This window comes from Alnus glutinosa, chromosome 11, assembly GCF_958979055.1.
Source record: "Alnus glutinosa chromosome 11, dhAlnGlut1.1, whole genome shotgun sequence".
Taxonomy (NCBI): domain Eukaryota; kingdom Viridiplantae; phylum Streptophyta; class Magnoliopsida; order Fagales; family Betulaceae; genus Alnus; species Alnus glutinosa.
Window position 1 is genome coordinate 26,505,270 of NC_084896.1, and position 144,179 is coordinate 26,649,448.

Consider the following 144,179-nt stretch of genomic DNA (forward strand, 5'->3'; position numbering starts at 1 on the left):
CTAAAGGTCCATCAACCATTTGTGAACTGTTACAACAAGAAGGACAACATGAGTGGAGGTCAGAATGAAACCAAAAACGGGAGGCACTAACAAGGTGTCCGAAACAAAAGTATTTTCTACTATAGATCAAACCACATAAGTTTAGGGAGAAATAATAAAAGAACAAAAAAAAAAGAAAAAGAATAACAACATTGGTGAAAGGAGCGACGGGAGATGGTAGTTGGAGAATTCTAACCGGCGCAATGGCCGCATGATCATCAAGGCCGTGTGGCTGCCACGCAGTGGTTGCCAAGCCAATTAGGCGACCATTGCAGCACCAGCACTATCTGACAGTCCCGTAATAGTCACTAAAGTTGTCCAACAACCCCCACAATATTCGTTCATGCGATGATCGTCAAATTAATAACCAACACGCAACAACATTTTTTTAAAATTTATTTTTGTTATTATTATTTTTAAAAAAAATCTTTTATTACATAAAAAAAATTTTCCAATTTTTTATTTTTCAGAAACACTTCTCAAAATTTACCTTTCAAACTTTCTTTTGTGTGCAATAGGCTCTACCAAATCAATTCTCAATGTTTTAACGTTTTTGAAAACACTTTTCAAAAGCGTTAGACTCATCTCAAAACTTCATCAAATCACCGAATTTGCAAAAAAAGAAAAGAAAAAAAATTGTAGACACGTACGTTTTTTGCATCAAATTCTTCTAATGCAGATTAAAACATAATACAACACGTCAGTCGGCGTCCGACGTGTAGTATATTGTCCCACATCGATTAAATAGAATAAAATTCTTTTATTTTTAAGTCATTGCATTTACCACAGCTAATGTCGAGTTCAGTAACGGGAACTTGTAACCAAGTGGGACATTAACGCGGTTGAAGGTCTGGTGGGGGTCACAAATTGCGAGGGTCTGCATGCGGACGCCCCCCCGCCCATGGGTTCATGAGTTCCCTACCCACCATAGGTGGGATGTTTCAACATGACTTGTTGATTACAACAAGTGAACAACAGGCCACAAAGTGCTGCCTGGATTCCCCTCCTCACCAACAGCCACTTTTTTTTTTCTATTCTTCTTCCCATCGTCAAAAACACCAGAATTTTTCTTCTTCCACAGAGCAGCAGGAGGAGAAATCGTCTTCCTCCCCCATCCCCTCTTCATTTATTTTCACAAGCATTTTACTTTTTTTTTTCTTCTGCCACGAACGAAATAAAAGAGAAGGCCCTGCTTTTTTGATGAGAGAGAGAGAGAGGGGTGAAGTCTCTTCCATTGCTGGAGCAAAAACTCATCAAAAAGCTCGAGACTGGATTGCGTGAAGTCTCTTCCATTGCTGTTCATCCTGGGGGTATGTTTCCAATTTTTATTCCTTGATTATATTGCATGTTTTAATGTAATTGTGGGGAGCAGAGAGGGAAAATTGTGTTGGTTTGACATGGATCTTTCATCTCAACCTTACAGAATTCTAAAGTACGTCACAGCACCTTAGCAAAATAATGACGAATAGAAAAAATAGATGGATAAAATATCTCTCTATGTGGAAAATGTTGTTCCTTTCCTCAAATGAAAATCCGTAAATTTGTAATCTACAACAAATTTACGGATTCTACTCACCAGCTATATATATATATACATATATATATATTTCTGTCAGTAGGGTGATACATTTTTCTTGCATGTGTCATCCAAAAGACATTACCAATGTGGCTTTCCATCGCTCATATCCCCTATTTGCTTCATGCTCTGATGATGGCACTGCGTATGTTTTCCATGGCACGGTTCATTCGGATCTTAACCAGAATCCTCTGGTTGTCCCACTTGAAATTCTCCGAGGACATGCAAGCTCAAATGGGAGAGGTGAGAGCTTTGAGTATTTATTATTGTTATCCTCTGGTTGTTTTGTTGGGAGGGAATGAAGATTGCAAAGATAAATAGCAATGGTTGGACTGTCTAAAGAAAATATATATTTTTACCATACTGAAGATAGTCGCGCACACACGTACACATCTGTGCTTGCATGTATTTCTGTATTAAAATCTTCGTTGGAAACCAAGTAGACACAACTTGATTTGGGACTCAATTCTATTGACCAATTTTCTTTATGAGAGGCTTATCAGGCCCAGCTCGAATCATGACCTTGCACAACAATATTCTGTTTCACCTGGTTCTGGATATAAGTTCTAACCCATAATATATATATATATATATATATATATATATATATATATATATATATATATATATATATATATATATATATATATATATATATATAAGGTTTTGTGTTTACATGAAATTATAACGTCTAATAACTAGGTAGCCCGTGAGTGATTTTCCTGCTTTTGTAATAATTATGCAAGAGGATCGAATTCAAAGGGTTCTCCTAATTAACCTTTATGCATAAGCTTAATTAAGGTCCAAAATTATTGACTATTCCTCACCTAATGAGTAATGAATGACTTCCAACTTACTTCAATATATGGATCACTTTTCCTTTTCTTATTTTTTGTCTGGTACTGCAACAAGTTACTAAACATAAGCCCATGGCAATAACTTCGTATGTTTTTGCATTTATCTAGCTGCCGCGTTAATGTAATTGCCCCATAACTACTTCGTACATCTTTACTCACAAGACGGTCGATCTCCATCAAAGATAGCTTAATGACCAAATAAATACTAACTGTGATACTGTGTACCGTACGTGTACGTACTTCAGAGATCAAAGATAGCTTAATACCTTTCTCAGAGAGGATGGATCGAGTGTAATCACTATAACGGAGAAATTTTTTTTTTTAGAAAAAAGTAAGGAATTAAATTTGAGAGAAAAAGAAATACAACCATCCCTGCTGTGAAACCAAAATTGGGGGTAGCCGCCCTTTTCTTCCCCAGAACCTTAAAAGATGAATTTAGAACACGAAACTCAAAATCGTGGAAGCTTGGAATGTGGAAATTGCAGGCTCATTTACATCTTGAATCCGGTGGGTCAATGACCTTAACCTTCCCTTCCCATGCCAATGCTAGGCTTGTCAGTCAAGGGAATATTGTCCGGTAAAATAAAACAAAATATAAGGGAATCTATTATGAATTGTTTTTTTATGAGAAACTAAAAGTTAATTTTGTTTTCTAAATTTAAGAAAAATAGTTCGGTGCCTGTTGCAAGTACTCTAACTCATACTCCTTGCACTTTGTAACGTTGGAAACCTTTTTTTTTTTTTTTTTTTCTAAGCAATAATAGGGAAGGGATGATTACAAGAAAACAAAATACAGACAAATAGCTCGGCAACCCTACAATAAGCTCCAACACAACCAAATATGGTCGGGAAAACAGAAAATAAATGGGGATATGGCAATAAGCTAAGGGAACCACGTACATACCTTGGGCTGGCAGAGAAGTCATTGTAATAAGAGGTGAGATGCTTAGACCAAGTCTCATGTCAGTCGTCAATTGTCAAATCTAATCTTCCGTCGCTGCCGCCGCTTTTGCTATTACTTTGGATTGAAAGTGAGAGGGAAGAAGAAGAGGATGCAGCAGATGAGTGGTTGCTGCTGTCTATTGTATTGAAGGGGATGATGAATGACTCGCCCTTCCCATCTTCTACTGATCGAGATTATGATACGAAATTCTCACTCTGCATACGCTTTAACGTTTTGTATATTGTCCCACATTGATAAAATAAAACAAAATTTTTTTATTTTTAAGTCATTGCATGTATCACAGCGAATGTCGAGCTCAATAACGCGAGCTTGTAATCAAGTGGGACATTAACGTGGTTGAAAGTATGGATGCAGTCAAAGATTGGGTGACATTCAATTAATTTATTCACCATAGCGTGAGGTCTTATATGCACGCTCCCTTATCCTTGGGGTTTAAGGGTCCCCTATCCACCACGGGTGGGTTAGCTTGCTCCAACATGAAATTAAAGTTACAACTACATGCCACAAATCAATTGGAATTCATCCCTGGGTTTCCCTGATTATCAACAACCACTTTTTTTCTTTTTCTTCTTCCCATCGTCAAAAACATTCAGATTTTTCTTCTTCTACGTAACAATGGATGGAGAAATCGTCTCCCTCCCCCCAACCCCTCTTCTTTTGTTTTCACAAGCCAGGGTTCCTTTTTTGAAATAATAATAATAATAATAATAATAATAACAAATAAATAAATAAATAAACAAATAATATATTTATTTTAATTAATTTATTTTAATTTTTTTTTTTTTGTATTGGTATCAAACCAATTAAAACCTTCTAACTGAAAAGTCATATTCCTTAATCAGTCAATCCGAACTGGTTACTGTAGTCATACGGCCAACTAGCCACGTGTCTTGATGACACGTGGCAGGTTGCATTGAGAAACAAGTGGCCACGTGTATTTTTTACACGTGGCCAACTATTTCTAATTTCCCCCCCTCCCCCTTTAACTTTTAATTTCCCCCCCTTTTCTTTTTTCAATTTCCCCCTTTATCTTTTCATTTCCTCCTCTCTATTTTTTACACGCCTGGCCTTTTCCTTCTTCTCTTTTTTTTTTTTTTTTTTTTTTTTTTTTTTTTTTTCACGCAGACAGGGAAATGGAAAGGGAGACTGAGAGAACTGGAGCGATTCTGAGAGAGAGCCGTGGTGGACGACGGCGCCGGAGTCCGGAGGGTCATGGCCCCACGCCGGTAAAGCCAAGGGGGTGTTTTTCCGGCGTTTTTCGAGGGGTTTTTTTTTTTTTTTTTTTTCCTTCTGTTTCTTTGAGTTCTCTGATCTGAAAGTTTGTGATTTTTGGTTTTTGTTGTTGATTTTTTGTGATTGTTGGTGATTTTTGATGATTGTTGGTGATTTTTTGGTATTTTGTTGGAGATTTTTTTGTGTTTGTTGGTATTTTTTGGTAATGTGGTTGACGGAGTATTAATTTTGGGGGATTTTCTGGATCGGATTTCATGGGGAAGTTTTGTAGTGATTTCGTCGGCCTTGCAGAAATTTCCGGCGAGGGAAATTAAAAAAAAAATTGCAAAAAAAGTTTCTGGCGAGGGCACTAGAGAAAAAAAAAAAAAAAAAATTGGTGTTAGCAACGTGTATTAGTTCCACGTGGCTAAAATTGTCTAATTCTTCTGTTCTTCTTCTCTTTTTTTTTTTTTTTTTTTTTTTTTTTTTTTTTTTTTTTTTTCTTTTATTAAAATGAAGCAGTTAGCCACGTGTACCACAATACACGTGGCACAATGGCCACGTGTATTGTGGTACACGCGGCAAAATGTGCATTTAGTAACACCCGAATTTAACACGAGTCGCACACGTGGCCATTTACACGTGGCAAACTGTTCGCCACGTGTACTATGTCCATACACGTGGCGAAATGCAAGTGGCAAAATGCTATTTTTTTTTTATTTTTTATTTTTGTAGTGACCCTACCATGGGGTTTAGACTTTAGATCTTATTTAGATTGTGATAGCATGCACGTTTGATCAATTTTTTAGTTTGTGTCAGACAGTCCAGCCACATATATACGTCAACCACATGGTAAAATTGCAACAAATTAAGTAAATGGGAAAATTGCAAAATTGCTCCCTAGGATTTAGGGTTGTGACAAATAACTTTGTAATATTTCAAAAGTGACAAATAACTCCATGTAATATGTATATGTATAACAAGTAACTCTTTTCAAACAATTCCAATCATTTTTTGGTTGGAATAATTAGAAATTATACTTTAATATTATCCTTATAAATTAGGAAAAAGTAAAAAAAAAAACTAATTCTTATACACACTTTTGAAACACATCAAACTCATCTCAAAACTTTATCAAGTATCAACCCATCGAATTTGCCATAAACAAAAATATGATGCAGACACAGCTAGTATATGCTGCCCATCCAACTTGGTTTTGCCCAATTTGTTGAGTTACACTTTGAAATAAGATTAGGAAGATAAAAAGAATCGTTTCTATAAAATCTCGCCAAAGAGCACTTGAGAAGACATCCCTTTCTATTATTCTTCTTCCCTCGATTGCTCAAAGAAATTCCGAAAAAATTATCTCACAGGGGAAATAAAGTTTAATTTGTTCCATTAGCCTCTGTTTTTAACTAAATTAGACGTTACAGTCTAATCCTAGGAAGTTGTTTGTCAAGAAATCCAATCGTACCGAGTTAAATACTCCAAAAAGCACGAACCAACAATACTTTTACGTGATTTTATAGCATTGTGAAATCTTTCCATATACTTCACTTTTCATCTCTCATATTTTACTTATCTTATTGTTATTTTTTAAAATTGACATTATTTTGTTTCAACTAAGAATTTATCAAAATATTTTCCAGACAATAACAATTGTAACTGATCGTCTCAAATAATATCATATATATGTAGTTTTGGATGACGCTGGCTTTGTCGTCCCACTCGGGCGGGTCTAGCTCATATATGCAGTACTGTTCGGAACTTGGGAGGGATATAAGATGAAACAACAAAGGCATCCAACGATAAACGAGGCGGAACTTTTGATTCCATTCAAACTTCTCAATCTCCAATTTCAGATTCTAGTGTACGATGCTCGTGCTTGAAACGACATTGTGGCCTGACGGCTGACGTTAAGGTTTTTCTCGATCAACTAGAAGAACACAAGCACATTAAGGCAACGGGGTTCACACAGGAGAAAGAAAGAAAAAAAAAATCGACTTAGGTGTTGTATATATATTGTCCCACATTGGTAAAATAAAACAAAATCTTTTAATTTTTAAGTCATTGTATGTATCACTGCTAATGTCGAGCTCATTAACGCGAGCTTGTAACCAAGTGGGACATTAACGTGGTTAAAAGTATGGAGGTGGTCACAGGTGGGGTGACATACAATTGGTTTATTTACCATAGCATGAGGTCTTATATGCATGCCCCCTTACCCTTGGGGTTGAAGGGCCCCCTACCCACCATGGGTGGGTTAGCTTGCTTCAACATGAGGTTAAAGTCACAACTACAGGCCACAAATCAATTGGAATATTTCATCCCGGCGTGCTACCTGGATTCCCCTGCTTACCAACAACCACTTTTTTCTTTTTCAATATCTAGGAAATTTTCTTGATCAACCTAAGAACGCCAAACATAACACCAAATTTTTCTTTTACTCATCGTAAAACTAAAAAATACCAAGATGTTTCTTCTTCTTCTACATAGCAGCATGTAAGAACGCATAATAATCTAAAGAGATGAAAGGATGAAAAAAAGACACGGAATTAAGATAGTTCGGCTTATGGCCTACATCTATATATTAAAGTTTTTTTTTGTTTTTTTTGCTGCATCTGTCCTTGATTATTTGATTATATATAAAACTCTATTCATAGAGAAAGAGTTTGAACGTTACATGTCGATCTCTTCTACTTCAATATTAACAAAAACCATCTTGTAACTCTTGTCTCAATACGTCCCATAAACTCAACGGTAGATCACGGACATTGAGGTTTGATCTTGAATATCAAGGGGCTTGAAAAACAAATATGGTTACTATGGCCTGAATTGGAACGTCAACTCCTATAACCGAAACTTAGACTTCGGCAACTTTGGCCGACATCGGGTACTATGGCCTGAACATGGATATTGACTACTTTTTGGCCGAAATTCGGCTAAAACTATATATGGGCTGTAAATAGGCCAAACATATGCCTCTATGGGCAATTTTTAATTTTTTTTATTTTTATTTTTCAAAAAAAATGAGGTTACGGGAATATGAAGTGGGGGGATGCAACACTGATTTTGGGAGTACTTTTAGGGTATTAGGAGTACTTTTAAGTGGTGTAACAAATTCATGATAATTTTGGGAGACTTTCTTGCTATGGCCGAATGGCCTATTTCAGTTGAATTTTGGTTCCAGCGAAGCAAACAAGGCTGGGAAAAATCTGGGTGTTTTTGACGATAGGAAAAAATTGGTGTTTTTGAGTTTATTATATTTGGTATTCACGCTGATGTGTCATCCTCTCATTGGATGGCACAAAAGGCTTGATTTGTGCGAAGAAATGCAGAAATATGTTAATTTTTTTACTTGTGATGGAGCAAGTCTTTCAAAAATCTGAACTCGGTTCTTTTTTTAATTCACTCTATTAAACGACTAACATGTATTCAATATACATGAGGAATTACATCTCTGTTAGTTGCTATATGAATGAACACGAGTCTCTTTTGGAGGTCTCAATTCAACAAATAAAACAAGTTTAGCATGGAAACGTCACCCGCAAGTCCAAGCACTTGGGATCAGGATCTCCTCAATTTTTTTTAAACGTTTAAGATTTTTCAAATTGTTTAATCCTAGCCATGCTTTATATCTAACGGTTTCACGTCCGAATTCACTCCCAATTCAAGAGAAAAAGCTGGACGGTGCATGTCCCACCTTGGGCAACAAATTTGGGCAACAATTACTCAACCTGGGACCCACACGTGAGAAAAAGTTATCTCCAAAAGAACAAAAAAACGCGTGGGTTCCACGTTTAAATAATTATTTAAATCAAATAATATTTTTTTAATATTTATTTATAATAAATAATTATTATTTCATATTACTTTTCACAACATTATATACAACTTTTCAAACCTACAATTATTTCTAATCATTTCCTACCATTAAAAATAATATTTTTCAATCTCAAAAATTCAACCCCCAAACACAAATTCAAACAGGAATTTAAATTCTTCTCTTCATCCAAACACATTTCTTTGCCTCGAAATCCGCAAACAGAATAAAAATTTAATTCCCAAACGCACCAAGGTTTTTATTTTTTCCTTTAGTTGAAACTTATATATATATATATGAGAGAGAGAGATTAAGAAATAGGAACAAACTAAAAGAAAATTCTTATATAAAAAAAAAGAATAAAAGAAAATTACGAACAAAATACCAATTGGCCGGTAGCTTAATTGATTGAAAATATCTCAAAGTGTATAATTAAAAAATGCGATTCCGTAAGTATAAACAATATAACAAATAGAGCATATAGTATTACAGAATTAAAGAAAAAATGTGGCAGATCGATTATGATTGAGTGCAAAGCCAAAATTTAGCACGGAAGTGAAATTTATTTATTTATTTTAAGTTGTAAACTACGATTCCATAAACCTTAGACACCTAAAACAATAAAAATAATCGAACAATAAAATGTTATCATAATGCAATCTAATACTATTAGAATTACACAAACTTCTTTCTTTTCTTCTTCTTCTTCTTCTTTTTTTTTTTTTAATTAAAACTTTTATAGAACAATCTCAATCCAAATACAAACCCTCCAGTAAATACTGGATGCACACTCTTCCTAAACAGGAAGAACTACACAATCAAACAGCATACTCCCTAAACAGGAAGAACTACACAATCAAACAGCACACTAACTAAACAGGAAGAAACTACACAATTAAAACATCACAACAAACCAACCGAACAACATTAAAACATAGACTAAATGTTCCAAAGAGAACCTAAATTTACATTGAGAGATGTCTTCTTTAACCGCCCCTTGTACAAGATCCTCACCTTACTTTCCATTTGATCTGAGAAGCTAAATTACACAAACTTCAATTTTTTTATGCTACTGAGATAATAGAGCATATAGTCTGTCCAAGAGTGAGCACCAGCAAGATAATAGCACCTACGGTAGCTATAGTCCTCCAAGGATTACCAAAATGATCACGTCTCAAGGCAACCTTCCAACTATGCCAAGGACGCTCATAGAATAGATTCAAACATTGACAAAAATGACAATAATCACTGTTCATGTCTACAAGCAAAATACCTTTGTTGAGATTGTTGACCATAGTTGCCACTGCATTGCTGTCGCCTAAATTATTAACCAAGATCTTCTTTTGCACCAGTAAATCCACATCTTTGGTAGTGTCAATAAGGAAATCCAACATGCGAATATAATCGGAAACATAACTTTCCCAACGATAGTTAAATTGCTCCAAGACCATGATGTTTCGAAATAAACACTCTGTAGAATTATCTACTTGAAGACGTGGTATTTCCAGCCCTCCATTTGTTAATTTTAAGTCAAATAAGCATTTGCTTGAACTTACCTTAAACTTCAATCCTGCCTCGTGCAATTGGCTCGCAGTGTACAAATGCATAACACTGTCACCAAGTCTACCTGGTAGCCTATGGGGTAGAAAAAAGGTTCTTAACAAATCAACGAAGTGCATTATTTTCAAATTGGGATCGAGAGGCATATTCTGAGAGTTGTAATCTGCAAAAATTTTAAAGGTAAGCTGGACGAAGGAAGGGTAGTTTGAATGAGATTTAAATGCAAGGTTGTATAATGTCTGAATAATAAAGAAAGGAAGTTGATTTTCAAGCAACAAGAAGTCATCCATCAACTGTGACTTTAATATAAAAGCCTCGCTTCTATGCTCCCATTCTGCAGGCTTGAACAAGATCAGGAAAAACACAATAATGAAGCTTGCATCCAGTACGATCATTTTTAGATAATTATGGTTGTCAAGTTCGCTAGTCCCTGCATAACAACCACGAATGTTAACTGCGCTATCACTTACTGCTCCTACTAATTCCTCCACGCTTACCTGAGCCTTTTCCACAAACATCTTGAAAAATTTCATTTTAAGCTTTTGCATGTTTATCAATGTTTCATTGGCAAGAAAATGAAAAGGCCCTATTGATACATACTTAGGAGTGTAGGCCTTTTCATTCAATTCGCGAATATCACGTGGAACCCTGAAGATACCAAATCCATCTAAGGGATGGAAGGGAGGCTCAGACATTTCTAGCAAATGTTTGAGATCAATTATTAAGGCCCCTTTCTCTTGGTCTTGACTTTCTGCAATTGCTGAGTCTATGCGTGAAAGCGCTCTGTTTTGAAGTTCAATTGATCCGATTGAAGCATTTGCTTCGACTTGAATTTCTGCACTTGTTGATGCTGCCATCTAGCAACTTGTTTCTTAAATTTCCTAATGACAAAGACAAGGGTCACTAGCATTAAGAACATCGGAGGATATAGTTCCCATTATGCTGCACAATCTAGATTTGACTGTTTCTTTTTTTAGTTCTAAGTTTCTTTTAAATCCTTGATATATATATATATATATATACCACTATACCAGCAGAGAGGGAGAGATTATTTCCACTAGTGATTTTTTTTTTTTACAAAAAAAAAAAAAAAAAAAAAAAAAAAAAAAAAAAAAGAAGAAGAAGAAGGAGAAGTGGAGGGTTTTCACCTGAGTGTAAGAAACTTAGAAAGCGAGACACGGACCTTGAGCTCCTGCGCGCAAAAGAAATGTAGATCTGCTGTGTGGCTCTCAAACAACAGAGGCTAGCTTGGATTATATAGAAAAAGAATAAATTGCAAATTTGCAAAAGAAAGGATCCGGATAATAAGTGTGTGAAGTACTGTTTGTCTGAAGAAGAAGGTTCATTGAAATTCCTTTCTTTGAAGGAGGGAACTGAGAAGTTGCATAGTGGGTACGCAGTAGCCGGGACGGCGGGACAGAGTGCTCTCTGTTTCCTCTGAAACTTGGAATCAAACAAACAGTTTGACTTGTTGACCGCCAGAAGGAGTTTCCTCGGAGCTACTCTAGTGCACGGGAGTCGCACGTCAAGGGGCTTTTCCATGATGAATTCGTTAACTTTCTTCTTAGAATGATAGAGGTGTGATATGGACGAGAATTGCTTGCCAAACACGTCCATATCACACCTCTATCATTCTAAGAAGAAAGTTAACGAATTCATCATGGAAAAGCCCCTTGACGTGCGAATCCCGTGCACTAGAGAAGCTCCGAGGAAACTCCTTCTGGCCTGTTTGTTTGATTCCAATTCAGAGGAAACAGAGAGCACTCGGTCCGGCCGGCCGGCTACTGCGTACACACAATGCAACTTCCCAGTTCCCTCCTTCAAAGAAAGGAATTTCTTTTCTTTCACCATAAAATTATCGGCCCCAAAATAACGAATTTTTAGTTAAAACGTTTTGAGTGGAAACTCTCTTATCTCAATAATAGAAGGTCCATCTAGAAAGCAATCTTATTAATTTTGTTGATTTTTAGTTGACAGACTTACTAGTAATTCGGGTAGACAATATAAAAGAGTTTATATTAACTTTAGAGAAAATTTCATTTAATCATCTTGAATTGTCGCTGCTTTTGCAATTATTTTAATAAACTTTAAAAACTCTTAATTTATTGTATCTATCTTTCAATTTCACCCCTCCAATAAGATTTTCCGTTAAATCATGTAAAATTTTCAAAATACCCCAGTTTTTTCTTTTTTTTAAAAAAAAAATTATATATATATACAAAAAAAAACAAAACAAAGATTCAAGTGTGGATATTTTTGTAAATTTCGTTAAATCCTGACCAACGCATAAATTTTGGAAATTTTGACACCCCTCCATCAGGATTTAACAGAAAATTCTAACTGAGTGATAAAATTGAAAAAATAAAAAAATGTATACACTAAATTGAGAGTTTTTGAAACTTAGGTGAGTAATTACAAATGCAATGAAAGTTCAAATAAATTAAGTGAAATTTCCCCCAAAACTTATTTGTCCCGATAAATTTCAAACCAATCGTTAAGAGTACTTGCAGCAGTTTTCCTTAAACTTTTACTCGATTTAAGGAACTAAACTACTTTTTTCTTTTCTCTTTAAATGTACTTCACAATAGCTTCATTTATCTTTTCCCTATACCATTTAAATATTATATAAATTAAATAGTATGAGAAAGAGAGAAAAAAAAAAAAATCATTTAAATATTGTTTCAAATAAATGCTAGATGAAAGATAAAGAAATAAGAGTAATGTTTCATGTACAACAAATATACACACTTTGTACAACAACACTGAAGTGGAAATGATTTTTTTTTTTTTTTTTAAAAAAAAAAAAAACATTGAGGATTTATTCAAGACATTAATTTAGGTTTTGATTTTGAGGATTTTAATGGACTCTATTTTTTTTTTTTTTTTTGGTGAATGAAAAATTCTTGTGTGAAGGAGGATTTGCTGATTTGAAGGTTCTGGACGGAACGAGAGAGGGGAAGAGTGTGAGAGTGCGAGAGTACGAGATCTCGCCATCTCTGTCTCGTCGCCTTTCTCTCCTGTGACTTCGTCGTTTTCACGGTCAGTTTCGGTGGAGAGGAAAATGCGATGAAGTCGGGATGGGTGGAGGATTTTCTGGAGTTTCCAGCGGACTACTCCACCCTTATTCCCTCAAAGGAACAGCTGGCCAATTTCCCAAGGTCGATTTTCAAAGAAGAAAACGAAATAAAAACAAATAAATAAATAAGACACGTGGCTTATTTAAAACCTTAGATTTCTTTGTAAACATCATCACCATTAACCGGCTTCTCTTCAGTTTAAGTGAACTGGAGAAGATTTGGATCCTAGAAGGGATGAAGAAAAGTGTAACGTGATTTTCAATTAACTTTTTATTCTCTTAAAGTTGATATGGCTTTTAAAATCATTATTAGATCAAAATTTAATAGTAATTCATCCTAAATTCAATGATAATTTTAAGATCCACTCGGAGAATTTTATTTTATTTTATTTTTTAAAAAAAAGGACCAATATCCCTAGCATTTGATGTTATAATTTATTCCCCATTAATTATTCCTTCTGTTTCCGAGTTTCGTTATCTAATTATCAATTATGTTATTGAAAACCCTAGCCGCATAAAGAGAGAGGAGCTAGAGAGAGAGCGTGCAAAAGGGGCTTGTGGTTAAGGAGGAGGGAGGTACTATGCCTTCCTCCTCCCATCCCATTGGTGCTTCCCTCTTAGTAGGCTTTTTGTCTTCTCCTTGGTTTAGATCCAGTGGTACTTTTGTTTTCTCTTAGTCTTTATATGGTTATGGAGCTTTGTGTTTTTTCTTGTTTGGTTTCTTCAGGTAGGAAGGCTAACACTAGAAGTCCCGTAGGGAAGCGGCTTTTCCGTCCAAGTCGCCAGTGAAATCTTGGTTGTGCCATCTTTTTGTACATTTACTTAGTTTCTCCTGACGTCGGCTCTGTGTTGGATGCTTTCTGTATTGTTTTTTATTTGCTTTTTAAGAGTAGTTCTTGAAAGTCTATTTGTTAAATTTGCAAATATTATTGGACTTTTACGGCTTGTTAGCTAGATTAGCTTTCTTTTATTTGTTAAATGTGCTTTATTGTTAGAGAATGGCTCAAAAGTTAGTTCCTGTAATGTTTGTTTTATTTGTAAGCAGAACCCAAGTCAGATTTTTCTGACTTAATGTGTAGGGTGTCGTTGTGCCTCTATTCACTGTATTTGCCCTAAAGCCTCTTCTGATTTATGCATGGTAGCGTCGGTTACTTTGTTAAAAAAAATAAAAATAAAAAATATTATCAATTATGTTGTAGTTTATATTATATATAATAATAATATTATCCATCTAAAATAAGAATTTTACTATTCTATTATTTTATAAATCGGGCTAGCAACACATCAGAATTTAGTGTAAACTTATAGGAGTAAAATGCTCCAAGTTTGATGCTCAAAAGAAGAGCTATGATAATATATTATAGAAGTCAGGGAAGAAAATCCAGGCGAAATCATAATAGTTCGCATATGCTAGCCTCACCTATTTGCTATTCGCTTTTCACTATTTGCGATGTGGATAGCGGTTTTTGGGAATGCAAATTTGGTTATTAACCGTGTACACATACTCTTTATATTTTAATTGATGAAATTCACTAAAACGACGTCTTTTTTGTGCTACCTCATATGTGTATAGCGATTTTTTAATATTTTTTTCTTTACCAACTATAAATAGATGCTACTGAGAGCTAAATACTGTATAAAATGAAAAAATCATGACAAAATGATTAGCAAGTGTGATATGAATAATAGTGTTCAACTATAGATAATATTTTTTTTGTATTTACTAAATGTAAGAATTACAAGTTTGAGGTCCAAAACGTCTATTATTTCATATGTGAATTGCGGATAATAACCGCATTTAATAACCACACAAATACAAATAATAATCATACGATGCGAATACAGATAATTAAAAATAATAACCACATTATGCATATAGGGAAATATAAAAAGGGGATTATAAAAAGGGGAAAAAGTGATGAAAAAAAGAATAAAATAAGAGTAAAGAAAAATATTTAATTGATATTAGAAAATATAAGAGAATCTATTATGAAATATTTTTTCCTATAAGAAAGCATAAAGTAATTTTATTCCTTAAATTTAAGAAAAATGGTTTGGTATCTATTACAAGTACTCTAACTCCTACTACTTGCACTTCATAATGGTTAGGAAACATTTTTCTTTTTCTAAGCAATAACAGGGAAGGGATGATTAAAAAATAAATAAATAACTCGACAACCCTACAGTATGCTCCAACACAACCAAATCTATTCGAAAAAACAGAAAATAATAGAGGATGTGGCAAATGAATTACATGACCCTATGAATAGGCTGCTAGTTAAGGCAGTAAGCTTTGAACCAGAAATTGCACAAGCAAGAGGCACGAACCTTAAAAGATCCATCAACCCTTCGTGAACCCTACAACAACACGGATGAAGGTCGGAACGAAGGCAACAATGGGAGGCACTAACACGGTGTCCGAAGCAAAAGTATTATCTACAATATCAAAGTTCAAACCACATAAGTTTAGGGAGATATAAACCCGTCAGTCGGCATCCACTTACGTGTTGTATGTTCTCCCACATTGACTAAATAAATTAAAATCTTTTTATTTTTAAGGCATTGCATGTATCACAACTAATGCCAAGCTCACTAACGCGAGCTTGTAACCAAAGGGGACATTAACATGGTTGAAAGTATGGAGGTAGTCACAGGTTGTGGGTGACATGCAATTGGTTTATTCACCATAGCATGAGATCTTATATGCATGCCTCCTACCCTTGTGGTTTAAGGGCCCCCCAGCCACTTTGGGTGGGTAGCTAGCTTGCTCCAAACATGAAGTTACAATACAGCTACAGGCCACAATCAATTGCGTATTCATCCCAGCATGTTGCCTAGGTTCTCCTGCTTACCAACAACCACTTCTTTTTCTTTTTTTGTTTTCAATAACACTAGAAAATTGTGAAATCATAACCAAATTTTTCTTCTTCAACTGAGCAGCAGAGGAAGGAGAACACGCTTTTGTTTTCATCAAGGTGAAGTTTTCTTCTTGTTTTATTTAGGTTTTTATGCTTTAAATCAAAGGAGGAAGGAATGAAGCAATGGGAGAATTTTTTTAGCTATTTCTTGTCTAGCCGATTTTGGTGTTGGGATTTTGGTAATTTTGGGTTCAAAATTTTGTGAGTTTTGTCCAGATTTTGTGAGTTATGGCTGAATGGCCTATTTCAGTTCAATTTGGGTCCTAGCGAAGCAAATTAAGAAGGCTAGGAAAAATCTCCAATTTCAGATTCTAGTGTACGATGCTCGTGCCTGAACCGACATTGAGGCCTGACGGCGGCTGACGTGAAGGTTTTTCTCGATCAACAAGAAGAACACAAAATTAAGCACATTAAGGCAACGGGGTTCACACTGGAGAAAAAAAAAAAAAAAATCGACTTAGGTGTTGCATGTATACTGTCCCACATTGGTAAAATAAAACAAAATCTTTTTATTTTTAAGTCATTGCATATATGCATCACAGCTATCGTCGAGCTCAATGACACGAGCTTGTAACCAAGTGGTATATTAACGTGGTTGAAAGTATGGAGGTCATCACAGGTGGGGAGATATGCACAATTGGTTTATTCACCACAGCGTGAGGTTTTACAAGCCCCCCCTACAGGCCACATGGAAGAACACAGAATAATCTAAAGAGATGAGAAAAAGGAAATAAAGACATAGAATTAAGGTTTAGGGCTACGTCTATAAGTTAAAGTTTTTTTTTTTTTTTTTAGCTACGTCTTTCCTAAAATTATTTGATTATATACAAATTAAATATCTATTTATAAAGAAAGAGTCTGATATATTTCGTCTACTTCTATATTAACAAAAACCGCGTCATCTTGCAACTCTTGTCTCAATATAAACGTCTCCACAAACTCAACAGTAAATCACATACATTGAAGTTTGATCTTAAATATCAAAGGGCTTGAAAAACAAATATGGTTACTATGACCTAAATTGAAACGTCGTCTGCTAAGTCTACTATGACCGGAACTTATAGACTTCGGTAACTTTGGCCCGCATCGACTACTATGGACAGAACATGGATATCGACCACTTTTTGGCCAAAATTCAGCCAACTATAGATGGGCCTTAAAAAGGTCACATGGGCCAAACATATGCCTCTTTGGGCAATTTTTTTATAAAAAAAAAAAAAAATTGACGTTACGACGAGTATGAAATGGGAGGGACGGGCCAAACATATGCCTCTTTGGGCAATTTTTTTTTTCAAAAAAAAAAATGAGGTTACGATAAGTATGAAATGGGAGGGACGGGCCAAACATATGCCTCTTTGGGCAATTTTTTTTTCAAAAAAAAAAATGAGGTTACGACGAGTATGAAATGGGAGGGACGCAACACTGTTTTGGGAGTACTTTTAGGGTATTCGGAGTACTTTTAAGTTGTGTAACAAATTCATGATAATTTTGGGAGATTTTCTTGCTATGGCCGAATGGCCTATATATATATATATATATATATATATTTCAGTTGAATTTTGGTTCCAGCGAAGCGAACAAGGCTGGGAAAAATCTGGGTGTTTTTGACGATAAGAAAAAATTGGTGTTTTTGAGTTTATCATATTTGGTATTTCACGCTGATGTGTCATCCTCTCATTGGATGGCAGAAAAGGCTTGATTTGTATGAAGAAATGCAAAAATATGTTAATTTTTTTTCCTGTGAGTTTTGATGGAGCAAGTCCTTCAAAATATAAACTTGGTTCTTTTTTCAATTCAATCTATTAAACTAACATGTTTTCAATATACACGAGGAATTACATCTCTTTCTGTTGCTATATGAATGGACACGAGTCTCTTTTGGAGGGATCTCAATTCAACAAATATAACAAGTTTAGCATGGAAACGGCTAAGATTTTCTTCTGTAGAGTGTAGACCAATGAACATGAGCCAGCATTTGTCGGCTCTTACGTTAACTGTTAACTGTACATATTCTATGAAACTACCACCAAGGTTTTACAGAGTTCTATAAACTCTTTATTTGCAAGATACTTGAGGCAAAAAATCGCAAGAATACAATGGAAAGTATTTCTTTTGGTTTCTACCAATTAAGGATATTACACAAGTTGAACGGCTGCGATGGCTGGGATTTTCTCCCGAAGTTTCTGTGTAACAGCCACCCGAACGGTCATCACTCCCGCAGCTGGTCCTGTTATCCGAACTTTGGCTATTGGCTCCTCAATTGATACAAGTTCAAGAGACCCACCAGCTGCCCCAACTAGGTACGGCCTTATTTCTTCGAGCACCTGAAATAGATTATAAGTATATATATATTAAGCACCTATAAATTAAATAGTCAAAAACGGGGGTTTGGAGGGTGGGGAAGATGGTACTTGAATATGACTATATAAATCTGCATACATGTATTACTGAAAAGAAAAAAACTTAGTTACAAACAATTAAGTATACATTCATACTGACAAAAAGTATACAGGTTCTGCAGAAGCCAAATAAGTTAAACTAATTAATCAAGAAAGACATTATTATTCCCTAAGAGGATTTTAAAATCCAAAAAAGAAAGGAGTAAAAAAAAAATCCCCCCACGGGAACAAAAGGAAGAAAATAGATGCCCATATGATACCAATTAAGCAAATAAGACAACGAGATAATGAAGAGATGCAGTGCGCATTTGAGAGAACAAAGGAATTAATTATTGTCTAATATGTTCTCAATTCTATTGAATATCCTTTTAGTAGTGTCAAATATTTCAATCACTCTCAATGACTGAAAATTTGCACTGAATGGATGAAGAACCAACCACTTCTGAATAAAACAACCTTTAAACCGTAAACAATATATGCCAAAAAGAAGAAGAAGAAAATCTGTATGCTATCAGTTCTATTTTCACTGGGACCAAACTTTAAGGTCTGAAATCCTGTCCATGATTGAAAGGAGGCAGCCCTGCCATTGGAGTAAGGAACATCAATTGGTTGTGACACTCATTCAAAATCAATATCTTTCACATAACATCAGAGGAGAATTTAGAGATCAGCAGAACTTCACTTTTCAAGATCACACTCAAGGCGTAAGAGAATCACAGCTTTTAGCCAATGCTTATTTAAGTGGATCGATAATACATCCTTTCAACTATTTCCAAATGTAGTTTTTCCACGTCACGAAGTTCTTAACAAAGTGATACAATGATTGTTTTAGCCTTATTCAATAAAATTCATCAGTGCCTCACCATAAAAACTATTTGAAAACCAACAAAGATCCTCCTAATAACATCAGTACGGCTTCCATCTCTAGCATCCAATCATTTGGAAAGACACACATGACAGAAATATTAACCTTTTAGATATCAATGGGAAAATTACACTTTAACCCCATGAAGTTTCACCAAAATTGCAATATAGGCTCCAAAGTGAAAAAAAGTTGCAATTGACCACAACGAAGTTCCAAAAATTTGCAATTTAGCCATTCCGTCTGCATTTTCCGTCTCAGCTGACGGAAACTCAAACATGTGCACGACACGCGCGTTTTTGGGATAAAACTTGATTGAAATACCCTCATTTGTATTTAAAACGCAGCATTTTCCTAAAACACTTAGAACTCGTCTAGTGTCCACATCGTCGTCTTCTTCTTCCTTGAACTCGACCTAATCATAACCAAACCAAGAACTTCTACACAAGCTCAGCGGACAGTCTACGTTTTCATGAAGCTCCTCTCTATGCTCTACAATTCTCTCTCTGAGCGTTTCAAACGCCCAAGAGATCTTCCACGGCGGCGTCGTTCTGGGCCAGCTCGAAGAGTGCCTAGGCGTGGTAGCACGCGAAGGAGACGGAGTTCGAGGCTAGCTGGAGGGCTCGGCAGTCGCCGTCGAGCGAACTCTTCAATCTCTCTTCTCCTCTCTTTCATCTTCATCGTCCCTCTCGGAACTAAGTCACTCTCTTTCATCTCCTTCAGCTTCGACTAATAAGGCAACTACTGACTACATTGGTTTGTGATCAAGAACGTGACGAGGACTGCTGTGACAAACAGGAATCCCGCCACTTTGTCGTATGCATAGCAGTATCAGAATTGGTTTTGTCCCCACAGTTAAACATTGACAGAAAGAACATCACTTGCAGCAAATACTACCATTGGATATTGACAAGTGCCCAAACAGAGAAACCAACAGCATCACAAATACATCCAAAGAGCATTGTACAGCGAAAACCCAGCCTATACGCAACAAAACAAACGCTGATAGAGTGAGACAACTCACGGGGATGTGTTTTTGAAAAGTAAAACAAAATCTAGTGGTTCAAAGGCCAAATGGGTTCTTATTGGAATGCAAGAAGTAAGCCAGATGGTGCAAGGATAAATGCTCAAGTGTATGTGCTATACAATAGAAAGTACCTAAAAGGTTGGTCATTTTTTTGACTAGTGGAAACCCGTGAATGATCTGTGATGGAGAAAGTTTACACTTTATTTTTGTTTTGTTTTTGGTACATTTTCTCGGGAACCAAATAGGAACGAAGAGATGCTTCTGGGTATGCTGCTTGTGATTTAGTTACTGTGAATCTTTGTTTTTTGTGTGCGTTCACTGTTCAGTGAATCTGCAGTAGTGTAAAGCCACAACTGTGTATCTTTATCGACCGTTTCATGGAGCTACAAGTCCACAACTGAGTGAAGGCGTACAAGGTGTCGCATCGGCAAGCAGTTTGACAAGCTTGACATGGATGAGTTCATCCGAGACAAGTCAGCTTTGGCACAAACCATAAAACATAAGTCTATAGAAGAGACGATATTGGAAGAGCAAAAACAAAATGAAGAAGATGAAGACATGAACGCGGTAAAGGCTCTACCACCACCACCACAAGGTGGTTTCAAATACCACTTCAAATTGCTGCAGAGTGTGAGATTGCGAGATAAACATCTTCAGACATTGCAACATCTTTAAGCACCTCCAAAATATGTGAGAGTTTGTTGCAGGAATGAAGCTCTGTTCACCTCTGTTTAAGAACATGAAAACAGAGGTGAACAGAAGATACACTCACAAACAGAGGATACACTCCCAACATCACTTACAGCAAGCTAGACAATGACAAGTGACAGCAGCTTAATGGTTTTCTTACTTGTTTTGGCATCTTTGATATGTTTGGGACAAACTGCATTATGGCATCTGCACGTTGTGAATGAATTGAGCGGCGGAAATACGTTGTTCCTTCATTATATGACCAAAGACGATGATCTGGGCATGCACAACCTTAATTCTACTGCACAAGTGCATTCAAAGTATCAGAGAGCTTCTTGGAAATCCTCTTCGACGAGCCCACCTTGTTCGACTGCTACAACGTTCACGATGACAACGACCAACACGTGTTGCTGATCATAAGAGACAGCAAGCTATGGAGGAAGTTGAGGCTGCCATTACACACTTACTAGACGTGCAGTTTTGATGGGCACCCCCACATGTACACACTGGAGGAGCTGTCTGCTGAGCTTGTGGAGAAGTTATTGGTTTGGTTATGATTAGGTCAAGTTCAAGGAAGAAGACGAAGACGGACGTGGACACTGGACGAGTTCAAGTTTTTTAGGAAAACGCTGCGTTTTAAATACGAGGGTATTTCAATCAAGTTTTGTCCCAAAACACACGTGCAACGCACGTGTTTGAGTTTCCGTCAACTAAGACGGAAAATGCTTATGGAATGGTCAAATTGCAAATTTTTGTAACTTCGTTGGGGTCAATTGCAACTTTTTTCACTTTGGAGCCTCAATTGCAATTTTGGTGAAACTTCATCGGAGTAAAGTGTAATTTTCCCGATATCAATTCTTTCTACTTTGTACATTTTTTTTTTTTGAAAAGTACTTTGTACATTTCTTGATCAATGAGGAGTTAGCAGGTTAGCAGTGGCCCTAGGTTGATTCAAATGGTAATGCAGATGCATGTAGCAAACCCTGCAGAGCTTGAATGAGGATCTCTTGAGTTGAGTAAGTACTCAATCACATAAATTTCTTCATCAACGGGATTTTCCCAACTATTTCTATGGCCAGCCTTTGGTCCAGCTAAATTTTGAGATGGCAAATGGGTCATATATAAAACTGAAATTGAATTTAGCAAACCACAGAAATATGCCACTAAAAGGGGAACATAGTGGCTCAGCCAAGAAGGTAGACAAATTGCCAGACAGCTTCTAGTATGAACTGTAAACACAATGTTGACATAAAGTAGAGGTGCATTTTTTTGGACTTTTCTTCCCTATGATCAGAAACCATTATACATTAGAGGCTACACTGCAGCTTGAAGCATTGAAGCCAAGGAATTTTAAACTAAGAGTAACCTAATCCAGGACTGTTTGCCTTTCAAGAATGGAAAGGAAAATAAAGAGATGAATAAAGGTATTAACAGAAATCTACGTATTAAAAAAAAAAAAAGAAGGTATTAATAGAAATCTACATAAGCTAAACAAAACACTAAAGCAAAAATGTACGGTTTTGTTGGAGCGCCACGATCAATTTCAAAACCCTAGTAGTTGAAGGACAAATCAGAAAAAATAGACTATTATTCCACCACGTCCAATTCATGCAAAACTCAGAGCAATTTCAATTACCATATCATCCTTCATTTGCCCTCTCTCTCGTTCGGGTCAAGTGAAATATGGCTTCTTTTTCATATCCTTCACCAGGTACCAACTCTTACTCTCTCTCACCCTCTTCTATGAGTAGTATCATTAAATGGAGGAAAAATGAACACATTTTTTTTACATCAGTCTATGTAGACAGTTGGTATGTGAGAAAAAAAAATTACAAAGCAAAGTGGATGAAGGTCTAAGAGCTCTAAAGGCTGTAATGGTTTAACATAACACAGGAGTAATTACTGGAAATGAGAAATTACCTTCTCTACATTTTCTTCATTCAGCTCAAGGCCAGTTTCTTCATCAGCTATTGGTTCCACTGCCACTATTTCAGGGAATTTTTCCATCAATCGACGCTCAATGCCCATTTTCATTGTCATAACAGAACTTGGACAGGAACCACATGCTCCCTGTAGCTTCAACCGTACAACATTGCCATCAATCTCATGTAATACCACATTGCCCCCATCTGCAATTAGATAAGGTCGGATTTCATCCAATACACTTTCAACATTCTCTGAAGTTAGTGGCAACTCCACTGCTGAACTTGGAGTAGCAACAGCCTTCACAACTGTACAATTTGCAAATAAAGAAACCTTTCAGATCCCATACATTAGAAGTGGAAAAGGGAATTCATGGCCAACCCAAAAATGTCCTAAACACCTCCATAACAACAAATGACAAAATCATCTCATTACACGTAAATAAAAACTAACTCTCAATTTTAAGTTTTATGTACCTAGAGGACATGTATAACTTGTTTTTCTTTTTTTGTTCTCAGACTCGGACAAAGAAACTGTGCTTGTTAAGGTTGCAATATTTTAACAGTAAAATTGGGTAGCGTAAAATCTTGAAATATTTGTTTACCTGGTCTAAGACTCTAACTTCCCCAATATCTTGCTGCCTTTTTCTGATTATTGTTGATAATCAAGGCCAATTTAATATAAGAAAGATACATGACAATTTCCCAAAACGACACATTGATTTAACACAGAAAATGACATATTCAAAACCGTGATCACCATTAACAACTAAGAGATACATTAAACAATCGAAACTAGCTTGAAACAAACTAAGCTAAAACAACTGTCTCGGGCATTTCTAGCATGTTAAAACTTATGAATGGCCCGAATTTGTCATATCTATAACACAAAGATATGCACATAATCATGGTCCAGTACTTGGTGACACCATGTGTAATTAGCATGTCAAAAGTTATGAATGGCCTGAATTTGTCGTAACTAGAACACCAAGATATGGTCGTAATCATGGTCTAGTACTTGGTGACACTGTGTAAATCGAACTCTCTTTTCCGAAAAATTTGCATACATCCACTCATAATTTTTTATTTTTTTTTGTAAGTAGCTAAGATATGATTAAAAGCGTAAGGCGCCTCCATACATACAAGAAATATCCACCTAGCTAGCAGAGGCAAAAAGAACAAGAAAATCATGAATTAGGATTGGAATTTGAAACGTTTTAGGTTTTCCAAATTCCACAATCACAAGACAGATTCGATTCATTGAAATCCACGCTTCAATAACACAATCAAAAAAATCACATAGAAAACTATATATATATAATTATTCAAAGAAATAAAAGCTAACCGGAGCTGCGTGAACGGGAAGGGGAACGAAGTGCAACGGAACGACATGAGCCTCGCCGCAGTGAATTATGTCCCCTCGCGAAGGAGAGATGCGTGCCAAACAAGTTCGAGCTCTGTGAGTTTTTGTACGATTAGAAAACCGATCCTATTTATCTTAAAAACAGATTAAAAAAACAAGAAATAAAGAAAATTATTGAGAGAAAGAGAGACCTTGGAGTAAGGGCGAGAGGAAGACGAGGGAGATTCTAGGACTTGCTGAGCCGTGCCGCAGCATGAGGGCGTGTTCACCACCACAGCTTGCATTTCTTCTACTCCAATCCCCTCTTATGCTTTTCCTTTTCTTTTTTCTTTTCTTTCCCTCACTTTCTCAGCAAACAAACAGCGCCAAAAGAGGGAATCAATCTCTGTCTCTCACGTATCTTCCCCGTTATTTGGCGCCGCTGATTTTTTCTTGATCTTTTTCTTTCTTTCTTTTTTCCCCTTGTCTATTTTTTTCTAACCGTGTATTTTATTTATTTTTTTTCCTCCCTCCGAAGTGAAATTATTCTCGTTAAAAATGTTTGAAAAAATAAAAAATAATAAAATAAATCTATGATTAATCTCTCAGTTTTTACTTTTTAAAATTTTCGCTTTACATTTTCAGTCCAAAACTGCCAAGATTAATGCTGAATAAAAGCAATTTTACCTGCAAGAAAAAAGAATACGATCTGATCATTTTATTTTAATATTAATTTTATGGTCAAATTTAAAATTGGTATATATAAAATTTATGTTAAAATGTCTTTTAAAAAATTTAACCCACTTAATTTTAAATTTACGACCTTCAGTCTAATAAACCATAATATCGTTTAGCTAATTAGCGGTAAATTTAAAGTCAATTTTGAAGAAAAAGGTTGAGACTTGAGAGTATAAAACATTGGTATCTACATCAATAACTAAGCCTTATCATTAACTAGTGTTTTTTTTGTTTTTGTTTTTTTACATGTCTACGCATGGTTTATTTATTCTTTGTCCAATAAATAAATAAATAAAATTAATAACAAAAAGAAACTATATTATTTATGAGAAATTCTTGAGCTCCTTTTAATGTTCTTTTAAGTCCTTCTATGATGATATCATGACACCCTACTTCTAATAAAAAAAATTACTGTTTGATTTATTTTTCCTATTTTTATTAAAATAAATAGGTTGCCATGTCAGCATAAGACACTAATGGTCTGTTTGGGTGTTGAATTTTTTTGAATCAGAATAATGGAAAATGTTAAATTTACAACACCAACACAACAACCACACAACAACCCCTCACATGAGGGTGGACCTCACACACTGGGGCCCACCCTCATGTGAGGGGTTGTTGTGTGGTTGTTGTGATGGTGTTGTGTATGAATCAAATCCCCAGAATAATATTCTGATTCACTGTGCGAATTACGAGGTTTGACTTTGTGAGATAAAATTTGAAAAAATTGAATAAAATATGATTTATTTTTTAAAAATGTAGAATATTATTCTACATTTATTCTGTTAGTGAATTTTTTGGAACGGATGACGTGGAATTCCGGATTGACACGGTGGACCAAAGCTCCCAAGGTCGGCAAGAATCAAGTAAGGGCTCTTGAAGATTCCTGCAAAATAAAAGGGGTCGTCGGGGTGTCCCGGCAACGCCTCCTCCGACGATCAAGTTAGAATTGGTGAAGTAGGGCAGTCAGAAAGAAGACAACTCTTTTTTTTAAGAAGAAGATACCTTTTTGTATATATGAGAACTCTTTTATATGTCTACTCCTTTTAAACATCCTTCACGTCAACATTTATTACCTGAAGATGCTTTTCTTTTCCTTAATTAATTTGAGCCCATGAATCCAGGCGTCTATGGTCGGCTTCCCCCCACTTTTCTGAACGGCGGCGGATGATCATCGACTAATAAGACAAAAATATTTATGGGAAAGAAATCTCCCCCTTTATTCAGCTCACTCTACTCGTAGCCGTTGACCCCAGCTCACTTCCTCATAATTCCCCCTTACCTCGGCGGAAAATTCCTTAACATATTCGAATCAAACACACTATAAAAAACTCTAGCATTTCTCATTCTTTAATATCTAAAACAATCATGTTTTCTTTTTATTTTTTATTAGAACAATTAACCGCATGCTGAGGTAGAATCATATTGTTTCAACGGTATAGATCTCATATAATACAACAAAAATTTAAAAATGGAAGCTCAAACCCATAAATTATGATTTTTAATTTTTGCAATTATATATCTACCATGTCCGTAAGATTGTTAGATGAGTTTTGGTTAGACAACAGCATCGACCTCTATATTGGTAAGATAAATTCAAATTTTGTTTACGGTGTAGTAGAAGAAATAAAACAAAAAAGCAATCCAACTTAAAGGTTTTGGAATCACTTATGTTCCATTAGGTAAATTATTTTTTAATAAAATGTTTTTCGCATATGTAAAATTACAAATATTTTTTTTATATTTTAATTCAATCATATTAAGTTATAAAAATTAATTTTTATTTACAACATAAAAATATTAAGAGAAAATCATATTTAGCCCTTAGATTTTCATCGGATTTGAATTTAGTCATTGAGTTTTTAATTTCAAAAATACAGTTCCTAGGTTTTGCTAAAGTTTAAAATTTGTTCATTTATTACTTTACTGTAAAAAATAATCATTTGTAATCTGCCATGTGTGTCTCATTTGACATGTCAGTGTCCATGTCAACACCGCAATGCAATAAAGAAATGATTGTTGTACAACTTTCGTACAACTTGAACAACTTTTTTTATTATTATTATTTTATGATTGACCATTAGATCTGTTTTCCTACATGTAGACCATAAATATCTAATGGTTGATCTTAAAAAAATGTTGTGCAAGAAACATTATTCAATGCAATAACACTTCAAGATATGATATTCACAACTTATGTACAACTATGGTACAATCCCAATAATTTTTTTTTTAAGGAAAATGACTTTTGCAAAGTCTTAGAGACATGGGGTAGGTCCCATGTGGTGGGTTCCACCACATGGGTCCCACGTGGGACCCATTCCATATTTTTAGAGTGGTGCACAACAGCAACTGTTGTGCACCAATCACTCATCTTTTTTTTTTTAAAAAAAAATAATCATTTGATATGTATGACCCATGTGTATGAAAACAGGAGATGTGATATGTTTACAATTTTTGTACAACTCTAATAATTTTTTTCCAAACTAACCATTGAATCTGTTTTCCTACATGTGAGTCTTACATATCTAATGGTTGATTTTTTTTTTTTTTAAAATAAAAAATAAAAAATATTAGAATTGTACAATAATATATTGTACAAAAGTTATATACGTTTCATATCTCAAAAATATATATGATCAATGATCATATTGTTAAAAGTAATGTTATTTAGTAGACTGCTATATAATTCCTATAAATTTAGGATGACCTATTCGTGAAAATTAGCTAGTCATTGATTTTTTTTTAATTGTTAATCTAAAGGCTACTTTTCACCCACACATAATCAAGTTGTACAAAATTAATGTACCATACTACTAAACAACATTAATTATTGCTAAGGGTCCGTTTGGGTTTGCGATTTCAAAAAGTGCGATTTAAAATAACGATTTTAAAATGTACGATTTGAAAAAAATGATTTTTAAAAACGCAGTTAAGCGTTTGGCAAAATCGCAGTTTAGCCTTTAAAATATCGAATTTACCTTTAAATTTCTGCGTTTTCAAAAAAGCATCATCTTATCTGCGATTTGAAAAAGCAGATTTTCTGCGTTTTCAAATCGCAATTTTTAAAAACGCAGTTCCCAAACGATCTATATTCTACGATTTGGTTTAAAATCGCACTTATTGTCTACGAAATCGCAATCCCAAACGCACCCTAAATCAACTATAGAACTCATTTCTTTATGTTCCACAACTGATACAATTTGCATATATGACTGCAAAATATGGAACACGAAATTTTAGATAGTTGAATAGCTATAAATAACCTTTGCATTCATATTCTGAGAAATCAGAACAAACGTTCTTATCTTAGGCCAAAAAAAAAACGTTATTTTCATGCATGGACAACTATATATATATATATATATAGGGTGGCCAGCTGCCCTCCAAATTTTTTATTTATTTTTTAGTTGCTTTTCTTTTGTTTGTGTTTTTTGTGATTTAGTATTTTTTGTTTAATAAAAAAAATTAATAATTGTGTCATAGGACAACAAATCATATATATCTCTTTTAATTTCCATAGTTATTATATGTACATCTTTTGTATGTACATTTTCTATACATTTTTTTAAAAAAATTTATCATTAAATTTATAGGACCACGTGTAAGTTATTGTGGGTCCTATAAATATAATGATTGATTAGAAAAAAAAATGTACGTATAGAAGATATATGTAGTATATATGTACGTACATTATCACAAATCGGTTGATTAAAGGGTGTCCCATCATTTTCTTGTACGTAGATCCTATCATTTTCAGGATTCAAATTTGAATCCACCGTTGGTCCGTTAGTCGAGCAGGAGTACTAGTCCAAACATCGATCACACAACTTTTTTTGTCTCATGCTGTTTCTGATCGATCACGACTAGCGAGCATTGTTGTTGCCGGGGAGTTTGCCGCAGGAATAGATAGGAAAGAGGATAACACTCTCTCTCGAATCCTTTGAATATTGATTGTACGTGGTTTAATTTTCTTCTTCTTCTTTTACTATATCTTACAATTTTGCAATTTTTAGGGTTTTGATACACAGGTTGCATTTAGCCCGTAAAGATAACAAATTAGATTTTCCTCTTTGCACTAATTTACAATGTGTTAAAAGTAAACTAAAACTATATAGATACGATACGTTTATATATAATTTTTGTATAACTCTTCTACAATGTATTTCAACAATTTTTTTTCAAACTAATCGTCATTAGATTTGTTTTCCTACATGTTGGTCGTCCTACATATCTAATGGTTGACCTTTTTTAAAAATAAAGTTGTTGAATTGTACAAGAATTATATAAAAATTGTAAACGTATCATATCTCAAAACTATATATCATATATGGTCATATTACTAAGAGTAATGTTATTTAGAAAACTGTTATATGATTCATATAAATTTGGGATGACTTTTTCGTGAAAATTAGTCATTGATATGTTTTTTTTAATTGCTATCTAAAAGCTAATTTTCACACGCACATCATTAAGTACATTGTACAATATTCGTACACGAGTCTACTAAATAATATTACTGATCATTGCTAAATCAACTATAGAACTCATTTCTTTATATTCCAAAACTGATACAATATATCTGCATGACTGCAAAATAGTGAACCTGAAATTTTAGATAGTTGAATAGCTATAAATAACCTTTGCATTCATATTCTCAGAAATCATAACAAACGTTCTTGCTCTTAGGCGCAAAAAAAAAAAGAAAAAAAGAAAGAAAAAGTTATTTTCATGCATAGACAAAAAGACAAGAAGAAAAAGACATGCATACATGATTTCAATGATACAATCTGGGAGATGAACAGAGAGGGCTATTCAGAGCACTAGAAGATCTTTTTTTCCTGGAAAATAAATTTCCCACCAGAGGAATAATAGGCTTCTTCTTCATGATCATCTTCCTCTCCTGTTTCCCTCCAAAATATCCTTCCCCACCAAGACTTAATATCTGAGCCAAAGTGGGCGAGTCCTCCATCCTAATCATCAACTCTCTCTTCCTCTCTTCCTCTCTTATGCAACTGTTTGCTCTCTCAAAACCCGCCGCTCTCGTAGCCGCCGCAGCCGCCTCGGCCTCAGCCTGTTTCGACATGTTCTTGTGAAGCTCGGCGTTCAGTGAAGCCAATGCGACTTCAGTTTCCGACTCTCTCTCCTTCAACAACTTCAACTCCACCTTTGTCTCCTCGAGCTCGGCCTCAAGCTTCTTTAGAGTATCCAAAAGCAACTTTTCATTGTCTTCCACTTTAGGCTTCATGGGACTTGGTGAGAATTTCCATGCAGTACTTTCTTGCCTTGGAACGTAGTTCGCATTATATGGTTTTGGAGAGTATATTTCACCAGCAAGAAGCCGCTCGCCGAAGATGGCAACCGCTTCTTTGACGGAGCGGAAGGGGCGGGAAGTGTCGACGGTGGAGCTATGGTCTAGGGTTGCATGATGCAGGTCAGGGAGAGGATGGGGTTCTTCCATGTTGGAACTAACTTGGGGGAGAATGGTGTGCATGAAGGAGAAGTAGAGGGAAAATTAAGGAATATTTGATAGTACGTTGGTTAGGTTTGGGTTTTCTTTGCTTTTACTACACAGGTTGCAGGAAGAGAAGAGTGAAAGGGAAGTGGGAGACTGTTGTTTCAAGGTTAAGACAAAGATCCATCGATGAGGATGACCGGTTAACCAGACAACCACACGTACCCCACCCGTACTTGGATCATGGTAGTTACTTGTTTTTTTCTCTTTCCTTTTTACTATTACAAGAAATAATTAAAAAATAACAGGAGAGAGAAACTTTAGCTAGCTAACTCATATGAACTTTCATTATTTTTGTAATTTCTCTTGTAAAGTTTAAAATATTTTAATTTGGTTAATTGAATTTTCAAAATTTTCTAATTTCAATACTCCCGTTAAGGTTTAAGGTTAAATTAGACAGTCAAAGTGTAAAATGACCATTATTTTCTTGTCAGGGTTTAGGGTTAATTCAAATGGTCAAATTATAGCCCTGTACATTTTATAAAGTTCGATTGCAAAAAATTGAAAGTTTAATGCATTAAATTGAAATTTTTTTAACTTTAAGGAAAATATTACAAAAGTAATGAAAGTTTAGAGAGGTTCAATGAAGATTTACTTTAAAAAAAAAAAAGAAAAAAAAAAAGAGAAAAAAAAAAAAGACAGCACATGGATCATATTAACTTATGATTTATTTTTTAGTATCCCATCACGGTGTATTTGGATCTTCCAAGCATTAAATTAGATTTTAACGCCCTTGTTAGAGATGGTAGCTTATATTATATTTTTGTTAAAATATTGATTAAATGATTTATCTTATTCATTTAAGCTTTTAAGATAAGATGATAATTTAATATGACATAAAAGCAATATTACAATTCTCATCAAATCCCTAACTTCAGGGTAATCCAAATATACTCTAATATCCCATTTCAAACTCAAGGTGGAAAGATTCTAAAAATTTGAGTTTGAAATGACTTTTTTTTTTTTTCCTTGGAGATGGCAAGTGGTGGCAGAGGTCAAAAAGTTGATGGCAGCCGGTTACTATGACTGGAATTGGGTCTTTACCAACAATAGGCTAAGAATCTTCAAAATAAAGCTAATTATGTGCCAAAAACTCAAAATGTTAGCCTACAAAAGGCTAAAATGAGGTTAGTTATGAGCCTTAAATGAATTTGGATCTTCAAACCATACCACAAAGGTCATAAATTGAGCCAACAAAGCACCGAAAGATGAGAGTTAACTATGAGCCTAAATCTTTAAACAATACCACCGAACTGAATGATTGGGCCAAAAGGGGCTAGAATATGGGCAACATGGCCAAATATAGGCCTTTTAGCCATTTTTTTTTTCTTTTTTCTCGAACCGAGACTTAAGTAACCCATTGTAGAAGTAATATTGATTTTTAATATGGTGGAGTAGAGCTCACGTGACACATTGTAACTTAATTTAAGTTTGTTATGCTAAAATCGAACAATAGGTTCGGTTATGGTGAGAATGTACCATAAAGGTTTTAACTAAGAACAATATATGTAGGTTACAACCTTATTCTATTTTGACATCGTTTGTGGACGTAGAAACACTATCAAACTAATATATATATATATATATATATTTTATTTTTTTTCTTTACTTTTTCACTTTTTCATATAATCTCAACAATTCTCATCAAGTCCATCACATGCACTAGGAGTGAAAAGGTATATGGTTAATAACCATTTATTAGCCCTAATCACTTTTGTAAGCGGTTGAAAAACTTGTTAACTGCCTAGAAAGAGGCAGTTAGCAGTTAGCAATTTTAAAAGTAAGCAAATATGGTTACTAATAACTACATGTTACACATGTACACACAAAAAATATATCGTTTCTTATGAAGTTTTAAATGACATTATGCATTTAACTAAAAATAAAAAAACACAACAAATCTAAAATAAATATAAAAAAAGTTTAACGAAAGTTTAACACCAAAAAATAAGTCCAAAATATCAAAATTTAAAGCGGTTAACAATATAATTATAGCTTTAAATAACTGCTAATCGCATAAGACAGAGCAATTATGGTTATAAAAATAGAATAGCTGACTAAGAGCATTCCCAATGGTTTATGTATTTTTCAATCTAGAATAGCTAATCAAAATCTATTTTATCTAGTTTAGCTAATGAATTTTAAATGTACTATACATCCGATTATCTATTCTTAACTCTATATTATTTTTTTATTATTTTTAATTTATTTATTTCATTATAGTATTTTTTTTTTCACGTGGGTCCCACTTTATAACTCCACTACTTTGCACACTTTCTCTTAAATCTCCATTATAAAGGAAGAAAAAAAAAAAGAACGTGGAGTGGTGGAGGGAAAAAGGAAAAAAGCAAAGCTAAAAAAGTGGAGATAAAGAATAAAAAAAATAGATAAGTGAATAATATAACTCTACATGTAGAGTTCCACTATTTATGGAATTAAGGAAAATCTATTATAGAGTTGGAATACATAAGCTGATGGAGTCTCTTTTTAACACTTTTATTATCTATTCTAACTTAAAGTTACAAATAGATAATCCATTGGGAGTGCTCTAGAGACGATACCCGCAAATGCGGGTATGGATTTATATTTTTATAATTTATTTAACTAAAACAAACGGTGTCGTGTTTGGATTCCATTTCTCCACCTTGATCACCACATTTCATTCTCACTCTGTGTGAGAAGGCAAAGCGAAATGGCTCCGAAGAAGAAGCAGCAGAGCAATAGCAATCAGCCGAATTCGAATTCTTCATCGAGAGCCAAACCACAAGCTTCATCGTCTTCTTCGTCCTCCGGTCCGAGGCTCCAGATTTCGGCCGAGAATGAGAGCCGGCTTCGCCGCCTCTTGCTCAACAACTCGGCCCGGTCCGCTCCGGCGCCGGTTGACGATACTCTCTCCAGGGCTCAGAAGGCCAAGAAGCTCAAGGCCGTCTACGAGAAGCTCTCCTGTGAAGGGTTCACCAATGATCAGATTGAACTCGTTCTCTCCGCACTCAAGGTAACGCTACCTACTCATTCCTCACTCTGTTTGGTTACCGCGAAAATTAAAAAAGAAGAGAAAATAAAGACACATTTAGAGTTCAAGATGTCCGGCATAAAATTATAGCTTTATTATATTTCTTACGCGCTCCTAAGATTTGCCTTGTATCATCAATTTTACTATTTTGCTTGTGCGTGCATCGTATTAAGTCCTTTGTTTGATTGTATTGAGTAGGAGGGTGCCACATTTGAGGCTGCTCTTGATTGGTTATGCTTGAATTTGCCGGGTAATGAGCTTCCGTTGAAGTTTGCTAGTGGGAATTCTCTGCACACACGTGGAGGTATGTTTCAATTTGATATGGTTATGTTGGTTTTATTGTGGAAGTGTAGCTAGGGCCTGGGTGTTATTTTTAGTTTACAATTACCAAGTGATATGGCATTGGATTTTTGGACACTGATGTTACCACCCTTTAATGCTAGGTTCTGTTGGTGTCATATTAAATTCACGGGAAGATTGGACGCCTTCGGTGGACCTGTCAACTCAGATTAAGGAGGAAGCCCCGCAATTTTCTGTGAAGATCAAGGGGAGGTGGGATGATGATACTCTGGACTTACACCAACCTTCTCAAGCAGATTGGATCAGGCAATATATGGAACAACAAGAAGAGGTAAGATGCTAAAACTCTCTCTCTCTCTCTCTCTCTCTCTCTCTCTCTCTCTTTTATTTTTATTTTTATTTTTTTATTATATATATATATATATATATATATATATATATATATATATATATATATATATTGCTTGTTACATATTGGTGAGCAACACTTGGTATTGTGTTTCCCTAGATATATAAGGAAGGATTGAAATTAAATCTATAAGAAATTTCTTGTTATTAATTCATTGTTTCTATTTTATATTGAATAGAGGAGGTGAAGAATAAGTTGAAAGTTAAATATTTTCCTATCAAGACTCAAGTGGTCGCTTTTCTAATTTCTACACATGATTGCGTGGTTTGAGATATCTTCAAGCTAGACTTGGGTATAGGTTTTATTGGCTGACCTCCAAATCATTTTTTTCAACTATTAAAAATGAAATGCCCTTTTACTTGACTATTCTTCAATTTTTCCTGTAGAAAATGATATAAGATGATAATAATATAATTTAACATACTTCTAGATATTATGGAATTTGAGCAAAAAAATAAAAATAAAAAATAAAATAAAATTGTATAGCCTCCAAGCGAGCTCAAAGTCCTAGTACTTGGCTTACTTATCAAAAAAAAAGTCCTAGTACTTGGCTTGGCACGACTCATTTGCTGCCCTAGTTGGGGATAAGATCTTGCTTTGGAGGACTGCAAGAGGATTTTAGAAGGGATTAAGTCTTTATTTTTTAACGCTTTGTATCTTTGGGCAAATGCTTATGTTTTCCCTTTGGTGATTAGTTGTCATGATTTTCCTGTTCTTTTTGCTTCCTACTAGTTAGGTGGTGTTGGTACAGTTTCCGGTTGGGTGACGTGTCTGCTCTTGATTCACTCTTTCAGTGGCTCGACTTGGTCCTTCGGTGGCTCGGGCCTTCCAGGAAACCTGCAAAATAGCGAGGGCACGCCGGGGGTTGGCTGGTGTTCCTCCTTCCGATGCCTAAGTTAGTGGAGAGTTGGTAAGAGCCAAAAGAGAGAAATCAAACCCCTTCAAATACCTGGGGAGTCATGCATTTATAGGCATTCCGGGGTGAGTGGAGGAACTATTCAAAAGACTGTGCATCCAGATTTCCGGGGATCCCGGGATGTCCGTCAGGTCTGACACGACGTGATGTGGTCAGCAAATCTGGGGAGTTAGCAGACTGTATGGCTCCCTGTCCTTGCAAATCCCTGCCGTGTCAGAGTAGGCGTACTCTGCATTGCGTGTCTCAGTGGCATTCCCGACATCACCGTTTGCTTACTTCGATTCCCCAATCACCTTCGTGGTCGGTAGTACACTCCCATCTTGGTGACTGGTTTACTTTATGAGTGCGGTTGTGCATATCCGACTTGTGTGCACCCGTTCGGCTCACCCCCGGTCGGGCTCACCCCCAGTCGAGCTCACCCCCAGTCGAGCTCACCCCCAATCCTATGGATCTGATCTGGTCTGAGTGGGATTTATTCCCAATAAGTGGCTTCTCTTGTATACTTCTTGTGTACATACATGGGGGCACCTTACACTTTTAATGATATCTTGATTATTTATAAAAAAAATAAAAATAAATATGATTTGGTTTTTTGAGTTAGGGAAGAGGTCAAGGAGCATGCTGAATTCTACTTGAACCTTTTACACTATGCTGCATAACAAAGGAATGTCACCTTGTGTCTGGTAATCGGAAGGGGGGAGGGAGTGAAGGAAACCACATAGTGGGCCTTGTTGTAGAAAATAATTAATGCAAATCAAATAAAATGGTAAACACTTTTTGTTACCTTCCTTTAATTTCTTGCCGAAGTAAGCAGGCAAAGTGGTGGTCCCAAATAGAAAGGAAATCCTTTCATTTCCCTTCTTTCCTGTAACATCCCGGTCCTATATTGGAAAGATGAGTAATTCACATTGAGTGGGTGGATTATAAAGATACTTATGGGTGTTCACATTGCTTACTTTCTATGTGAAACTGAGCTTTATAAATAATTTTAGGGAATTTCTAAATTGACTAGTCCGTTTGGGGTGATAGCGTAGATGTGACTGATGCTTTTTTGCCACTTTAGTCACACAAAGGAAAACCAATTTCCTCCATTTCTTTTCTTCACTCCCTTTCCATGACTCACTCTTCCCCCAAACCATAATATTAGAAATAGAGATTTCTGGAAAGAATGTGCTCAATGCTTCCATTATTGTTAATGGCCCATTCCTTGAAAAGAATAATTAATGATGCACTGAGTGCAACTTAGTGTTGAAGCAGAAGTGGAGGTGATGGGACTTGAAGGAGCTAAGATGGAGTGATCTTGTAGATGATATATAACTAGCCTTTGGGGCCTCACATGATTATTTTTGGTAGGAGTTGAGTCTTGTTCTTTGTTTTTACTATTTTAGTATGTTACTATTTTTGATGCTAGGAGTTTTGGTTCTACTCAGAGCAAAAGCAAGGGGGTTGCTGTGATGTAATGTTATAGAGGGTTTTTGGGTTTTTGTTGGGGTGCTTTGGGTTTTCTGCTATGGTTGGGTCTTTGTGGGTCTTTTTTCTTGTTTCTCTTGTCTTTTTTGTTCTCTCTGTATTTGCGTCATTTTGTATACTCCCTGTATCCTCAGGGGCACTTTTATCTTTTATAAAATTCCTCTTACTTGTAAAAAAAAGAAAGTATGTTATTGTTTCATTTGTTTGTGTTTCTTGGTTTTAAAGTTCAAGGGTATTAAGATTCTCTATAATAGGCTGTACTTCTGGCCTATGGGTTTTTAATTATGGTTTTTTTTTTTTTTTTTTTTGTTAAACTTTTTTTTATAAGTAATGTGAATTCAATAAAATTGTATAGGGGGTGCAACTTTAGTACATAGGAAGTATACAAGAGAACTCCTAAAGTATAGAAGAAGAAGAAAAAAACTCAAAAATTAGAAACATGCTAACTATTCCATGCTACTCTTCATGTATAAAGGGATTGTAACATCATCTTCTTTAGTTCTAGCAATCCATGCTCACGATATTCAAAACTCCTTGCATTCAGCTCTCTCCAAAGACACCACACTAAACACAAAGGAGCCAATCTCCTTTCAAGGCCATACGGTTTCCCAATTGTCCCCTCTAACTCACCAAATGGTTGGTTTGGTCATTATCTATAGTTTTTTGCAGTTTTCCAGCTTAGTATCGTGACTTGTTATCTAGATTCTATATTAGAATCCTACTATATAAGGCCTATGTTGTCTTTCAAATTTAAAGAGTTAAATACAAAGAAATCTGAGCAGCTTTAGAAGCTTCTTTGAGATGGTGTGATTGCCTTCTTCGCAGGTATAATTTCTTTGGAGACACTAGGTGTAATTGCCTCGGCCTTTTCTGCTTTTTCTTTAAGTCATTAAAGTCAGACCTGATTTCTGCCTTTAGCAAACCAGCTCTGGAACTTTTGAATAAAACCTTTAAAATTCCTAAATTTCTGTTCTACGAAGCTCAACTGCCAAACCTATTTCTCATCAATTTTTGACCAATTAATCCTAAATGGGTGCTAAAGATCCTACATAAGATTTGCTCTTATGTATATATATAAAAAAAGATTTGCTAACAGAGCACCATGGTTATGAGGCCATTTGCGCCTGATGATAGAGCACCTAGAATTGGTGAGTAAACCTAAGTACGAAAGAGAATCCACCATTAGTTCTCTAATTCATTGTATTCTTTCAAACTAAGACAAGGAGAGGAGGATAGGATAGGATGGAGTCCTTCCAAAAGGAGTAATTTTGAAGTGAAGTGATAATAAGCCAGAATGGATCCTCTTTTTCTTAGAAGAGTATATGGAGATCAAGGCTCCTTCGTGGGTGGCATTTATTTATTTATTTTTTGTGTAGATAGCATTATTAGAGAAAATATTGACGATTGATAATTTGAGAAAGTGGAATGTGTTGGTGGTTGAGTGGTTTTGCATGTGCAAGAAGAGTGGGGAGTCCATTGATCATTTATTGATTCATTGTGAAGTAGCAAGGGCATTATGGAGTTCCATTCTTAATCTGTTTGGTATAGAGTGGGTTATGCCTAGACGGGTGATCGACTTGTTGGATAGCTAAGGAGGACAGGTTGGGTGTGGTACATCGTTGAAAGCATGGAGGTTGGCCCCGTTGTGTGTAATGTGGTGTATTTAGATAGAGAGGAATGGTCGGAGCTTTGAAGATGTGGAGACTTCGGTGATAGAGCTGCGGAAGACTATGTTCAATACTTTATATATTTGGATCTTTGCACATCATAGCTTGCTTATTTCTAGTTTTGCAGAGTTTTTGAATGGGTTCTTCATTTTCTTTAGATTAGGGGTTTTCTTGTATGCACCTTGTGTTCTAGAGTTGCACCCCTTTGTGCTTATTTATTGATATTGAAATTGCTTATAAAAGAAAAGTTCTCTAATTCATTGTGAATTGTGAATTTATTTTTCCTTTACTTTTCTCTATTTTGTTTCCCCCCCTTTCGCAATTTTTTCTGTTGGTTTTCTTTTATGGGAAATAGTGCATGCTGTGAAGGAATTAATAACTGTTATTTGCAGGATGAATCTAAAACTTGGGAAGATGATGCGGTTGACAAGGGTTCCCTTGAGGAGGTACTTTCAATTGTTTGCCACCGTTATATAGTATTATTATTTCTGTTTCATTATAGTGGGGAAACATCATTCCATGGTTGAGCTTGTGTTGTTACAAGACCTCAAAGTCTGCTCTCTCTGTCTCTCAAATCAAGTAGTGATGCTAATAAGTGTTTTTATTTATTTGGCGTGAGAGGAATGCATGGCATTTTGAAGATGTGGAAATGCTGGTGTTGGAGTTGTGTCGAAATGTGCTTAATATGTTATTTGTATGGGTCTAGGTTCATACCCCAAGTCTTGTTATGTTTGTAGAGTTTTTAATTTCTTGCTCCTTTGTTTCCTCTGATTAGAGGCACTTTTGTATACTTCCTGTGGGGTTGCGCCCCTTTGCACTTTTTAATGATATGACATTATTTATTAAAAAAAAAGAAAGTGTTCTTATTCTGAAATCAACCATTCTTCCACTACCTATTGACTTTTTTATTTTGGTTGTAAAGTATATATTTGTGGTTCAACTGAGCACTAAAAAAGTATTTCCAGGATCTCAACTAAACAACTAAAAATAAATCATTTTTCTTGAAAGATTTTCTATTAAAAAATATCCTAGTAAAAATATTCCATCACCTTCATCCCTCTTTCTCCACACCACCACCACCACCGCCACCACCGCCACCACCAATGCCACCACCACCGCCTCCACCTCCCTCCTCTCCCCCTCACTCCTCCCACTACCACCATAATGTCCACTACCTATTGACTTTTTTTTTGGTTGTAAAATATATATTTGTGGTTCAACTGAGCACTAAAAAAGTATTTCCAGGATCTCAACTAAACAACTAAAAATAAATCATTTTCCTTGAAATATTTTCTATTAAAAAATATTCTCGTTAGGAAAATGTTTATTGTCAAAACAAGTGGAGCCTTAAAGTTAAGCTTAACTTTGGTGGTCATGCTTTTGAAGAAAGAGCTTAGGATTAATGACCAGGGTAAATTTAGCAATAATTTACTTTAGTTTTGAGTAGCATTAGCCACAAAGATTACTCTCTATGCTTTTTTTTTTTTTTGATAAGTAATTTAAAATTCAATAAAAAAGCGCAGAGGGGCGCAACCCTAATACACGGGAAGTATACAAGAGAGCCCCTAAACAGGAGGAACAACTAATAAATTAAGAAAGTCTACAAAAGTAGAAACACCTAGGTGGCAAAGATGGGGAGCTATCCATAGATATAACGTGTTAAGAAGACGCTTCCTTAAAACCACCATTACCGTCTCGACATCTTCAAAAAGCCTCGCATTCCGCTCCCTCCAAATGCTCCACAAAACACAGTGAGGAACTAAACGCCAAACATTTATTGCTAGGCCATGCCCTCGAAAAGCACCCCAAGTAGTCAACAAACCCATCACCGATTGTGGCATGACCCATTCAACTCCAAACAAAGAAAACACAAAACTCCAAAGCTCACGGGCGGTGTCGCAATGAAGTAACAGATGATCAATAGACTCCCCCTTCTTTTTACACATACAACACCACTCAATAACCACAATATTCCTCTTTCGTAGATTGTCATGAGTCAAAATTTTTCCTAAAGCTGCAGTCCATACAAAGAACGCCACCCTTGTCGGAGCCTTAGCACACCATATCTTCTTCCACGGGAATGATGGACCTTCTTTCCGACTAAGTGCTTCATAATATGACCTTACTTCAAAATAGCTCCTTGAAGAGAGGTTCCAAACTAACTTGTCACCCTCTCCTTGTCGAATCGGAGTGGAGTACAACCGCTCGAAGAAAGAGAGCACCATCTCCAACTCCCAGTCCTGTAATTGCCGCGTAAAGAGAACATTCCAATGAATATTGCCATTATGAACAGCCATATTATCTACCACCATAGCCGCTTTGTTCCTCACAAGACTATACAGAACTGGAAAACAAAGCTTCAAAGAAATCTCCCCACACCACCGATCATGCCAGAAACTGATATATGAGCCATCCCCTACCACACACCGAACATAATTACAAAACTTCTCCCACCCTTTCCTAATATATTTCCAAACCCCTACTCCATAGGAACCCGACACCTCAATAGAGCACCACCCACCCTTTAGGCTCCCAAATTTGGCGTCAATCACCAAACGCCATAGAGCCTCTCTCTCCCTACCATATCTCCACAACCATTTACCTAAAAGAGCTTGGTTAAACAGGGAAAGATTGTGAACTCCCAATCCACCTGAATGCAACGGAGTACAAATCCTGTTCCATTTCACTCTCTATGCTTTTAAATGCAGCCAGATCTTGTGCTTTCCTTTAAGATTCCAAGATAATGTCTAAGTAGGTCAAGCCCTTCAACGCAATAACATAATTTTATTATTATGTAGTAGGATCTTGCTACCTTATAGTTTGGCACCTGATTTCTCCTTGCACATACAGGCCACAAGTGATCTTAGGTAAATGAAAAGTTTCTTCTTTTTATGTTTATGGCTATTGCTGCTAATAGATAAGGTTGGAGATCCAACTATCATTGTTATAGTGATCTTTGGCTTCTGTAGTTATCACTTGGAGTGTACAAATAATGGAAAAGACTGTAATAGTGTAATTTTTGCTGAAATTCAGCGAGCATGATGGGTAAGGGGAGAATGAATCCATTGCTGGGTTTGTCAACACATAAATCTTATAAAAAATTAATGGAAAGGAATAAACGAATAAAGTTTTACACTGCTGTCAATGGATCCTTCCTCTTCTGTGTGTGGGTGTGTAATAGCGATGTTGACTATCTCTATATGTATAAAGTATAGTTTTTCTTTGTTTTGTGATGGTCTCTACCAAGGTTTTATGGTTTATGATATAAAGTGATGTTGCTCTGTTCCTTAAGATGCTGACTATCCCTTTTCATCTTTTATCCATTGCGATAGGTCTCTGGTCCTAGGTCTTATGATGTTATTGCAAAAGAGTACCATGCTACACGGTTGGAAGCAATAAAAGCCAAGGAAAAAAGGGATAAGAAAAGCCAGGAGCAGGCAGGCAATATAATCCGCAAACTCAAGCAAGAACTGTCTGCTCTAGGTTAAAACTTATAATTTTTTTCTTCTGATTTATATAAAACTTATGTTATTCAGCACATTTTGTCATTTACTGTTTAATTTTACTGAGCAGGATTATCAGATAACATTTTGGCATCGGAATTTGAAAATGAACAAGATTCTGGTTCTGCATCTGCAAACATGATTTCTAGTTCTACTGCTTTTGAGCACTCTGAGGTAAAACAATTATGCAATGTTGAAGGTGGTTTGGCCTTTGTTGTGGAAGCAGATGAATCAACAGTTGATGGAAATGATATGGATTGCTGTAGCTCGAAGGAGTTTCCAATCAAATCTTCTCCTAGTTCACTTATTCAGGAAAAACATGCTGTAAAGGAAGAGTCAGAAGATGTAGAGCTTGGTGGTTTCTTTTCAGAAGATGCCCCATCTAATGATGGTTTACCTCCTGAAGTTTTGAAACTACAGAAGCAAGAAAATATGAGAAAATTATATAATGAGAAGAGTTTGGAAAAATTAGATGGCATCTGGAAGAAGGTAATTTGTTAGATGTTAGCTGGAAAAAATTTATATTGATGATTAAAACCTGAAATATTTCACAAATAATCAAACTTAGTTGATGTGAGGCTTTAACTCTTCATATTCAGTTTAATATTTATAATTCAATCAGTTTGGTACTGTAATTTTGAGTTAGAGGATTCTGAAAAGTATAACATTTGATGTGTGATAAGAATAAATGGGCATGTCCACATTTTTGTTTGGCAAATAAAAACCCTATATTTATCTATTTGGTTTTGAAATTTGAAATGCTTAGTGTTTCTGTCTTTGTGCATTTCATGTGGCTCCTATGCTTTTTGTTTCTTCGTGTTTGTGACAAGTTCTATCTGATTGTCTCCTGTGTACTTGGGTTCCGCTCCTTATGCTTTTAATGAATTTGCTTTACTTGTATAAAAAAAAAGTTATATCTGATTGTCACGTTACTTTGTGATATTATCTAACCAATGACAGGGGGACCCACAAAAAATTCCCAAGGCTGTTCTTCATCAATTATGTCAAAGGTCAGGGTGGGAAGCACCAAAATTTAATAAAGTGATGGGCCAAAGAAGTAGTTTCTCTTATGCTGTCAGTGTCTTGCGGAGATCCAGTGGGAGGGGTAAGAGCAGAAAATCTGGGGGGCTAATCACCCTTCAGCTTCCAGATCAGGATGAAACTTTTGAATCTGCTGAGGTACCCTCTTATCCTAATGCTTATGAATCTTCTGTTGTAGTAGTCTGGACTTCTAGGTTGCTGATGCAGATTTTGGCAGCTTACATGCATTTCACGTGTATGCCATTAATCTACTGTTAATCTTTTAAAGTTTGTACACTTGGGTTTTATTTTTGATAGGTAACTTAATGTTGGTTCACTTAGTGTCACATTTTGTAGCAGGACTTCAAGTTTTTATTTTATTTTATTTTATTTATTTATTTATTATTATTATTATTATTTTTTTAAGTATAGCTTTGTTGCACTCACCATTCTACGTATTTATGTGTAAGGCAAAATGCTTCCTTCTGTAGCTCACTCTTTTTTTTTTTGATAAGTAAAGTATATTTCAAAAAAACGCGCAAAGGGGCACAACTCAAGTACACTGGATGTATACATGATACCCCTAATTCAAAGAGAAAGAAGAGCACATATCTAAAAAATCAGAATAAGAACATTCAGACATAGATTGTATCGTCACTCTCCACATAAACAATGTTTGTATCGCCAACTTGTTCAAGTTAATCAAACCAATCTCACAATCTTCAAAATTGCGTGCATTCTGTTCCTTCCATAGACACCACATCAAACACAAAGGAGCCATTCTCCAAATCTGCATTAACAACTGGTAGCCCCTTTGCCCCCTCTGGCTCACTCTTAAAGTCTGTTGATAAGGTTCAGTGGTCTCTAGCAGCCTAAATGTTTGTCAGTTTAGACATTGATCCTTCAAGTTACAGTGTTAATATTTTTGCTCAGGGTTGGAACTGAAACTTTTATCCTGATGTGAAATCAGGGTTGATTAGTGGTGTTTGGCATGTCCTATTTGTTTTAGTGTTTTGACTAATCATGTTGGCAATGAAATGGTAAAGATTTTTTGGATACACATTTTTGGGTATAGAATTTTTATACTGGTGTAAAATTGGGGTGTTTGGGTCTTGATTGGTCTTTGTTGTCTTTAGAAATGAAAATAAACTATGTGCGTGTTTGGGCTTGAAAGTTTTCTACCAGATGTCAAATCAGGTAGGTTGGGTTTAAGTGATCTTTATTGTCTTTAGAATTGAAAGTATGTGTTTATGTGCACACTTTTGTAGTGCTTTGGTGGATTTTGGACGTGCGGATTTTGGTTTGAGTTAATATTTGTAAACCTGATCTGGGGTTTTAGTGGGGTGTCTTCCAAAGTGGGTTGTACCCTGGATTCTGGCGGGGTCATCCTCTAATCCACCTTTCCCCCACTTCCAAAACTTAATTTGTGCCACTGCTGGTGGTATTATCTTTTTTAAGGGGTTTTCTTGCATGCCACTTGTACAATGGGTGGTAAGTCCCACCTTGTTTGTTATTCCTTTACTATAATCATAATTTTAAACTAAATCACATGTTGGATATCAGGAGGCTGTTTGTGAATATTACTTATATGAACCATTTTCATCACAGGATGCACAGAATAGAGTGGCAGCATTTGCTCTTTGTCATCTGTTTCCTGATCTCCCGGTTCACTTAGTAGTTATGGAGCCCTATGCATCACTTGTTATGCAGTGGAAGGAAGGTGACTTTTTTTACTCTCTAAGGTGTATATTTGAAAAAATTGAAACTCTTGGAAATGTTAGAATTCTTTGTATATATTAATAGCCTTTTCAATCAGTGTATGCATTAATTTCTCTAGTAGTGTGAGATGATATTATTTATTAGGTTAGTCAAATTGTCATGTTATTGAAGTAATTAGCTACTGCTATAACATTTGAAATCTTTCAGGGGAATCATCGGCCAACATGGAAGAAAATGAGGATGATCGGAGGGCTGGTTTTGTGGATTCATTATTGAGTGCTGACCATTCTAGTTTAGCTGCTTCTGATGAAGTTATGAATTGTTCTCTACCAGAAAAATTCCAGAAGCTTAATGTTCAAGGGAATAAAAATTCAACTCTTGCTGGTTTTGACTCATTAGTTGACAGTATGTTCTTTCACTTATCTTTGTTTGCATTGTGTCAGACTTTGTTGATAGTAGGGAGTGTCTTAATAATATTTTAGTAGATACATATTACGGGATTGACCTTTTTATTTTTTCTGTGCCAATAAGCCCTAGCTCAAATGGCATCTCCTCCTGTGTAAGACTGGCGTGGAGGGCGTGGGTTTGCTACCCACCTGGTGTGTGTACCTTACCAATAAGAAACTTTAGTTCTTTGTGTTCCTTTTTTTTTGATAAGTAAAATATATTGAAAAGGCGCAAATGGGCGCAACCCAAAGTACACAGGATGTATACAAGGAACCCCTAATGTAAAGAACATAGAGAACATCTATCTAAGAAATCAAAATAGGAACAGTCATGCATAAACTTGATTCTATCTCTCCACATAAACAACATTTGAAGCATCTTTCTCTTCAGATTAGGCAAACCAATCTCACAATCTTCAAAACAGCGAGCATTCCGTTCCCTCCAAACGCACCACATCAAACACAACGGAGCCATGCGCCAAATCTGTATCGAAGTCCGATTACCCTTCTGGCCCATCCAACTCCCCAACATGTCTTTCACCGACCCCGGCATAACCCACTCCACCCCAAACAATTGCAGAAGCGCCCTCCACAATTTTGTAGCCACCATACAATGCAGAAACAAATGATCAATGGATTCTCCAGCGGTCTTACACATAGAGCACCAATCCATCACGATAATGTTTCTCTTTCGAAGGTTATCCAAAGTTAAAGATGTCCCTAAAGTAGCCGTCCATACGAAGAAAGCCACTCTCGAGGGAACATTAACTTTCCAAATACTTTTCCATGGAAATGAAGACTGAATAGGGCTAGACAACAACTTATAGTAGGACTTTACCTCAAAAGATTTTTTACGCGCTGGCACCCAACACAACTTATCCTCTCCCTCGCTGCTAACTTTGAGGGTGTACAACATCCCAAAAAACCTACTAACCGCTTCGACCTCCCAATCATGAACTGAACGAGAAAACATAATATTCCATAAGATGGTGCCATTTTGTCTCTGCATAATATCCTCCACCCAAGCATCCTTACTTCTAGCAATAAGGAACAGCTCTGGAAATAAGATCTTCAAAGGAATATCCCCACACCATACATCATGCCAAAACAGAACTTTCGAACCATTCCCGATCTCATATCTCACATGCGCAGCGAAAGCATCCCATCCCCTCCTAATACTTTTCCACACGCCATACCCATAAGAACCCCCAACCTCCTTAGAAACCCAACCACCCCTCAAACTACCATATTTGACATCCACCACCTTTCTCCAAAAAGCATCTCTCTCCATAGCAAATCTCCATAACCATTTACCCATCAAAGCTTTGTTGAACATAACCAAATTTCTCACTCCTAGCCCCCCCGAAGCTTTAGAAGAACAAATCGAACGCCAATTAACCAAATGAAATTTAAATTCATCTCTAACACCACCCCACAGGAAATCTCTCTGAAGTTTCTCCAATCGATTAGCCACTCCCACAGGAATAGGGAAAAGAGAAAGAAAGTACGTAGGTAAGCTTGAGAGAGTGCTATTGATCAAGGTTAACCTCCCCCCTTTAGAGAGATACACCTTCTTCCACCCTGCTAGTCTAGCTTCCATCTTCTCAATAACATTAGTCCACATATTAGAATCTTTATATTTAGCACCCAACGGAAGGCCCAAATACTTTATCGGAAGCGAGGCCACACCACACCCAAGGATACTAGCCAACTCCTCGACATCCCCAACCTCACCCACCGGAACCATCTCAGATTTGGATAGATTGATTCTCAAGCCCGAAGCTGCTTCAAAACAAAGCAACAAACACCTCAAATCTCGGACCTGATCAACCACAGGATCACAGAAAATCAACGTATCATCCGCAAATAATAAATGGGATACCATCAGGGTAACTTGGGAATTCGATCCCACTGAGAAACCCGACAGCCGCCCACTATCCACTGCCGCATATATCATCCGACTGAACGCCTCCATCACCATCACGAATAGGAGCGGGGACAAAGGATCCCCTTGTCGAAGACCCCGAGAACTACGAAAGAACCCTGAAGGCGACCCATTTATATTTATGGAAAAGCAAACCGTAGAGATGGAATGAGCAATCCAGCCAACCCATTTTTCCCCAAAACCACATCTTTTTAACACGTAAAGCAGAAACTCCCAATTGACATGATCATACGCCTTCTCCAAATCCAACTTACAAATAATGCCCGGAATTCCAGAACGAATCCTACTATCCACGCATTCATTAGCCACCAAAACTGAATCCAGTATTTGTCTCCCCTTAATAAACGCATTCTGAGACTGAGAAACAATCTTCCCCAAAACCACCTTCAACCTATTAGCCAGAATCTTAGAGATGATTTTGTACATACCACCTATTAGACTGATAGGACGAAAATCCTTGATATCCACCGCTCCGGCCTTCTTTGGAATCAACGACACAAAGGTAGCATTAAGGCTCTTTTCAAATTTACCAGTAGAATAAAACTCCTTAAGCACTGCAAAAATGTCCTTCTTCAAGATCTCCCAACACTTCTGAAAGAAAGCCATAGAGAAACCATCAGGCCCAGGAGCCTTATCCCCTTTGAAATTCTAAATGACCGCCCAAATTTCATCTTCCTCAAATTCACGTTCCAACCATATTCTATCTTCTTCATCAATGGAAGAAAAAGATAAGTCATCTATCTTTGGTCTCCACTGATATTGCTCACTATAAAGCTTCGCATAGAATTCCACAATGTGGTCTTTGATAACCGTCCTATCCTCAGTCAAATGACCATCCACCACCATAGCCTCAATCGTATTATGCCTTCTATGAGAATTAGCCAAACGGTGAAAAAATTTAGTGTTGCTGTCCCCCTCTTTTAACCACAACGCCCTAGACTTCTGTCTCCAACTCACCTCCTCAAGAAAGACATGCTGCTCTAATTTTCTGGAAGATTCTTCTCTCTTTAAATTTTCTTCGACAGATAACGGCCTCTCCTCTGCAATCAAATCCAGCTCACACAGATCATTCTCAAGCTTCTTTTTATTAGCCCCTACATTCCCAAACACTTCCTCATTCCATTGTTTAAGGTCATGTTTCAAAGCTTTTAATTTACGAGCGAACACATAGCTAGGCGAACCTTCATACACATAAGAACTCCACCAACCCTTCACCAGCTCCTCAAAACCTTCAGCTTGCAACCACATATTCTCAAACTTAAAAGACCCCCTGCCTCGTCTCCCGATGCCGCAATCCAAAAGCAATGGATAGTGATCCGAAAGAAGCCGAGGCATACGCCTTTGAGAAACCTCAGGAAAATACTCCTCCCAATCTGAAGAAAGCAAAAAACGATCTATTCTGGACCAAGAACGGCAATTAGACCAAGTGGCTCTCCCCCCAGCCAAAGGAAGATCGATGAGAGCCTGATCAAAGATGAACTCAGAAAACTCAACCATAGCCTGGGATGATCTCGCTTCCCCCCCTCTTTCGCTCGGATACCGGACAATGTTAAAGTCCCCCCCCATACACCAAGGCATCTCCCAAATATACCTCAAACCCACCAATTCATCCCAAAGGCCTCTTCTATCACAATCATCATTAGGCCCATAAACACCCGCAAAACCCCACTCAACATTGTCTGACACACTACGAAAAGCACAGGCTACCACATATCTCCCCACATACTCTTCAACCTTCTCAACTACTCTTCTATCCCACATCAACAAAATACCTCCCGAAGCCCCTCTAGAGCCCAAATACAACCAATCCACATAAGCACAACCCCATACACTATACACCGTCTCCCTAGTAATTAACTCCAATTTTGTTTCTTGTAAGCAAACAATGTCTGCCTTCCACTCCCTCAACAACCCCCTAATCTTCGTTCTTTTCTCAAGCTTGTTCATGCCCCGCACATTCCAAGATATGATCTTTGGCTTCAACATTAACAATTTCCTACCCTCCCCTTCCTAGTCAACCTAGACGATTGACCTCCTTTCCCATCATAATTCACCGAACACTCTAACCTCTTCACTTCACGTTGTCCACGGTTCCCCATAGCACAAAGATTATTGTTTGGCTTCAACATTAACAATTTCCTACCCTCCCCTTCCTAGTCAACCTAGACGATTGACCTCCTTTCCCATCATAATTCACCGAACACTCTAACCTCTTCACTTCACGTTGTCCACGGTTCCCCATAGCACAAAGATTATTGTTGTGCCTCACTCTATCAGAATACCGCTGTGCTTCAATAATATTAAATAAATCCATCAGCTTCTCCTCAAAACTTGGACAAGAAATTCCAACAACTTTGCAAAAACCTCTAATTCTTTCAATCACCTAATCTGTTGACTCATTACCTAAATCTTTCTCCATAACTGCCAAAGGCAGAACATCCAGCATCTCATTTTCCCCCAACAACTCCTCTGGACGGGTCATCAAGGCTAAACTGTTAACCCCCTCACCCTTCTCCTGAAAATCATGATCACTCCCTACTACATCCACTTTACCATTGACTTCTTTCAATTCTAAACCCCTACACTGTGCTTCCATCTCTCCCAAACCAAAATCAATTCTTGCCTGTTTCATACTTTCGATCCCTTGCTCACCCATCTCCCTGTCATCTCCTGCACCAGAACTCAACACAGAATCCGACTTGAGCTTACCCGCCAACTCACTTTCACTGCCATCGTGAATCTGCTCCTCCTCCTCCTGATTTTCCGCTGGTCCAGGACTAGAAACGAACGAAACCTGGTTCTCAAGCAGTGTGACCTCCTCTATAGCCGTTTTCAACCCTCCGGTGGCCCCTTCATCCCCCTCTGATCCAGCTCCATTTTCCTCCATAGAGATCCCCACTTGCAAAGCCCGACTCTCCAACCTTCCAGACCCAGTACCGGGATGAACAGAATCGGATATAACCTCCAGCATGGTCCTCGGCGATATCTGCCTTTGCTCGACCCTTTCCTCCACCGACTTAGTCGTCAACCCAGTCTGAGCCGTCTGCCTAGGTTGATACCGAAGCTTGTAAGTTAACTGTGGGCTTCCATAAATTTCCTGGACCACTGCTTCTTTTCCCTTAGCCTTACTCACCTCTTGGTCCTGCGCTATGAAGCCCAAAACTTCCTGACCCACTTCGTTGTCTGTTTGACCTTTGCTTGGGCTTTCGATAGACTTGACCTCATCCCTCTGCAGGCCCAACTCCAGAAAACCCAACCATCTAGTAGCCTCTTCTCGAATGGAGACCAGCATTTGTTTGAATTTTGCCAGCTGTAGTTGCCCTTCCACAGAATCCGCAGAGACGTTCTGCACGGATTGCGCTCCACCAATTCCTATGCAGCCTCCTCCCTCCGTCATCGTCGCATGCTTCTCCGGTCTTGCCAAAATTGACAAGGGTTGCTCTCCTGAATTACCCAGATTGCCCTTGCTTGATTCTCCTTTCTCCAGCACACTGCCGTGCCCTACTAACGCCGCCGCAAACGTTCGGCCATCAAGAATCGCCGGCTTCATCACCTTCATCGAAGCACTTGGAATATTCCCGCCTATTTTCTCCCCAATGGCTTTCTTCTCGAAGGATTTCTCTAATCTCCTCAGTTGCGCTAGACAATTTGCCCAGCCGCAACCTACTCTTCCCTCTGGTATAATCACAGACGTTCGTCTTCCTCCATAGCCATATTCTGAAAGTTCCAAGAATCTTCCGTGATCGTTCCCCCTCCGTTGCAGGATAAACACCGTAGAACCCACCCGATATGTCCTGCAAAAATCCCGAGTCTCCCCACCCTGCTTCAGTTCCTCCATCGATCTCCTAAACCACCCTACACTTAACTTATTCAGGAACACTGCCCTAAAGAGACCCTTGTTCCACTCAGCTAGCCGTATTCCATCCCCAACGCAGACATCCGACCGAAACTCGAACGATTTCGTTTCAACGTAAAAGTATCCGACATAACCCATGACGAGAATCTGACAATCTTCCACCCTACACACCTCACGCGCCTCCGATGCTACTCACGCGCTCCTCATGAGAGAGAGAGAGAGAGAGAGAGAGAGAGAGAGAGAAAGCAGATGTCAATATTAGTATTTTTCAAGATCCAATATCATTCTAGTACTGAAAATTAAAAATGTATTTGACTGATTGTGTTATCAAAACACAATCAAAGACATAAAAGGAGAGACAAATGCAAAACACCTAAAATACATTTTTAGGTTGTGTTTTGATTGCCAGCAATATGTTGTTTTGTTCTGTTGTGGTTATCAGTAGTGTGAGAGGCGGCGAGCCTATCTTTAGTGGTTGCCAACGGTGAGACAAATATACAGTGGTGGCCTGTAGTTTGTTATGGCTGTCATTGTTGTTGTGGTGATCTGTTGACATCGTTGCAGTCCTTGGTGACGTCTGTGTGTGTTCCTGTGGTGGTTGTCTTCGTCGTAGGGTTGCTGACGATGAATCTCCTGCATGTTTCGAAGAAGAAAAGGGGTGTTTCGTTACAGGCATATGTTATCCCTATCCATGATAAATATAACCTCAGTTTGGGTTAATTCCTTGTTTGGAATACCTTATCCCAGTTTTATCTTTTGGTGAGCACAATTAAGTGTAGTCCAAGTTCAAAGCCTGGTTTATACCCAAATCATTTCACTTGGGTCAAACTCAGGCCCAGTAAAAAGATGAGCTGGATTGACCAAGATCTGAGTCGACTCAGTCGGTATTGGTGTTTCATGGCGATGTTGTTGGTGTTTTCCGGCGAATCTCACTGGCGATGGTATTTTCCAGTGAGTTTTCGGCTGATGTTAGTGTTTTATGGCGAATCTCGACCAGTGTTGGTGTTTTTTTGGCAAGTTTTGATCGGTGTCGGTATTTTTCGGCGAGTTTCAACCAGCTTTGGTATTTTCCAGAAAGTTTTGACCGGCTTTAATTCCCAGCAATTTTTCAATCGGTGTTTTAGTTTTCCGGCGTTTTGAGCTGGATTTGTTGGTTTTTGGCTAGATTTCTGTGGTTTCCAGCGACGTTTCAGCCGGTTTGGTAGTTTCTGGTGTTGTTTCAGCTGGTTATCGGCTCTGTTTTGACCCGTGCTGGCTGGTTCAGATGTTGTGTTTCGGCTGATATAGGTATATTTTGGCCCGTTCAGATGTTTGTTTGTCCAATTTTGATGTGTTTTCGGCCCGTTCAGCTTGGTTTTTCGCTGGTTTGGTGATATTTTGGCCGGTTCAGTGTCGTTGTGGCTGGTTCAGACGGTTTTTCAGCTGGTTCAGTTTGTTTTTTACCGATTTGGTGGTTTGACAGCTGGTTTTGTGGTGTTTTTGACCCGTCGTTCATGTTTTTCAACCAATTTGATGGTATTTGAACCTGCAGATGAATGTTCATAAAGTCTTTGTGTCAATAAGAGCTTATTTGTCACAAGCTATGCTTATTTGATAGATACGGTCCAGTTTGAGGGGGTGTTAGAGAGAAAGGGACAAGTGTCCCTATTCTAGAAGGTAGTGAGGTGTCCTAAATTTAGAACATGGTATTTACACGTACAAATACTAGTGTATGAATGAAAAGATTGTGTGAATTTTAGAATAACAATAGTTTCTTAAAAAACATATTTCAGTGGCTAGTATTATAGAGCTGCTAGCTTGATACATGAAATTTCACGCATTAGGTGGGAGATTGCAAGTTTGCAATCCTATACTAACCTTTTTTTTTTTTTGATAAATAATTCATTTCATTGAAAAGCGTAGAGGGGCGCAACCCTGTACATAGGATGTATATAAAGAAAGTCCCCCTTACATGCTAAAAGAAAAACAAAAATCCACAAATTTAGAAAAGTTAGAAAATATAGAGATATTATGCGCCACAGTCCAACTAAAAAGCGATTTGATCATGTTGTTCTTGAGCTCTTTCCTTGTCTTCTCACGATCTTCAAAACTTCTAGCATTCCGCTCATATACTCTACATTAAGCACAACGATGCTATCCTGCACATATGTAGAACTGAACGTTTACCCACCTAACCTCGCCAACAATCTTACACCTGTACCACCCTTGCAGCCTGCAGGCATCACCCAATGGACTCTGAATAGGGTAAAAGATTGCACTCCATAATTCTCTTGCCACTTCGCAATGGAGTAAAAGATGATCAATAGATTCCCCGCCCCTCTTACACATGCAACACCATTCCATGACTAAGACTCATCTCTTTCTCAAATTATCCAATGTCAAAATCTTCTCATGAGTTGTTGTCCACAAAAAAATTTACTCTCAAAGGGACTTTAACTTTCCAATGCTCTACTAACTAATGATACACTTAATAAAAACATTGGTCCAAAAGGTAAAAGAAAAATTCCAGTGGGGGCATGTCAATATGTTTTATCAAAACATGGTAGTAAAAATGATTTTTATTTACTATTTGATTTATCTCCACTAAATTTTGTCAAGGCCATATTGCAGGAGTAGAACAAAGGAAACAAGTGGAAAGTGCATATCTGAATCAGGAACACGAGAATAAAATGAATATGCAGAGATACAAGGTTGTTATATTCTTCTTTCGATCCTCTCTTCATTTTTTCAACTTTTACTTATGTTATTCTGAAATTCTGTATATGATTCTTTCACATCTTGTTTTAATTCATTAGAAGTAACCTTTGCTGGGTTTTAGGCATTTTGTTCAAACTTGAGAACCATGAATCCAATTTTCATGCTCCTTTTTGAAGCATGGCCTGTGCGATATGTTTTTTTTCCCTTCCCCCTTTTACAAGCGACATAGAGTAATTTTTTTTTGTTTTTGTTTTATTTATATTATTTGAGTGTGCTTCTTTATCATTTAGTCTCATGATGTTGGAAGCATTAGTTGTTTGGGTTATAGCAATATGTGCTAGCGAGTTACAAAAATATGCTGCATTATCCTTATATTTCATGCTTGTCATTACTTTGCATTCTTTACATAAGTTGTGTTTTCTTTCTAAGTGGTACATATTCATGTTATTCTCTTTAGGACATGTTGAAAATTAGAGCTGCACTTCCTATATCTGCGTTGAAGGGTGATATATTGCAACTGCTGAAGGAGAATAATGTTCTTGTAGTTTGTGGGGAAACAGGCTCTGGGAAGACAACTCAGGTGATGATTCAGTTTTAGTTAGCTGTTTTTGCATTGCTATTGTTACTCTGCTATGATTCTTCTCCCTAGTAAGAACAGCACCACAGCTTATCTGGCTGGCATTTATGTATAGGTTCCGCAATTTATTTTGGATGATATGATTGAATCCGGATGTGGTGGATGGTGTAACATCATATGCACACAACCAAGGAGAATAGCGGTGGGTTCAAACATTTTCACATGAATGTAATGCTACCGTTATATTGTACTTCTTCAGTTCACTTCTGTATTTCTGAATCTCTTGTTATGAAGAATTAGATTACTAACATTGCCACCAGCATAACTTGTTCATCACATATTTAATGCATCATCAGTGTCCTGAATTTGTTGGACTCTGTTGTTCCTGCTTGTTGTTTGCTGTTATACAAGTTTATCCTGCAAATCAGATTGTCAATTAGAAAAAGATGTAGAAGCCTGGTCTGAGGCGTAGGTGGTGGAGTGCTCTTCTCTAATAAAAAAAATATGTATATATAGGTATTGATCTCGTAGTTCTTGTACACATATTGTGTGGTATGTGTACAAACAAAAGATGAGATGGATGAAAATGCCCTTTCGTGATATGAAATTATCACAGATGTTGATGCTGATTTTTGAGCCGGTGACGTGGCATCATCAGAGACGCCCCTTCCTCCAAGCCCTGACCTGCAAACAACAAAGACCCGCCGGGGGTGCCGGCGGAGCCTCCCTCCGACGATCAAGTCAGCCCAGTGTCTAAAGAAAAGGGAGAAGGAGAGAGTCAGAGAGGGAGAGAGAGAGTTCAGAAAATAATTACTTCTGTCAAGTAGTCCTTATAGCCCTTTTATATCCCTGCATGCTAAATGTCCGTTTTACCCTTGTCAAGCACACTGTCCAATGGGGACGTCTGATATCTTCTCTGACTTGATTTGACTGGTCTCATAAATATTGGAGGCTTCCTGCGACCAAGGCTCACATCCGGGGACTAACCCATTCCGGGGGCCGAAATCCCACTCTGGGGCAGACCTGGCCCCACTCCAAGGTGGAGACAAATATTTCCCTAACAACAGATATGGACTAGAAAACCTGTGCAATCTTCACTCTCAGGTTGGAGCCTAAATTGATTATCTGAGCTCATGAAACTCTCGTAGCATGAGTGAAGTGACAAAGTAAAAATTACATACTTGGCCCTTGACCTGCGCAGTTGTAGTAATATATATTTTTTGCTACATAAAGCAAAATATAGACTAAGCAGTGAAATTTCTCAGCTTGTAGGGGGTCCTGTTGGGGGTTTTTGGGGTTGGTTTGGGTGCTTTTTAGGGGCTTTTATTATATTACGGGGGTTACTAATGGGGGTTTCTATTGTATTGTGGAGGTTATTATTATGCTTGTTAGGGGTTTTCTTGTGGGTTCCTTGTGGGTTTTCTTGGGTTTTTTATGTAGGCTAGCTGGGTTGCTTCTATGTATACTCCCTGTGTACTTCGGGGCGCCTTACACTTTTTTTTTAATGAAATTCTCTTATAAAAAAAAAAAAAAAATTTCTCAGCTTGTAATTGTTTAAGATTTGCTGAATATTTGGTCCACTGTAAATAAGACTGATTTATATATTAATTTGATTAAGATGTAGTAACTTTATTATTCCTTTCCATATTAGGTTCTAGGTTTTTTTTTTTTTTTTTTTCTGTTTAACCAATGTAGCCTATGGCACAGTATCAAGTTCCCAAGCAATTATAATATTTCTCCTTCTCTACTTTTCTACAGTAATCAAATGTGAGGTCCTTCTATGATAATTTAAATTTAAACTTGTTGAATATTAATATGTGTGATTATTGATTGATACCTAAAATTATGTTAATAAATGCATCCACAGTTTTACTATGCTTTAGTTTCTTTCTGACTTTCACTTCAGGTACTATCTTTCTATTGATAAGAAAAGCAGTGAAACTGAGGTTGTCTTATGATCCCTAACAAATCCTATTGTCTGTTTCCAGTCATATTTACATCAGAAATGTCTAATTACCCAGTGTACATTGTCAATAAATCCAATAATCTTATATATGGAAATTGGGCCACGTGAAAATATTTCATCTATTTGATTACCATGCTTAAAACCGTTACCCTATTGCCCAATACCATCTACTCGGTGGTCATTTTCCTTTGTGACATGCAATGAGTTGTAGGCTATAGTTTATATTTTGAGATTGCTTTATACTGAAACACGATACAGGCTTTTCTTTCTGACTTGGTAACTATAGTTTATCTTTGATACATTGTATTGCAGGCTATTTCTGTGGCTGAAAGAGTTGCTGATGAGCGCTGTGAACCATCACCAGGTTCAGATGGTTCTTTGGTTGGTTATCAAGTCCGTCTTGACAGCGCAAGGTGTTCATATGCTTGTTGCACTGATTGGCTCTGAATAGTGCTTAGAATATCTGAGACGTCATTTCATCAAATCCCTTGACTTCATTCGTTGATGTTTTGTATAAGTTTTCAAGAATTTAACATAATCTGTTTCATTGATCCTATTGCTTTTCTTGGATTTTGGTTCTGATATCAAATTTTGTCTTTTCTTTCTTTCTTTGTGGGTCTTTGTTTCATGTAATAAGCTGATTTTGAAGTGTTTGGCTGAGATATGCATTATAATATATGGAATCAAGTATTTGCTATTTTCTTTGATATGTGGATATTAACAAGCAAAGGAAGTTACTAATTACCATTAGGGAACTTAAGACCACTGAATTAGTAATCACATAAGCAATGCAAATTGAAATGCTTATGTACCTTCTACTTTTTATATATATGTCAAATATGTCACTAATATTTGCTTTTTGCTTTTTTTCTTTTTCTTAATTCCACAATCCCAGGAATGAAAAAACAAAACTCCTCTTTTGTACTACAGGCATTCTTCTGAGAAAATTTGCGGTATGTCCTCCTGTTTGATATGGTGATATTTCTGAATCTGTTGTAACCAATGGCACTAAGTTTTTGGTGATTTCATATCAGAGTTATATTTTGCCTCTTAAGCTTTATTCCAAATGCGTTCTTTTCAAATTGTTAGCTGTTTGAATAGCTTTACTTGAGGAAGCCTTAACTGATCGACTAGTGGCCACCTATCTATTTTAAATTTATCATCCTTTTGACTTTTCAACTTTTTTGGTGAACAAATCACATCACTGGTCTTTCCTCGTCTAATTGTTCCTTGCCCTTTCCTTGTGTTGCTGCAGCCTTTTAACTTTCATGTTACATGTTCTTAGTGGAGTGGTTTTCTTTTGTTGTACATTATCACATCATCTCAGCATGCTTCCCTTATACATGTTACATGGTGACTTGTCCTGTGCTGCCACGGTCAAGTAACGCGAGAATAGTATATGCCAAGACATTGTTTGGTTTTTTTTTTTTCCCCCCCCATTGAAAGCAGCCGAATTTGATGGTTAATGAAGAGGATGAGGCTTTTGTTTTCTATATAAGGGACCCCGGGAACTGTTATATAGATCCAGATGGGGCATGTGAACTGTTTGGAAACATTTAAAATAACAAATTAAAAGGCTTTTAGATAGTTGTAGAAGCCTTACAGGGCCACACCCTCACTGATCTTGTCCTGCCCCCATAGTGGCTTGTTCCCAATGTAGATTATTGTGGGCTTGGTAAAATCTCCTTTATGAAGATTAGGTTGTGTGGCCTCGAAGTTTGGCATCATGAAAATAACTAACTTGAGTATATGAGTTAGATTAGGCTATCGCTACTAAAATTTAATTAGCATAAATATATTAAAAATCTTGCCTTTATAGTACTTCATGCTTAAATTGTACAGACTCCCTCTCCCTTCATTTTGTTGGGTTACCCGCAACCCATTCTTATAGAGGTTGAGGTGCCATTTAGCTTGAGCTCATTGGCACATATTAAGAGGGTTGATTTTATATCTACGTCCCTGTAAAAGGTCAGTGCTTTCTCTTCATGTGAGTATGCAAAAGATCTATGAGAGTATTTTAACCGTCTAGCATGTAACTAAAAATCTTAAAAAGTTTTTAGTTGACAAGTTTTAGTTAATTTGCTTTAGTATTTAAATTGTGGAAAGTCATATCCTGGACTGATGCAATGAAGTAATATATGTCAAGTAATATTTATACAAAAGCTAGTATAGAACTCTAGGTTTGCTGGTGTTTTTGTACTTGGTATGATCAAAGAATGTGTTATGCAAATATTGCTCTTTAATTGATATGAAGATGAACACACACACACACACACACATGCAAATATATACATACATATAATCGTATGTCTTGTTTAATAAAAAATTATTTGGAGTATACTTGCACACAAATATATACTTGTGATTACAACCATTATGATTTACTATGAAATGATCTTTAGAAGTGCTACTCAATGTTCATTATTGGTTTGTGTGTATGCACTTATGTGCTAGATATTTTGTTTAGGGGTTGCGCCCCTTTGCGCTTTTTAATATAATTGCAATTACTTATCAAAAAAAAAAAAGATATTTTGTTTTACCACAGTTATTCTTTTATGGTATAACTAGTCCTCTTTTTTAACCAATCATATATTAGTAGAAGTAGACATTGAACTATTATATAGTTAGTAGTTTTGTGACGTCTAACTTCTTTTTTTCTTTCCTTTGCAAGCCCACAATCCCTAATTGTTATATTTTCAAGTTTGTAGGGGGACAAAAACTTGACTGGTGTCACTCATGTCATAGTTGATGAAGTTCATGAACGGTCTCTGTTGGTGAGTTAATTTAACTTTGGGTAGTTTATAGGAATGAATATGCTAGTGGGTCTCATGATAATAAGTCGATTTGCATTGCCCATTTCATAGTTGATGAAATACATGAATTATTTGTTAAAATTGAAGTTTTTATGATTAATGATTATTAATCTATTTTTTTTATAAGTAATTAATAATAGATTATTCCCATGCGTAACTGTTAAATGTTATATGTGATAGTGTTTGCAAGGGTAATGTCAAAAAACTTGCAGGCTAATTTAAAGCCAAAAAGGAAACAGATGTCATGTCATCGTTTTCTAACTTCTCTCTTTTTGTGGAGTTTTATTCTTCTTTTCACCTTTAGTGGGGCCTTATCTTTGTATACATCTAGTGTATTAGGGTTGCGCCCTTTTGCGCTTTTCAATGAAATGAATTACTTTTTAAAAAAAAGTATTTGGTTTTGGCTTAGTATGTTAAACTTTACTTACTTCATAAGTTGAAATGACTTCTATAGGGTTCTGATAATTGACATCGTGGAAAGGATAGGATCAATATGCTTGATAAGACTATACTGACCTTATCCACCTGGTAGCAAGATGGTTGACCCTTATTCTCTATTCCTGTCAGTCCCTTGCCTTGCTTGATGGACACCATATCTATTTTGGTTTTATTTGAGTTAATTCAGTGGAACTTGTATTCCTAAAAAAAAAATCCATGGGACTTGTTTGCTTTGTGCTCGTGTAGATGTGTAAAATCTTGTCACCTAGAGGTTGGTGATCTCCTTTGTTCTTCAATAGGTGGAGTCAGTATTTTCGGTTTTGTTTTTCATGTGGTCAGGTTCAGATCTTGTTTTTTTTGTTTGGGTAACACGATGAATGGCCACCACCCAATTTAATCAAGGCTGAGTTGATTCTGATGGTTGTTTTTTCTTTATACTGATTGTTTGCATTTTTTGTAAAAAAATTTCAAAGCCAAGAGATAAATTGATGTCGAAGATGTAAAGGCAAGAGAAGAAGACCAACTTGAAAAAGAGTTAATAATTGACAGGTTTCTTTCTCTGTAACAGGGTGATTTTCTACTTATTGTTTTGAAGAATCTGATAGAGAAGCAATCTGCTCATGGCACACCAAAACTGAAAGTCATTCTTATGTATGCATTTTCTACTTTGTTGCAGCATATATTATACATATCTTATTTGCTTGTTGATCTTTAATGACCTTGTCTTAATTTTCTTTGACTTATTTAATTTAAATGTTCAGGTCTGCAACTGTAGATTCCAATTTGTTTTCAAGATACTTTGGTGACTGCCCTGTAATTACTGCAGAAGGCAGAACCCATCCTGTGACAACTTACTTTCTCGAGGATATATATGAAAGTATAAATTATCACCTTCCTTCAGATTCTCTGGCCTCTATAAGAAACGAAACATCCACCAAGGAGAGGGTATCTTAATTTTCGAATTCTTGATTATTTTTACTTCGATATGGAATTATTTAAACATATGCTGCTTGTTCGTTTTCTGTTGTACTAAATTAGGATCTCTTAGTTCCATCTTTTTGGTTTTCCTAATTTTTTCCTCTTATTTGTGAAATGCATACCATATACTGAGAATTTAAAACATTAAAGTCTGTACAGTTATATAACCAATTGACTGAATCAATGGCTTCTTTGTTTATGGAATTAAGAAAATTCCATCTTAGATATAGTTTGCTAAAGAACAGCACATCACAGAAGTCTATTACTATGGGCTTTCCGTCCATATGAATAATGTTCATATCATGATATCTTTAATCATTTTCTGGAATATAAAGAGTACTGATGCTGTTGTTATTAGTTCAAGTTCTAAGGTTACTTTTGCTTATGTTTTGTTTTATTATGCTATACAAAATTTTCCAAATACTCTTTCACGAAAAAGAAGACTTCATCATTTCTGAAATTTACCGTTCTTAGGTGATCATTTGAAAGCAAAATATAGGTATTTGAGCTATGTAAAAATGTGACTCTGTTTCTTAATCTGATATCTGTGTTTCATACATTTCACATTTTACTAAGGCGTGGAGAGAGTTGTCTTGTGAAAGGTGAGAGGCGATCTCAAGGCAGGCGCTTGCCTGAGTACCACAAGGTGCCAGATTCTAGACATGGTTATTACTTATTATACATATTATGAGCTTAAGAACTAAGCAGAAGTAATAGAGTTCAATATAATTCAATTGTTTTCTAGAAAAATGATGTTCATCTATGACTTGTAATAAATATTTTAGAGAATGAAATAAAGAAAAGATTGAGTATTTTGTCATATGTCTTTGTTAAAGAAAACAAAATATTTAAGTGTTATGAGTTTATTAAATTACTACTTATCCTAAACGCTTTAACTAATAGAAAATTGTGAACTTAATCATTAATTAATATTCTAACACTCCCTCATATTTGAGTTCAAACTCTCATATAATAAGTAAGACCTAACACGTGAAATATTTAATTAAAATAGGATGTGAATTACGGCGACATAGTTTGAACTCAGGACTTCTGTTTTGATACCAAACTGAAAAGAAAGGAAGAACAAAGGGAGAAGAAAGATTGTATTCTTCTTGATAATCAGCCTTACGACATCTACATGCTTAAATAGAAAAGTGATACAACTATTGTGGGAATATGATTAATGCAGATTACGATAATAATGACAATAATCTTAGGTAATAATCAAATCTGGTACTAAGTAACTTTCCTAACATCAACAGAATTTTTAACTGAAATAAAGGAGGTTTTTTTTTTATTATTTTTTTTTATTTTTTATTTTTATCAAAAAAAAAAAAAAGGAAAACTCTTAAGATAAAAAACTGAATTTGGATTTCATAGAAACTTGTTGGGGGCAGTGAATTACATATTTAGAGAAAGTACCATTTACAAGTGAAAGAAAAAAAAAAAAGAAACTGTTTGGCTTAGAAAGAGAGCAATATACTGTGAAGATTGAGTCAAGGTAGAACCAAAGGAAAAAATAAAAAATCCCTAGAAAGAGTGAAAGAGAACGTGACGTTGATCAAAAGTACTTTATCCAATTTACCCACTTATTATCTATCTTTGTTTCCTATTCCGTTGGGTGTGGCGAATAGAATTGAGAAATTGCAAAGAGGTTTTTTATGGGGAGGAGTTTAATTTCCAGCTCGTAAAATGTTCAACTATTTGCTCTCCTATGCAATATGGTGGTTTGGGAGTAAGAATTTTGATTAAGTTTAATCAAGCTCTGTTAGGTAAATAGTTATGGCGTTATGTTATGAAGAGGGAGGCGTTATGGCATTTGGTCGTGGAAGAAAAATATGTTAGTTTGAGTGGTGGTTGGTATTCTAAGGACATAGTAGGGCCTTTTGGTGTTGCAGTGTGGAAACATATTAGGAGGGGGTGAAGTGTTTTCTTGAGACATATTAGATATGAAGTAGGTGATGGAACTAAGATTCGTTTCTGGCATGATGCTTGGTGTGAGGATCAACCATGGAAGGAAGTTTTCTGTAGTTATTTAGTATTGCTCAATGTAAGGAGGCGAGGGTTGTGGACAACATGCTGTCTTCCAATGGCGTTATTCAGTGGAATGTGTATTTTGTCAGATCTGTACAAGATTGGGAGGTAGTTTTGGTGCTTGCATTTTTTGAAGAGTTATATTCATTTAGACGGAGACAAGGTAGTGATGATTATATTCGGTGGATTCCTTAAAGTCTCCTTTTTGGAGAAAGGTGGTGGATGTCAAATATGGTAGTTTGAGGGGTGGTTGGTGTTCTAAGGAGGTTGGGGGTTCTTATGGGTTTGGCGTGTGGAAAAGTATTAGGAGGGGATGGGATGCTTTTGCTGCGCATGTGAGATATGAGATCGGGAATGGTTCGAAAGTTTTGTTTTGGCATGATGTATGGTGTGGGGAAATTCCTTTGAAGATCCTCTTTCCAGATTTGTTCCTTATTGCTAGAAGAAAGGATGCTTGGGTGGAGGAAATTATGCAGAGACAAAATGGCACCATCTTATGGAATATTATGTTTTCTCGTTCAGTTCATGATTGGGAGGTCGAAGCGGTTAGTAGGTTTTTTGGGATGTTGTACACCCTCAAAGTTAGCAGCGAGGGAGAGGATAAGTTGTGTTGGGTGCCAGCGCGAAAGAAATCTTTTGAGGTAAAGTCCTTCTATAAGTTGTTGTCTAGTCCTACTCAGTCTTCTTTTCCGTGGAAAAGTATTTGGAAAGTTAATGTTTCCTCGAGAGTGGCTTTCTTTGTTTGGACGGCAACTTTAGGGAAATCTTTAACTTTGGATAACCTTCGAAAGAGAAACATTATCGTGATGGATTGGTACTCTATGTGTAAGACCGCTGGAGAATCCATTGATCATTTGTTTCTGCATTGTATGGTGGCTACAGAATTGTGGAGGGCGCTTCTGCAATTGTTTGGGGTGGAGTGGGTAATGCTGGGGTCGGTGAAAGACATGTTGGGGAGTTGGAGGGGCCAGAAGGGTAATCGGACTTCGATACAGATTTGGCGCATGGCTCTGTTGTGTTTGATGTGGTGCGTTTGGAGGGAACGGAATGCACGCTGTTTTGAAGATTGTGAGACTGGTTTGTCGAATTTGAAGAGAAAGATGCTTCAAATGTTGTTTATGTGGAGAGATAGAATTAAGTTAATGCATGAATGTTCCTATTTTGATTTTTTAGATAGATGTTCTCCATGTTCTTTACATTAGGGGTTCCTTGTATACATCCTGTGTACTTTGGGTTGCGCCCCTTTGCGCCTTTTCAATATATTTTACTTATCAAAAAAAAAAAAAAAGTCTCCTTTGAGAGTGAGGTTTTTTTTTTTTTTTTTTTAGCAACTCATAGGAAGATTTCGACATTGGATAATCTGAGAAAGAGAAGAGTAATATAGTGGTGGAATAGTGTTCCATGTGTAGGAGGAGCGGAGAATCTATTGATCTTCTTTTACTCCATTGTGACAAGGGTGGTGCAATTGTTAGATTATTGGTGAGGTCAAATGGGTAGTCGCTCAGTTTTAGATGTGTGGAGGTTAGCCCTATTATGCTTAATGTGAAGTATATGGAGAGAGCAGAATGCTAGATGTTTTGAAGATCAAGAGAAGAAGAGGGAAGAGCTCAAGACTATCCTAGTGAAATCGATTTTTTTTTTTTGATAAGTAAGAATTCATTAAAGAGCGCAGAGGGGCGCAACCCTAGTACACAGGGAGTATACAAAGGAGCCCCTAATTAGAGGACCGAAACGAACAAGAAAGTAAAAAATCAGCGTACGACATACTACCCATGCCATTCGCCGACACCCAAAAAAACAACATATTAAGCATAATTCTACAAAGAGCCCCAGCCTGAACCTCCACATCCTCAAAAAGCCTAGAATTTCTCTCCCGCCACAAGCCCCACAAAACACAAAGAGGAACCTGCTTCCAAACACGGTGAGCAGGACCACGACCCAGCAAAGTACCCCAAGCACTCAATAAGTCCAAGACGCTCCTAGGCATAACCCACTCCACCCCAAACAAACCATAAAAAAAACTCCAAACAACTCGAGCCACGTCACAATGGAGAAGAAGGTGATCAACGGATTCCCCATGCTTTTTACACATAACACACCACTCGACCACCACAATTCCACGCCTTCGTAAGTTGTCATGAGTTAAAATCTTCCCTAAAGCTGCTGTCCATACAAAGAACGCAACCCGCTTCGGAGCTTTAACACGCCATATACCCTTCCAAGGAAAAGAAGCCGTCTCGTGACAAACTAAAGCTTTATAGAAGGTCTTCACTTCAAAATTCCTCCTCTTGGAAAGAATCCACACCGCCCTATCAACCTCCCCATGCCGAACCCGAGTAGAGTATAACTGTTCGAAAAAGGACATCACCATCTCCAACTCCCAATCATGAGCATTGCGCGTAAAGAGAACATTCCAATGAGCCACACCTCGAACCATAGACAAATTATCCACCACCCAAGCATCAGGAGAACGCGCAATGGTAAACAAAGTTGGAAAACAGAGCTTGAGAGGCCTGTCCCCACACCATAGATCATGCCAAAAGCGAATATGGGACCCATCACCCACCTCATAACGCAAAAACTTGGCAACATTATCCCACCCCTTACGAATAAACTTCCAAACACTGACACCATAAGGCCCTGTCACCGGTAAAGAACACCAACCTCCCCTCACACTCCCATACTTCACCTCAATAACCGATCTCCACAAAGCATCGCGCTCCTGAGAAAACCTCCAGATCCATTTCCCCAATAAGGCTTGATTGAAATTAATAACATTACGAACTCCTAGTCCACCAGCCTTAATTGGAAGACAAATACGATGCCAATTGACTAAATGAAATTTAGTCTCATCACCCATACCATTCCAGAGAAAATTCCTTTGAAGCTGCTCCAGCTTTTTAGCTACACTCACAGGAATAGGGAACAAAGATAAATAATAAGAAGGAATGCTAGAAAGAGTACTGTGAATCAAAGTCATCCTACCTCCCTTGGATAAATAAAGTTTCTTCCAACTAGCCAACCTTCGTTCCACCTTCTCAATAACCCCATTCCAAATAGAAATAGATTTGAAAGACGCTCCCAACGGCATACCCAAATAGGTCATCGGCAAAGACCCAATTCTACACCCCAGAATATGTGCCAAAGACTCCACATCTTCCACCTCGCCAACAGGGACCAATTCGGATTTGCCTAAATTGATCCTCAACCCTGACACCGCTTCGAAACATAAGAAGGTACACCTCAAATTTCGAACGTGCTCGGCTTGTACTCCACAGAAAATTAAGGTATCATCCGCAAACAATAAGTGATTCACCACTAAAGCTTCATTACCCCTAATGCCCACAGAGAAACCTGACAGCAAGCCTTGATGCATAGACGCATACAACATCCTGCTAAGCGCTTCCATAACCACCACAAACAGCAAAGGAGAAAGAGGATCACCTTGCCTAATCCCCCGCGAACTCTGAAAGAAACCATGAGGGGTACCATTAATCAATATGGAAAATTTTACTGTAGAAATGCAACATTTAATCCAATCCCTCCACCTCTCCCCAAACCCACATCTCTGAAGCATGTAAAGAAGGAAATCCCAATTCACGTGATCATAAGCTTTCTCCAAATCCAGTTTGCATAATAACCCAGCCTCCCCTGACCGTATCTGACTATCCAAACATTCATTGGCAATAAGAACTGAGTCTAAGATTTGCCTTCCACCAATAAAAGCATTCTGAGAACTCGAGATAATTTTTCCCAACACTGATTTAAGCCTGTTAGCAAGGACCTTAGAGATAATTTTATAGACCCCTCCCACCAAACTAATAGGCCTAAAATCCTTAACTTCCATCGCATCGATTTTTAGTTGGACTGTGGCATATAATATCTCTCAATTTTTTAACTTTTTTGAATTTGTGGATTTTTATTTAGAATTTGGGGGGGTGGGGACTTTCTTTGTATACATCTTGTGTACTAAGGTTGCGCCCCCTGTGCTCTTCAATGAAATGAATTATTTATCAAAAAAAAGAGAACATGAATAATGGAATTGATTTGTGACTCTATTCTGAAATTCAATTGCATAGGTCTACCTGCCTTTGTTACTGGCTTAATTTTCTTGATATTATTGCTTAAAAATACATAAAACCCCTTCATGTTACAATTATTTTTCCGAGTTAATGCTTTTGATTTTTTAGTTAACTATTGAATGGACAAATGATAATTGAACTTCGTCCCATCTATGTTCTGGTACTTGTCATTATTTGGTAAGATCAGGCAGTTTATTTATTATGGCATACAAATTTCTGGATAGTGCAATTCTAGTAATGGCATATACAATTTTTCTTAACCTTGGCTAATTCAAATGACTATTTGGGTATGGAGTGATATTTTGGTAGTTATTCCCTAAGTTATGAACTCTTGCTTTGCCGCAGTTCCAGAGTGGTCCTGTAAGTAACCGCAGGGGTCAGAAGAATCTTGTCTCATCTGCCTGGGGTGATGAGTCTCTACTTTCAGAAGACAGTATTAATCCATATTATTTTCCAAGCAATTATCAATCATACAGTGAACAAACTCGACAAAATTTGGTAAATGCCTCTAAGATGTAAATTCTGATGCCACTTTCCAATATGACTTAATAATTTGCCAAATTCACTTCTTCTTTTTTTTTTTTTGCAGAAAGGATTGAATGAAGATGTCATTGATTATGATCTTCTTGAGGACTTGGTCTGTCATGTTGATGAAACTTGTGGGGAGGGTGCCATACTTGTATTCTTACCTGTATGTGCTTTCCATAATCCTTGGATCAGTTATATATGCATTTTTTAACCAAAATAATTGTAATTTGTATATTAATACTGTTGTACTGCATAACAGGGGGTGTCTGAAATTTACATGTTACTTGAAAAGCTAACTGCTTCTTACCGATTTGGTGGACCATCTTCTGATTGGATTCTTCCTTTACATTCGTCCATTGCATCAATTGATCAGAAAAAGGCGTTTTTACGTCCTCCTGAAAACTTACGCAAGGCAAGTATTGCCACTTATGCTGGTTGCTTCTTCCAATTAAACTTGCAAATCACCGTTGTGTCTATGATAAATCTCGTATGTTCTTGAAGCCATCATTTAAATCTGTTGTATGCTTCAGTGCTTTCTATTGGTGGATGAAAGTTCTTGTTTACATATCATTTGGAGTTAAAAATATGTGTAATTGGTATAGAAAAATTCCTTTTCATTTAGTTTCACGATAAAAATTTAAAGAACATGTATATGTGAAATTAGTGATGCTTGGATCCTATAATAAAATGGACAATTCTCATTGAAGGAAGGGCTACTATTCTAGAATGCATTTAATGCTATAATATCCTCTGCATGCTTGATAGTGCTGCCAGAATGATTTGGCTTCCACATAAAAAAATATAGCTACTAGAGGGCGACAGCAGAATTCTCATGGGTTATTCGGTATTGGTCATCCTAGTTAGCATACTTAATTGTCCTCGTGTCATATTCGTGCTTGGTGCTGGCACTGTAGATGCATTAATCTTTGGTGATCTAATTCACATGTTCTCCAATTATTCCTCACAAAATTTAGCTAAGGTTGCCGCTAATTCTAGAGCTTTTATCACTTGACAATGTTTGTTTGTCTGGATTCTTCAGTGGGGTGGTGGAGCCTTGAAATTGAAAGAGATAAGGGTGATATCTAGGTGGGGGAGAATTTAAATCTCATTGAGATTGCTTCTATTGCCACTCCACATGAATATTATTGCCTGTTCGGTTACTAAATTGGCTGACTTGGAGGTTGATTTGTTGGTGGGTGGAGGGGCTATTTTGAGGGACTCTTTTGGTAACCTTAGGTTACCTTAGTAGTCCTTTAGTTTTTCGCTCTTGATAAGATTTCTTTCCTTTTTGATCAGTAACAAGAATTTTATCAGGAGGAGAGTTCTCAAGTACACATAGTGTGTACAAAAGTTTTCCTAAAGGTTACAAGCATAATGGCTACTTAATAGGCATTTATTGTTGCAATGATAAGGTATCTACCGGAGACAATCAAGAATTCCCGTGATCAACTCATTATTGCAGTCAAAAGAGATATTGAAGAAGGTTCTAGAACGATGATTAGATTGTTCTCTGTTGACATTTGCCTTTGTAGTCTGCATGTAGTCCTTTTGTACGCACTTTGTTTGACAAGGAAACAATGCATTGGTAGTAATTTTAGTCCTTCGTTTGTCATATGATTTGACCAAAGTTCTTGAGTTCTGTTCCCTTTGTTTGACTCCTTGCGCTAAAACTATGTATAATTCTCTTCAATATCTTGTGTCTCAGGTCATTATAGCCACAAACATTGCAGAAACCAGTATAACGATAGACGATGTGGTATATGTCATCGACTGTGGAAAGCATAAGGAGAATCGTTATAATCCTCAGAAGGTTGTGCTTTTCTATTTTCTGATGAATGATCTCTCAATAAGGATGGCAGTTTTATAAAGTTACATCTTTCATATAATTGCTGCTCATACACATTCAATGTTTGCATGAGCTACTTAAAGTGGGCTTCTATAAAATGTGGTGATTTCCATCTTCTGGCATTCTTCCTTGCTATTGTCTAGATCTATTCAAGAAAGAGATCAATTTGACAAGAAAAAACTACAAGTTTGACGAAGTACAATTTTGTTTCCATGTTTTAAATAACTTGTGTCTTTGTATATCACTATCATCAATTTTATTTTTCTTGTAGCGTTTATATGGTTAGGTTTGCAAATCTTGATAGCTTTGGTGCTCAGCATGATTATTTCTGAAGTCTGCATGCTTTAACTTATGGATCCACCACTTGCTATAATTAGTGTGTGTTTGTAATTGATGTAAGTCTGTTAAGGCCGAGAAATTTTATATTGCATAGGAGGTGTGCTCTTGATGTTTAGAGGAAGCATAGAAGCTAGAACAGAAACAGACACACCTACTGGAGGAATTGTAGATTTAACCAACTGGTGTTTTTTCCATGATGTACATCAGTTTTTTAACTAGCAGGTAGATGATATACAATGGATGCAACTGTGTATTACATAACATTTATGTAAGTGCTTCCTACCACGTACCAAAGGCAGCTGATATGGCTCTCATATAGTTTTTGGCTGTCCTTTGCATTGAAGCCCCTGGTACTATTAACATTATGGTCAGCTAACCATAATGGTATTCATAAATTTAGATCTCAGCAGTGGACATAGAGCCACATTTTCCGTTCTATGTCTTTTTGTAGGAGTCTAGTATTTGTTTTGAGTGAAAACAACCTGTGTTCTTTTAGATCAAAGGGTTAAGCTGAGCATGTTTCTGCAGCACATGATGTCCTTGGTTAAGAAACTGTCTGTAGTTCTGGGTTTGGATACGAGCTTACCCTTTTTTCCTTTTCTCTTTAAGGAGTTGTATATAAAGTCGATAGAACTTGCTTGTGGTTACATGCCAGACAATTACTTGGGCATTTTCTACAATATTTTATGTGGATTTTGCAGTGTCAGGCATGCTATAAACCAAAAAAAAAAAAAAAATTAGAAAGGAGAATACCATTAAACACTATCTGTAAACTTAAAACAGAATTAGGTTAAAATGCCTTAGCACTTGTATTGTATTGTATAAATACATACTTAGGTATTGTATTGTATGTGTATTTATAGAAGGATACAGTGTGCCAGGCATATGCGATGCTATAATTACATGAGCTAAGTATGGTAAGTAATATTCTGTCCTAGGAAAGTATAGAATGGGCAATATAGCCGTTGGTGTAAACAAAAGGAATGGGATTATTGAGTATCTGGAGATATGCTAGCTGTAGGTCTGATATGGTGAGAGGATCCAATTGTGTTCCTGTTGAGGGAAGTTCCTTGAATCACGGCTGACTCCTCTTGATCTTTTCTGCTGTCAATGAGTGAGATTGAGGCTGAGTTTGTTGAGTAGGAGGCAGGTGTGGTCTTGTTGTGTGTGTTTACTATAGTATCCTTAACACTATCATCTTAGTGGGTGGGGTGTATAAAATTATTTCGAAAGTTTTGGCAAATAGGTTGAAGTCGGTTTTGGGGAAGATTGTCTCAAGTTCTCAGAATGCGCTTATCAAGGGTTGACAAATTCTTGATTCTGTTTTGGTGGCAAATGAATGTTTGGATAGTCAAGTTCACTCTGGGGAACTAGGTATTTTATGTAAATTGGACTTGGAGAAGGCATATGACCACATCAATTGGGAGTTTCTGTTATATTTGTTGAAGAGATGCGGCTTTGGGGAGAGATGGAGAGGTTGGGTTCATCATTGCATTTCTACGATTCGCTTTTCCATTCTCATTAATGGTTCACCTTTAAGGTATTTTAATAGTTCGTGTGGATTAAGACTGGGGGATCCATTGTCTTCACTATTATTTGTGGTTGTTATGGGCTTTAAGTAGAATGATGTCTGCTACGGTGGCGAGAAGGCTTCTAAGTTTTCGGTGGTATCGAAAAATCATGAGGAGATGTTAGTGTCACATTTGTTGTTTGCCGATGATATGTTAATTTTTGTGAGCCTAGTGTAGAACAATTTCAAAATTTGAGATGCATGTTCTTATGTTTTGAAGTAGTGTCGGGGTTGAAAATAAATTTGTCAAAGTCAGAGATTGTCCCTGTAGGCGATGTGGGGGATGTGGAGGGTTTGTCTAGCATTCTTGAATGTGGTGTGGCTTTGTTGCCAATGAAGTATTTGGGTCTTCCTTTGGGTGCTCACTATAAGGCTTCCACTATTTGGAGGGGCATTATTGAGAAGATGGAGCAAGATTGGGGCGTTGGAAGAGGCTGTATTTATCAAAGGGAGGTAGATTAACTTTGATAAAAAGTACTCTCTCGAACTTACCAACATATTATATGTCCATTTTCCCTATTTCAGTAGGAGTGGCTATTCAATTGGAAAAACTTTAGAAGGACTTTCTTTGGGAAGGTATCGGTGATGAGTTTAAGTTTCATTTGGTGAATTGGTCGAATATATGTTCTATGATAATTTCAGGGGGGTTAGGGGTGAAAAATTGCAAGGTGAGCGATTTGTTGGGAAGTTGGAGGGAACAATTGGGCAACTGTAATGTTTTGAACATATAGGGGTTGGCTCCTTTGAGTTTGATGTGATGTCTTTGGAGAGAGCAGAATGCTAGGAGCTGTGACGATCGTGAGAATGGATTGTTAGAATTGAAAAAGATGATGCTACACACCCTGTATATATGGAGAGTGGCATGAAATAGATTGCCTGTTTCTAATTTTTCTGAGTTCTTAGAATTATATTCTTCTTTTTCTATGATTTAAGGGTTCCCTTGTATACTTCCTGTATACTAGGGTTGCGCCCCTTGTCTAATGAACTTGTGTCTTGTGTTGCCTTAGACACCAATTTGAGGCTCTTCTCCTACTATGTCCCCTTCTTTGGTAATTTTGACAAGGACAACTCACTTGAGTTATCTCTGTAAACCTTATGTCTCTTTATTCGTCCGTGGGTTTAATTCTTTTAACTGGTATGTTATAGAAATTGTCTAGCATGGTTGAAGATTGGATATCTCAAGCAAATGCAAGGCAAAGGCGAGGAAGAGCTGGACGTGTAAAACCTGGAATTTGCTTTTGCTTGTACACATGTTATAGATTTGAGAAATGCATGCGACCTTTTCAGGTACTTTCTGTTAGAAAGAAAAAGCTCCAAAGGTGCACATGTTCTTGCTCTTTTCATTCATATCCTGTTAATTGGACTTTTTTACCACTTTTTTTTTCTCATGTGTTGTTCACAATGCCAAGGTTCCTGAGATGCTTCGGATGCCATTAGTGGAATTGTGTTTACAAATTAAGTTACTTTCTCTGGGTTATGTAAAACCTTTTTTATCCATGGTAAGTAATGCTATGTTTTGATTACTGATTTTTGAATTGATAGAACTGTCTAACTGGTTTTATTTGTTACCTTCTGTTTCAGGCTTTAGAACCTCCTAGGGAGGAGGCTATAACCTCAGCACTTTCATTATTATATGAGGTAGCTTTTTATTGTTAGGGTGATGGTTTTCTGAGTTACATTTGAGTGTATGAATAGTAGCAAAACAATCAGCTTGATTCTGATTTTTGTTAATAGAACCTATTTGATTTTTGAGTATAGATAAAAAATATCATTATGTGAAAGGATCCTAATTATCTCACAATTTTTTATATGACTTTTTTATTGGATGTCGTGGGCAACATGCGGGATCTCTTTTGTCTTTTTGGATTTTCAGTAATTTTATATCGTCCTTTTTGTTTATGCGTACCTCCTGTAGACTTCAGCTTTACTAGGGCTATGACCATTTTGTTTCTTCATTGAATGAAGTTATATTACTTGTGAGAAAAGCTTTTACGTGAAAGCATAATTGTCGGAAATATGATTTATGTCACTTATTACCCTGTTTAATTTTTCTTCTGTCTCCTATATGGGGCAATTTACTGAAACTAAAGCTATTACTCTTTTGTTCTGTGGCTTTTTTGTTTGTTTGTTTGTTATTCTTTGTTTATTTGTTTATTTCTAAGTCTGTTCATCCTCGATAATGAAGTGAATTTGTCATTATATTTGTAATGATTTGCTTGCTCTGAAAGTCTTCAATTTTGTTACTATGACTCATTGCAGAAGTTTGTCATAATACTCAATAAAATGAAATTGGTGATTCTATCCACCTTTAAAGAAAACATTGACTTTTATTGTATTTGTAATGTTTATGATTGTTATTAGTACTTTATCAGTCGTGAAATTATTATTTATAATAATTCTCACCAAAAAATAATTCATTATAGCGGTCAGTAAATTTATACCCTACAATTGGGATTTTTTAAGGTTGGGGCACTTGAAGGTAATGAAGAGTTGACACCTCTTGGGCATCATTTGGCGAAACTTCCTGTTGATGTATTGATTGGAAAGGTGTGCATCAAATTATCAGTTATTCTTTTACTTTAGAACATAAAGCTATTGTAGCATAAGGAAATTTCATGCTAATATAATGCTTTTGGGACTTTTTCTTATTTTCTGATTCTGATGCTAGTTCAAGTTTTTTCTATTACGTAATTAATGTATTTTCTTCCTAAATATTTAAGTTCTTACCTGAAATTATAATTTATTATACAAGATATCTTCCCATTTTCATGATGAGTTTCTTGGACTTGCTTATTTATTTATTTTTGTTAGTTTCGCCCTTTGCTACACCTTAAAGCACCCAATTTGACATGATTATTCTACAAGACTACAATGTTGACAAGGTTAGGGACACTAAAATTGGTGGATAGTCATTAAGACAGTTTCAGACACCTAAATCGTAGCCACAAACGCATCCTATACCTTTCTTATATGTGTAAGGAAATGTATTAAAGAGCAAAAACAACCATACAGGAGCACAGTGACTAGATGCCTATAGGGGGGAACTAAATAAGCCTGACCTAGTTGCATGTAGAGCACAAAGCAGCAGTTACAACATTAACCAGACAAGGGCAAACTACTACAAACTATAGTACAATATGCTAGTGAAATCATTACAGAACCAGAAAACAAATACTCTCAAAAAACACATAGTTAGGGCTTGAATGTAGAATGATGTTGCTGCCTTGATCTCTATGACCACTGTTTTGATCGGTTTTCTGCATTTCTGCGTGCTACATAGCCTCCCTCTAATGGTGTTGGTTATGGCTTGCAAAATAGCCTTACATCCTTGTTCTTATTTCTGAACATTCTGTTATTTCTTCTTTCCATATGTAGTAGACTGCTGCTGATCATAACTCTGCAGATGAGAGTAGACAAACCTTTCCCTCAAACTTCTGGTTCATCGACCTTGTTGTGTGCTACTAACTCCTAAAAACCCAAGGAAATTATGTTTAGCACATAGAGCTGATCATAATCTGTCCGAGAAAGTATAGTTGAAGAATAAGGGGTCAATATTCTCCTCTGCCATGCTGCACAGCACACAACAGTTTCCAGTTTAAGCAAGTAGCTTGCTTGGGTACTCAATTAGTCATGTATATCAGGCAAAGGATAAAGGAGAACCGAGGGATGGCTTCGCTGTATCACACTAGGTGAGGCCATTCCACTCTCTCCTTCCTGGATCTTAACTCTTCCCACGCAGATCAGATAGAGTATTTCCAATCTGCACTATCTGTCCATATCACCTTGTCTTCTCAGATTGCACATGGCTTCAAATCCATAGGGGTTTTGTTTGGATTTCCATCCATTGAATAGCAGAGCCTAGTAGGCCATTTCCCATGTGAATTCTCAATTATGAGCTGTACTATTGCATTCTGTGGCTTTTGATAACTAAGGAGCATTGAATTTGGACTCTGCATACACAGCTTGAAGCACTCCTAGAACGAAGTCTATTTATCTAAATTAGTGTTTCCTGTTGATCAGAAGAGATAATATCTGTTGTACATTGATTTAAAGGCTAGTGTAAACGTAATGTTGAAGCAATTTTGAACTTAACTCCCCAGGTCCATGGTTTAAAACTTTAAATTGAACCATTACCATTTTTTTTTTATATCTGCAAGTAATAGTGCTTTTATTAACTAAACAATGGACATGGTATATGGGATGTCTAAGTAGTATCCTCCAAAGGACTACAGCATAAAATTCAAGAGAGCAATAAAATCTGGAATGACTAGCATTGGATGCTACCTAATGCAATCACCCAATCATATAATCTTTTGAAAATAGACTTAAGCTGATTCAAATTCAGCTTGAGACCATTAAAAGTGGGGTTATTCCTCTCTGTCACTGCATCTGCGAAAGACAAAGTGGTACAACACTCTAGACTTACTAATCTCATGATGACCCAAGATCCCTTTACAGCATGTGGAAACCCCCTCACCATTCTTATGCATCACTCATTATTGTTGTCCTTTCTATTGAACCCATTCTGTTTTTCTTTTTCCTCCCTCTTTTTATTGAACTTGTTCTTTTTTTTGGATGAATATTGAACTTGTTCTTTCTTTTATAAGTTTTTAAAACTGGTTCAGCCGATACAAGGTGCTCAGGTCAGACTGTAGAATGGAAGCTGAATTTTGGTTGGACTAAGCTTGGTAAAGGGATTTTTTTGGCATAGAGTTCAGTCTTGCTTCAGTCTGTGTCAGCCCTGCCAGATTGACAGTCTTAATTGGATGTATTTTGTTTAAATTGTGCCGCCTCTATTCCTTGAGCACATAGAAATGTGATTTGATAAACTTTTCCATTGATTTCTTTACATCCTTTCAGCATTTCCTTTCTTTATCGTTAGCTCGTCCCCTCTCCTTTCTCTCACACTCTTTCTTGCTCTCTTGGAAACACAAACAAAATTTCTACTTTTCTTCATCGTAGACTGCTGTAGGTACTTTTTTTTTTTTGCCTTTTCTGGTTGAAGTTTCTTACACTATTTTCCTTTGTAACTGCAGATGATGCTGTATGGTGCAATATTTGGCTGCTTATCACCCATTCTCTCCATTTCAGCATTTTTGAGCTATAAATCTCCATTTGTGTATCCAAAAGATGAGGTATGTCTATTAATGCTGCACTGATTTCAATGCTGCTTCACTTTTCTGAAACAAGAAGAATTTGAAGTATGTATGATGATTTTGATTTTCAGAGGCAAAATGTTGAAAGAGCAAAATTAGCACTTTTGAAAGATAAGATTGACGGTCCTAGTGATTCAGATGATGGTGACAAGCAATCTGATCACCTGTTAATGATGACTGCATACAGGAAATGGGAGAAGATTCTCCGTGAGGTTAGTGAGTGTTTCCCTTTCTCTATTAGCTTGGTTTAGTGTCAAAACCATTCTGTTGCACTTGTAATTGTTACTCTATCACCAGTACTCTCGTGCCACTACACTACACAATACTAATATGATTTTTCCAATCTGCCTTAAAGCCAAATTGTAAGCTACTTCATGCGTTCCATCTAAAGGGTAGATAGCCCCTCTTTCTTGTGATGCATTTTGCTTATTGGATAAGCCGTAGTTTTACCATTGAAGATCCCTGTCGTTGTTGACCTCGTGCTAACATATGTATACTTAGTATAATTGGTCATTATAGCATTGTGGAGTCTTGAAACGCAATGTTTGCTGAGATGATAACTTGGTTCTTGCAGAAAGGAGTTAAAGCTGCCCAACATTTTTGCAATTCATATTTTTTAAGCAGTTCAGTGATGCACATGATAAGGTGTAGCTTCTTTCTCTCGATTGTGTGTTATTTTCAGTGCATAAATTATTGCGTGACTATTATATTTTCATGTCACATAAAATCTGATAAGCAAACTAATCTTGAAAAAGTTAGTTATGTTGCCATCCCTTGAAGAGAATCATATGCCTCTAATGAGCTAGCTAATAGTAGCTTGTACTTCCTGAGTTCCGAGTGACAGTTTATAGCTACTAGAAAGAATAACTCGTTGAAAAGGCTGGTGCTTGATAAAGAATAGTTTACTTCTTCTTGAGTGATAACTAAAATATGCAGATACCTGCGCATTTGGTCAACAGTAGTCTCTTTACTACCTTCCAGTAAGTTGGTTGCTATTGTTTATGTCAATATCAACATGATTCATTGGGTTCTGCGTGATGATATCATTGCATATTAGCATGTGCCATGATATGAGTCAGTTTTGGACTTACAAGCTTTAAACCTAGTAGGCAAACCACCCTGTGCATAAAGAAATACCTGCCATACGAATGCAAATTTTTTTATGGTGGTTTCACTTAGGTTGCCTCTACTTTGTTCACCCTAGCACAGAAAACCTATTTATTATTTGATTAAATATTAAAGCGCTTACTTTTAAGAATGCATCTGGTTCCATCTTTCTTTCGTTAGGTAACGAATTATGTGCAGCCTGATGATTTATGTTGACCAAACCATATGAAATATAATTAGGTCTATAACATACCAATGCTCTGAACATGTGGTTCATTAACTAATTTGTCGTTTGCTTTCTATTTAATGCCTCAATTCTTCTCGTTTTTTGATATATGTGCTAATATGCCAGGGACATGAGAATACAGTTTGGTTCATTGCTAGCTGACATTGGCCTCATCAACCTTGCAAAAAAGTATCAGGTATAGTGCCTTTGGTTTTGAGGAGTGTATTATTGATATTTGCTGCTTTTGTTATAGAATTCATTTTCTCTTTTAAATATAACTTGCAACCCATATTATCCTTTCTTTCTTTCTTTATTTCTTTCTTTCTTTCTTTTTTTTCTTTTTTTTTTTTTTTTAAAAAAAAAAAAAAAAAAATATTTGTTCTTTAACAACTGGTGGTTAGTTCAATGAATATTGGTCATGTGAAGACGTAGAGACTAAATTGTTATCCTGGCCTATCCCAAGGATCTCTAAATTGTTTTTTATACCGCAGGGAGCGATTTGTAACTTAGTCCAACCACAAGGACTAATTTTGCATTTATTTCTATTAATTAATTGATTAGATTCATCATTTCTATTAATTTAAGCTTTTAAGACAACTAGTGATTTACCTACACGTGCTTTCACTGATATGGTTATTGTTTGCACAATCACGAGTCCAGATATTGATTACAAAGTATCAATCTGTAGCTAGATGTAACTAGTTGCATCATGCTTCTCCCTGTGATTTTCATAATTCTGCCACAATATATGCATGCAGGCCAATTTATTTTTCAAATCTTATTCATGTGTGATTATTATTGAATGCTATCAGATGAGTTCTTATGAGGACTTTTTTTTTTTTTTTTCTGTTATTTTATTTACTTTGGATTGCTATGATTTAATGGAATTATATTTCCAATATAATATTATTGGAACTTTTTGCTAAATTGTTGTTCTGATTGCAATTTCCACTTCAAATTCCCAAATTCTGAAGCTTTATCTCCTGAAATTGAGGAATTCTATGCTTGCATGATTCAGATCCATGGGAAAAGGAAAGAAGATATCGACCGTTGGTTTTCTGATGCATCACAACCGTTCAATAAGTATTCGTGTCATTCATCAGTTGTAAAGGTGAGAATGATAAGGCCTTTGGTTGTATTGAGCTGGCTTTATTTTCCTGAGAGATGAAGATTATTTTTAGTAACACTTTTTTTGCACCATGATTTATCTTGTAGAAAGTGGAGTTGTACATTTTTCTATTGATAAGACCACTCACTAATTCTTAATGGTTGATCTCTCCTCCAGATTAAACATATAGTCAAGAGAAACCATGAACCAGAGTAGAAGAGCTTGCCTTGCCCATGAGCAAACCTTTCCTAGTAGAAGGCCTGAAATGACTAAACTCCATTTGCATTAATTAAAATTTGTATGGACATTTTGCCAGGCAAGAACCAAACCTAAGGGATGCCAAAACTTCACCCTTCCCCTTTATCCTCAGAGCCAATACCCATGGATCAAAACTTCTTTGAACTTATTGCTATCAACATATGTTGATTTGGCTTTGTTTTCTGGTTCTTTCTTAAAATAATTGTGTTTGGTTTTCACTATAACAGGAGCCGGGGAAACAAATTTTTATCTTTATTTACATGCTTGCCAGCATTGTTTAATTATTAATTAAATGATTAAATTCACCATTTCTCAGTAGTTTAATCTTTTGGAATAAGTGATGATTTAACATAATATCATAGTAGGGATCTTGAATATGAACATTGACTCTTCAATTTATCTCAATTTTCAATTAAAATATTTTACTTGATGTCTGGTCCCATACGTGAGGAGTAGTGTTAAAGTATTAATTAAATGATTAAATTCACCATTCTTATTAGTCTAAACTTTTGGAATGAGTGATGATTTAATCCCTTTGATATGCATCTATGTTAAATTTTTTAATCAAGAGTGTGTGGTTGACTTTTCTTATGACAATGAAAATCAATGATTTGTATCTCATGTCTAATTTTGAACTGACTTTTATAGCATTTGCCCTGTTTCTAAACAAAGATTCTTGAAGTACCCTTGCAGGCTATACTATGTGCAGGTTTATACCCTAATGTGGCAGCCACTGAACAAGGCATTACTGGTGTTACTCTTGGGAGCCTTAAACAGTCTGTTGGTCCTGCAACACTGGGCCGTCCTGTATGGTACGATGGAAGAAGAGAAGTTCACATACACCCTTCTTCTATCAACGGTAGTTTGAAAGCATTTCAGTACCCCTTCCTTGTTTTCCTTGAAAAGGTTTGCACTTTTATTCAATGGTTTATTAATTCTCTCTTTTTTTTTTCTTTTTTTTTTTTGTGAGTCATGTGCTAGTCCTAATTTCCGTTCAATAATGTGATGGTTTCATAGGAATTTAATATCTCTATGCAACATACAAACATAATCCAATTTATTATCAATCATCTGATAATAATATTATAAATGGGTTGGATTTAGGGTTATATATGCTGTACCCAAAATTGGCATTGTCTTCAATATTGAGTTAGTCTTCTCTGATTCAAATTCGTTCAGAATATTTTCATGAGGGACACTAAAGAAGTAGGGATTAGGACCTTGATACTAATGACATTTCTTTCAAAACCTGATATTTCTATACAAAAAGTAAAAATTAGCTTTGTATAATCCTGGATAACTTCTATTAATGTCATATTTTTGTACTGCCAAAAAATGGTATGTGTTATATTATTCCTGCCATTCTTGATTTAAGAACAAACTGATGTAAAAAAAGCTATGTGCAGGTAAAAAGAAAAAAAGAAAAAAAGAATAGTCTTAGTGCCTAATCAAGTCTTAAGTTGTATCCGTTTAATGAGCTTCGTTTACGGTATGCTTGGCAAGATCAATTGTATTGTCCAAATTGATTACTCAGCCAGAATGATAGCTCTTCTTTAAAATATAAGTTCCCTCTATTTCCAATTTTTTCTTCATCCTAAGGTTTCATTAAGAGTTCTTGGTGTTGGAATTCTGAAACCCTCACTTGTCCCAGTTTTCTTCTCGGGGTCTCTCTATTTTTGTTTTGCATATGCAAAGCCCACATTTGAGCTCCACTTATTGGGCTGGGTTACGCGTGAGAATGGATGTTTTTTCTTTTTTTGAGGGGAGGGGGAAGTTAGATTGTGCTTGATGTACATTCAGCCCACTTCCCTATAGCTCGAGGTTTTGGGAAGAGTGGTAACTAACAAATAGAAGACTGATGGAAATGATGTACTCAGATAAGGAAATAAATGTTCATTTGTTTTGTATGGTAGCAAAAATAAAATAATCAGTTCCTTCCCTTGCAGTACAAGTAATATGGTTTTCGTCAGAGAAGAGAGAGAGGTTCTTTCTTGTATCTCAGAATGGTGTGTGCAATGAATTGAAATGCTGTGAGATGCTTTTTCCTGCATATGCTAATCAATCATTATGGGATGATGCAAGCTCAACATTTTTTATAGGACAAAAATTTTCTACAAACTGGTTTGTAAGAAATTTCCTATAACCCACATATAAAAAGGACATGTGTCATTTAACATGTGAGAAGCACATGTTTTTTTATTAATGCTATTAAAAAAGCATGTAAGAAGCATATGCTATTTAAATAGCATATGCTTCTCACATGCCAAGGGACACATGTCAATTTTATATGTAAATTGTAGGAAATTTCTTACAAACAGGTTTGTAGGAAATTTATGTCCTTTTTCATATTGGGGATCGACTTACAATTATGTGTTGGGGATAACATTGGTACAAGAATCGTTAAGAGATGGCCTATTGCTATATTTGTTTTCTTGTTCGCCCAAATAACTCTTTTCTAAGAATTTGACCTATTAATTTGTTTTGTGTAGAATTTCGCTCTGATTTCTCTTTTCTCTCAGGTTGAAACCAACAAAATTTTTCTTCGAGATACCTCTGTCATCTCTCCTTACTCTATTTTGCTGTTTGGTGGCTCCATTAACATTCAACATCAGGTATCTTTTTTATTTTCCCCAGCAATAAAGACGTGCATCTTAAAGTGTAGTTGCTGCTAACTGTATAAAATTAACAGCTCCTTATTTGACTCAACCTAGATTTTTTGTCACTTGCAGAATCTAGATGAATGATAATTACTTTCACATTCACATTTCCTAGATATGTATTCTACTTTCTAGTAAGTAGTAATATCTGATCCCAATGGTCTTTAGACCAAATTGCATTTTTGCATCGAGAAATAAGGTTGGGGGAGTGAGTCATGGCGTTAGCCTCCATTATAGTCTATGAATTATATTCGTCAGTAATATGTATATGTGTGTGCACGTGCGCACTCACATTTTATACAGTAATATCCCATGAAATTGTAGCAACCAAAAATTACTGGAAACCACCCCTTTCTTAGAACTACTACTACTTCTGGTTTCTCTTGAAAGCATTAGCTTGTGTATGGCTGCGACAGTTTCACATAGCATTACCAGTAGTGGATGTTTGGGAGGTGTTTATGTTCAGAGGCGAAGCTGCATTATGGTTCCCCATCCCTCCACGGACACAGAAAAAAGATGTGTACAGTAAACATGACTTTCTATTTACATATTTATATTCATTCATACCCTCATTTTGGCCCCCATAATATAAAAATCCTGGATCAGCCCCTGTTTTTATGTTGCATTGGCTTTATATTCCAATAAATGCCCATGCTTATGATATGATTAAGTTCCAGATTTTTCAAATACGTTGACAACTAACTAAAAGAGAGATGGAGGTTGAATGTTTTATAAATCTGGTGGTTGCTTTTTCTTTTTCTTTTTCTTTTTTTTTTTTTAATTTTTTTATTTAAAAATAATATATATATATATATATATATATATATATATATATATATCTGAACTGTCTTCCTTTTGTAACTGTGTATATATATATATATCTGAACTGTCTTCCTTTTGTAACTGTGTATCAATATTCTAATTTTGCAGACTGGACTGGTCACAATAGATGGATGGTTAAAACTGACAGCAGCAGCCCAAATTGCTGTCCTGTTCAAGGAACTGCGATTAACTCTTCATTCAATTTTGAAGGAGCTAATCAGAAAGCCAGAGGTATCATTTGTTTTGCGTTGGCTTATAGTTCATCATGTTAGATTGTGTTAGGTGGTAATCAGCATGCATTTAATGTGATGCAAGGGGCGAAGCACGGAATATTGGTTCACCTAATTCTATTTTAGTCCTACTAATTTTATGTTTTTATTTTCAAGAGTCAATTGAAAATTTTTTGGTAATTCAATGGGTATTGCCCTAGAGTACTTTTGGTAATTTAATCAATGGGCTTTGCCTTTGGATTTAGTCATGAGTCTATTTAAGCATGGTTTGTATGCGAGACTTGATTGAATAAAAAAAAAAGTTGAAGAGTTGATTCTTCCCTCTCCTTCTCTTCCCCCTCTCCACTCCCTCTCTTTCCCATAGCTCTCTCCCTCCCTCCCTCCCCAATGCCATGACCACCACCATTCCAACACAACCTCTTCCTGCCATCCTAAGCCTCTCCACTGCAGAGTGCAGACCAAATCAAACTACCAACTTCTAGACACCCAAGACTGTCACCATTACCAAAAAAAAAAAAAATCCGATCTCAACCATCGGACGCAACAATTCATCAGAATCTACCCAACCCAGAACCCACAAGCCACCATCGATTCGTGCAAGCCACTGACGTTCTGTCAAAATGCATAACGGCACCACTGCACAAACACCCACACGGCACACACCCAACCGATAACCTCCATAAGAATCCAATCCACCGCCCAGTCCCCAGAAAAAGGCTGCCTGAATGGTCCATCTCCTCAATGTTGCCACCTTCAGCCACATGTCACCACACTAACAGTATCTCGGGTTTCGCAAGATGCCACCGGGTCTTGAATGGTGAATCCCGTATGTCTCCCCCTTAATCGCCGCCATCAACCCACGCTGCTGCCACATCACCTGGCTCCCAGTTGCCGCTCGACCATCCAGTCGCCGCCATCAGACCACGGCGGCACCTCATCATTAAATCTGGTTGCTGCTCTACCATTTCTATTTTTGGGTTCTCACCAGCATTACTCAAAACAGCAACTTATAACCACCATCTCTCTCGCGCTTGACTCTTCGTGCCTGAAGAAGCCCTCTGTGTGCTGAGTGTGCTCGGCAACTTTAAATCCTTTTGTGTTAGCGTGTTCAGCATGGTTGTGTTGCTCCTTACGCGAGATTGTCTTGTTTGGTTACTAATAGTATGTCTGGCATGAAAAAAAAAAAAAATGTTTTGGGCTTGGATCCAAAGTTTTTTGAGCATATATTTTCAACATTTCAGCATTTCAAAATTCGAGGTCAAGTTTTTTCCAAACAGGAGAATGATGCAAAGTGTGAAGCACGAAATATTGGTTCACTTAATTTTATTGAAGTCCTATCAATTTATGTTTTTATTTTCAAGAGTCAATGGTGTTATTTTTGGTAATTCAATGGGTGTTGCCCTAGAGTATTTTTTTTTTTTTTTGATGAATAAAAGCGTTCATTGAACAACAAACATTACAACAACACTCCAGTAAAAACTAGAACACAATCCCATCAGGAATACAACTAACAAAGGCTAAAACAGCCTACACACCAACCCAACACCCCTGCTACCACACCACAGAAACAACAATTCAACAGGCCAAAAAAAATACCAACAAACGGCTATTTAAGCGTACTTTTAATAAGTGGTGTTATTTTTGGTAATTCAATGGGTGTTACCCTAGAGTACTTTTGGTAATTTAATAAATGGGTTTTGCCTTTGGGTTTATTCATGACTATTTAAGCGTGATTTGTACTCTATAGAGGGAGACTTGATTGAATAAAAAAAATGAAGAATTGATTTCTCTCTCTCCCTCTCTCTCCTTCCTTTTAGCTTCTTTCTCCATTCCCCTCTTTTAGCTTCTTTCTCCTCTCTTTTCCCCTATTTCTCCTGCTTTTACCCTATGATTCTGGTGGTTATTGTTTGTTTGTCCTGCAACATAATGTACAATTGGAGATTGTAGAGGAGTTGACTAAGCTTTTATTTGTGAGGATGTAAAATTTTCAGCAATCCAAAATATGTGACTCCTGTGCTAAAAATGGTCTGGATGGTAAAGGTTCTTAACTTTCTAGGGTGAAACGGTTTAGCTGGGCAACTTCAAATGAAGAGCCAGTGAGTATCTCTAGGGTGAAAAGACTGAATCTCAAGACAAATAATAACTCTGGATTAGAAATTAATTCTGGCCTGTGTAGAGGTCTGTTGTAAGACACTCGGGCTGCAAAGTTTGTAAACGCAGCCTGCCATAGCATCAGCAGGTCAAGCATAAACACATAATATCTGTAACCGTTCATACAAATACAACAGTTCTCAAACTAGTTACTGCACCGTCATGCTTGTCCTTGATCATATATTAGATCATTCCCAGTTGGCTTGATCAATTTCAACAACGTAATTCACGGACACATTATCTATAACCACTTGGGTGAGACAGAATGCTCTATAACCACATTTTTCCACAATTCATGGATACAAAACCCCTCAGTTGCTCTATTAGCAGTATATTTGTAGGTGTCCAATTCATAGCACCTGTAACACAATTGAGGCGAGCATGGGCCTGCTAACTTTTCATTCATCTGTAACACAATTGAGCTGGGAAGACTTGTGAGAATGCTATATCCTAAGCCTAATGCTACTAATGAAGCATAAGTTTTCTATCCCCCAACTCAAAGTTTAAGTTTATCCCCTAATACCCTAATTTGTACCCTACTGTGAAATCTGGGCTGTAATAATATTAAAGAACCTGTATATAACTTTTTGAATGGAAAATTTATTGATAAATTTTTTGAAGTATGCATCATTTTATGCACTTTAGCCAAATGCAGGGAAGTCATACATTTGTAGGCTGTTTAATGTGAATTATCCTAAGCATTTTTTTTTAATTTTTTTTTTTTTTTTTTGAAGTTGCTACTTGGAATTGCCTTGTGATATGAATTAATTGTTTCCCATACTTCTGTCATCATTGCATGAAATCGCTTTCAACCCGGGAATGATGAAAATCTTTGTTTGTTTCTCAGAATGCATCTATTGTTGATAACGAGGTTGTCAGGTCTATGATCCAATTGTTGTTAGAAGAAGACAAACCACTAAAGTAATTTGGAGCATCAAGGTAGGCAAGCATGTCTTTTCTTCAAATTATAGCCAGCCCAAAGATAGCATACATTTAGGATTAGTCCTTGCAGTTCATGATTTTACAATTCATAATTCATTCTAACTAGATTCACGCAAGGAGCTCACTTTTTCTCTTCCTAAGATGATGTGAGCCCTTTAGCACTACATTGTTATTTGTTGTTGTCTTCAAAACTGCACATGCCCTCTACCATTGTTTTGGAGGTGAAGGTGTATTGTGTAACTAGTTTCATCAACTCAATACTGAGAATAATTGAGAGGTCTTGGCGGTTCATATACTCAGATTACTAGTTTCATCTACTCTGACAAAGGTTCATGAAAAGAGAACAAGAATCAGGTCATTAATGTACTAGTATCTGGCTTAAATAATGTACTAAATATGGTTGATTTAGTCAAATTACTGCTCCTGGTTTGACTTGGGTTTTGTTCTTAGAAGTAGAGAAATTCCTTTCATCTTTACAAATTGTATTGACTGTTAGTAAAAACTTACACCCTGGGAACTCTGTACACTGTATTTCATTTGATTTCATATTCCAGAGAGGATTGAGTACTAATTGTTCTTCTGGTGATAAATTCTCCCTGACAAACAGTTTCCTTTCTGAGACTATCAACAGAACAGTACACTAGTAAGTGTCCGTTTGGATTTGCAGTTTCAAAATGTGCAATTTTAAAAGTAGCGATTTCAAAATATGCGATTTGACTAATAAAATCGTAGTTTAACCTTTATAACCGTGTGTTTTTAAAAACGCATTTTATTGCCTGCAATTTGAAAATACAGATTTTTCTACATTTTCAAACCGTAATTTTTAAAAACGCACTTCCAAACGATACACTGTCTGCGATTTAATTTAAAATTGTACTTTTAGTTTATAAAATTGCAGGGCCAAACGGACTCTAAGTATGGGCTGACCATGTTTTTCTGTATCAAGGTAAACACTGGAAGCACCTGTCTAGGATGACCTTATGTTGCCATATGAGGAATTGTTATCAAAAACAAAACAAAACAAAAGGAACGTTATGTGTGACATGCTACTTCGTTATGGTGGAGCATGAAATTAGTGAATCTCATGTGTTAAGATGGCAATATTTATATATATAAGGAACGTTATGTGTGACATGCTACTTCATTATGGTGGAGCATGAAATTAGTGAATCTCATGTGTTAAGATGGCAATATTTATATTTATAAGGAACGTTATGTGTGACATGCTACTTCATTATGGTGGAGCATGAAATTAGTGAATCTCATGTGTTAAGATGGCAATATATATGTGTGTGTGTGTGTGTGATTGTTGAATGTTCAACAGTTATCTACATGAGAAGTGTTGCTAGATCTGTTATGAAAGGGAAATACTAACAAGCTAGAGAAAGGGAATAAATAATGTTGGAAGTTAACCTCTAGAAAAAGAAAAATTCTTACTCTTAACATTTATTAACCAATTTTATTTTATTTTTTTATTTTTTATTTCTGCACTTAAAACCAAAATTAAATATAAGGAAAAGTCCACATGCCCCTTTTCAACTACCACCCAAATGACAATGCCCACAAACTTTAAATTGGGACAATGCTCTCTCAAATTATTAAAAATTGTCAATGACGAAAATACTCTTAATAAATTTAAAAAAATTATAAAAAGAAAAAAGGAAAACTAAAAAACCATGGGTTTCCAAATTTAATTTAATTTTTTTATTAAAAAAAATCATTTTTAAAAAAATTTATAAAGTTTCATTTTTTTTTTTTTCTCTTTTTTGAATTTATAGGGGAATTTTTGTTTTATTAAAAACTTTATAGGATTATTTTTTGTCTTTTTGCTGGCTCATAGGGACATTGACAATTTTTTAGTAGTTGTGTGTGTGTGTGTGTTGGGGGGGAGGTTTGTCTCAATTAAATGTTTGGAAAGTCAATTTAGTAGTAGTTTGAAGAGGTATGTGAAATTTTTCCTTAAATATATTCTTCGCGTCAGATAGGTTACATGAGTACTTAGCTTTGAATCTAGCTCGTACAGTACCCCAATGTTTGACCATGCACAATATAAAACCCTTTGATGCCTCATATTATATTTTATAAATCTAAGCTTGTATATGTTGAAATGTTATTTAAAAATTTTATATATGTTGCAATGTTATTTAAAAAATTTAAATGACTTAGCACCGTGCACATTCTTACATCGTGAAATAATTTTTCTCAATTTCACTTGAAAAATAGAGGATTCTGATCCGAAAGTTTTTGAGCCAAATAGAATGACCAACCATCCTAACATATATACTTACCAATATGTTACTTCATTTAAAAGTTTCTCATAAGAAATACGTAACGACAATATGCTAAAATTAAATTATGGAATGATACTTTGTGTAAAAAAATTGGTTAAAGAGGGGTAGTCTGATAAATTTATAGACTGATATAGTGTGCGAATATTTTCATTAGAGTAATGTTAGAAATCACATTTTTATTATATTACTATTTTACTTTGTTGACATTGTAGTGTCAATCGGTCTATAATTTTTTGTTTTAATAAGGGCACTGTTACATTAATATGGTGAAATAATAATGGAAGAAAAATGTAATTTTTAGTATTATTCTTTGGATTAATTTTTTTTTTTATTAATGGGTAGTTTGGTAAAATTATAAAATGACAGTTTCGTAAATACTTTGTTTAATTTAATGAGGACGGCAGGTATATTTAATTTCTCTCTCTCTGTCTCTCAACTTGGACTCTAAATTCTTGAATCTTTAAAATGAAAACTTCAAAAGATACAAACAAAAGAAACAAAAATCAACTCAATATGCAATCTTAGCATTTACAACAAATTGAATAATATTATTTTTAGATTATTCTACATACTTTTGTGTCTACTTTAACTGATTGATTACTACTTTTATCATGATACTTTTCTGAAGGCAAAATTCTTAATCAGTGGAGGAATGATATTAGATGGGCTAGTTTTGGCAAACTACTTTCATTCTTCCTCTATTTATTTTCACTTCTTTCAAAAATATCAAATCAAAAATATTTCAATTTTTTTTATACTTTTTATATCACATCAATAATTTTTTATTATTATTCAAATAAAAAAATTCACTACAAAACAAAACGTTTTTACTTTTCTATAAAACATTTTCAAATTTTATATCACATCAATCACTTTTTATTACTATTCAAACAAATATTCTACAACACAATTACTTACCAAACTAGCCCGATTTTTATGAGATAAGATATCAAAGTGGCAAATGAATGGAAAACAATTTCTCTTACTCCATTAATCCAATTTTCGTTTACTCAACTGCTTAGGGACACCCCCCAAAACCTTTTTATTCTATTAAATCATCTTAAGGTCCTATAATTTAAAATGGACAAAATTTCATTTCTATTGGAATCAAATAAAATTCTTTTAATCAAGTTTGTTAAACTGACATATTTTTAGAGTTTTGAGTTTTTTGATACAAAATGAGACCCTTCAAATAGGTTCATTGTACCGACCCAAAATACAATTAATCCGGAATTGGTTACATGAACCGCTAATAAATACATTCAACCAACTTCGGTCCTTTTACCCATTAATATATTTTGATAATTATACTATTGATCTTTAAAATTGACTTAAATATTTCCGGTGTACGATGTAGCATCAATTTCATAAACTAGTTTGATTTTTTATTTTTTATTTTTTGCAAATAATGCAATTTGAATAAAAACTTTGTCCAAATTATGAATGTAAATTATTACTAAATAATATGAGAAAACTCAATAAAACACAATGAATCATATATAGAGTGATAGTAAATAGGACTCCTTCATTTTCAGACTCATTCATTCCTCTGCGTAGCCAATAGCCATGGCTAAACGACTCCTCTTCCCCTCCTCTCTATTACACTTCGTCGCTCTCCTCTCAGTCCTCAACCTCTTCATTTCCCATCTCTCTCGCTCTCTCGTCCTCGCCGATTCTCACTTCGAAGGCTTCGACTCGGAAGACGCCGATCCCGATACCGAAAGCGATTCCGATGCCGATATTCTCTACCCTGGCTCTCTCCGATCCCCTCCTCTCACCCACTCTGATCCCGAACCAACCCAGACCACTCCACCGGATCCGATTCCGAATCCGACTCCGACTCCGGCTCCAAGCTCCCGTTCGCCGCCGAGCTTCGAGTACTGGGACGAGGACGAGTTCGAGGGCCTACCGGTTCTCGAGCAAACGCCCCCCGAGACCCCGATAATTACTGATAATGCCACCCCGTCCGATCCGAAATCGAAGCCCTCGCCGACCCCGAAACCGAAGCTGGGTCCGAAGTCCTTCACTGTGGAGATCGTGTGCGGGACCTTTTTGATCATGTTCTTGATCAACTACTTCACTGGGAAGCGCGAGAACGAGAACCTCGCGCTCGCTTGGGCCGCCAAGTTTGCCACCAAGGACTCGATCTTCGAGCGGAATTTCAGTCTGCTCGGAGTCGGCGAAGGCGACGACTCGCCGTTGCTGCTGAAGGAGGGGCAGACGGTGTTCAAGTTCTACGCGAGTGGGCGTAGGTGCTGCCAGGGATTACTGGCCACGATGGAGCTGAAGAGCCGGCATGATTTGATATCGAAGCTGTACAATCTGGTGGTGCCGTGCAAGGATGAGATCAATTTCGAGGTGTATATGAACGAGGAGGCGATGGACCATGTGGTTTTCGCTCTGGCGAGGAAGAAGGCGGCGAAGACAATGCAGAAGGAGGTCAGGGACTTGCAGAAGTTCGCCCAGATGGTGGCGGTGCCGAGTGGGAGGAAGTGGGTGAGCGAGGAGCTGGCGGTTGTCTCGGAGTCGAAGGAGGTGGCCGGGGATTTGATCACCGAGGGTGTTCTTGAGCAGGTTGGATTTGGTTACTTTTTGTTTTTGATTTATGGGATTTTCTTGTTGTTTTGCTATGTGGGTTTTGTTTAGTATAGTGCGTAGTGCTTTGAGATTTAATGTTTTTCTGTGTGGGTGTTGTATGTTTGTATGTTTGCTTTGAATGAATTTTTATGTTTTTCTATGGTGGGTATTATAGTGTTGTATATAGTTGTGTTTTAGTTGTTTTGTGTTCTAAATTTTTTAGTATTTGACGTGAGGAGTTCGTTTGTTGGTTTTCTTGAAATAATAATGCTTGTTTGTTGGTTTTCTTGATTTTTCAAACTTTGATTGATTGGGTAGTTTCGTGTTTGAATGTCTTAGAAGAATAATTATTATTATTTTTTATTTAGTTTGCCTTGTTATTTTTGGGGTTTTTTGATTACTTGTGTGGTTTTGATTAAATTCTTTGTATGGTTATTTATTTGGGAAGTCGGAAATTGAGTTCCTTGTTTATTCAACAAAAAAGAAGAAGAAGATGAGTCCCTTGATATTATTTCTGATGAACTTTTCAATTCGCACAAAATGATTTGTAAGTGATGGGTGTCCTTTAAAATTTAAGGTTTTAGTGGATGATGTTTGGAGAAGTTCATCAGAGTTTTTTTTTGGGGTTATTGAACAAGCTTCTCTTTTGTGCTTAGAATTACTCTTAAATCAACATAGGTGTTACTATGAGATAGTTAGGATTAGTTTTGGGAACTTTAGAATGATAATTATGATTTGCTTCGAGTTTCGATGTTTTGCTGTGTAGGTGTTGTTTAGTGTAGCGCCTTGTAGGATTTCGTTGTTACATGGTTGCGTAGTGTGTTTCTTCTTGTCTACACTATTAAATAGATTCTTTTCTACTTTGTTGTTGATTTGGAATGTGCTTCATTATGAATTTGTCCAGGAGATGATAAGTTTAATATCTAGTAAATCTTCTTTTACTTGAAAGATTAATTGAGATACTTTATATTTTGGAAATTTAAGAACAGAAATATGAAAACTTTTTTTTTTTTAATAAGTAATATAATCTCATTAAAAAGCGTAGAGGGGTGCAACCCTAGTACATAGGAAGTATACAAAAGTTCCCCTAATCAGAGGAAACGAAAGAACATGAATGTAAAAACTCAGCAAACATAACACGACTTAGACTATGAGCCGAAACCCAAACAAAAAGCGTATTAAGCACATTTCGACACAAGTCCACAACTAGTATCTCCACATAATATGAAAACTTATTGGTGGTAGTTTTGTGTTTAAATGTTTTAGGGAAGTTTCTTATTGAAAGGATAAGGTTGAAGTGTTTAGTTTACTTTATTATTAAAACGGTCTTTAATATAGATAGTTTTGCATGTAAATGTTTTGTTCTTATTATTTGCAATGAGGGTTGGCCTTCTAATTTCTGAGTTTAGTTTAATGGCCAGCATAGATTTGATTTAAGGTGCTGCATCTGTGACATAGGGTAATGAATTTACAAATGCACCAAAAATAATTTACAAATGATAAAAGGATTTTGAACTTTGTAGGTTTTTTTATTGGATGTTGGATTGGAGGAGCAATGGAGACTTTGTTTCGATTCTATGCAGAAAAACTTATCTCCTGTGCTTACAATTGGCCTTTGATTTTTGTAGGTGTTATGGCTAGTTTTGGGAAATCAATTTTTTTTTTTTTATTTACTTTTTTTCTAAGCAATACAGAGGGAAGGGGACTAAAGAAAAGGTGATGATCTTTTCCGCCCTCAATACAAATGGAAAGAGGGGGGGGGGGGGGGGGGGGGGGGGGGGGTGGGGTGAGTCTAAATGGGTAGTAATGATTTTACCTTTTTTTTTTTCGTAGCTAATGAACTCTAGCTCAAATGATATTTTCTCTCCCTTTAAGAACGAGTTGGAGGGTAAAGTCATTGGTTTAATAAGATCTAGTGGGCGCATATGCAACTTACCATTAAAATATTTATTTTATGTTATTTATTATTGTTTCTGTTGGAGCATCATAGCCATTGTTGATTAGTTTGAGAAAAGATTCATGGAGCCTATTTCGATCAGTTGGAATTGAAGCTTAGTTGAGTTGTATCCCCATGGCAACTATGTTTTCCCCATATGCTCCTTCTCTGATACTTCCAATCAATTGAAAGTGAAATAAGTGAGGAAAGCTGAAATGATGTTTCTTGGGAGCTAAATAGTATTGAGTTGTTATGGAATGAAGTTTGTGCAGAAGTATGGAATATTATGTTGTAGTCTAGACCGGTTTGTAGTTTATTATGGAGAAAAGTTAATTTATGCTTGAACTGGAGGGTGGAGATTTGATGGTTCTATGAGTTGTCTTTGTTTCACGTAACAATTTATTTAGTAAAATTAAAATGATGTGTTGGGTGAGATTTTTGTGGAAAAGAGATGATTTGGATTCAGTCATAGCAATCTTATTTGCACATAATGTTAAAGTAGGTTGAATATGTCCTTTTCATTTGTATGGTACAAATGCACTTGATACGTACTGAACACATAACGAACACCTTCTACCTAGTTCTTTTAAGGGAGAAGAGATACTATCTGAGGGTTAGTAAGATCTTTTTGAGAGCTTGTTACTATAGGAGTAGAGAAACTTAGGAGGACATCCTTTGGAAGTGCGATTCCAATTGGTTACATGAAAGTTGAAACTTTCTCTTTCCTAGGGAGATAGAAAAGCCATCTGCTTGAGACCGACTTGCTTTCAGATTATTTGGTTATTTTTCACTTCCATGAGTTAATGCCACTTTGTGTGACATAACCTTTTTTTTTAGTAAGTAATTCAATCTCATTAAAAAGCGCAGAGGGACGCAACCCGAATATACAAGAAGTATACAAGAGAGACCCCCTATTAGGGAGATAAAGAAGAACATAGGCGTGACGTCTTACATCGCCTGGGTATGGGAATTAGGATGTGCTTATATTTATATTTGCACCCTTCTTGACCAAACACGTTTTAAAGCTGTGATAGCAATGAACTTATCAGAACTCTGCAGTTAAGTGTGCTTCTGCGAGAGTAGTACCGGGATGAGTGACCTCCAAGGAAGTTTGGTTTGGGAGAGCTAAAAGCAGACAATATTGTGTCGTTGGGGGCAGGTCGTTACAATAAGTCCATAATTTCAGTAAAACTAGAAAAGCGAGGACTTTTTGTACACCTCCATCTATGCACCAAGGGATTTAATCATAACAAACCTAGCTCTACCACCAAAATCTCTTAATCTTCAAAGCTTCTTGCGTTCCGCCCACTCCAAATGCACCACATTAAGCACAAAAGAGCCATCCTCTAAACTTTTAAAATGTTACAACTTTCCAATTGACCTCTCCAGCTAGCCAATAACTCTATTGCCCTCCTAGGCATGACCTACTCTACACCAAAAAGGCGAAAAAGCGAAGCCCATAATTCTCTCATCACTTCACAATGAAGAAAAATATGATATGTGGTGAGATTCCTCTTTCTTAGGTTATCTAAGGTTAAGGTATTTCAAAGTGTCGTTGGTTACACAAAGAATGCCACTCTCGAATGTACGATGATCATTCTGTACATTTTTATATTTTTAGGGTCGGGTCAGAAGTGGTAGTTGGGTACAGGATTCGTTGGATAGCCTTATTCCATCACTCATACCTAGCTAGCTGCATCAAGGGAAAAGCTGCTTTGCATAATCTGTCCCATTTAAAGGATTTGTGTAACTTGTGCGTGGGAATGTAATCTTATCACATGCTTAGATGAATCAGAAAACTAGAATGTTTATTTAAGAGAAATGCTATTTAGTAGATTATTATACAACTGCCATATGATTGAGATGTCGTGTCAGTGAAAATCAGCTCTTTTTATAAGCCTTGGCTAATCCAAACGGCAGATTTTTATTGTCATGCCATCCCAGTCATATAGCAGTCGTATAGTAATTTGCTAAATATCATTTCTCTTTATTTAATCATATAACTAGAGCATCCAACCTATATCGAAGCACTCCTATCGCTGCATAGACTCTATCTTCAAATATTTTATTTTTAAGTCGTTGATCTGTTCCTAGATTTTTGTATGCTTCTTAGCCCTATTATCTTGTTGTACATCTTTTGAACCACAGACAATGAAGTAAATATCAGGCAATCTAGCCCAGCCATACAACTCTAATTGTAGGAGCATCTGCAGCATGTTTCTTTGGTGTCCTTTATATAATTATACCTGGTGTTTTTCAGGTTTTTGGAGAAAAAGCTTTTGAGAAATTTGGAAAGTATTTCATCTCAATGCATTTCTCTGATCAACACCCGGGCACACACAAGAAGATGCTCTTGTTCAAGTTTGCCCTCCCAGATGCCAATAACATGGATGATATGGTTCGATTGGTGGCTCTTGTACCTTATTATATCGACTTGATTGGGCGATACAAACTCAGTTCTCAGGTGTGTCATCTTATAGCAATGTTCTGCAATTTGACTAAACAAAAATTGAGTCGTAATTCTTTTGAACTCCTATTTGTGCAATTGCAGGCTCGATCCAAAACAGAAGGAACCAGAGTAAAGGCTGCTCAAGAGGCATATAAAGAACTTCAAAATGTCAGGCAAGAAGCTTTGCAGAAAAAGAAGGCAGAGAAGAAGAAGATGATGGAGGAGGCCGAGGCAAAGCTTGGTGCAGAGGTTATTCGCAAGAAGGAAGCAAAAGAGCGCGCTCGGCAGATGAAGAAGGGAATGCCAAAAGTAAAGATGACCCGTGCCCACTAATTCCTTGATTTCACTGGACAAGTATCTTCTGATATTTTACTCGAGTTTCCCTTCCAAATTTTTTGGTTCTGTACCCTAATCGCCATGTACTTCTAGTCCCCGGCAACTCCACATAGTTTTGGATTTTAAATATACCAAAATTCAATGTTGCAGAAACTATTTTTGAAGCTGCTGTTGGCTTCATTTTTACATCTGGGTGTAACTTCCACAGTAGGTTATGGCATCACTGACGTTTGTGTCCACAACAAGATATCAGTTCTGGACAGCATTGATTTTTCACTGCTCTGGCTTCTAATTTTTCTCTTCTTTTTTTTTTTTTTCCATGGCCGCAAGTATTGCGCTAATTTTTATTTATTTATTTATTTTTATTATTTTTGAGAAATTTTACACATCCAAACTTTTTCTCTAAAAGTTGGTTCTCAAGTGATGTCACCATCCATGAGATCATTGTTTTGACAAATGTGGTGACGCATAACTTAAGAACTAACTTTTAAAGAAATAAAATTGAAAATTGTAGCTTTTTTAATTTTTTCGGTGATTACTGTATTTCTGTCTAAGCATTTTTTATTTTATTTTTTTAAGGGTTCTGTCTAAGCGTTTAACTGATCATCATATATTTAATTCCTAGTTTAATTGGATTTAGATTCCTTAGTATTTGGGTGCCCGAATGCAATATTGGGCAAAGGGAGAAAAACAACATTATTGGAAGGAGCGGGAGCAGAGTGTGCTGTTAAGCACCGTTGAATTCTCTTCCAGTCAGCAATTGCATGGATGAAGTACCTTAGTGGGTCTCGCTTACGAGTCTGTCTCCTATTCAGTTTCAATAGTGTCATTTTTCTTTTCTTACTTCCCCAGTATTGTGTAGAAAAAATGGGTGCCCGAATATAGAAATTCAGATAGCCCAATAACAAGGAATTCTAGTCTGTTTCCCTTGCACAAGCAGGAGTGTTAACTTAATGGGATAAATGCTAGTTGATCCAATGGAGCTGGGGTAATATAGTAGTCTGAATTCATGGATCTTTGAACTCTAAGACCAAAATATTTGCGAGTTAACACTACTGCTAAGCTTGTTTCGACGAAAAATGTTTTCATCGAAAAGTATTTCTAATGAAATCGTTTTTCAAGCGTTTGGATTGTATGGAAAATGAGCGACGGTAGACGACCGACGACTTTCAGCAGAGATCACTCGAAAAATAAATTACGAAATTTAAAAACAGAAATCATTTTTCGTAATTAAAGAAGTTTTTTTGGTCAAACAGAATATATTTTCGGTTTGATTATTATTTTCGGTCACACTAAATACCGAAAAATATGGAATATTTTTCAAAAAATATTTTACTCCGAAAAAAACATAACCTAAAATTATAGCTTAGGAAGAGAAATAAAAAACACCGAAAAATAAAAAATTATAGCAAACAAGTCATCAGCAGAATTATAGTACTGCTTTGTAGGAGTAACTTATTTACTACAAGAGGTTTAAGATTGAATCTTGTTTATACCATAAAAATGAGATTAGAAGGAAATGTGAGACTACAATCTCGTATCTCATTGATTCACCATATCTCTAACGAACTACCAAAAAGAAAAAGAAACATAAATGATTCACCCTCGTTTCATTTAGAATTTTGTTTTTTTTTTTGGTTTTTAAAGAAAAATACTAGTCATATGTACGTTTTATGTAAGGCTAGCTTACGCACAAATGTGACAATGTCAGTGTGATGTGGCATGGACACGTTAGCCCCAACTTTCTTTTTTCCATTGGCACATCCGTCTAAAAAAATTTGTTCAATCTCTTTTATAGGTAGTCGACCGCTCACTTAGAGGTTGTTGATCACTCAAACTAAACGTTTGGGGTGGTTGCGGCTACCCTCAACATCCTATTTGACGGTCACAACCACTAAATCTCTTGGTTCCAACCACCTAATTTTGTGGTCTGACCCTACCCAATTAGGGTTGGGGTTGGCGGTGAACTAGGAGGGGATGTGCAATATTTTTTCTCTTTCAAATATGACGGTGTATTGCCACGTCATCGTAAAGAGGAAGGGAAATAATTTTTTTTACATCACATTACTCTACATCAATTTTACACAAAGACACATAGGATGTGAGACTCATGCATATGAGTCCCATATATGTAGCTCTTATAGGGATGTATTATTCCTATATCACGTTATCTTACACCAATCCTATACCAAGACACATTAGGTGTAAAATTTATATATAGGAAAAACTTCAATTTACTCCCATGAAGTTGTCACCAATTTGTAATTCTAACACCAATGTTTTAATTTTGTTAATTGTACCCCATTAAGTTTCAGAAATTTTCAATTTAGGGAATTCGTCCAAATCAACCGTCTAACTTAACGAAATTCTCCTCATGTGTCATGCAGGTGCGTTTTTTGTCCCAAAAAGATGAAAATGCCCTTGTTCCCAATTTTTTTTTTTTTTTTTTTTGGTGTTTTAAAGAAACGGTGCCGTTTTAAATGAGGGCATTTTTGTAAGTTCTGAACCAAAAAAGTCACATGCCGCACACGTGGTCTCCATTCCGTCACTTCAGACGGCAAAAATTGACGAATTTCCTAAATTGAAAATTTCTGAAACTTAATGGGGTGCAATTAATAAAATTGAAACATTGGTGTTAGAATTGCAAATCAGTGACAACTTCATAGGGGTAAATTGAAGTTTTTCCTTATATATATATATGAGATTTACATGCATGGGTCCCATACCTTATGTATCTTGATGTAAAATTGATGTATAATAATATGATGTAAAAAAATTATTTCTTGATTCCATATACATTAGTTTCACGGCCAATATATTTTGATATAGAATTGATATAGGATAATTTAACTTAAGAATAATACACTCCAAAGAGGAGTGCGTAAAATGCGGGAAACTAGTTTGCTTCCACGTCGACCTTCTCATTTCTCCACGAACAGAAGCACACAGAATTCACTTTTGCCGTCTGCTCAGACAGTCCCACCGATGCCTCCTCCGCCTCGACACACCAAACTCCCGCACCAGCTAAACCAAATCCGCACCTTCGTGGACGCCAAAATCAAATGGGTCCGAGACCCATACCTCGACTTCGCTGTCGAGCGAGAGAAAGACCTGAAACAAGCCATCTCCGTCAAGAACCACATCCTCTCCACCCCTTCCAATTCCCTCCCTCTCTCCACCGCCTCTCTACTCAAACCCCACCTCCACCTCCCCACTTCCACCTCCACCTCCAAGTTCTCCCTCAAATACCCCTCCCTTTTCACCCAATTCCACCCCAGTCCCCACCTCTCTCCCCACCTCACCCTCACCCCTCAAGCCCTTGGTCTCCACAAAGAAGAGTCCGCCATTCACACCTCTCCTTCTCACCGAAACGAGGCCGTTCGCCGCCTCGCCAAGCTCCTAATGCTCACCGGAGCTTCCAGATTGCCTTTATATGTGATAGAGAGGTTGAAATGGGACATGGGTCTTCCCCACAACTACTTTCTGACACTTCTCGCCGATTTTCCCGAGTACTTCCAGGTTTGCGAGGTGAGAGACGAGTTGGGCGGCGAGCAAGTGCTTGCCTTGGAGCTTGTTTCGTGGAGGGAGGAGCTGGCGGTGTCAGAATTGGAGAGAAGGGCGTGGAATGGCGGTGACTTGGGGCGCGAGAGAGGGATGCGCATTGCGTTTCCCATGTGTTTGACGAAAGGTTTTGAGTTGGAGAAGAAGGTAAGGAATTGGGTTGAGCAGTGGCAAGATTTGCCGTACATTTCTCCCTACGAGAACGCGTTTCATTTGCCGCCGAATAGCGAGCAGGCGGAGAAGTGGGCGGTGGCGGTGCTTCACGAGTTGCTGTGGTTGATGGTGTCGAAGAAGACGGAGAGGGACAATGTGTTTTGTTTGGGGGAGTACTTGGGATTTGGGGCGAGGTTTAAGAAGGCTTTGGTTCATCATCCGAGTATTTTTTACTTGTCCAATAAGATCAGGACGCAGACAGTGGTGCTTAGGGAGGCTTATAGGAAGGATTTCTTGGTTGAGAAGCACCCATTGATGGGTATGAGGTATCGGTATATTCATCTTATGAATAAGGTGCCGAAACGGCGAAAGCAGGCTGTTGTTTAGCTTCTGGGCCTAAAAAACAGGCTGCTTTATCGACTGATGGTAATAGTAGAAAGAAAAGAGGAAATGTGACTGATCTGATCAATAGAGGATAATAGGTTGGAAGCTAAGTACCTATGAAGGAAGAATAAGGGAATTGGTTAGGTTTCTGTTTTTGTTTTCAGGTGAGATGCATATATTATTGTGTTTTGGCTGTTGACGATAACTGGGAAAGCCTGAAATGGCGGTTTTTGTCATTGGATGGCTGTGTTCTACGGGTGAATCTTTGAAAGGAGGGGAGCGTGTTGGAAAGAAATATAAATTGGATGGTGTTTATGTGAAGATTTTATTAGGTGACAAGCAAGCGAATGGTTTGGCTTAGTTGATTGATGAAGTTTTGATTGAGTAAATGGTGGAAGTTGGTATTGCGTGTTACATGGGTACATGAAGTTCCAAAAGGCCATAGAGGGAGAGCAGTTCGCGTCAGGGTTGATATCTTGGCTGGCTGCTGCGGCAAATGGTGCTATCAGGGAACGGTATCGTACCAGGATGTGCAGGAAGTAAAGCTGAAGTATGTTCCCTTCTTGACTTTTTTTTTTTTTTTGAACAAATCATTCTTATTAATAGTCTCAATGGGATAAACAAAAGAACTGTGATAAAAAAATTAGGGACTGAAAATTCCCTACTTACAATATCATAAATGATTTGGGAAATGTCTTCCACCCAATCAGCATCTATGACATGAGTGACTGCTTCTTTAGCAAGCCAATGTGCAGCTGAATTGGCATCTCGCTTCACATGAACCACCCGAGATGACTGAAAAGACTTCAAAACATGTTTTATACCATCCACAAAATGACACTACCTGCTCACATTTGGAGAATCCATGTTAATCTCATTCACAACTTGCCTGGGAATCTGATTCGAGAATAATATCAAAAAAACACCCACATCCTTGCACAGATTCGCAGCAACCATACCAGCCCAAGCTTCCACTACTATAGGGTCAACAATACTGTTTTGAGTAGTACTACGAGCCGCCACTTCATGTCCCCCGGAATCTCGAATAATAGCCCCAAATCCCCTCCGTCCGCGCTTTACATCCACCGCAGCGTCCCAATTGGCTTTATAATACCCTGGAGGTGGTGCTTGCCACACATGTAGCCCTTGTACCATTTCATTTACCTCATCGGTCACTGTATTAATTCTTTTGAAAGCGCCTAGTGATTCTATTGCCTCCCTTATAACTTGGTTAGGATGACTGAAAGTCCCCCCCATGTATCACAGCGTTCCTACGAAACCAGATTTTGCATGCAATAACTGCCATGAGATCCAGCTCGTCGTTGTCACACTACTCCCACATGATATGAAAGACTTCTAAAAAATCGTCATCCATAACCCTGCCTTTCTGCATTTTAGTTTGTCCACATCCCCACACATCACTAGCAGCTGGACAGTTCCACTAGACATGAACCAACGTTTCTTCTTCTCATTCACAGATAGGACATAGTATATCCCTAACAACACCCCTCCTAATAAGATTCACTTTTGTGGGGAGAATGTTGTCGCAAGCCTTCCATATAAACATCTTGACAGCATTCGGGACTTTAAGATTCCATATTATCTTCTATATTGTCTCACCCTTCCAGGGTTGTGATCCCCCACTTCTATTAAGAGCTTGAAGCTCTTTTTCCATATGGTAAGCATTACGTACCGAGTACAATCCATTTGTAGTACACCTCCAGATCTTGAGGTTGTAGCGGGCTCAGTGGAATATTGAGGATTTCTTGTGCTTCTGTCTTCTGGAAAAGCTCCATAATCTGCACTTTATTCCATCTCTTCATCTCAAAATCAATAAGCTCAGCGACCTTCGCATCCTTAGATAGGATTCGCCTTGGTGACTGGACAGAAAAAGATATTGGGGTCGGCAACCATTGATCATCCCATATCTGAATATCTCAGCCATTACCCACGCGCCACACTAACCCCTTTTGCAATATAGAACGTGCAGACATTAGCTCCTCCAAGCAAAGGAGGGACGTCTCCCCACTGATGCTTCCAAGATAGATTTGATGGGGTAATATTTTGCCTGGAGGATGCGGGCTGCCATGGAATTAGGATCCTTCAAAAGTCACCAACACTGCTTAGCTAAGAGAGCTTGGTTGAAGATGACCAAATCTCTAAATCCCAAACCACCTTGATTCTTCGAAAAACCCATCCGTTCCCAACTCATCCAATGAATCTTATTTGTATATGTTTGGTGCCTCCACCAAAAATTCTGCATCAATCCATTAAGCTCTTTACAAAGACCAAGTGGAAGCTTGAAAATACTCATACTATAAGTGAGAATTGCTTGAATCACCGCTTTTAGTAGTATTTCCTTCCCGGCTTGAGAGAGAAATTTAACCTTCCAACTATTCAATCTGTTTCATACTTTATCCTTGATGCTCTTAAAAGATTTTACTCTATACTTTCCAATGAGTGCCGGTAAGCCAAGGTATGCATCATACCGTTGAGTAGCCTGCGGCCCCGATAGAAGAGTGACTTCTTGTCTCTTTGCAACACTGGTATTCCGACTGAAGAAAACAGACATTTTGTTCAAATAAAGCTTCTGGCCCGAGGCAGCTTCATATTTTTCCAACAACTTAAAGATGCGACGCCACTCCACGGAATTTGACTTGATGCTCAATTCACCTCATTTTGTGATGCTGAACATGCTATTGCCAACTGAATGCACTAATTAAGTTTTTGGGGGAATCAGGGAAAGAAATTAATTATTTATTCTTATACTTCCTTCTTGAATCTTAACATTGAGGTAATTAATTCAGATATTTGTTCCATAAACAGTTCGCTGTGTGTGTCTGTGTGTCTTTAGTGGAAATCATTAAATTCAATTGAATATTTAGTGGAATTCGTTAAATTTACAATTGTTGATGCAGTCCTGCTCAAATATAAGATGAGCTAGGTGTAAATGACTCTGTGAACGCATATTTCTTTGCTTACGGGCTCAATTTAATTACTAAACACTAGGAGAAACAAGAAAAACCCATGATTTTTTCCATAGATTAAGCTTTGCTATAAATGGCTGTCCTCAAGACAGGTAAAGCTTATTGGTTATAAATGAGCAGGTAAAGTTGGTCTATTGGTACCGGAGTACGGTGTTGAGTCTCTTTTTTCTGGGGTTCAAGCTCATGTAGGAACTAGCGGTAATGAGAGACCAGTGACAGAATTGATACAGGGTTGGGTTCTAAACATGACATAAAGATTTTTATTTTTATTTTTCATTTCTTTTACAGAAAGAAAAAAGAAAAGCTTCTCCTTTGAAATTGAAGTACTACAAAGATTCTTGGCTACCAATAACCAGGTACCTACATGCCTTAAATGCCATTGAGCTTCATTGAGTGCCCTGGCATCTATAGACTGAAAAACATTGTTCTAATGGTGTGGGACACAGATGTGTTTACCAGCATTTCTATATATATCTAATATGCCTCAAAATAGGCTAAGATTGGCCATTAAACAGTTGCAAATATTTGTTCATTGTCGTGAACTAATGATGGTAATTTCTTAGTGGTGGAATGTAATCATTTCTTGAAACAAATGGTTGGATGTAAATGAGTGCCTTTGAACTCCATTATGCATTAATGGGATTAATTATCAGCCTTTTGATAGTTTGGGTTCTGTTAAATCTCTCACTTGCTGCTCTTCTGTTTTTGCATGCTTAAAGTTGTGCCCGAAGAGAAGTTTGTGATCTAAAAGTGGTGTTGTTAGTGATTACTTTATTAATCGTTTCAGAAAAAATGTGCAGTTGGATGCAGAGGCCAGAGGGTTGGACCTTGAGAGAAGAGGACCTGAAGAATCTCAGGTAATTCCGGCACCTGTTAGCTTCTGTCGACTTCAATGCACTGAGATTGGAGAAAGAATTTAAAGCAACTAAACCAGATCACTTGTACAGGACTTATTGTTGAAATCACGATATTGATGTTTTGTGTATAGTTTGGATATCATAATCCAAGATTCCATGCACCGAATTTAAAGAATTGGTGGGATTCAAGATTCAATCGAGTGATGTGAAGGTTTGGAATGTTCTAACAAGAGTAGATAGATCACTATCTTTTTTTCAAACCTGTGCACAACAACAACGTCGGTTTAGCAATGCAATTGCTTATTAGCCTCCTTTTAATTAGGATTTTCACTAGCAAGGGTGACCAACAATTTACTGACTGATTTACTAACTACAAGAGGAGAGGAACATATGGAAGAGTGAAAACTACCTACATTTGTTTGGTTGCCTTATTTGCTTCGATAAGATAATATGTTAAATTACACCCATGAACAAACAGTTGGAAGGCTACATTGAGACGTGATCCGATTATTTGAGCACTCCTTGGAGAATAACTTTTATCGTAGCTGTTATTATCTTGTTGGTGCTCACTTTCACAAACTGTATGCTCTATCATCTCATTAATATAGATCTAATTGTATTAGATTGCATTGTGATCACATTTTATTATTTGAATTATTATTATTATTATTATTATTATTTTATAAATTGTTTTAGGAGCTTGAGGTTTGTGGGATTGAAGTCTAAAACTTGGAAAATCTAAATTTGACTTTAAGCACTAAATTTTTTACTTTTGCACTCAATTATAACATATATATATATATATATATATATATATATATATATATTGCAAATAGAGCATCTATGTAGTATTACAATATATATATATATATATATATATATATATATTGTAATACTACATAGATGCTCTATTTGCAATATTCTTTATACTCTTTGAAATCATATTTTTTAATTGTACACTTTGAGATATTTTCAATCAATTATTCTACCAGGCCAATTGTGATTTTGTTCGTAATTCTTTTAGTTTATTCCCATTTCTCTCTCTCTCTCTCTTACAAATTATTAGTACATCTAGTAGTTAGATATATATGTTTCAAATAAAAGGAAAGAGAAAAACCTTCGATGGCTGTGTAGCAGTAGTTAGGCCAGCAATAGATGAATAAACCTGCAACAAAAGAAGATTTGAAGACAAAGAAAATTACAAAAAACCCGCATTAAAAAAAAAAAAAAAAAAAAAAAACCTTTGACCTTGAATGCATGTGAATACTAATGGGTGGCCGAAATGGGTGGTTAGTCACAGTAATCACGTTTTTGCTTTTTTTCTTTTTTTTAAAAAAATAAAAATCTAGTCTATTTCTTTAAGAATAAGTATTCATCTTAATAAGGAATTAGTTATTCCAATGAATAGATCCACTTCAAATAAAAGAATGAAGAATAGTCATTCCATTTCAAGAATTTATTCTGCAAACCAAAAAAATGCCAATTAGAGCACTTTTTTTATATTTATATATTAATTAAATTTATTTAAATATTTATATTATATTTTTTTTATTTAATATGTCAATTAGAGCACTTTTTTCTATTTATAAAATGTATTCGAAAACTTTTTATTTTATTTAATAACTTATTAAATATAGAATGACTTATCACTTGATTTAAAGACATGAAATAATAAGATCTAAAGAAAAATGGAAATAAGTTATATAATGATTGATTTGTAATAGAACATAATGTGAAAAAATTATTGGACATTGAAAACTTACCAGAAGTGTAATTCTATTTACTATGCAAAACGCAAATAATGAAAATTTATGCACTTTGAAGACTTTTTATATTTTTCTAAACATTCAATTTAAATAAATGTTGGAGAAAAAATTATGTGAATAATTTTACATATCATATAAATGTCCACCAAATAATGAGGTGACTTTTAAAATCATTATTGGGCATGTGATTGATCAAATGATAATTTTAAAAGTCACATCATTATTTGATGGAGATTTATATGATATTTAGAATTACTCAAATTATGCACGTTGGACTAATTTCATAAATGTAAAAATTGAGCTTTTAAAAAGAGTAAATAAGCAGGACTTTTTCAAGAATTTATAGATTTTTTTAAAACTTTTAATTTGTAATTACTTTTATCATGATTGAGGGCCTTAATTAGAAACTATTTATTAAATTTTTACCATATTAGACTTAGAGTCCTAAAATTTGTTTTGAAAATAACATTTAGTCTTATTCTAATTGCAAATTTCGAGGCAAAAAGTTGTGTTTAGGTGTTGAATTTTTAGATTAGAAAATATTATTTTTAATGGTAAGAAATGATTGAAAGTTTGAAAAGTTGTGTATAATGATTGGTATTGTGAAAAGTTATGTGAAATAATGATTTAAATAATAATTATTTAATTAAAAAATAAATATTTTTTTTTTAAAAGAAAAAACAAAATTCAAATTAAAATTAAAAAAAAAAAAATAGAAGCAAGGGGTGGCGCGTGGCCAACCCCTAGATTTAAAGGTGGCCGCGCGGCCACCCCTAGTGGTCGGGGGAGGCTGCGCGGCCACCCCCAGTGGTCGGGGGAGGCCGCGCGGCCTTCCCTAAGTGGTTGGGGAAGGCACGCTGCCACCTCCGGCAACCTCAGGGGGTGGCGCTAGGCCAACCCCTAGTTTAAAGGTGGCTGCGCGGCCACCCCCCAGTGGTCGGGGATGGCCGCGCGACCACCCTCAGTTGTCGGGGGAGGCTGCGCGGCCTTCCCCAAGTGGTTGGGGGTGGTGCGCTGCCACCCCTTGCAACCTCAGGGGGTGGCGCGAGGCCAACCCCTAGATTTAAAGGTGGCCGCGCGGCCACCCCCAGTGGTCGGGGAAGGCCGCGCGGCCTTCCCCAAGTGTCGGGGGTGGCGCCCTCGGCCACCTATGGTGGTGGCAGTGCGCCACCCCCTTTGAGGGGTGGCTGCCAACCGGCAGCCACACTGCCTTTTTTTTTTTTTTTTTTTTAAAAAAAAAAAAAGTTATTATTTTTTTAAAAAAATTAAAAAAAAAATAATAATTTATTATTATTTTATTAAGTAAATGCGGGACCCACGCACTGTGCATGGGTCCCAGTCATCATTGAAGGTAGAATTGGATTCAGAGAAGAATAAGTTTTCTTCTCTGTATCCAAACCAACCATAAGCGGAGGTTTTAATTATTTTATTAACGTTTTACCATATTATAGCCTTAATTTTTTTTTTTTTTTTTTTTTTTTTGTGTTTTATATATATATATATATATATATTGTATAATTATTAATTGGGAGCCTCAGGCGACTGAGTCGCACTCGAGCCATCCATGCCTAAAAGATGTTAGGGTCATATCAATCAATGTACTTGTTTTGGAACATTTTTAGTCGTTGATTTTGACAGGAGGAATCCATATTTTTCAAGAGGAGCTGGAAAGTTGTCCGTTTGGGTGTTGAATTTTTTGAAATCAAATAAAATTGAATAAAATATGGTTTATTATTATTATTATTTTTTTAAAAAAAAAAAATTAGAAAATAATCAATACTTTTCCGTTGCCAAAAGCCAATTTTTTGGTGGTCAAGGTCAATGGATGAAGAGAGTCAAATGGTTCCATCTTCTATTTCTCTACGTCTTCATCAGTGTTTACTTCCCAAACGCCAGAAGGGGTCACATAAGAGGATTTTTCTTATTCTTGATTTGACTTGAAAAAAGAAAGAAGAGTTTTATGAAAATACTTCCAACTTAGATTGAATTGGAATTGGCGATGACTAGGCCAAAAGCAAGTTCAAGCAACAGTCAATAAGACAATAACTAATTAATTGGCTATTCAAACTTTCTACAAGAACAACCCTTTTTTTATTTTATTTTTTTTTTTTTATTGAAACGTGGGAAATTCTAGGAGAACGACTTGATCGTACACTTACCATGTCTCGACCGAATATTGTTGAATTTTGTGGTGATGGTTATATAGGGCTAACTGTATAACTACATTTGACTTGCAGGAGCTCAAGGTCTGTGTGCAGATTTTCAGGTCAAATGTTTGTTATTTTTCCAAACCCAACCCTCTATTAATTGTTTGAGATGGAGCCACACAGCAGATCTACATTTGACTTGCAGGAGCTCAAGGTCTGTGTGCCGATTTTCAGGTCTCTCTCTCTCTCTCTCTCTCTCTCTCATTTTAGAAAGTTTATGGCAGCCTCTCAAAAAATTCATTTATATATATATATATATATATATATATATATATATATGAATAACCATAAAAGAATTTGTTCAATTCCACCCCTCATTATAAATTTCTCATTCTAATTTTTATTTTTTTAATTAGCCTAATTTACCAGATTCAGGGTTTTATTCCTGTATTCTTACCAACAAATAAATATGAATGATAATTCTATTTCAGCTTCTTATATTTGTGATAATATTCATCATTCCAGCACTAAAAGTTATTTTTCCCCTTATAATTAGTAGTAATAGAATGAGTAATGCTAGCTACTATTTTTTATCCTTTCAAAGTTAATGTGGCTTTTAAAATCAATATTTGATTGACATGAATTATTATTAGATTTTGATCTAACGATAATTTTAAAAGGTATATCAACTTTGTAAGAATAAAAAGATAGTCTTTAACATTACTCATCGTAATAGAATAGTACTTGCGCATGATTCCTCCTTGTCCATATACCCTTTAACAATTTTTCTTGTCCGCTTCTCTTGCTATGCATATGAATTTCTATTTCTTTTTATATTTTGTGAATATCAAGCATTTAAAAGGTACTTAGAAAGGAAAAGGTCAAAACATGAGAGTTTGCTGCATCATGGGAACTATTTCCTCATGTTTTTAATCGTCTTTGTCATTAGGAAGTTTAACGAAGGCAATTTGTTTTTAATAGATGGGAGAAGCAGCAATTACAGAAATTCAAGAAGAAGCAAATGCTTGGATAATAAATGTGAATGAAAATTCTGAAAGTCAATGGGAACCAAAGAGTCTAAGTGGAAATGAAAGTCAAAGTGAAAAAGTTGATGGAGACGCAAATTCTTCAATCAAAAATGAACATCAAAACAGAGTGTTGGCAAATGACATCACACAAATGCTGGAAAGCTCGGAGCCTCCCTTATCACGCAAATATTGTTATATCTACAGGGTTCCACATGATATTCGCAAATTGAGCAAAGAAGCCTACACTCCTCAGATTATATCAATAGGGCCTTTTCACCATGGCCATAAAAGATTGGAACCCATGAAAAAGCTTAAAGTGAAATATTTCAAGATATTTGTGCAAAAGGCTGTGCTAAATGTGGAGAAGTTAGTAAGCACTGTAAGAGATATGGAAGGAGATGTTCGTCGTTGTTATGCTGAGACTAGCGAAATTAGCAGTGATAATTATGTTAAAATGATCCTGCTAGATGTAAGTTTCATCATTGTGCACTTCCTGATATTCAAGCATGCAGAATGGGGGCATTACCAAGAGTCTACAGTATTTTCGGAACAATTGCTAGAAGACATGTTGTTGCTCGAAAATCAACTTCCTTTCTTTGTTATTGAGAAATTATACAACTTTGCATTTGCATCTTGTTCAAGGTACCCTTCCTTCATTCAGCTTACCTTTGAATTCTTTGCATTTTACAACTCCCAAAAAATGTCTCCTCATCCCAATTTGAGAATAATGCATTTCGTTGATTTGATAAGAACCTTTTTTCTGCCTCCATTAGAAAGGCTACAAGAAATAAAGCGTGGCGAAAAAGTTAGGCATTTGTACAGTGTGAGCCAGTTGGACGAGGCAGGAGTGAAATTTAAAGTGGGCTCAAGCAAATGCTTATTTGACTTAAAATTCGCAAATGGAGTGCTAGAAATACCATGCTTTAGAGTATACCGTGATTCAGAGTCTTATGTTCGAAACGTCGAGGCCTTGGAGCAATGTCACTATTTGTATAATGCTTATGTTACCGATTATTTTAGAGTAATGGATTTCCTTATCGACACTGCCAAAGATGTAGATATACTTGTGCGAAAAGGGATCCTGGTTAATTGGGTAGGCGACAGCAACACAGCGGCAACTTTATGCAACAATCTCTGCCAACGTATTGTTATTTCAGACACTAACTCCGATTATTGTCTTCTTTGTAAAGATTTGAATGCATTCTATGAGGATCGTCGGCGAAGATGGAAGGTTATTTTGAGACGTGATTATTTTAGCAATCCTTGGAGAACTACTACCACCATAGCTGCTATTATTTTGCTGGTGCTCACCTTCACACAAACTGCATGCTCCATAATCTCATTATTATAGCTAGATCTTTTTCACTCAAGTTTGTATAATTCTAATGGTATAATTGGATGGCACTGAGATTTATAACATTTATTGTTCCATTATTCTTTTTGTTTTGGGAGCTTGAGGTTTTTGGGATTGCAGTCTACAATTAACTTTGAATTTTATGTATAATCTTTTCTGTGTCACTCTCACTACATCTGTATTATTTCATTGGTCCATGTCTGGTTTATATTTCAGTTTCTGCTCCTTTGTTTTGCATGCTTTAAGTTGTGTCGAAGAGAAGCTTGTGATCTAAATTAAAAGTTGTGTTTTTATTGACTACTTTTATTAATCATTTTATAAATTCATACAATTAGAGCCCCAACTACATTTTCCAACGTCATATTGCATCAAAAACAGCATCGTTTTGCACCGGACGTCACATGATGTAACACGTTTTCTGGTTTAATGGGAATTTAGAGTAGAAATGGAGAGAAATAGAGAAATGGAAGAAGAAATTAAAATGGAATTAACACTGATAATAGGCAAATTCGAGGATGCCTAACACCTCCATGAGTGATTCGAGGTACTCCCCCTCCATTTTCAGCCAAAGGATTGGATACTAATTTTCATACCTAAAACATTTAACTAGACTTGTTTATATAGACTCATCTAAGGGCTACTAAACTAATAGGCCACTAAGTAATAAACCATTAACTAATAAGGCCCAAGGCCCATTAACTACTAAGGTGGCCCATTACTAATATATCTGTTACATAGTAGCCCATTACTAATATATCTGTTACACATGATGCATGAAAATAAAGCAGAAGCTGAGGTTCTTCGTTAACTGCTTGCATGGAATTAGCAAGAGATGGGTTGTCCTCGATTATGCTGCAAAAGGCTTTGGAGAGACAGCTCAAATGGAAGGTGATTGGATGAAACAAGTTCGAATCCAGAAATTTTGCTTTGGTGCTATATTAAATTACCATTTAATCAATACTTTTGCACTTCTCTTCACATAGAATATTTAATTGAAATTAAAGATGAATTAACAGAAATAGTATTCTGATATCCCAAAAGCTTAACTTAATAGAAAAAAAAAATTTAATCATTTAAATTATATTCTAACACTAACAGCAAAAGCATGACGGCACAAGCCTCCTCGATCGGAAGCATAAAGTCCAAGAATGAAGGCAGAGAGGCAAAGCATAAAAAAAGTCTGCCATTTAAAAAAAAAAAAAAAAAAAAAGGTTTCTTGATCCGATAGGCAAGCATAAATTGGCTCATCTGGTTTAACTTCTTGTGTTTCTGATGATACTCATCATTCAATTCAGTATTAAACGTACCTTAAAATAAACTGTTCGAGCGTGGCTCCTTTTTACTTGTACTATGCATAAGAATATCTATTTCTTTGCTCTTTCTTCCACTAGCATCAGTTGACATTTCAGCTATCAGATCAAATCCTAATTTAGTTCTAAATATTTTGTGAATATCAAGGATTTAATATATACTTACAACTTAGAAAAGAAAAACGAGATTTTGCTGAACTATCTTCTTTGTCATTAGGAAATTTAAGAAAGCTAGGCAACTTGCAAAAATGGAACAATCAGCAAGTGCAGAAATTCAAGCAACAGCAGCAAATGATTTGATAATAAATGTGAATGAAAATTCTGAAAGTCAAATGGAACATCAAGACACAGTGTTGGCAAATGACATCACAAAAATGCTAGAAAGCTCGGAGCCTCCCTTATCACCTGAATGTTGTATCTACAAGGTTCCAGCTAATCTTTGCAAAGTGAACGAAAAACCTTACACTCCTCAGGTTATATTAATAGGGACTTTTCATCACGACGATGAAAGATTCAAAACCATGGAAAAGCTAATTAAAGTGACATATTTCAAGAGATTTGTGCAAAAGGCTGAGCTAAACGTGGATAATTTACTAAACATTATAAGGTATAGGAAGTAGATGTTCGTTGTTTTTATTCACATACTAGTGGACTTAACAGTGATGATTATGTGAAAATGATCATGCTGGATGCGAACTTCGTTATTGTGTTTTTTTTTTTTTTTTTTTGACATATTGCAAGCCTAAAGAATGGACAGGTGAGGACAACTTAACACCATGGTTGATTGCTACTATAAGAAAGGATATCCGGTTGCTTGAAAATCAACTTCCTTTCTTTGTTATTGAGGAATTATACAACTTTGCATTTGCATCTCGCTCAAACTTACCATCCTTCGCTGAGCTTGCCATCCGATTCTTTAAATGATCTAACACAAGAGATATATCTCGCGATCCCAATTTGAAAATAAGGCACTTCATTGATTTGTTAAGAACCTCATTTTTGCCTCAATCGATATAACAAAGGCTGCCAAAAAGAAACCTTGAATAAAAAGTTACACATTTGTACAGTGCGAGCCAGTTGGACGAGGCAGGAGTGAAGTTTAAGGTGGGCTCGAGCAATTGCTTATTTGACTTAAAATTTACAAACGATGTGCGGAAAATACCATGCTTAAAATTACACAACAATACAGAGTATCTTTTTCAAAACCTCATCGCCTTGGAGAAATGCCACTATCCCTTTGACGGTTATTTTACTCCTTATATTCGCGTATTGGATTTCCTTATCGATATTTCCAAAGAAGTGGATTTACTTGTGCGAAAAAGGATCCTAACTAACGGTTTAGGCGACAGCAATGCAGTGACAACTTTGGTCAACTATCTTTGGAGATAAATTTTTACTTCAGAAGCGAACTCCGATTATTTTAATCTTTGTGAAGATTTGAATAAATTATAGGGAAAACTTCACAAAATGGTATCAAACTATAGCGCTTTTTCAATTAAGGGTACCGATATAGCAAAACGTTCAATTGAGTGTATACATTTATCAAAATCATTCAATGTCAAGTATTCTGTCAGCCTCCGTTCTAAATTGATGACGGAATACCCATCACGTGTGACCCACGTGATTTTTTAAGTAAATCTTCCCTTTATGCCCCCAACTCCCTCTTCTCTCTCAAAACTTCTCATTCGGAACCGACTCGTCCCCCTTCGGGTCCCTAATATCGCACCTGATTTAATCGTCCAACTCGATGTCCCTAAAGCTCGCCCACCTTCTCTAGTCCTCTTCCCATGCGTCCCTTACGTCGGTCAAAACACAATGAAGATGACTTTTGAGACATTTGATGTGCATGCATGCTCATGATCCTAAGCTACTGCATATCCCATAGCTTCGGTCGTGTCGAGAACTGCCTTCAAGGCGATGGAATCAGGGGAATGATTTCCTTGCATCAACTTCCACTACTATTTTTAACTCAAAGTAGTCGACCGTGTAAAGAAGGAGAAACTACAGTTTTGGGAGTTAAGGTTACAGTGAAGAAAACAGGCAGCGACGGGGCTAAGTGTATAGTAATGGCCTAAAGGAAATTGTTCTTTGAACATTCTGATATATATACTTTGGGATCTCACTCAGATTGTCAATGAGGTAGATTGTACAGAAAAACTTACCCTATCATATATTTCTATAGAGTAAAATTTGAGAGAATGCGTAATATGGATAAAATGGGTGGAAGGAAACAGACTTGGTAGCTCCCATGGATTATCATATTGAAGACAGCAGTAACTTTTGAAATGTACTTAAGCACTACATTCATCAAGTCAGATGCAAAAGACAGTAAGATACGCAAGTCGGCAATTGACCAAACTAATCCTGCATGTATTGAAAGATGCCCAGCAGAGACTAACCTGATTCAAGACTGATCCAAAGTGCTTCAACAGAGGAACTAATGCTAAAACAGAGGTACTGATGCAGACCGAGAAGGACTTTGTACCTTATCTCATCTACCGAAGAAAAAAAAAAAAAAAAAAAAAAAAACAGCCATCAACCCACGTATCATTCTTAACCCTTTTATCAAAAACCTCCATATCATCACTGCCCTCTTCATCTGTATCATCACTATCACTTCCACCAAATTTTTTAAAACTGACAATGTTGTTTCACGTCCATCACATATACTCTGTTTTTGGAGGTTAAAACAGAGGAAGCTTATTAACAGTCTTGGACATTGTTGCCGTCATCTCTTAGTGTATCGGGACTGTCCATCTCATGAGCTTTTGGACTAGAGAGACCAATGGAGATGGGCTGCTTGTTCTGGCCAACTATGGGGAGAGGCTCCGTCAGTTGCCTCCCGTCTCGAGGTGGTAAAAACACCACTGGTAGGTAGTAGTCCATTCCATGTATATATATGGGATCAAAGCTTGTAATAAATTATATTTAAAGTATAATATTGATTAAAGGAATAGAAGGTAGATAGATTACTTGAAATCAATGGGAAGATACACAAAATTGTAGGAGGACAAAGGCTGGTCATCGCAGTCAGTTGTCCAGCATCTTCGGTGCTATATACAAAGCCATCCTTCACGTCGTCATCGTTGGGTGGAGTCGAGTCCCATGAGTCGAGTGCCATGATCGAGTACTCCTGCCATGGACGGCCCAGGGGTGTATTCGAATCTCAATGGGTAGAATTGTGCCGGAGATGGTGCATGGTGTTTTATTAAAAAGCATGCTATTAATACGGTGTCGTCGAGAGCATTTTATAAGTTTTGTCATTTATGTGTATTTTAGCATTTTCTTAAGGGGCATAACAGAAAGAACGCCCTTAAAAATCACGTGGAAGTCACATGACTTCACTTCCGTCATCGATTTAGAACAGAGGCCGACAGAATACCCGACATTGAATAGTTTTGATAAATGTATACACTCAATTGAACGTTTTGCTACATCGATACCCTTAATTGAAAAAGCGTTATAGTTTGATACCCTTTTGTAAAGTTTTCCCTAAATTCTATAATGATCGTTGGCATAAATGGAAGGCTATCTTGAGATGTGATTATTTCAGCATTCCTTTGAGAACTGCCTACTGTAGCTACTATTATTTTGCTGGTGCTCACTTTCTCACAAACGGTATGCTTTATCATCCCATTGTGGAAGATTTAAAGTTCGAGTAATTTCAATGGAATTGGACTACATTGTGATAACATTGTATTGTTCGCTTATTTTATTATTTTAGGAGCTTGAGGTTTGTGGGATTGCAGTCTACAATTTGGAAGATTTAAATTTGACTTAAGTACTATTTTTTTTTTGCTTTTGCACTGAATTATAATCTAACACTTATTTATATTGTAATACTATATGCTCTATTTGGAATATTCTTTATACTCTTTGGAAATTAGGGGCATAAACTCGGAGTGGAACCGGAACCGGAACTAGGTAATGCCAGACCACGGGCAGTCACTTCAATCCCTGAAAGAACAGAAACTCCATCTGATGCCTTGCACTCGATCTGATTCACTTACGAATCTCCTTATCAAACAAAGGGAATTGGCCGGTTTTTATCTGGTTACCCGGATGAAAAACCGGTTATCCGAACCGAGTGATTAAAAAAAAAAAAAAATGAAAAACAACCAAACGCGGAACGCCTGAACTGCGCGACCGCTCTCACCGCCTCAACAAACGCCGTCTCCTCAACCCACGGTGACACACCCATCCTCAGCACAAGCCCCAACAGTACCCCAATAGCTTGAAACGAAGTCGTTCCCCTCAAAACCCTCGGAAAGTAAAAATAGATGAAAGCCATCTCAATGCAGAAACAGATCTATAATACAAGCATGTCAAATTATCAACAAATACATGTCCAAGAAATTATCTGAATTATAAGCCAGTAAAATATCCATGAAAGGAATTCTTCTTGAGCTTTCACATCATTCTTCAACACAACGAAGCTCAAATCTCTGGCCCAGAAGCAATATCAATCTTTCTCTTTTAGGACACAAGTGGGAAACGAGAAAAAGGCTGGCTGATCTTGAACTAGTCTTGGGCTCAGAAGGCCGGAGAGAGATTGGATGAGTTTGGGGATTTGGATTTGGCTATGTCGTTGTGAGCGATGTTAGAGGGACAAATGGATATGTATGAAAGGTTTGAGAATTGAGGGGAATCAGGGATGATGGGGGTGTTGTCATGAGCCATCAGTGATGATGGCAGGCGTGAAGTGAAAGTGAAAGAGTGAAAAAGGATTGGCAGGGGCAGCAGCGCAAATCGGCTGTGCAAAGCAAAAGTGAAAGAAGAAAGAAAGAAACTAAGAAAGGTAGAGACATTAGGGCAAAAGAGTTAAAGGGCGGAAATATCCTTGGATTAGCCGTGCATAATTAGGTAAAAGACCGGAGTCTGTTACCCAATTATAATTGGGTTTTTTCAAAACAAATACCTAGCTCCGGGTACCAACCCGATTTCTCGGAGCCGGTAAATACCTGGAGGCGGTTTTCCGACCAATTATAACCGGTTCGAATTTACACCTCAATATGAAATCATATTAGATATTTTCAATCCACTATTAAACCAATTGCTATTTGTTCGTAAGTTTTTTTAGTTTAGTCCCATTTCTTTCTCTCTGTCTCATGTATATTATTGGTACATCTAGTAGATAGATATATGTGTTTGAACCAAAGGAAAGAAAAACCTTCAATGGCTCTGTAACAGTGGTCTGGCGAGCAATAGATGAATAAAACCGTGGGAAAAGAAGACTTGGAGACAGAAAGTTAGCTAGTAATAAAGAAGCATGTACAAAAATAATACATAAAAAGAAGGGTAAAATACCCCATTAGTATTTGAGTTTTAAGCGTTTTTAAATTTAGTACATGAATTTTCACTTGTATCGATCATAGGTGGTACCTGAGTTAGGGGTAAAAAATTATTTAGTACTTCTGTTAAATTTTTCGTCTTAAAATTAACGATCTGCCACATGTCAACCGTTGAGATTGACACGTGGTACTATATAAAAATTTAAAAATTGAAAAATAATACAATTTTAAAAAAATTATATAAAAATAATAAAATAATACAATTTTAAAAAAAGAAATAAAAAAATTGAAAAAAAAAAAAAAGAAAAAAAGAAGAAGAAGAGGGCCCACTATCCACCCCATGGCAAAAAAAAAAAAAAAATTATGGGTTTTAGCCCATGGGAGTGGTTCGGCTACCCCCATGGGCAAACCCTCCAAATTTTTTTAGAGGGTTTAGCCCTTGGGGGTGGCCGAACCACCCATGTGGCCAGCCACCCCAAGGGCCAAAACCCATAATTTTTTTTTCCTGCCATGGAGTGGCCGAGCCAAGACTGGCCAAGAGACACCCCTCTTCTTCTTCTTTCTTTCTTTTTTTTTTTTTTTTTTTTTTTTTTCTATTTTTTTATTTATTTATTTTTAAAATTGTATTATTTTATTATTTTATATAATTTTTGAAAGATTTTTATTTTTAAATTTTGAATTTTTTATATAGTGCCACGTGTCAAACTCAACGGTTGAAACATCACAGACCGACCGTTAATTTTAGGACGGAAAATCTAACAGAGGTACAAAATGAGTTTTTACCCCTAACTCAGATACCACTTATGATACAAATGAAAACTCAGGTACCAATAGAGTATTTAACCCTAAAAAGAAAGAAGCAACTTCTTTATTTTATTTTATTTTATTTTTTTGAAAGAAATAGTAATGATTTCATTGAAACAAGAAAATCAACGAGAGCAAAAAACTGTACAAAATCAGATATGGACTCTCTAAAATAACATCTCTAATACAATCAGGGATGAACCTTAACCAAGTATGAGTGACGTCATGTCTACAACCACTTAGAGCCAAGATATGGGCAGTTGAGTTTGCTCCTCTCTTTGTATGACATGTTTTCCAACTACGAAATCCAAGAAAAACCTCTTGAATATCTGCAATTATGTTCCCATGCATAGTACTCCAATTTCCTCCATTGCGATTAATAGCCTGAACCACAAGTAAAGAATTGCCCTCCAAAATAATTCTCGTAAAACTCCGGTTTCTACAGAATTCCACCGTGTGAAGCGCCGCATGCAAGAGACTCAGCAACCACCGGTTCAGCCACAAAATCCACTGAAATCCATGAAGCAGCTTTGTACAGTCCCCTTGAAATCCCGTACAATGCCTCCATATCCCATTTTGCCATTTATGAAATTAATTGCGACGTCCCAATTCACTTTATAAGCCAACCGGCCGGCGGCGCGCGTACTCACGCAGCTAAAGGTGCAAACCCCCTTTCTCCTTATAATTAATAGTTATAGAATGTGAAGTACGTATGTGCTTGTTCATGACTCTTCCTTTGTCCATAAACTGTCACCTTTCTTTTGCTATGCATAAGAATTTGTATTTCTTTGCTCTTTCAATTCTTCCACTAGCATCAGTTGACATTTCAGCTATCAGATCAAATCCTAATTTAGCTCTAAATATTTTGTGAATATCAATTAAGGATTTAATATATACTTTCAACTTAGAAAAGAAAAGGGTCCACACGATATTTTGCCGCATCATGTGAACTATCTTCTAATGTTTTTAATGCGCTCGATCGTTACCCTTGTCTTTGTGATCATTCAGAAATTTAAGAAAGGCAACTTGCTTAAATGGAACAATCAGCAAGCTAGAGCAGATATTCAAGCAGCAATAAATGATTTGATAATAAATGTGAACGAAAATTTTGAAAGTCATGAAATGGAACATCAAGAATAGGTGTTGGCAAATGACCTCACAATAATGCTAGAAAGCTCGGAGCCTAGCTCCCTTATGATCACTTAAATGTTGTATCCACATGGTTCCAAGTGATCTTCGCAAATTGAACGAAGAAGCTGACACTCCTCAAGTTATATCAATAGGGTCTTTTCACTACAGTGTTGAAAGATTGAAAACCATGGAAAAACTTAAAGTACCATATTTCAAGAGATTTGTGCAGAAGGCTGAGCTAAACGTAAAAAATTTAATAAGCACTATAATGATTCATCTAAACGAGGCAGGAGTGAAGTTTAAGGTGGGTTCAGGGGAATGCTTATTTGACTTAAAATTTACAAAATACTATGCTTAACATTATACGATAATATTGAGTCTCTTTTTCGAAACCTCGTGGCCTTAGAGGAAATGTCACTATGAGTTTAACCATTATGTCACCGATTATATTCGCGTATTGGATTTCCTTATAGACACTTACAAAGATGTGGATTTACTTGTGCAAAAAGAGATATTGCTTAATACTTTAGGCGACAGTGACAACTTTCATCAACAAGCTTGGGCAACAAATTTTTTTATTAGAAATGAACTCCAATTATTCTTGTCTTTGTGAAGAATTGGATACATTCGACAAGGTTCATTTCCATACTTGGAAGGTTAACTTGAGGAGTAATTATTTCAGCACTCCTTGGAGAACTGCTTCCACTGTAGCTGCTATTATCTTATTGGTGCTCACTTTCATACAAGCTATATGCTCTATCATCTCATTACAGCAGAAATGAAGTTTGTGTAATTTTAATTGTATTGGATTGCATTGTGATAACATTTTATTATTTGATTATTTTCTTGCACCTTTTCTTTTTAATTTAATATTGGTAATACTATATGCTGTATTTGCAGTATTCTTTATATTCTTTGAATCATATTTTTAAATTATACACTTTGAAATATTTTCAATCAATTATTCTACCAATTGCTATTTTGTTCGTAATTCTTTCAACTCAAGGGAAGATAATAACCTTCAATGGCACCATAGAAGCCCCCAAAGCCTATGGAGCCCATCACGGCCCACATAAGCCCAAGAAGGGTCAGACGTCATAAAAATTTTGGAAATCATTAATTTATTGTGTCTCATGCCACTATGCCAGACAACATAATAAAAAGCTCAACGTCATAGATTGCTCTAGGGGAGTTTTCATTACTAAACACTTTAGAGAAATAAGAAAAAAACCATGTCAGAGCTGCGGACCTTTCAGGGATGGAGGTGGTGCCAATGCGCTAGCTTACGGGAAATATTAGTTTTTATATTTTGAATGGATGGATATAAAGTTGATTCATCTAATGATGTACGTATATGAAGTCAATGTTAATTAACACGTCTTTTAAATATTTTTTGATAATATAAAATCATGTAAAAATTTGGATACACTAACTACTACTAATTAACAATTTCATTTGAAATGAAGAACTTCCTTACCTCGCAGATGGGTACAACGCATGCATTAGATTGGGACAATAAATAACGAAAGTAAATGAAAAAAAAAATAAAAGAAAAACGAAAAAGGGGAAAGTTATTTATCCAATTTCTAAAATAAAAAAAAATAATAAAAAAAAAACTTAAAAAGAAAAAAAAGAAATATTTTGAGCTTAGTATGGTTGTGTATAAAAAGTAATTTGTTTAAATTGATAGAGAAGTGAGTTTAAAATGGTTTGATCATTGATATATATGCAAATAGAGGGTTCAATTCAAGTTACATCTAATGTGACTCTAAATAAATTTGAATTATATGTAGCCGATTTTCAACTCTTTTCTTTTTCACTTTTTTGGGCTCATGTTTGGAACTCAAATTTTTTCCAACCCAATCCAACTTGATTGAGTTACCCAACTCAAACATTTTTTTATAAATGAATTCTTTAAAAAAAAAAAAAAAAATTCGCGGAGGGACGGGCAGTGCATGAGGACAAAAATCTTGCTATGCTTGGCGTAGAGCGACGCTATGTGGTGGTGGAGAGGTGTGCGGCAAGGCCCTTGAGCACAGTGGTTGCTGTGGTTGAGGAGGAGTCTGGCAACAAGACTAAGCAGAGGAGTTGGTGGATGAAGATGACTTAGTGTCGGTTTGTGAAGGCCGAGAACCAGCAAGGGTTCTTGAACGAGAAACAGCACTTGTTTGTGGAGACGCAAAGCTCTAAGAGAGCGAACGCTTGATGTATTTTATCGCTATCAACACAGACAATGGATGCACCGGTGGTGCCAACGTCATTTCACGGCGAGTGGGGCATGCTAGTGTTGGTTGACTCTAGTGTAATTTTTCCAATTTAGAGGGAGTCTCCGGGGTCCATGTATTATCTATGTGAAGCAGTTGGTTTTTATTATTATTATTATTAGGAGTAATTACCTTTTATCTTCAAGAACTATCAAAAAATGTGCGATGCCTTCGTGAACTACCAACTCGACCAAAATAGAGTATTCAACTACCAAAAATAACCATTTTTTCCCATTCCGTCAGTTAGATGACTTAAAAGAAACAGTTAACGGGTCATGTGCCGTTTTACATGGGGGCATGCTGAAAGATAGTGGTAGTTCATGGGGGGAAAAGAGGAAGATGACGGTAGTTCATGAGGGGAAAAGAGAAAGAAAATAAGGGTAAAACCCGTTGACCGTTTATTTTAACCCCTTTGACTAACGGAATGGGAGAAAAGGGTTGTCTTTGATAGTTGAATGCTTTATTTTGGTCGAGTTGGTAGTTTATGGGGACATCGCGTATTTTTTTATAGTTGATGGGGGAAAAGGTAATTACCCCTTATTATTATTAGAGTAATGATTCACTACCACCTAAATATACAACTTTTCACCACCTTGTCTATGTGGCAAGGTGGTCCCCCACTTTATTTTATTTTTTTAAAATAAAAAAACTCTAAAGTTAGTAGGGGACCACTTTATTATTTTATTTGGTAATTAATAATTACCAAATCCGTGTTTGATTATAGGACCCGTTTGGTAACCAATCCAAACAATTTCAATTTCCATTTTGCTTCTTTCAAAAAAATCAAATAAAAAACATTTCAATTTTTTTACACTTTTTACATAGCATCAATAATTTTTTATTACTATTCAAATAAAAAAACTCACTACAAAACAAAACTTTTTCATTTTTTTATAAAACATTCTCAAATTCTATATCACATCAATTATTTATTACTACTATTTAAATAAATATTTCATTTTCGACGGCCCTGTTTAGTAACCCATTTTCCCTCCCCTCCCCTCTCCTTCAATCATTTTTTTTGTTTGTGTCAGTACCGAAAAGTAAGAAGTCTGCAAAAAAAAAAAATTTAACATTTATTTTATATTCTCATTTTACCCTGTCTTTGAATATAAAAAACGAAAAAAAAATAAAAAATAAACTGAAAGGTTGGGGTAAAATAGGAATAGAAATAAATGTTGCTTTTTCAAGAAGTCAACATTTTATCTTATTCCTATTTTACCCTCAACATTTTAATAATGTGAAGAACAAAAACAAGGGAATAAACTGAAATATTGGGGGTAAAATGGGAATAAAGTAAAATGTTGAGAAGCCAACCAGTCAGTAGTCTATCAGCCGTACTGACACAAACAGAAAAGAATGATTGAAGGAGAGGGGAGGGGAGGGGAGGGTTACTAAACAGGGCCATAAGTCCTACTTCTGGTTGAAGTAATAAAAAATATAATTTCCTTTTCTTTATTGTTTTTTTCTTCCATAAAAGAAAGAAAAGACAATTTTCTGGTCCACTGACTCCATTTACCATGATCTCGGGCTATCAATTAGCCTATCATTGACTTTTGTAACGACACACTTGTTTTGGAATTACCGTTAAGTACTGCAAATGTGACGAATCTGGTGATAGACTTAAAGGGCTAAAAGGTATTTTTACCCAAACATGTGTTTCTTTATAAGCCAACCTGCCGCTATTGCTTGAGAGCCACACGGCAGCTGTCCATTTCATCGGACATTTGCAGGAGCTCAACGTCTTTGTATCGCTTTTTAATCCTCAACGAACGTGCACGCGGCGTACTCAGAACTCACGCAGCTAGCTTAAGGTGAAAACCCCCTTTGTACGTCTTTGTACTTGGAATTAAACTGTCACCTTTCTCTTGCTATGCATAAGAATTTGGAAAATGAGGTCTTAAATATATAGGCTGGGTTCTATGCATGATTCTACCGTATGAGTTTCACGTGAAATTTACCTTATATTCTTTTAAAGATTTTGTAGAACTTATTTTGTACTTATAATTAATAGTTATAGATTATGTAGTAATATTTGTTCATGACTCTTTTCTTCTTTTTCTTGTTTTTTTTTTTTCTTTTATTTATTTATGAATAAAACTCTTTATAAGGCTCAAATTAAACAGTACAAACTCTCTAGTAAATACCGGAATCAAGGCACCAGCTTAGAGACAAACCCCCTAGCTAGGAGCAACACCAAAAGGAGCTATACGTACACTCTTCAAGAAAATAGCTGCACAACAACAATACTGCTATATATGCTAAGCCACAAGCAGAGAAAACAAATAGCTAATTAAAAGCAAATTAAATAAAGTGAAATAATAAAAAATCAAGACAAGAATTTTATGTGTTTACTTTATAACCTCTTATTGTTTGATATCTTCATAATACATTAAACTCATATTTATAGAAGAATTTAAATAAATAAGTATGGTAATTAAATCTGATGATTACCGTCAAATCTGATCACAATTAAATTAATCAAATTTGATAATCAAATGTGATTTGTAGGAGACAATCAATAATTACAATAAATCAAATCTCCTAATATACTCTAACACGTTCTCCATAAACTGTCACCTTTCTTTTGCTATGCATAAGAATTTTGTACTTATTTTTCTCCTTATAATTAGTAGTTATAGAATATCTAGTGCTTGTTCATGACGGCTCCTTTGTCCATAAACTGTACGTCACCTTTCTCTTGCTATGAATAAAAATTTTGTACTTATTTTAATTTCTCCATACAATTAATAGTTATAGAATTTGTATTTCTTTGCTCTTTCTTCCACTAGCATCAATCAATTGACATTTCAGCTAACACATCAAATCCTAATTTAGTTCCAAATCTTTTGTGAATATCAAGGATTTAATATATACTTACAACTAATTAATTAGAAAAGAAAAAGGTCCACACGAGATGTTATTCACTCGAGTTTCTACAATTCTAATGGTATTGGATGGCATTGAGATAGCATTTTATTGTTCCATTATTCTTATTGTTTTAGGAGCTTGAGGTTCGTGGGATTGCAGTCTACAACTTGGAAAATTTAAGTTGGACTGAAGTACTGAATTTTTTGCTTTTGCCCGGCCTCAATTATAATCTGCCACAATTTTTTTTTTTTTTTTTTTTTTTTGGTACTGTAATAATATATGCTCTATTTGCTATACGTACTGTTTATACTCTGTCGAATCACATTTTTTAATTATACACTTTGAGATATTTTCAATCAATTAATTTCCAAATCTCCAAGAGAAACTAGGCTTTGGAGAGATAGCTGAAATGGGGTTGTATGGATGGAAACAAGTTCGAACTGAGGACTTATATTCTGATACTATATGTTAAGTTATCATTTATTTCAAAATTAACAGAGTTTGAAAGCATAAAGTCCAAGAGTATGTAATTTATGAAAATTTATGGTACGTAGCCTTCAATAAATTCATTTAGATATATATGAACCATAAAAGAATTTGTTCAATTCGACCCTTCATCATGCATAAATTTCCCTTTCTTTTCTTTTTTAAATTTTTTAAATATACTAATTTACTTGATGTCCCTATCAATAGGGAAAGCAATCATCCGTATAATATAACTAGCTATTTTAAGCAGCTATGCACTTGAACTGTTACACAAAACAGGATGGGATAGTGTGGCTAGCTCATGATATGATTTGATGAATAGAAATTAATGGTCATGCTTGGAATACAGATTCAGAGTTTTATTCAACCAATAAATAAGAATGATGATTTCCAGTTTAACTTATTGTGTTTCTGATAATTAATACTCATCATGCGAACAATCTTCTAATGTTTTTAATGCTTGTGACCCTTGTCTTTTTAATTCATTAGGAAATTTAAGAAAGGCAACTTACTAAAATGAAACAATCAGCAACTGGACAAATTCAAGCAACGGCAAATGATTTGATAATAAATGTGGACGAAAATTCTGAAAGTCAAATGGAACATCAAGACAGAGTGTTGGCAAATGACATCGCAAAAATGCTAGAAAGCTCGGAGCCTCCCTTATCACCTGAATGTTGTATCTACAAGGTTCCAACTGATCTTCGCAAAGTGAATGAAAAAGCTTACACTCCTGAGGTTATATCAATAGGGCCTTTTCATCATGGCGATGAAAGATTGGAAACCATGGAAAAGCTAATTAAAGTGACATATTTCAAGAGATTTATGCAAAAGACTCTGCTAAACGTGGAAAAATTAGAAAGCATTATAAGGAATAGGGAAGCAGATGTTCGTCATTGTTATTCACATCCTAGCGCACTTAGCAGTGATGGTTACGTGAAAATGATCTTGACAGATGCGAGCTTCATTATTGTGTTTTTTTTGACATACTGCAAGACTAATGAATGGATGGGTGAGTACGACTTAACACCGCGGTTGATTTCTACGATAAGAAGAGACATCCAGTTGCTTGAAAATCAACTTCCTTTCTTTGTTATTGACAAAATATACAACTTTGCATTTGCATCTCACTCAAACTTACCTTCTTTCACTGAGCTTGCCATCAAATTTTTTGCACGATCCAACAGTAGAGAAATGTCTCTCGATCCCAATTTGAAAATTAGGCACTTCGTTGATTTGTTAAGAACCTCTTTTTTGCCTCAATCGATATCACAAAGACAACCGCAAAGAAACCGCGGCCAAAAAGTTACACTTTTGTACACTGCGAGCCAGTTACACGAGGCAGGAGTGAAGTTTAAGGTGAGCTCAAGCAATTGTTTATTTGACTTAAAATTCACAAACGGAGTGCTGGAAATACCACAATTCAAATTAAGCAATAATACCGAGTCTCTTTTTCGAAACCTCATGGCCTTGGAGCAATGTCACTATCCCTTTGATGGTTATTTTACCGATTATATTTGCGTATTGAATTTCCTTATTGACACTCCCAAAGATATGGATTTACTTGTACGAAAAAGGATTTTGGTTAACGGTTTAGGCAACAGCAATGCAGTGATAAATTCAGTCAACAATCTTTGGAGACAAATTTTTATTTCAGAAGTGAACTCCGATTATTGTCATCTTTGTAAAGATTTGAATACATTCTATGAGGATCCTCGGCATAGTTGGAAGGCTACCTTGAGACGTGATTATTTTAGCACTCCCTGGAGAACTGCTTCTACTGTAGCTACTATTATTTTTATGGTGCTTACTTTCACACAAACTGTATGCTCTATCATCTCATTGTGGTAGATCTAAAGTTTGAGTAATTTTAATGGTATTGGATTGCATTGTGATAACATTGTATTTTTCGCTTATTTTAATTTTTTTCTTTTTTTGAATTGCTTATTTTAATATTGTTTTAGGAGCTTGAGGTTTGTGGGATTGCACACTACAATTTGGAAAATTGAAATTTGACTTGAGTACAAATTTTTTTGCTTTTGCACTCAATTATATATATATATATATATATATATATATATATATATATATATTGTAATTTGTAATACCATGTATATGCTCTATTTGCAATATTCTTTTTACTCTTTGAAATCATATTTTTAAATTATACACTTTGAGATATTTTCATTCCACTATTAACTATACCAATTGCTATTTGTTCGTAATTCTTTTAGTTTAGTCCATTTCTTTCTCTTGTCTCGTATTATTGGTACATCTAGTACTTAGATATATGTGTTTGAACTAAAGGAAAGAAAAACCTTCGATGGCTATGTAACAGTGGTCAGGCCAACAATAGATCGATGAATAAACTCGTGGGAAAAAGTCACTTGGAGACAGAAAGTTAGCTAGTAATAAAGGAGCTTGTACAAAAATAATACATGAAAAGAAAGAAGCAACTTCTTTATTTTATTGCCGGAACCTAATTTATGTCATAGTTTGGAGGCATATATAGGGAACGTGTACGTTTTATAAACAAAGTAGAAATTCATTTACACTTCAAATTATTTGGGCAGCATAAAGACACTTTTATAAAATATTTCATTTTTACTTGGATATTATAACAGCGTGATTTATTAATTAAATACTCCACTTTAAAAACCCTGTTTAAAACCACAACTTAAAACGTCAGATAACTTTAATAAAAACTTATAAAATTATCAAAACATCAAAACAAAGCTTATAACTTAAAAAGTACATAAATTAAATCAAAACCTTAATTAGGATCTTACTAAATATCTAAAAATAATATTTTGAGATATTAAAAAAAACTATATTCAAATTTATCCTTTTCTTTTTATATTTTAGGACCTTTTGTCTTTAATATCTTTTTTTTTTTCTTTTACTCTTTTTCTATCCTTTATTTTTATATTTTACCTTTTCCTTTGACCAAGTAGTTGACCGAGCCTTTTAAAAGGGAATACTTAAAAGAAAGAAAAGGAGGAGAAGTACGTAGCAAGGGGGGCTGCGGGACTAGAATAGAGAGAAGATGGAGACTATTCTGGTTTAAGAGGAAGAAGGGCTGCTGGACAGCAGATGGCCGAACAAAGAGGGTTGAGTAACGTGTGTTGGGCTGGCAAGTGGATTGGGTTTGTGGACAGAATAGCAAATGGGCTGGCCAAGTTCAAAAGTATGCCCATAAATTATTAATGTTGATTTTCGTCCAAATTAGGGGTATGATTTTTCATGGATGTTTTTGTACTTTTAACGGAGTTTAAAAATTATTAAATTTGGAGGGTAGGTAAATAACTTCGAGACGAGCGTTCTAGATTTTGAATCGACCAAAACGGAGTTCGTTTGACCCTATATTCGTTATTCCAAAATTTAAAGTCCATTTAAACTTTTATTAAACTAAAACTACAAACGTTTTTTAATAAATATATATTTATTTTCATAAATATTCATATTTATTCTTTTGTTTTATTATTAGATCTTAAATCTTCTTTTAAGATCTAGGCGAATGCTGATATGACAAAGATTAAATTATTTAATTCCAAAATAAGAATTGAAATTTGAAAAAATATGGAATATATGTGTGTGTCCACGCGCGTGTGAGAGCGTAAAAAAGATTATGTTGTATGCTATATATATTACATTCTTATTAATATAGCATTGCATGAAGTATAGGGAATTTTTTTTTTTAAAAAAAAAAAATAAAATAAGATAATTGCACCACTGGTCCTTGTGGTTGACTTAAATTACGAATCACTCTCTGTGGTACAAAAAATTTAAAGAGGGTCTTTATGGTAAACTATAATTACAAATTACTCACTGAACTCGTTTTTCGTCTACCAAGTTAACAAAATCCATTAATTTGTCATGTCATCTCCAACAGAAAATTGACACGTGTCAATTACAATAAAAAAATATAAATAAATAAAACTTATTTTTTTTTAAAAAAAAAAATTAGAAAATAGTGAAGAGGTGACTGTCAATTCACTGAAAAATCAGTGTTTACGTTATCAGCTACGAAATGCTTAAAAAGGAATGATATTATATATTATGAATAGTAACTGTTATTGCAAATGAATGATAAAATTTTAAAAATTACTTTTTTTAGAAAAAAAAATTAGAAAATAATAAAGGGGTGACAGCCCAATTGGCCATATGGATCGGAAATGAACTCCGATTATTGTAATTTGTAAAGAGTTGAAGAAATTATATGAGAATCCTCAGCATACTTGGAAGGCTACTTTGAGAAGTGATTATTTTAGAACTCCTTGAAAAACTACTTCTACAAATATTGCTGTTATTATCTTGTTGGTGCTCACTTTTACACTGACCGTATGCTTTAAATATGAAGTTTGTGTAATTCTAATTGTATTAGATTGCATTGTTAGAACTTTTAATTGTTGAATTATTTTTATCGTTTAGGAGTTTGAGGTTTGTGGGATTGCAGTCTACAACTTGAGAATTTTAAATTTGTCATAATTAACCACAAAAGTGTTTGCTTTTGCACTGAATTATAATATTGTATGCTCTATTTGCAACGTTCTTTATAGACTATGAAATCATTTTTTTTTTTTAAGGAATATTTTTTTTAAAAAAATGATATCAAATTATACGCCGTTTTAAAATAATGATATGAAATTAGCAAACGTCTCAAATTGGGGTATTTACGTTTCCAAACGTCTCATTTAAAGATACTCCGTCAGAATTGCTGTTAAATCCTATTAAAATTCTCAAAATACCTTTGTATTTTTTTAAAAAAAAAAAATTAAATTTTTCAGAAATTCAGACATGGGTATTTTTGTAAATTTTGTTAACTTCTAACTAATACATAAATCTTATATTCTTTTTTTCTTTTTCTTTTTCACAAAAAAAAAAAAAAAAGGGAGATTTTGGGTACTCACTCCGTTAAGATTTAGCAGCAAATTTATATAGTGTACATTTCAGTGAGACGTTTGAAAATGTAAATACTTTAATTTAAGATGTTTACTAATTCAGTACTCTTATATAAAAAATGCGTAAATTCGATACCTTTCTCTAAAGTTATTCCTTTTTTTATTATACACTTTTACATATTTTCAATCAATTGTTCTACCAATTGCTATTTTATTCTGGAAAGTAAAGGTAAAAACTTTACTCATTCTTCGAAGCACACGCTAACTTCAGAGCTTTTTCATTTCATAGAAGGAGAGTTTTTTCAAATCTTTTACTAATTTAAGCATAGTAAATTATGAACCATTTGTTCACCTGTTTAAGTTTGGTTGTGTTGACAGTTTGCTTTGTGCTTATTAACTTAGTCTTTGCTTTTAGGCCAAAATGTGTGACCGACTCCCTGTTCTCTAGTAGTTTTTATGTCACCACAGATGCATCATTTTGGTTGGCTAAGTTTTATTTGTAGCATTCTGTCTGTAATAGTCTGAGTCAGTTGTTGGCTCAATTTTGGTATACACCTTTATAGTGGTTCTTATGTATACCTATATGGTAGTTGAATTTGTACCCTTGTCTCTTGATTAATGAAAATTGATCTTTTCTTCAAAAAAAAAAAAAAAAACAAGCCTCTAAGCTAGTCTTCTTAATTAGTATTTACGCCTGAATTTTTATAAAAGCATAACATATACGCCGACAAATTTTATTTAAGCTGACATCTAATTTTTTTTTTTTTGGGTAGTGGATAAGGACACTGGGTGGGCTTTTACCATTTGACTGGCAAATTTTTGCAGTGAGAATGATAGCTTTCTGAGGTAAAAGTAAAAGCTAAAAAAAAATAAAAATCCATTGGTATCCAACACAAGCAAATTAAATTAAGTACAGAAAAAAAACGTGAATCTTGCTCCGAGAGGCAGGCCACCAGGCCGCATAATGGCTTATGTCTCCCCTTTATTTTTCCGTTATTTTTTCTATTTATTTTCTTTTGCCACGAATTTTGTTTTCTTTTTTACATATCCACGTAAGAGATAAAAGAAGATTCAAACTAACGACCTCCGCTTCATGAGATATGGTTTTCAACCAATTGAGCTACCCCTTAGAGACTCCACGGAATCTGATTTAAGCTTAAGAAAAGAAAATACGAAATAAAATAGAAAGCTCAAATGCCATATTAAATTTGTCTATTCTTATTAGTTTAAGTTTTTGAAATAAATGGTAATTTAAATATATAGTATTAGAGCCACATGTTATTTATCTCAAATTTTAATTAAATATTTTACGTGTTGGACATCATCTAATAAATTTAAGTTTGAACTCATACGTGAGGGGAATTGTTAAAGTAATAATTAAAATGATTAAATTTACCTTTTTCTACAAGCTTAATCTTTTAGGATATGTGATAATTTAATATGGTATCAGAGCATAGGCCTTCAAACCTTAATTCCATCATTTACTTCTCATTCCAATTAAATATTCAATGTTTTGGATCTCACTTATTAAAAATGAGTTTGAACTAACACTTGAGGAGAAATGTTAAAGTATTGATTAAATGATTAAATTTATCTCTTCTTACCAATTTAAACTTTTAAAATAAGTGATAATTTAACATTTACTTGTCACAAGGCAACACCATTTTGAGTGACTAATTGTTGTAATTAGGAAAAAAAAATCACTTTTGTTGTTATAAATGAAAACTTTATAGAAGAATTCTCAAACTTTATTTTTTGTGATAGGTTACACATTCGACTTAGTTCTAAATTCTTAGCAGACACTTTAAACCTTCCTCTCGCTGTAATTCTTGCACGAATCTCTCACCCAATTATGACTACAGTAACTTCTTCTATTTTAAAAGTATTACCACATAGAAGACCATTCCTCTATTTTCATAGATGGTACATAACAGCTCCAATGAATCACATCTTCCCATTCAACACGAATGTTCAAATTCTTATGGCAACTCATCATCTCCCTCCAAATTCGTTTGCAAAGTCCATAGTAAAAGAACAAATGATCTCTGCTCTCCATTCAACTTTTATAAAATGAATAATGCTACGTATCACTTTTATGTCTCCCTTTTTTTTTTCCTCAAAATTGATGTGACTCTTAAAATCTCCATTTGAATTTATAATAGACCACTATTGAATTTTGATCCAATAATAATTTTAAGAGTCACATCAATTTTGAGAGATACAAGGGTGATATGTAGCATTACTCCTACAGAATATGCATAAGCTATCCCAAGTAAAACTTTACTTACACATCTTTTCTCGTGTTGTTAAAGCATTCTTAACTACCAACCAGAGAATAAATGAGTGGCCAGGAATTCTTCAACAATTTTTTGTGCGTCGAAGTATATGGCTGAACTAACTCAAAATTTATTTGGACAATTATATTTCATATAGGCTCTTTCACAATTTATTGTCTAAAATACTATTATGCTTCGTTTGTTTGAATATAAAATATATATTTTTTTTTTTGTATTTTTCGGTGTTTAATGCAACAAAAAATGATGGTAAAAGAAAATCATTTTCAATTTGACCGTAAAAAGCCTCTTTAATTTTTGAAAAATGATTTATGGTTTTAAATCGTTTTTCAGATTTAAACTATTCATTCTTGCACGCATGTTTGTGAGAATCCGCCACCTCCGAGCATTAGAGTTTGTTGGTAGCCTGAATCTACTGCTGAAAGTCTCTGAATTTTGGTATCCAATTGTCAGAACTGGTTGGAATTTGGCAAAACTAGACGGAATCTTGTTCGCTGGAATTCGGCGACAACATCCGAACGTCATCGGATTCTGTTTTTTACTATTGGTGATTTTTTCGTACGAGCTAAACGTTAAAGAATATTTTTCGAGGAAATCATTTTTCTGAAAAAATAATCCAATTAAAGATATTTTACGACAAAAAACTTTTTATGTCGAAATAAACAGAGCATTAATTTGGGTTCAAAATTAGTGAATAATAATAATAAAAAATCCTGAAGAAAGTGACTTTTCTCTAACCGTTTAAATAACATTTAATATGAGGTCTTTTGAAGCTGACATTTGGGTCCCATAAGGCCCATCACGATCCATGCCAATTTATGGAGGGCAACCTAAAACCTACCACTATGGGTCTTTTCACTGACTTGGTTGGCCCGTGGCATATGGTTGTTCGGCAACAAAATTTTGAAAACAAAATATAAATTTGATTCTACTTTTTTTTAAAAAGAAATAATATTTTATTCAACTTTTTAAAAAATAAATCATATTTTATTTAACTTTTTTTAAAAAATTAAATCTCAAAATTTATAAATAAAATAAATATTCAATTCTGATTTCAAAACTACAACACTCAAATACACCATTATCTCACGCTTGACTTTGGCATATTCAAGTCATTTAAATCACTTACAAAAAATAAAAAAAGTTCTATGGCTTGTTTGGTGTGCAATTTTTTTAAAAATTGTGAATATTGAAAAAAATTATTTTTTTGAAATTATGTTTAAATGATTTAGATACTTAAATCAAAATTTAAAAAAAAAAAAATTGAATAAAATCTGAGTATTTAATATTTAAAAAATAATATTTGAAAATTTTTCAAATACTCAAACATGCCATTAATATCTTTGATTATATGAAGATGGTAGAGCCGGCAATTTTTTAACGAAAGTCTGTATGTTACTATCATCGGTGTATGTGTTCTCGTATTCGTACTAAATTCGCATATCATTTCAAAAGTTGTCAAATCGTATTCAGACAACTCCCAATGTCTCGCGAGGATTCAAAGCCGGCCACTAAAAAAAAAAAATATAAAAAAAGAAAAAGAAAAAGGAATGGTCCGTTCTAGCTTCATTGGACTTGTGATAGCCAGCGTGTCATATCATAAAATATTAAATATATGATAGATGCTTATCGTGGTCTGAACTTGTTGTGTACTTATCAAAGCTACAGTGTCGTTTGTCCTACAATACGGTACCACCTGGGTTGCACGTCGGGCACGTATGGAGACGATAAATGCAAAGCTAATATTTCGGCGTGGCAAATTGATTCGCACACACCGACACACGTACCTCTCGACGCAATAACTTTTTGCAACCACTTTGCACGAAACTGGTATTCTCATAATCTCATATGTGTGATTCACGAGCCTATAATAAATCATTCTTCGTATTAAATTAGGATTCTTTCAAATTCTTACCGTATTAAAGGTGCATTTGAAAATAAAATTTTGTAGATAAAAAATATAATTTTAAAACAAATTATAGAAAATAAATTATTTAGAATTTTATTTTTAAAAAATTATGATTTAAGAACGCATAAAACTACTTTTTTAAATCACAGTCAAAGGAATGGGTTTTTTTTTTTTTTTTTTTTTTTTTTTTTTTAAATGCAGAATTTTAAAGATTAATATTTTTTTTGTTTCTACTTTTTAGAGGTATTCCTATTTATTTCTTGATGTATGCTTCTAAAAATGTTATCTAGAAATGATTTGTTTCTTCTTCATCTCCTTTTCTAATGAACTCTGCAAATATTCTAATAATAATTTTAGAAAATAAGAAGATGAGACAAAGGATGACATGAGGAGGATGGCATCATGATATGTCCCTCTCACACTTATACATTGTGCGTACGTTAGGTACGTACTTACAGCATAGTATTCTGTTTTATATAAAGCTCATGATAGTGTGAGTTAAGGTTATAAAGATATATTACAGTGTTAGAGAGTTCAGAGAGAGAGAGAGAGAGATGGGGGGGATGGTTGAAGAGGTGGAGATACAGAGGTTGTCTTCTTTGGGTTCAGCTCCGTCTTCAACAACAATGCCTCTACTGTCTTTGAATCATGTCTCATTTGTCTGCAAGTCTGTGAGAAAGTCTGTGAGGTTCTATGAAGACGTCTTGGGATTTGTACTCATCAAACGCCCTTCTTCCTTCGACTTTGAAGGAGCTTGGTATGCCCAGTACTCTTTCCATATTCTCACCTGCTTTTCCTTCTGTTAATTTCCTTTCTCTCTTTTCTTCTTTCATTTTCTGGGTTTAATTCATTGCTTTCTTAAAAACTTTTGGGGGTGTTTATGCGTGCAACCCTTTGGCCAAATCAACTTGTTCGCTAACTTTTGATAGAACAATATTCTCTACAATTATTTGATCAAATTTAAGAGAATGCAGGCTAACAATTGTGATAAATCACTTATGAAACTCATCTGACCGGATAAGTGATTTGACAATCAATCACTTATAGAGAAATGCTATAACATCTATTGTAGTCCTTCTGTGCTGACATGACTCAGGAGAAAGAAATGAAGCTGTATTTTTTTTTTTTTAATTAAAAACAAGGTGTCATGTCAGCACAGAAGGACCACAATAGTGCTTTAGGATTTCTCATTTTTATTTGGTCAGGTGGGTTCTATAAGTAGTCTCTTTCACAATTACCTCTTCAAATTCTCTTAAATTCAGACAAGTAATTGTACATGTAAAGGATCCTGACCACTTATGGGACTCACCTAACTAAATAAGTGGTTGAACAGCTCAATTTTTAAGTGGGTTCTATAAGTGATTTCTCATAATTATTTATCTGAATTTTCTTAAATTCGGACAAATAATTATAAAAGATCTTAATTGATCCCTTTTGATGGTCCTACTTAATTAGCTCAAGACCTCTGACACATTTTAGGTTTTAAGGTCATGAATAATAATTTATTGGTTATCTACTTATTTCGAAAGCTTAACCGACAAAAGATGATGGTTAATTTAATTATTTAATTTATATTTTTAAGTTTTCATGTCATAAATGATAAATCAACTGTAGAAAGTTGGAAGAACATTTGCTCTTACTGATATCAAAAGTTGAAGTAGATAAAAAATTATTAAATTTGCTGTTTTTTAAATTGTCATATTATATAACCTTTTTTTTTTTTTTTTTTTGAAAATCCTTTCTCATATATAAAAGAGACCAACTGGTCAAATGTCCAGGGTTCTAAAAAATTCCTAATACACAAAGTCACGGCACAGCGGTGAGAGTTTCCTCCACCCAGACAAAGTAGACTAAGACCATTACGTAATACAGCTGCTCAAACACCTTGACAATAGAAAGATGCCTCTACATCACCATAAAACCCTACTGAACCGGGGAGAAGGCACACAAACTAAGCTATCAAATAGCTTTGAAGTACCAGATTTTGATCTTACAAAGATAACCCAGCAGCTGCATTCACCAACAACCAAACAAAAACAAAGAAAAAACAACTGCAAATGCACTGGCGGACCAATTTCCCCACTTCCCCCTTTTGACTCGACGGTTCGTTCACTAATTTCGGATTTGAACCGGAAATTTGGACGCTCTTTTCGGGTGAGGTCGGAGGTGTCGGGTGAGGAATGTATCGGTTTACCGGAGAAGTAGATCCGCCCAAAACCGAGACCCTCTGCGTCCTAAACCGCCGTTCCAGTAGAAACCCTAAACCACTGCTGCTGCAATCAACCACAAAAACGTTTGAACGAAAACAACCCCGGCATGGCCATCCCGACTAGCAGCGCCATCACAAAGACTCTTGTGAGAATTCGGCTTCGACGTGGCGTACCAATCCAGCATCACCACTTCAGAAACACCTGTTCGAAGCCCAAAAACCCCTGGCGTCACGAATCAGAACGGATGCCCAAGGAAGAGAACCAAAACTTGGATATGGGGAAAATCATATGCCGTTACACCCCAGAAATCGAAAGAAAAAAACCACTTCTCCATCCCGAAAAGGACGAGAAAACACCACCCCTTCACCTCTAAAGAGCCGGCAAAGCCCGAAGAGAGAAAGAAATTTATTGATAAACAAAACATACATATGCATCTGCTAATGTATCATGTTTTAAGTGGCTTTCCATATCACCCATTTAAAAAATAAAAATAAAAAATCAACTACTTTGTATGGCTTAATTAAATTTGCTTTCTTTTTAGCCATGTGAACCCCAGAACTAAAAGGGTTGTTGTTTAGGTTGTTCAAGTATGGTATTGGCATACATTTGCTTGAGTCAGACAATGTCCCAACAAAGAAGGGGGCAATAAATCCAAAAGACAACCACATTTCATTCCAATGCTCAGACATGAAGCTCTTTATGCAGAAGCTGGAGGAGATGAATATAGAGTACGTTACAGCAGTGGTGGAAGAAGGTGGAATCACAGTTGATCAGCTCTTCTTCCATGACCCTGATGGATACATGATTGAAATATGCAATTGTCAAAATCTCCCTGTTCTTCCACTTTCATCATGCCCTCTCAAGCTACCTAAAACTACTTCTAAGAGCCGCATGTCCTTTCCATTTTATGGTAGGTTTGATCTGCCGTTTACCATTTATTTGCTTGTTTACATGTTTTTGCTAAGATTGTGTGTGTTGTGTGTGTGTTATTTCATTTTAATTAGTAGAACATCATATGACAATGAGATTGGCTTACCTCCGGTGAAAAAATCATTGGAGATCGATCCCCCTGACGAAAAATAGACGTTGGAGATGGCCTCGGTTGAAAAAATATCTGAAGTTCTCCCTCAATCATCCCATTTCCTCTGTTTATTTGTTCATTGGAGGTAGTAAGCCAAACTCTATGACGCTAATTACCAAGTAAAACTTATTTGTCCTTAAAGCTTAAACTGATATGAAATTATTGATTTAATTGTTTAGTTAATATTTTAACACTCCCTCTTAATAAAGGATGCCTAACACGTGAGATACAAGGTTTGAACATAGGATCTTTGGTTTGATACCTTGTTAAATCACTACTTACTCCAAAATTTTAAGCTTATAGGAAGCGATGAATTTAATTATTAAATTAATATTTTAATACTCTCTCTTACGTGTAGGTTTAATACGTGAGAAAATGTTAAAATGTTAATTAAATGATTAAATTAATGATTTTCTATATGTTTAAGCGTATAAGAAGCAGTTAATTTAATAATTTAATTACTATTCTAACATTAGATAGAGTTACATGCTAATTAATGTACAAATGTAAATGCAGGTAAGGGAAGTCGAAAGGTGCAATGCTCTAGACGAGATGAGGCATTGATGATGGAGAACTTAGTGGTGGAGATGATGAACATTTCTTTCTAAAAGATTGCTTAGGAGTGATTGATGCAATTTTCCCAAAAGTTTTTTCACGAAATTGTTGTTTGTATACGTTGTGTAAAGAAAGGGTTGAAGCTATAGGACGCCAAAGAGACGGTTCATTGTACCAATTTATTATATCACTTCAAAAACGTGAGTGTTACAAGCGTTTTCAGAAAGGATGCAGTGAACCAAGGGACACCGCACAAACAAAGACCCGACATCGTATTTTTCTCCAAGGACCGTAGATGGCCGCTGTTTCCTCTGCTGATTTTGTGTGTCTCATTGTGTTGTTAATGTTGCTATTTTTTGGGCTCTTATGCAAATCAACGCATAGTAGATGCTTCAAGTATGATAGTATCATGTAAGCATTGAGCCCATATTCCGGAATTACTTTCCTTGTTCATCGATCATTAGGAGACATTATGATTGGGAATCAGTATTCTTGGTTGAGTTCAAGGCCAACAAAGTTTCCCGGTTACATCATACACATGAATCGGCAAACGATGGTATAAACAAAGACCAAGTTAAGTGTTACCTCTACATAAAGTTTTAGCCTCAGGAATGGATTAATTTCGATTTTCGAACCAACAAATACACTACATTAATCTTGTACCCGATGCATTTTGTTGAAACAATTTTTTCGAGGGCCTTTCCCTACGATGATGGCTACTGCAAAATATAAAAAATAGTCACCAAAAATATGTCAATTTTTAGAAAAAAAGAAACACTTCGATACTTAAATTAGTGCATTATTTGACATAAATTGTTGTTTGTATATGTTGGATGAAATAGCCTTATCATGTAAATGTTGTATCTACAGGGTTCCAAGTGATATTCGCCAATTGAACGAAAAAGCTTATACTCTTTAGGTTATATCAATAGGGCCTTTTCACCACGGTGTTAAAAGATTGGAAACTATGGACATGAATAAAGAGAGATATTTCAAAATATTTGTGGAAAAGGCTGAGTTAAATGTGGAGAATTTAGTAAGCACTATAAGGGATAAGGAAGCAAAAGTTCGTCATTTGTTATCCACATACTAGCAGACTTAGCAATGATGATTATGTGAAAATGATCGTGCTAGATGCGAGCTTCATTATTATATTTTTCCTAGAATTATGCGTTGAAGAATGGAGTCATTATGACAACCTTACAACATTTTCGCTACATTTGATGGGTACTGTATTGAGTGACATATAGTTGCTTGAAAATCAACTTCCTTTCTTTATTATTGAGGAATTATACAACCTTGCATTTGCGCGCATCTTGCTCAAACTACAATTCATTCACTCAGCTTACCTGTGTATTATTTTTTGAGTTTGAATTTCTCATTCTCAAATCATTGACCCACCACTTTAGCCAACACTGGGCCACTGATAAGAGTCGAATGTTGCACATTCAAGCTCTTTAACTTGCATATGTTATTTCCTTAACATTAAGAGTTTGAATTTCTCATTCTCAAATCACTGACCCACCACTTAAGCCAGCACTGGGCCACTGATAAGAGTCGAATGTTGCACATTCAAATTCTTTAACTTCCATATGTTATTTCCTTAGCATTGTTATTTGTTTGATTTTGTGTTGTTTTATTGTTTTCAGGTTTTAAATAAACATGCAATTAATTCCATTGATTTTGGTCTTAAAACACACTTTAAGAAGATCTAGAAGATGTAATTAAGTTTAAACAAATCAAGGAAAATATTAAGTCGAAATTTCTTCAATAAGAGTCAAAATCGGATTGGATACAAATTTGGATTTTGCACACGTCTTATTATTTTGATCATAACTTTCTGCTCAAGTATCGGATTGCAATGAAATTGGTGGTGTTGAAATATAATAAAACATTCAACAAATATGTCTGAAATAGGTTTTTTCTGATTCAGATGTTTACTATTCCAAAATCGGCCCGCAATAAATAATTCCAAATCTGGACAAATCCTATTTCGATTTGTACTATGATTGTTTCTGAATTTAACTAGAAGATTCAAGTACGATTTATTTATTTTCTGGAATTCCAGTGGCTTCTAGGGCTTGTTTGCTCCCTATAAATAGACCTCTAAGGTTCAAGAGAAGAGGTGCTTAGCTTTAGACATAAAATTCTTCTTGGAGGTTTAACAAGTTGTAGAGGAGAAGAACATGACTACAAAAAAAAAAAGGGAATTATTGACGGTTTTTTTATAGACGGTTTAAAAAACCGTCTATAAAAAAAAAATTCTGGACGTTTTTTGGTTAAACCGTCGGGAAAAAAAATATACAGACGGTTTACTAAAACCGTCCTTAAAAATACAGACGGTTTTATTAAAACCGTCCGAAATTATAGAATTCCGGATGGTTATTTTAAAACCGTCTATAAATAGTATAGACGGTTTCAAAAAACCGTCTGGAATTTTCTAATTTCGGACAGTTTTTCTATACTATTTATAGACGGTTTTAAAATAACCATCCGGAATTACTAATTCTGGACGGTTTTCTCAAAACTGTCGAAGCCCTAGATCTAATTGGGGAAAAAACGCAGCTCATCGATCTGCACGAACACAGAGCTCGATCTCCAGCTGAAAGTTCATCCACTCTCTCCCTCTCAGAGTCTCTCACACCCGGCCGCCGTCAGCACTCTCTCCCTTCTCCGGTGCTATCTCCCTCTGTCGGCGCTCTCTCCCTCTGCGGGCGCTCTCTGCCTCCGCCGGCTCTCTCTGTGGCTAGCTTAGCTAGCTTGTACCTCGATCCATCTGGCCTCTCCCTCTGGAAGTCAAACCCGGCCAGCCTAGCTTCCTCATCTTCTCCGGCGACACCCCCAAACGTCTCAGCTATCCCGGGAGCCATACATTGCCTCCATTTTCCCGACACCCGATTTAAAGGTTGGTTTTTTTTCCCTTCAACTTCGTATTAAAAATTAACTCTTTACTTTTCAACTAAAATTGATGTAATTTTCCTTTGATTTCTGTTGAATGGATTGGGTCCTCTTTGGTTCAAATCGATTGGGTTATGGTTCTAGGTTGTGAATGGCCGATTGGCCCTTTGATGCTCAAGTTTGGTAATTTTTGGGGGTTGGCCGTATGATATATGTGTTGAAATGGAGATTTATTTTTAGGGTTTTGAAGGGGTGGCCGAATGGTATTGTTTTCTTGGGGTTTTGATTTTCAGTGCTTTGATGTGGTGATTTTTAGTGCCGAATGTATCAGTTGTTAATTAATTAAACCTTTTGAATTTGTAATTGGAAATTAATTCAGAATCTTTCTCAGCCAATTCTTAAACTCTTGGTATTTTCTGACACCAATGTGGTCCTAAACATAGAAAGTATAATGATATTTTTCATAATCATTATGATTTCATATTAATAAACACAGGTGAAACAGAAACTCCAAGCAACAAGTAGTTAGTATATATGAGGATAATCTCTTGCTGGGAAGAAGTACTAAGCTGCTTCCATCCACCAACTTTATTTTAAGCTGAGGGTACTTTTGGATGTAAAGCTCACCATTTTTATTTAGTTCCTCTCCCTGTAAAAATTTACATAAATAAAGGTTGATAAAATATTGTGAGAAAGAATGAATATCCATGTAGTTTTCTTTTTGTTAGTTTCTTCAATATTTCCAATAGGAGGTGTTCATGAGGATAAAAATATAAAAATAAAACTGAATCATGTTAGAGATCGAGTATATGGATTGGACTTCTCTTACACCAACAATTCTCCATTATGTAAACTAAACATTAGATCGACAAAAAAAGTTTCAAATAATATATTAGAAAGCTGGATTTTTATTTATTTACTTTTTTTTCTTGAGCGAATAACAAAAGCAAACAAACCAAAACAGAAGAAACATAAAAAAAAAAAAAAAAAAAAAAAAACAAAGAAACACAACAAGGAATGAAGCACCTAAGTGGAATTCAAATTACTAATCGAGACAACAACGGGGGTGAGATAGAATGTGAATGCTTCCATTTTGACCAGTTGAGAGGATCCAATTAGCTAGTAAGATTGTGGGTAGACCTATAATTTTCACTAAGATAAGTGTAGTTTCTGTTCTTTATCAATTTAATATTAGAAAGCTGGATTTACTTGCCTGATTTAGAAGACCTAGACTTAGCACCTTAACTCCTCTCACTTCAGCATCTAGTATAGCTTCTTCAATCAAGTTGTTGAGGGATTCCCTTCGCCATTGTAACATGTACTGAAGATTAAAACAAAAACAAAAACAAAGGAAGAAGTTAGATAAAAATAAAATAGAAACTAGTTGAATCAAATTGAATGTGAGCAGCAATAATCGGGTTTGATTTAATTGGGTTCAATTCTAGTTGATAATGCACTCGTTTAAATAAGAACCTAGGAATTGAAGTATATGCAATTCTTTACTCAAGAGAATTTAATAATTAAGGAAGATGCAGATGTTTCAAGCAATTGTGACGTGAAACCAAATTACACCATAAATCTATAGGCTCTCTGGCATTTAATTAAATTGATTAATTATTGTGTGCATGCAATTGTTCAATATATATATTATTTATTTTTTCTGGAATATTATTATATGAATTTAGTGCATATGTAATCAGTTTCCTCTGTCACTTAGGTTATGCTCCACACGCCAAGAAAACTTAATTAATATATAAAACTTGTCGGCATTAATATCATTGACAACTAATAAACACCCAAAATTCTTCAAGTATGAAAGCGGCTTTGATTAAACATTTCTGCTTGGACAGGAATGATTCTCCAAAGGACTCCAAACTAAAACCATATCCAATCCCTTGGCCGTATCCAAACCCCACACCAACACCACAACCAATCCCAGCCCCAAACCATATCTATTTAGCTTGTGTTTTCTAGGTATGCTTCAACATTATGATTCTTTTGTATGAGTCTTGTGTTTATCTCTTTCCCAATCTGTCATAGGGGTTAATTAGTACTCTTGCATTATCTTAACTTGAAATATTTGGACTATTTTGTGATGTAGTTAGAATTAAATATGGACAAGAGTTGGATGAAGTTGCCGCGAAGTTCGCGAGAGTATATTCGCGGGGTTATGGCGTTTGTGAAAGTTGCACGCGAACATTCGAATAGAAAATGGGTCATTGTGTGTCCCTGTCAGAAGTGTCTGTTGGGCAAATCATGGTCCAGTGAAGTTGTATATGCCCATTTAACGTCAGGTGCTGGGATTATTGAGGGTTACACTGAGTGGATAATTCATGGGGAATCACTTGTCCCTCCTGTTGTTAACGAGACGACATATGAAGCTCCTAGGACGGTTCAAGTGGATAGCATTCCACTACATGGGGGGTCCAGTGGGATGCAAGACATGCTTAATGACGTTTTTGCGATGCACGATGTTCGTGAAGAAGCCGGTGGTTCTCAAGTGGAAGTCAAAGCTGAAGCTGAATCTGTGGATGCTGAAATTGAAGACTCTAACATGGCAGCGAATAAGTTTGAAGAATTGCTAAAGGATGTCGATACACCACTCCATGAAAACACTAAACATAGCAAATTGGGAGCTATTGTGCGTTTATATAGCATTAAGTGCATGGGCGGTTGGAGCAATACATCATTCTCCATGTTGCTTGAATTCATCAATGAGTTGATGCATCCGGATGCAAGTTTGCCTAAAGACACATACGAGGCAAAAAAGTACTTGAGGGATTTAGGCCTTGAGTATAAGAAGATATCTGCTTGTTGCAACAGTTGTATGTTGTTTTGGAAGGAAAATGAAAAGTTGGACAAATGTACAGTTTGCAATGAGTCTAGGTGGAAGGATGACTTAACTAATGATGATGGAACGACCAAAAGTTCGAAAAAAAAAGCAGTCAAAGTGTTGCGTTGGTTTCCTCTGATACCAAGGCTGTAGAGGTTGTTTATGTCACATCATACATCGCCACATATGAAGTGGCACGCTCAAGGCCGTACGAAAGACGGTGTGTTGAGGCATCCGGCCGATGGAGAAGCATGGAAGGCATTCGATTCACATTACCCAGATTTCGCATCAGACCCGCGAAATGTGAGGTTAGGTTTAGCGTCAGATGGCTTTAATCCTTTCGGGATAATGTCCTCTAGTCACAGTACTTGGCCGGTAATGTTAGTACCCTACAATTTGCCTCCCTGGATGTGCATGAAACAACCGTATTTTATGTTAAGCTTGATTATCCCTGGTCCGAGTGCACTCGGACAGAATATAGATGTGTACCTAACGCCACTTGTAAGTGAGTTGAAGGAACTATGGGAAGTAGGGGTACAAACTTTTGATGTAACCTCAAAAAAAAATTTCAGCATGCGTTCGGCCTTGATGTGGACGATAAATGACTTTCCGGCATACGGTGATTTGTCAGGCTGGAGTACACATGGACGGAAAGCATGTCCTTGTTGTAGGCATGAAACGCAATCAACGTGGCTAACGTATGGTAGAAAATTTTGCTTTATGGGGCATAGGCGATGGTTACCTCCAGATCATTCATGGAGAAGAAACAAGAGACGATTCAACGGTGCGCAGGAACTAGGTGGTCCTCCCGAATTCCCGGATGGTGATGAGATCATGAGACAATTAGACGGTGTTGTTAATCGGGCAAAGACCCGACAGAAGCTGCCCCCTAGGGAAGTTGATTGGAAGAGGCGAAGTGTCTTATACGATTTGCCTTATTGGAAAGATCAATTACTACGACATAACATTGATGTGATGCACACCGAAAAAAATGTCGTTGATAACATACTTGGCACGCTATTGGACATGAGTGGTAAAACTAAAGACAACCTCGAAGCACGTCAAGACTTGCGTAAGATGAAATTGAGACAAGAATTTCATCCATTTACTGCGGAAAACGGCAAAACACTTTTCCCCGCAGCTTGTTTCACAATGACAAAAAAAGAGAAGACTGACTTCCTGCAAGTGTTACATGATGTTAGAGTGTCAGATGGATATTCTTCAAATGTGTCACGTTGTGTCAAGCTCAAAGAATGTACTATTGGGGGTTTGAAAAGTCATGACAATCACATAATCATGCAACAAATCATGCCAATTGCACTTCGAGGAACCTTATCGGATGATGTTGTGAGGCCTTTAATCGAGCTATGTGGGTTCTTTGGGAACATTTGTTCAAAAACACTACGGGTGGAAGATCTAGATCGTCTAGAGAATCAGATACCCATAATTTTGTGCAAATTGGAACAAATATTCCCTCCGGGTTTTTTTACATCCATGGTGCACGTAATTATACATTTAGTACGTGAATGCAAACTGGGTGGACCGGTACACTACAGGTGGATGTATCCCGTTGAGAGGTAATGTTAAAATTATGCTCACTAATTATATATTCAATCGAATGACCTATTATATATATCAAATCTATGTGCTGGTCTCACGATTTAGTTTAAATGTAGGTGCCTTGGTAGATATAAACGTACCGTTCGTAATAAGGCTGCACCAGAAGGGTCTATTGCAGAGGGTTACTTTGCGGACGAATTGTTGACGTTTTGCTTGCGCTATTTAGTAAACGCGCCAACGGTTCACAATAAGGCTCCGAGACACCAAGATGAATCGAGAGGGGCGAGGAATTGGATAAAACTTGATAAGATCACGTTTGAGCAAGCACACCGATATATTTTATTCAACTCTGACGATTTCCTCCGATTTCGCACGTGAGTTACATTATTAAATAAGTATTGTACGCATCTAAATACATTCTGGAGTAACCGAATACATGTTTTGTTTACTGATGAGAATGTAAAATGTTATATTTTTCTCCTTAATATTTAATCTCTTATACTTATTTAATGCCTAAATGTACTAATTATTCTTATATTTTGATTTAGGATACAAATTGAGGCATTAAATGCAAAACAAGCTAATTGGGCGATTTTGGACAGTTTCGACATCAGTTCGTAATCTGGGCATAACTCTCTCATAAAAG

The 144,179-nt window shown here is 36.0% G+C and overlaps 9 protein-coding genes across 14 annotated transcripts; 6 read left to right on the forward strand and 3 right to left on the reverse strand.

Moving 5' to 3' along the window:
• Window positions 1–9,231: 9,231 nt before the first annotated feature.
• On the reverse strand, window positions 9,232–11,507 carry LOC133882686 (UPF0481 protein At3g47200-like). Of its 2 annotated transcripts, none has more exons than XM_062321893.1 (2): window positions 11,215–11,507; window positions 9,232–10,912 (listed from the first exon to the last, which is right to left on the reverse strand). In XM_062321893.1, the coding sequence occupies exon 2, from the start codon at window positions 10,886–10,888 to the stop codon at window positions 9,536–9,538; it is 1,353 nt and encodes a 450-aa protein (XP_062177877.1). In that variant the 5' UTR covers window positions 10,889–10,912; window positions 11,215–11,507; the 3' UTR covers window positions 9,232–9,535. The 2 variants fall into 2 exon arrangements, with proteins under 2 accessions (XP_062177877.1, XP_062177876.1); XM_062321892.1 differs by having other exon boundaries at window positions 11,180–11,507.
• Window positions 11,508–17,936: 6,429 nt separating this feature from the next.
• Window positions 17,937–24,751, reverse strand: LOC133882924 (nifU-like protein 2, chloroplastic). The gene is made up of 4 exons (XM_062322162.1): window positions 24,480–24,751; window positions 24,271–24,382; window positions 22,924–23,234; window positions 17,937–18,349 (listed from the first exon to the last, which is right to left on the reverse strand). Exons 1-4 carry the CDS (start codon window positions 24,570–24,572, stop codon window positions 18,161–18,163), a joined length of 705 nt encoding a protein of 234 aa, XP_062178146.1. The 5' UTR covers window positions 24,573–24,751; the 3' UTR covers window positions 17,937–18,160.
• A 4,966-nt stretch (window positions 24,752–29,717) lies between these two features.
• On the reverse strand, window positions 29,718–30,550 carry LOC133882569 (WEB family protein At1g75720). The gene has a single exon (XM_062321773.1). It carries the CDS (start codon window positions 30,497–30,499, stop codon window positions 29,783–29,785), a length of 717 nt encoding a protein of 238 aa, XP_062177757.1. The 5' UTR covers window positions 30,500–30,550; the 3' UTR covers window positions 29,718–29,782.
• Window positions 30,551–33,161: 2,611 nt separating this feature from the next.
• LOC133881755 (DExH-box ATP-dependent RNA helicase DExH7, chloroplastic) lies at window positions 33,162–86,510 on the forward strand. 3 transcript variants are annotated; one of them, XR_009902585.1, is made up of 36 exons: window positions 33,162–33,515; window positions 33,732–33,837; window positions 33,977–34,164; window positions 38,688–38,741; window positions 41,628–41,778; window positions 41,869–42,287; window positions 42,759–42,977; window positions 44,427–44,538; window positions 44,745–44,942; window positions 53,383–53,474; window positions 53,939–54,061; window positions 54,174–54,260; window positions 56,337–56,437; window positions 56,920–56,977; window positions 58,733–58,798; window positions 59,844–59,926; window positions 60,037–60,220; window positions 66,715–66,867; window positions 66,959–67,060; window positions 67,157–67,309; window positions 68,603–68,707; window positions 71,799–71,939; window positions 72,062–72,151; window positions 72,234–72,290; window positions 73,116–73,199; window positions 75,689–75,787; window positions 75,880–76,020; window positions 76,383–76,453; window positions 77,268–77,337; window positions 78,160–78,252; window positions 79,201–79,413; window positions 81,027–81,119; window positions 82,095–82,217; window positions 85,215–85,306; window positions 85,917–85,952; window positions 86,256–86,510. XR_009902585.1 is itself a non-coding variant. In XM_062320781.1 (35 exons), exons 1-34 carry the CDS (start codon window positions 33,213–33,215, stop codon window positions 85,290–85,292), a joined length of 4,410 nt encoding a protein of 1,469 aa, XP_062176765.1. In that variant the 5' UTR covers window positions 33,162–33,212; the 3' UTR covers window positions 85,293–85,306; window positions 86,256–86,510. The 3 variants fall into 3 exon arrangements, 2 of the variants coding, with proteins under 2 accessions (XP_062176765.1, XP_062176766.1); XM_062320781.1 differs by lacking the exon at window positions 85,917–85,952; XM_062320782.1 differs by lacking the exon at window positions 85,917–85,952 and having other exon boundaries at window positions 53,395–53,474; window positions 86,256–86,509.
• A 2,596-nt stretch (window positions 86,511–89,106) lies between these two features.
• LOC133881756 (uncharacterized protein At5g49945-like) lies at window positions 89,107–95,174 on the forward strand. Its single transcript, XM_062320783.1, has 3 exons — window positions 89,107–90,174; window positions 94,374–94,577; window positions 94,665–95,174. Exons 1-3 carry the CDS (start codon window positions 89,167–89,169, stop codon window positions 94,893–94,895), a joined length of 1,443 nt encoding a protein of 480 aa, XP_062176767.1. The 5' UTR covers window positions 89,107–89,166; the 3' UTR covers window positions 94,896–95,174.
• A 2,621-nt stretch (window positions 95,175–97,795) lies between these two features.
• LOC133882721 (protein WHAT'S THIS FACTOR 9, mitochondrial) lies at window positions 97,796–99,546 on the forward strand. Its single transcript, XM_062321938.1, has one exon. The coding sequence runs from the start codon at window positions 97,884–97,886 to the stop codon at window positions 98,997–98,999; it is 1,116 nt and encodes a 371-aa protein (XP_062177922.1). The 5' UTR covers window positions 97,796–97,883; the 3' UTR covers window positions 99,000–99,546.
• On the forward strand, window positions 99,413–109,226 carry LOC133882720 (UPF0481 protein At3g47200-like). 3 transcript variants are annotated; one of them, XM_062321936.1, is made up of 5 exons: window positions 99,413–99,546; window positions 102,272–102,339; window positions 102,771–102,840; window positions 106,844–106,987; window positions 107,735–109,226. In XM_062321936.1, exons 1-4 carry the CDS (start codon window positions 99,493–99,495, stop codon window positions 106,919–106,921), a joined length of 270 nt encoding a protein of 89 aa, XP_062177920.1. In that variant the 5' UTR covers window positions 99,413–99,492; the 3' UTR covers window positions 106,922–106,987; window positions 107,735–109,226. The 3 variants fall into 3 exon arrangements, with proteins under 3 accessions (XP_062177920.1, XP_062177921.1, XP_062177919.1); XM_062321937.1 differs by lacking the exons at window positions 106,844–106,987; window positions 107,735–109,226 and adding an exon at window positions 102,972–103,471; XM_062321935.1 differs by lacking the exon at window positions 102,272–102,339 and having other exon boundaries at window positions 99,492–99,546.
• A 14,582-nt stretch (window positions 109,227–123,808) lies between these two features.
• Window positions 123,809–125,143, forward strand: LOC133881310 (UPF0481 protein At3g47200-like). The gene has a single exon (XM_062320235.1). It carries the CDS (start codon window positions 123,809–123,811, stop codon window positions 125,141–125,143), a length of 1,335 nt encoding a protein of 444 aa, XP_062176219.1.
• A 7,789-nt stretch (window positions 125,144–132,932) lies between these two features.
• On the forward strand, window positions 132,933–136,728 carry LOC133882583 (glyoxylase I 4-like). Its single transcript, XM_062321788.1, has 3 exons — window positions 132,933–133,153; window positions 135,185–135,516; window positions 136,204–136,728. The coding sequence occupies exons 1-3, from the start codon at window positions 132,951–132,953 to the stop codon at window positions 136,293–136,295; spliced, it is 627 nt and encodes a 208-aa protein (XP_062177772.1). The 5' UTR covers window positions 132,933–132,950; the 3' UTR covers window positions 136,296–136,728.
• The last annotated feature ends 7,451 nt before the right edge of the window (window positions 136,729–144,179 follow it).

Bases quoted from the DNA above. Each gene is read 5' to 3' on its own strand.
- LOC133882686 (XM_062321893.1), bottom strand. From the start codon at position 10,888: ATGGCAGCATCAACAAGTGCAGAAATTCAAGTCGAAGCAAATGCTTCA.
- LOC133882924 (XM_062322162.1), bottom strand. From the start codon at position 24,572: ATGCAAGCTGTGGTGGTGAACACGCCCTCATGCTGCGGCACGGCTCAG. The intron at 24,383-24,479 runs GTCTCTCTTTCT...AAAAACTCACAG, and splicing joins CCTCTCGCCCTTACTCCAAG to AGCTCGAACTTGTTTGGCAC. The intron at 23,235-24,270 runs GTTAGCTTTTAT...CAAATTGTACAG, and splicing joins TTCCCGTTCACGCAGCTCCG to TTGTGAAGGCTGTTGCTACT.
- LOC133882569 (XM_062321773.1), bottom strand. From the start codon at position 30,499: ATGCACACCATTCTCCCCCAAGTTAGTTCCAACATGGAAGAACCCCAT.
- LOC133881755 (XM_062320781.1), top strand. From the start codon at position 33,213: ATGGCTCCGAAGAAGAAGCAGCAGAGCAATAGCAATCAGCCGAATTCG. The intron at 44,943-53,382 runs GTATGTTCTTTC...AATTTTGTCAAG, and splicing joins TTTTGACTCATTAGTTGACA to GCCATATTGCAGGAGTAGAA. The intron at 54,062-54,173 runs GTGATGATTCAG...ATTTATGTATAG, and splicing joins GCTCTGGGAAGACAACTCAG to GTTCCGCAATTTATTTTGGA.
- LOC133881756 (XM_062320783.1), top strand. From the start codon at position 89,167: ATGGCTAAACGACTCCTCTTCCCCTCCTCTCTATTACACTTCGTCGCT. The intron at 90,175-94,373 runs GTTGGATTTGGT...GGTGTTTTTCAG, and splicing joins CCGAGGGTGTTCTTGAGCAG to GTTTTTGGAGAAAAAGCTTT. The intron at 94,578-94,664 runs GTGTGTCATCTT...GTGCAATTGCAG, and splicing joins GATACAAACTCAGTTCTCAG to GCTCGATCCAAAACAGAAGG.
- LOC133882721 (XM_062321938.1), top strand. From the start codon at position 97,884: ATGCCTCCTCCGCCTCGACACACCAAACTCCCGCACCAGCTAAACCAA.
- LOC133882720 (XM_062321935.1), top strand. From the start codon at position 107,735: ATGGGAGAAGCAGCAATTACAGAAATTCAAGAAGAAGCAAATGCTTGG.
- LOC133881310 (XM_062320235.1), top strand. From the start codon at position 123,809: ATGAAACAATCAGCAACTGGACAAATTCAAGCAACGGCAAATGATTTG.
- LOC133882583 (XM_062321788.1), top strand. From the start codon at position 132,951: ATGGGGGGGATGGTTGAAGAGGTGGAGATACAGAGGTTGTCTTCTTTG. The intron at 133,154-135,184 runs GTATGCCCAGTA...GTTGTTGTTTAG, and splicing joins TTCGACTTTGAAGGAGCTTG to GTTGTTCAAGTATGGTATTG. The intron at 135,517-136,203 runs GTAGGTTTGATC...ATGTAAATGCAG, and splicing joins CATGTCCTTTCCATTTTATG to GTAAGGGAAGTCGAAAGGTG.